Source organism: Coenobita brevimanus, chromosome 104 (genome assembly GCF_032717465.1).
Source record: "Coenobita brevimanus isolate Jiangsu-jjx chromosome 104, ASM3271746v2, whole genome shotgun sequence".
Taxonomy (NCBI): Eukaryota; Metazoa; Arthropoda; class Malacostraca; order Decapoda; family Coenobitidae; genus Coenobita; species Coenobita brevimanus.
This window is the reverse complement of record NC_137057.1, coordinates 48690423-48834601: the sequence shown is the minus strand read 5'-3', so window position 1 is coordinate 48834601 and position 144179 is coordinate 48690423. Positions and strand designations below refer to the sequence as shown.

General features: G+C 41.0%; 8 protein-coding genes across 8 annotated transcripts in view; 6 read left to right on the top strand and 2 right to left on the bottom strand.

Moving 5' to 3' along the window:
• Positions 1-6332: 6332 nt before the first annotated feature.
• koko (cyclin Q) lies at positions 6333-7133 on the top strand. Its single transcript, XM_080285203.1, has one exon. The coding sequence runs from the start codon at positions 6333-6335 to the stop codon at positions 7131-7133; it is 801 nt and encodes a 266-aa protein (XP_080141329.1).
• Positions 7134-42622: 35489 nt separating this feature from the next.
• mtTFB2 (mitochondrial transcription factor B2) lies at positions 42623-46163 on the top strand. Its single transcript, XM_080285202.1, has 3 exons — positions 42623-43654; positions 44356-44481; positions 45894-46163. Exons 1-3 carry the CDS (start codon positions 42623-42625, stop codon positions 46050-46052), a joined length of 1317 nt encoding a protein of 438 aa, XP_080141328.1. The 3' UTR covers positions 46053-46163.
• Positions 46164-54075: 7912 nt separating this feature from the next.
• On the bottom strand, positions 54076-77868 carry LOC145416110 (uncharacterized). The gene is made up of 15 exons (XM_080285201.1): positions 77704-77868; positions 77006-77136; positions 76365-76428; positions 74406-74456; positions 65476-70186; positions 62287-63265; positions 61808-61901; positions 59567-61210; positions 58591-58736; positions 57656-57767; positions 56677-56856; positions 56123-56215; positions 55462-55605; positions 54638-54740; positions 54076-54194 (listed from the first exon to the last, which is right to left on the bottom strand). Exons 1-14 carry the CDS (start codon positions 77866-77868, stop codon positions 54660-54662), a joined length of 8595 nt encoding a protein of 2864 aa, XP_080141327.1. The 3' UTR covers positions 54076-54194; positions 54638-54659.
• Positions 77869-82636: 4768 nt separating this feature from the next.
• Positions 82637-91282, top strand: LOC145416119 (mitochondrial-processing peptidase subunit beta-like). Its single transcript, XM_080285211.1, has 9 exons — positions 82637-82719; positions 84171-84392; positions 84938-85114; positions 85309-85460; positions 86136-86320; positions 86574-86749; positions 88439-88546; positions 89480-89683; positions 89948-91282. The coding sequence occupies exons 1-9, from the start codon at positions 82651-82653 to the stop codon at positions 90086-90088; spliced, it is 1434 nt and encodes a 477-aa protein (XP_080141337.1). The 5' UTR covers positions 82637-82650; the 3' UTR covers positions 90089-91282.
• Positions 91283-94511: 3229 nt separating this feature from the next.
• Positions 94512-96884, top strand: LOC145415922 (WD repeat-containing protein 89). Its single transcript, XM_080285031.1, has 2 exons — positions 94512-94550; positions 95629-96884. Exons 1-2 carry the CDS (start codon positions 94529-94531, stop codon positions 96834-96836), a joined length of 1230 nt encoding a protein of 409 aa, XP_080141157.1. The 5' UTR covers positions 94512-94528; the 3' UTR covers positions 96837-96884.
• A 13625-nt stretch (positions 96885-110509) lies between these two features.
• Ero1L (endoplasmic reticulum oxidoreductin-1-like protein) lies at positions 110510-127155 on the bottom strand. Its single transcript, XM_080285218.1, has 13 exons — positions 127021-127155; positions 125577-125748; positions 125140-125259; positions 123501-123584; positions 119073-119185; positions 118572-118766; positions 118164-118210; positions 115184-115276; positions 112757-112894; positions 112267-112384; positions 111851-112007; positions 111126-111274; positions 110510-110622 (listed from the first exon to the last, which is right to left on the bottom strand). The coding sequence occupies exons 2-13, from the start codon at positions 125691-125693 to the stop codon at positions 110562-110564; spliced, it is 1392 nt and encodes a 463-aa protein (XP_080141344.1). The 5' UTR covers positions 125694-125748; positions 127021-127155; the 3' UTR covers positions 110510-110561.
• Positions 127156-136329: 9174 nt separating this feature from the next.
• On the top strand, positions 136330-141124 carry LOC145415976 (armadillo repeat-containing protein 7). Its single transcript, XM_080285079.1, has 4 exons — positions 136330-136438; positions 137332-137499; positions 140125-140262; positions 140905-141124. Exons 1-4 carry the CDS (start codon positions 136330-136332, stop codon positions 141042-141044), a joined length of 555 nt encoding a protein of 184 aa, XP_080141205.1. The 3' UTR covers positions 141045-141124.
• Positions 141125-143195: 2071 nt separating this feature from the next.
• Positions 143196-144179, top strand: part of Impbeta11 (importin beta11) — a 9594-nt gene continuing 8610 nt past the window's right edge. Inside the window, exon 1 of the mRNA XM_080285216.1 lies at positions 143196-143408. Coding sequence (XP_080141342.1) covers positions 143271-143408 — 138 coding nt within the window. The 5' untranslated portion in view covers positions 143196-143270. The remainder of the gene's footprint in view (positions 143409-144179) is intronic.

Genomic DNA, 144179 nt, shown 5'->3' with positions numbered 1-144179 from the left:
CACCCGTCTTCACACCAACATCCTAACAACACAACCAATATTTTCCATCCATCAACCATCTAATCCTTGTCTGCCCCATTAGAAGCACTGGGACCTGGGGCCTGGCCACTCAGTCCCAACATTTAAGGTTGCATCCACGTCAACTGTCAGCTGGTATTGGCAGGAGTTTTGCATTACTGTAACCCATATAAGTGGCCCCACTGGACACAGGCAGGTGTAGGTGAGAGTTTTTATAGGTTACAGTGATCCAGAACTCCAGCAAGCATTTCGTGTGAACATGGATATCTGAGCTAGTGATTCATTTCAGTGATGGACATGTGATGTCCTCATGGCTCTAGAATGTACCGTACGGTAACTAGTCATGCTTTTGCTGCAACCCCAGGTTCATCTGGACATGAACACTGTGGACTTCAGGTTGAAGCTACCTTTTCACACAGTCCACCCTCCTCATTTCCAGAGATAAAGCCTAGGGGTAACTAAGGTATGGTATGTTTGTACAACCTGGCAACAGATCTGCTTCTTTATACCAGTTCCACCCTATACAGGAAACCCTCCCCAGCACCAATGTGTATTTCGATGAGAGTACAGTACAATAAAGATGAAAATTAACTCCTTCAACCTGACTAGCATCCTTTATAGTTTATTCTTGATGATCTATCAATCTATAGTCAGATGCCTTAATCCTGTATGGGGTGGCCACAAACAAATCACCTCCATATGGCTGTCCTCTGCTGTTTGGCTACCCTCCCTCTAGCTCACACATCTCTCTTTCATACACTGTATCTTTCCACTCTATTCCTCCATCTCATCCTCGGTCTACCCCTCCCCCTCCTGATGATGCCAGATATATTATTCAGCTTATGAATGGCATCTCATATGATGGAGTTTATCAAGGTTGTATTTAACCTCTCCACTCCAGTCTGATCACTGCCCTACACTACATGCAATCAGGACATGGCAAAAATTACATGAAAATGATATCTTTGGCCTTGAAAGGGTAATGGTACGGAAAGGAAGGTGGGGCTGGTGTTGGATGTTGAAATTTGGAGTACTTTTTTAATCCTCTGAATGCTGCTGCTGATGATCTGCCTGCTCGTACAGAATAAGATCTTTGCTATCTGAATGATTTATTTATCTATTTATTCTTTACCATCTGTCAGTGGTATGATAGTGTAAGAAAATACAGATATGGCTGTTGTAACCAAAGCTTATCTGGATGTGAACCCAGTGGACTACAGGCTGAAGGTACCCTTCTGCAGTCCAGCATTCTCCTTACAGAAAGGTGGAAGCAAGTTAAATAAAAAAAAATAAATAAATAATTTTATGACCGGATGCCCTTCCTGATGTCTACCAATGACCCTTGGGTGGATTCGATCCTCTGCCCCTTGGGTCAGAGCGGAGCACTCTAACCCACTGAGCCACAGTGTGGGACATTTGTGTTATTATTAAAAACAGACTGCAGAACTCTGAAAACAGATTGGGTGTGGAGACACCAGGAAAAATATAAAACAACAGACCATCAATTATACCACACCAATTCAGCCATCATACAACATATGAAACTGAAGTTAATGGAAAGTTAAGAGATGGAGTCACAGGCCTGAAATGAGCCTCATCCAGAAGTCTTCTCCGAGTACCATAGTTGACAGTCATATCTGTACCACCACACAAAGTGTCCTTCTCTAGCACTCTCTTAATCTATACACTAGAAAAATACAAACGGTATTCTCAGGCTAAAAGGAGGTATAGTAGCTTTATTCAGTAGCAGCTGTAACCCAATATACAAATGAAATAAAAACCCCTTGGACGGTAGGCTTCAGTTCCCCTCCTCTAATTAGCAGTCCAGCATCCTCCTCTCAGTGGGCAGGTAGGGGAAGGATTATTTGTAGGGTGGCACTATCACCCTCTCAAATCGGAGGCACCAAGTACTGTCCTCAGTCCTGCATCCCATCCATAAGACGACGTTGACATTTGCTTCACCAACCATTTCCTCCCGTACTTCCCCATTTCAACCCTTTCCTCCCACATCCTTCATTCCCTAACCCTCACTGACCCAAGGGATTTCTGCTAATGACAATGATAATGACAGGGTGTATGAGGAGCCCAATTTATGTATCCCAAATAACAGATTTCCCCACGAAACCTTAGCCTCAGTGGTGAGGCCATTGTGGTTTTTGTTTCGCTATGGCTCTCATCTCCGCCGTTAGCGTAATTTATCAGCTCTGTTATCTCAGACATCATACAGAATTAAAACGTGTACTCGCCAGCGACCCATCACCGCCACATCGACAGGACGTGATCGAGGCTGTACAAAACTTACAACAAAATGAAGACGCCAATTGTTGACACTAGCCGAGACCTATGTATCTCAACGCAGCATCTCATTCAAAACTAAAAACGATTACTGAAAAGCATTTCTATCTTTAATTACTAATTTAATGCATTGACTTAACTTCTATTTATTTTTTCTATTAATAGACACAGAAAATTATATTTTGAAATTAATATTAACGAGACTTACTAGAGCTTATTTGTTTTCACGGTTTCTATGCCAGACGTAGGGCGTGTCTCCCCCATGTCCCAGCAAACATGTATATTTCAAAGATTTTGTTATATGGCGATATTACTAATAATTTACAATAGCAACTGTTCAAGTTCTATGAACGCAGAAGGATGGGAAGGCGACAAAAATACATTGTTTATAATATTTCTACACCTGGCAGCGCCCATGCTCTCATGTAATTTATATCCAATTATATTTTGTGTATATAAATAACCCCATTTACATTATTTTTCTGTTAAATCATTGTACCAGATTACTGAAATAACGATATACTAAACTCTCATCTTTGAGCCTTTCGCGTTCTTTTACTGGCGGTAAATTCAAATTAAAGTAATGGTCACTAGCATGTATATACCCATTCACAATACAAACAACGATACCATCCTTATTTTCTTGCTGACTGGGATCGCGACCCTTTCACTGTCTGCTTTAGGTTCCTTCTCTTTCACCACCTGTTTCTCCTACCAAATAACCGGACTTAATCCATCCATATCCCGTCCTGCCGTGTTTAAGAGGTTATGGGAAAAGTAAGGAGAGGTGGAGAGACGAGAGAAGGATGGAAGGAGAAAATGATGGAAGGGAAGGAGAGGTGGAGAGAATGATGGAAGGGTAGGAGAGGTGGAGAGAATGGTGGAAGGGTAGGAGAGGTGGAGAGAATGATGGAAGGGTAGGAGAGGTGGAGAGAATGATGAAAGGGTAGGAGAGGTGGAATGATAGCAGGGAAGGAGGGGCGGAAAGAATGATGAAAGGGTAGGAGAGGTGGAGGGAATGATAAAGGGGTTGAAGAGGAAAAAAGGGATGACGGGGCTGGAGAAGAGGGAAGGAGAGGTGGAGGGAATGATGGAGTGGTTGGTGAAGAGGGAAGGAGAGGTGGAGGGAATGATGGAGTGGTTGGTGAAGAGGGAAGGAGAGGTGGAGGGAATGATGGAGTGGTTGGTGAAGAGGGAAGGAGGGGATGATGGAAGAGAGGTTGAAGAAGAAGGGAGAGATGGAGGGAATGACGGACGGATTGAAGATGAGGAGAGAGAGAGAGAGAGAGAGAGAGAGAGAGTCAACAAGAGCCGAAATAAACTAATAATTATTTATTGAATTACAGCAGTTACATAATAGACAGTTTTTGTCGACAATAAAAGAAAAAAGAATTGCGGAGGAAATTAATAAAGTAACAATATGGACAGTAACGTGATATTTATTGGGACGAACCCGAATGTGATGTAAACACCCAAGATGGCCGCCGCTGAAAATGCCAAGCCTTCAAAACTTTTTTCGTAAATGTTTAAATTATAACAGTTTCCATCGTGTTACCCAACCTAAGCTTCTCTAAGGTAAGATCGTTAGAGTTTGGGGGAATTTCGGGTTAATAGATGTGACTGGACAGGGTAGATAGGTAATGGAGTGTTAGGTAGCTTGGTCTATTTTTACAGATAATTATGTCAAAGTTAATTAAGGAGATTAAAGTGTGAATTAGCGACTGCAGATATGTAATTATTATGCTGACCATTATTGTAGATTCCTCTTGCAAAAGTTAGTAAGATTATTATAAGCTGCATAAAAGTAAATTATCTCTTTGTTTTTGATGCAGCCAGATGCATTAAGTCTATGTTGCTTTGCCAAGACCTTATCCAAGCCTCATGTGGTTAAAGGTTTGGAAATAAACTGTTGATGCATTTAGTACAAGAGGTCTCTCCAAACCTGACACACACACAAAAAAAAAAAGAAAGAAAAGAATATGCAGTGTTGGATATTCAAGGTTGTACAAGAGGTCTCTCCAAACCTGACACACACACACACAAAAAAAAGAAAGAAAAGAAAATGCAGTGTTGGATATTCAAGGTTGGTGGCCTGAAACTAACATAAGCTAGTGTAACAGATCATCCTAAGCTATTCTTCCCCAACAGACCTAACCAAACTAATCTGTCCTAACATTACTAGTAACCTAATTGATTTAACAAAGAGGCATGGCTGTCCAGACCTGCAGAAAATAAAAACTGTAGCAGTACTGGTATCGGTAATTAGGTTTAAGTTAATGTCTTTGTACTGAAATGGTTGGTGATAATGCGAGTATGATAGGGACAATTTTAGTATAGTATATATATTGTGAGATGATCATGAGAAAGATCTGTTCAGTAAGGTTTTTTGTTTAATTTCATGATTTTTCCTTCAGTGTATCTTCATTTTTTTTTTTTTTTTTTTTTTTGGTGCAAAAGTTTTTTTCTGGTACTACTGTCTGAATTAATGATGTTTTTATCTGCTAGCGTAGATTCTTTCATGGGCATGTGGAGAGCTTGGGGGATGACAGTTGGGTGTAAAAAGTGAGAAAAGTGAATGTTGGGGATAAGGTTCCAAGAGGCAGACCGAAAAAGACATAGGACAAGGTCATAGAGTGTGACCTCAGGGACAAGGGGCTGAATAGGGAGACTGCCAGAGATCGAGCAGCATGGAGAGCTGACATTAGGTGACCAAGGGTGACGTATGCCAGCATGTTGGAACCTTTATAAATGAAATGTTCAGATGGTTGGTAGGCATCTTTTCTATCATTCGTGTTGTTTGTGGCCACCCCAAACGGGATTGAGGCATCCGGCAACAGATATATAGATAGATAGTGTTGACCAAATTGTGAGAAAGTATAAGAAAGGTTGCTCGTAAGGAAGGTTTACTAGCAAAAAAAAAAATGTGTTTTTGTACTGGCAAAAACCTATTTTTCTTCCTTGGGAAGTTGTACAGGCATCTTTTAGGGAGAAGGCTACATACTGTAAACAGGAGAAATTCACTTCAAGTTTGCTTCTATGATATGCCCGTCATTCATTAACCTGTTAACTGCTTTATACAGCCTGGGCTGTTCCGAGTGCAACTGCTTAATACAGCCCTGGCTGCGTGGGTGAATTTCGAATATAGTGCCATGGTGACCAAGGCTGACCAATGCAAGCATGTTTGAGCCTTCAAAACCGAAAACGAAAACCTTACATTCCAATAGGGAATCAGACACTTTTATGTTCATCCATGGCTTTACCAAGGTAAATATTGAGCTAATATTTTGTTACTATACACTTTGGCATGTGTTCTCTCAATTCCTAAGACAAAATTTGGCCTTTGGGAAATTTCATTTTTACCCCTATGTCTGCGCACCACGGACACCTCCAAAAAACCGCTATGCACAATTAACGGGTTAACATGCGAGACTTTTATTCTAAGTCACTCGATATGTAATAATATGTTGGTACTGGTATGTAGAACTGGTCTGTCAACTCTGTCATACAGTGTTAACTAGATCACAAGCTCAAATCAAACAGGGAAACTTGAGTGAATTTCTGTTGTTGACTGTACCATGCAGTGGAGTAGGGGAATTCATCTGAGAGTAGTGTGTTGTGTTACAAACAATTAAATGGGAAATAGCTCCAGCCAGTCCCACGTTACTCCCGTTGAGTTGTGGTGGTCCGAGGCCGCGCCACCAACCCTAGAACATTTAAAGATGGATGACCAGCCTACTTGCCGTGATGGCATCACATGATAAAAAAAAAACTCCAGTCACCTCCTGAGGATCAAACCTTTAGAAAGCCGTCACTTCATCTGGGACAGTTTGATGTTATAGACAGTAATGCAACAGTGCAGCATGTAATAAACATTCTTGTAAAAATGTACCATGTGATATAGCCTAGTGTGAAATTAGATTATTTTTTCGTTTCAGATCAAAGGAGGAAGAGAAAGTGTAAGATTCATTGGTGTGGTGTGGTGAATGTGATGAGAGGAGTGAAGTGAGTCAGAGAGGACAATGAATCCATCAGCACCCATAAAGCCTGGTCCTAGTGGCCACCTACTCCAAATCAAGCTACAGTTCCCCATTGAAAAATTCAACCCGCCTGTAGACTACAATAAAAACTACAACCACTTTTCTGGTGCACGTTATATCATTGAGTGTGGAATAAAACTTAAAGCCAGTGTTCTAACAATTGCAACAGCTGCCACTTATTACCACAAATTCTTTGCCGTGGCCACCCTAGAGGAATATGACCCCTATCTCATCGGCTCCACCTGCCTCTACCTGGGGTCGAAAGTCGAGGACGATGACATAAAGATCCGAGACATAATTAACGTCGGGGTAAGCTGTGTTAGGAGGAATGACCCACCCCTTTCCCTTGACCCATATTTCTCCATGCGGGACTCACTGATCCAGGCTGAGTTACTTTTGATGCGTATCCTTGGGTTTAAGATGAAGGTCGACCTACCGCACAAATACCTGCTCTTCTACCTGCAGTCACTTATGGATTGGGTTGGCAGTGATGAATTCTCCAGCTTACCAATTGTGGAACTGTCTTGGACCATAGTACAAGACGTCTTCCACTTCCCCCTTGTGCTAAACCACAGCCCTCAACTTGTGGCGGCGGCAATCATAAATGTGGTTCTCCAGGTGTATGGTGTGGTGGTGCCGGGTGATGATGAGGTGTCAGAGCGCTCTTGGTTCACTGTTCTGCATCCAGATTGTACCACGAAGGCTGTTTGGGACCTGACGACAAAGATCCTTACGCAGTACAAACAGGACCAAGACTTGGCATTTGTTACAGCAAAAACTTGAGCATTGGTGAACATAAACACAGTCTCCAACAACAGCAGTAACAGCAAGAATATTTTGAAGTATGGTAACAACTACTGTACGAAAAGAACAGTCATAAATAACAACACATGCAGAATTATTAGCAGTTAAACAAAAGAACTTGTACAAGAAAAGTTATGGTAATTAACAAATATGGCAACAGCTATCACAGTGAACAAAACATGTAAAAAGAATATTAAGTGACAAATTAAGTTACAAAACAGACATACCATATCATTACCTAAAGCTGACAAGAAGCAGTTACTGTATGTATTCACAGATACAAGATGACTTATGATTAGTGTGAGAATGCAAGACTAGTGTTGGTATATTGAAATAATGACTAAGAGGAAGACAACACATTTGTTATAATCTGTGGCATTGGCTGTTAGTGCTTACACCACTTTTATCACACACTGTTAATGTGTTCTAGCTAATATCTGTTGATACTTATTCAGCAATAGAAAAACCCACCGGTCAGAGGGATGTTCTAGTTACTAAGGTAGATGTCAGCATTTGGGAGACATGTCTTCAATGATGCAAATTGTACTTTTTTTTTTTTTACTTCTGTATAGGGTTATGCATGGAATATTTCTGATGTTCTGCAACTTGATAATGATCATGAAAAATAATTACAGTATGTGTATTGATGACTACTCATACTAACTAAAGATCTGCCCATAGAAAGTCACACTTTTTGTAGCTTCTCTGGTGAATTTCATATTGGCATTCCCTAGAGAAGAAAAAATGAATTCTAGTAGATCTGTGATCATCCTGATACTTGAGCATACTATCTAGCTACGTATTACAGTATATTGTAGACCAGCAGGCACCATTAGCTTGTATGATTATCTTTGCCTCCAAACTTGTACAGTTGTCCACAGTATAAAATTTACATTCATCATCTTTGTTTGGGAGATTTTAATTGCTAACACTACCCTAAATGCCACAGAGAAATGAAAAATAATGAGCAACATGAGTTGTTTCCTCTCATTTATATAATAAAAACATTTGTCTTGAACTTAGACTGTTTTGTGTTTATATTGCTTCCTGTGTGCACTTCTTCCTGTAACCGAATGTACATGTCAGTTGACTTTGATGTCCAGCCAGCATATTTAAAGTACAGTAATTCAAATTCAACATGGTTTCTCAAATTACATCACTATTTGGACAAATTCAGTGTGTAGCAATTCATGGTTTCTCAAAATGCATCGGTGTAAGTTCAGAGTAAAAATAAGGTCAGCACTAGTGATATGAAAGTGAACAGTACCAGTATATGATTCATGAAATGCACAGAGTGGACAGTGTTTCAGAAACATCTGTACATGGATAAACAGAGATGTAGCTATGGGTCTTAAATTCAGAGGGCCATGATTGTTCAGATGGAAAAATTACATCGACGTGTGGATATTGAGGGGTGGCTGGGTATTTTTGCTCACTTAATGCTGCTAAATGTCTGAACTGAGTAGCCTAATGCCAGGCCCCTACACGTCTGACAGGGCAGTACTAAATTCAGTGATAAATGAATGAATGCCTGAATGAGGGGATACAACAGTTTTGGCTCAACCGGGACCCTACACTGTTTAGAAGAATTGGGGTTTGGTGGAAACTATTGCATCTTTACATTAAGCATTAACTCATGTAACTGTATACTGAGTTGCAATTCTAATGGTTTCCTGTAACCCAGGAAACCATGGGAGGTAAACTATCTCTATCTATCTATCTATATACCTAGGCTGCTTCCCCCAAGGAAAGGGAGGTAGCCGAGACAGGACGACACACTCCCCAATTACTCATCCATTCAAACACATTCATTCGCATCTTAGCCCCAAGGGGAGAGAGAAAGGGAGGTAAACATGTAGTAAAATATCTGGTGGTCTAGTGGGTTAAGTCGCATCACCCATGTGGCCTGTGAGGGTTTCCATCTAAGGGATGGTTGAGATTTATTGCTTACACAATGCCACTCAGGGGAGAGTGAGGCTGCTCACCCATACTGTAAGTGTAGGGACCACATAGCATATCTTCGGTCCCTTTTACTCATCTATCTATCTATCTATTGGCAGATGCCATAATCCCGTATGGGGTGGCCATTTGACTCTGAGTTATTTGCTTTACAGGGAGGGGCACTAACCCTCCACCAACCCACTTGACACGTAGGGAGCACGTATGGTTTGGCTATATGGCCACCACCCAGCGACGGGGCAAAAAAAGGACTGAATGATGGATTGATGGGATTTATGACAACATTGTATGCATCTCTGGCTCATCTTGCACCAAGGTTTCAGTTTTTCTTAACATGGTTATAATTACTTGAAATATCAGAGTGCTTAGCAGTTTCTGTATACTGTGCTATATAACTATCAAATAAACCTTACAATAAACCATTTTTTTTTTTCTTATCCTTAGTACAGTTTTTGGGATGTGATGGTGATGGTGATGGTGATGATGATGATGATGATGATGATGATAATGTATAAAGGTGACTACTGGACTGCTTAATCCTCATTTGTGATAAAGACACCTCAGTTTTGTTAATTCAGTCATTATGCACTTTTATCCTAGGGGTATCATGTGTAACACTATAATGTATCTGATCTAACAAAGATCCCTAACTCTTTCAGCTCAGTTCATAGCCAAGTGTAGTCAGACTGGAGGGTTAATCTGACTAGTAACCAGGGAGACTCATTTCTACCTTGTAACTATGGTTCATCAAATTTCATGCTACCACAACTTAGCACTGAAGTTCTGAGAATGGCTGAGTTCCATCTGGTGAAAGCAAACAAAGTATGATTTATAAGCAGGCTCCTGTGCCATTTACTCAAGCTTATTATTTAGTTCATGTAAGGACTGGGAGAGAGAGAGAGAGAGAGAGAGAGCGATGTTTGTGAGTTAGAGAGAGGGCAGCCTGTTGGTGGAGGACAGGGTGATGTGGAGGCATCTGTTTGTAGGATCCCTTCCAGACAGGTATATCATTGGAGACACTGTACACCATAAAACCACAATCAGATGAACTTAGGGTCACAACAACAACAACGACAACAACCAATCCATACATTTTAAAAGCTCATCCTTGAAAGCAATACACAGTCTCACAAAATCACCTTTACCAACATGGATATATTTTATCTAACATAAAACTGTACCTCTGTTAATACTAAGGCTAGAAAAATTACTTGTTGTGGTACTCATTAGAAAGGTAAATATAAATAAATAAAAATGAAAAAATAAATAAATAAAAATACAAAATTGCCATTCCCATTTTTGTCCTATTTGGAGCATAGGGGCTTAAGGCTGGGCTAATGTAGTCCAGAGCTTTTAACTCCTTCACTATGGCAACATATTTTCCACTTTCACCGGGCTACCTCTTGACAATTTTGTTCAGTTCAAGAAAGACCTCGTGGTGAAGGGGTTATTGAAGGCTATATCTACTCCCCAGAGGTTGCTAAATATCTCCTTAGCCGAATAAACTCACCTGACATCAAGAATATAATTTAAAAAATTATCAGACTGAAGGAATGAAGGATAGGAGACCTGTGTACGGTTGCCAACAGAAATACTGATCCACTTTTTTAGCTGAACAATTGTGAAGCTTATACAAAATCCTCTGAAAGCTATGTTGGGTTCCACAGGGCATCTCACTGGGTTTTGGAATTCACAAAAATCACTACCTTGATAGTTATTGTTATGGAGCGGATCAGTATATTTGTGTCCACACTGTACACCCTTGGTAGCATTTACAATGACAGAAAAACCTCTGGCCACTTCTGAGATTTGGGTCCATATTCTTGTCAGTTAAGGAAGCTCCCTAATACTTCCTCAGCAATTTATTTTGCTTGATTATTTTCCTCTCCTGTGTCACATAAATTCATCTAATATTGCCATACCCTCCATATAGAATATACAAAAGAGTATTAACCAAACACATCCAAAAATAAATCACTAAGGAGGTGTTAGGTAGCTTCCTTACCCAGTGAGAATACTGAACTTGAACCACAGTGCACAGGCCACAACATATTCTGACCTGAGAGCTCTGCTGCCAAACCACCAGGAGTCTGTTAGAAGGGCACCCATAAATAAAAATTAGCTCTCCCAGCAAGGGAGCATTAGCATACCCAAGGCAACTACTTCATGGGCAAAAATGCTGCTAATAAAAACAAAATACAGAAATGTGAGTTTGGTGGTCAGCATCTCTTACAATGACTGTAGTTATTTTACATTGGTTATAGTTGTTTGTGTTTAGTTGATGGACCACTCACTGCATAAACACCAAGCCATGGTAGCACAAATTTTTTATAAGCCTAAGTCACAAGACAGGAATGAATCTCCTTAACCAGTGGTCAAATCAGCCCTTAAGTCTCACTACACTTGGCCATCTGATCTTGATTTTGAACCCTTTTATTTTTCTTCCTTTCTTTTTATTCTTTCTTTGAGAAAACAACTTTGTGTGCTTCTAGTGTTTGGTTCTTTCTTCTCTACATAGTAAAAAAAATTTGCTGAAAGGGGTTTGGGATAATTACCGGGTTAAACAAGCTATACCTGTACCAAGATCATTTTCATGCACGTAGTATTTTTTTCACAGTAAGTAATGCCAACACTCCTACCACCAGGATGGGATGTCTGAGATGTCCTCTATGCTGCAATCACCAGTTTGGGTCAGTGGGCGGGCTGCGTGACCACCTCCTCTACTTCATATACCGTCCCCTGCAATGTGGGGTGTGTGGGGTAGATGTGGCAGGGGTGCACCAGCTTACAGTGCACCTTCAGGAGCACATAGGAGAGGCTGTGTTGAGGGCGCATCATAACGTGACCCGTACACTCACTCATACATGTGATCCTACACCCCACACATCCAGCTTTACTTCTCATATAGCTGACTCAACTCCTCACATAGCTGATTCTACCCCCCATATAGCTGATTCAACCCCTCACATAGGTGATTCAACCCCTCACATACCGGTAACTGATTCAGCCCCTAACATTGCTGATTCAACTCCAGGCAAAGCTGATTCAGCCCCTCACATACCTGAATCAACCCCTCACATAGCTGTTTCAACCCCTCATGTAACCGGTTCCACTACTCACACAAGTTCAACCACTCTCACTGCCAGCCGAACCCCTCAAAATGCCAATTCAACCACACACACAGCTTTTTCCACCTCACATGCTGCTGGTTCAGTGTCTCACACAACCAGCTCCATCTTTCACACAACTGGTCCTGTTCCTAATCCAGCTGGTTCCACTCCTAATTTGAGTGGTCCCACCTCTCAACAACCTAACCCTGTCTCTCACTTAACAGGTCCTGTCGCTCAACCTGTTGGTTCAGTTTCGTATCAAACTGGATCGACCACTCTCCAGACTGGCTCTCTTTCTCAATCAGCTGGCCCTTTGTCACATCAAAGTGACCCTGTCTGTGACCTAAATGGCCCAGTCTCTCACAAAAGTGGCCCAATTTCAAACAAAACCAGCCCTACTTTTCACCAAGCTAACCCTGTAACAGGACCAATTTCTCATCAAACTGACCCTGTCTCTCTGCCAAATGATCTCATCCCTCAGTCATATGATCCGTCTCAAACATCTAGCTCTGACCCTTGCCCAAAAACCATTGCACGTCCTTCTGATCCTGCTTTTCTTCATCCGTCCACACATCCACTCAACCCCACCCCTCATGGATCTGTCCTCACCCCTTTTCCATCCAGTACTGCTCTCCATTCATCTAGTCCTTCCATTCATCCATCTGGCACTGTTGTTCAACCATCTGATCCCTCCATTCATTCATCCCACCTCAGTTCTCATTCATCAGACCCCACTTCACATCCATCCACCAATTTTCATCCATCCGCGGCCTCTGGTCAGTCATCTGGCTCTGTTACTCATCCATCCGTCCACGCCTTGAACTCATCCGATTCTGTCCATCATCCACATCCCTCTGATGGTGATACATCAATTTCCGCTGTTTCTAAACCTCCCCCCATCCCACATATATCTGTTTTACCCATCACTGTTGCCTCAAATAACACCTCCGGTCCACACATACCCATCTCATCTGTCACCAACCCTCCCAGACATGCCCCCACCCCAGATATATCTGTTTCACCAATTAATCCTCCTCCTAAACATGCTCCTACATCAAACATCCTCATCTCACCCAACAAACCTGTCTCAAAATATGCCCTCACTCCACATATACCTGTTTCACCCTTCACTGCAGCTCCCAAACATGCCCTTGTTTCACATATACCCATTTCACCAGCTGCCAATGCTCCTGAACATGTCTCCACCCCACATATGTCCATTTCACTCTTCACCACAACTCCTAAACATGTCCCCACTTCACATATATCCATCTCTGTCTCTCCTTCATTCAGTGTAACTCCCTGCCCACGTGCCCACACCCCCAACACACCTGGTGCCACCACACAAACTGGGATTCTTAAGACACTCAGCAGACAAGGTTAGTTGCTTGGTTTGTTTAACAGGAAAACATATATGTGCTGAAGTGGGATGTCTTCATGTGGTGGTACCAATATAACCAAGTATTGGACCTGCATAGTTATTTGAACATCCCTCAGTTCCCTCTCTGTTCCCTAAATGAATTTGGACTGTGAAAGAAGGGTAACTCTGACCTGCAGAGCGCTGGATTCACAACCAAATGAGCGTGGGGCTGCAACTGCTACTATTGACATTAGTGTGGATTTATTCTAACTTGACAGAAGTCCTCAACTCCTCAGTTTAGTTAATGGTCACATGTAATTAAATTGGAGGGTGGATTAGACTAGTAGGTTAACAAAGGCATTCCGGCCTGATAACTAAGGCTCGTCAAATTTCTTGCAGCAATAACTTAGTATTCAAGTTGTGGTAGTGGTTCAGTTTTGTTAGGTAAAAACAAGCAGACTAAACCATCATGGAGCTTTATTCTTGTGTTAAGCAGTTATTATATTGAAGGGTCATGTAGATTGATAAAAAGTTCACTGCATATTAATTAATTCCCTGTATTATGTCGACTTATTTGACATTCTTTATTACTATTTAGTCGAGTAAATTGTATAAAAAGTAATTAACCTTCCATTGCTGCAGCTAATTTGTCAGAGTCCCTCAAAGTGCAGTACCAGTTGCATGAAATATGGTGGATGCTCTCTGACATAAAACAAGGATGTACTGTACTTTGAAATAATGGTTACTGGTATTACAGGAACAGCTGGTGGTGGTGGTGGTGACAGCAACACAGATTATGGTGCTTCCAGACATGACAGCATGAGCAGGCATGACAACACGAGCTTTAGGATAACCACCAACATTTCAAGCCACCGAGTACCTGAAGATGCCACTGAGCAGATCCTTCATGCATACTTCTGCCAGATGTGTGGCGAGAAGGTGGTGGGGAAGGATGCATACTTCTCACATATACGCCATCACTCACTGGGGCAGGATGAGGCTCAGTCTTGGTCGTGCCTCACCCCAGACGCACCTCAGCCCTTCACCCCACACACTGCCAACAGCCCACACTCCCATCCACACACCCCATACACTTTAGACAACACTTCACACCCACATAAATGCACTCCAGATCCCCATACACATACCACACATACTGTCAACACCCCTAACCTTGATACGCACCCTGATACACATACCCCACATACTGCTGACACCCCACACCCACATACACACACCCCACACCCCTGTACACATACACCACATGCTGTTGACACACCACACCAACAAACACACAGCCCTCACATTGTTGAGACCCCTCGCTTCCAAACACTCACCCCATACACTGCAGACAACCCCCCACACCCTGATACAGACTCTCAGTACACCCCAACCACACCACCTCTCCTCTCACATTCGCAGTTCCCACCCGATACCCCAGATGCACAGTTTTCCTCACCTGCGGGCCTTAGTGATGGCGACGCTTTGAGTTCTCCATTGCTCAGTGCTGCATCGACCCCAGGGAACATCACGACAGACACCGAAACCATGAATGAATCTGCTGACCTCTCTGACTGCATGGATGAGGACGACGCAGCAAACCAGCTCCTCAAACTGCGGGAGTGGCAGCTGGGTAAATTGAGCAAGAGCTTCCGCAGACACAAGTTCTCGTTCAGAAAGTCCCCTGGCAGGTCTGATAACAGTCCAATGAGTGGAAAGACAGCTGATGTTGATAGCCCCTCTGCTGGCTGGGAACCGAGTCCAGCACCACGAAGTCAAGAACAGGGACCGCGAAGTCAAGAACAGGGGCCACAGAGTCAAGAACTGGGGCCAAGAAGTCAAGAATGGAGACCACAAAGTCAAGAACAGAGGCCACAGAGTCAAGAAGAGGGGCCACAGAGTCAAGAAGAGGGGCCACAGAGTCAAGAAGAGGGGCCACAGGGTCAAGAAAGCATCCTACCACCATCCTGCGAAGAAACTACTGCCTCAGAGATCAACGCATCACCAGTGGAGCAGACAGAGACAAGTTTCAGTGCCAAGTCAAGTACTAACAGTTCAGTTGTCAGGGAAACTAATATATTTAAGGATCCATGTCCCTACTCCCCCATTCCCTCAGTGTCATCAGTGAGTGCAAGGATGCAGAATGCCAGCATGTTCAGTGTAGGCCTGCCCAATTCTCCACTGACAGCAGGTTCCACTTCCAATATTATAAACCCCAGTACTCAAAGTTCTCATCATCCTAACAGTATAGACCATCAGGCAGAGCAGGAATACTCTCCTGCTGAACCTGTAACTGAGTCTGAATTAGAAGGAAATACAAGTGTGATGCAAAGTAAATGTTTGTTACCATTACCTCACTGTAGTACAAATCAGACCTTTGACATAACACCATCCAGTCATAGGTTGTTATCTGTATCTAACTCAACAGTGGATGAAACTCTAGTCAAGTCTTATAATGAACTACAAATTAATGCAAAAGGCCTTGATATTTTTGACGAGATGCATAGTGGCCCGTGCAACGGTGCTTCACAGTCCAGGATGAGTAATGTTCAGCCATCCTTGAGCACCCCTAGGCTACCCTCCCACCAATCTGTCAGATATTTGGAGCTTCAGCCAGTGTCAATATCTGCTGTTTCTTGTAATCATCAGGATGGACAAAACTCCAGCCTCAGTAAAGTTCTGTCCAGTCAAAGTTTATCTCCGCTTCAGCTTGGCAGTGATGTGGAGGGAGATTACGTTAATTGTCCTTTGAATAGCGAAGCACTTACTTCCAATGCCAGTAATGAAGTATTTGCCAGCCATAATAACACTTCAGATACCAGTACTAAAAACCCTGATATTCATGTACCTATGGCAGATAAATGGAAAGACTCTGAAACTCTAAATGATAATACAATAGTAGATTATTCCCTCGGTGAGTGCAGCCATTCCCCACAAAGGTTAATATTAGATGAAAACACACAAAACCATAGTAATACTCATGATACAAGACCCTCGAGTAGTGCTAGAGACTGTGACAGTTTCATACAAAAGATGTCTATGCAAAATTCTTCTGACACAATGCCGTACCTACACAAAAAGTTTCACCATGATCAGGATCGCAAGGTGGCTCTGGTGCCGAGTCAGAGTGCTGATGTGAGTCGATATATTCACAACTATCAGTCACTAGTAGTCAACAGACTGAATGGCACATTTAGCACTAACATTCCCTTCACTCCAAACTTCTACTCTGACCAAGAGGCAACCAAGAAGCAGGAGAAGGTCACAGCCAACCAGCCTCTTAAGACAACCCCACAGCCAATTCACTTAAAGGAGTATAAATGTGAAGTGTGTGGGGAAACTTGTGCTGGAAGGTCGGCTTATAAGTCTCACTATAGAACGCATGAAGTGAGGGGCCAGAAAAACTTTACCTGCCAGTACTGCCAGGAAAAGTTCTTCAGGAAATGCTCAAAGGACCTGCATGAGCGGCGTCACACTGGTAAGCGAGTGAATCGCTGCGAGCAATGCCAGAAAGTGTTCACCAAAGAATATGCATTACAGAGGCACAAACAGGAGGTCCACGATACCAAAAAAACTTTTATCTGTGTTGAGTGCACCCGGGGTTTCAGCACAGAGAGGCGACTGCAGGAACATGTTGAGGTCCACCAGAGAGATAAAAACCACAAGTGTCCTCAGTGTTCTCACTCATGTCAAACTGCCAGTGGTCTTCGTACCCACATCAAGGAGAGGCATTCAAATGTAGAGGGTCTCAAGCACACATGTGATGTCTGTGGTGAGCAATTTGCAAAGAAATATGGTCTGAGTCGTCACATGAAGCGTAAACATGATCAGCAACATCTATCCTGCAACGTGTGTGCAAAGAAATTTTCTTGCAATGAGGATCTTCTCCACCATGCAAAATCCCACAATAGCGATGACTCTATAAAATGTAACCAGTGTGATAAAACCTTCACTACTTTCTGGGCACTACAAAGACATTCAGAAACTCACCAGCCAAACCCACAGAAATTTAAATGTAAGAAATGTTCTCTACAATTTACCCGCCGGGATACACTAAAAGTACACAATAGGATCCATGCGCAAAAGAAACAATATGTCTGTCACTGCGGTCGTAAGTTTGTGCGAAAGAGCCAGTTACATGAACACAGTGACTGTCACAGTGAAACCCCTCGCTACACATGCCATCACTGTCACAGAGCTTTCAAGTTTAAAATAACCCTCAGAAACCACAGCTGTGTAAAAGGTGCCAACAAAGATAGCGGGACAGGAAATGAGATACTAGGCATGCATCAAGATACAGCAGCTACAGAAGACGTTTCAGAACTTGGGGAACCTCCACAAGTTAAAACAGAGTTTGCAGTTGATACCCACTTTGCATGAGAGAGTAAAGATACAATTTTTCAACAAGTCGGGAGTATTCACCAGTGAAGGAGAACATAAGTTATAGAGGCTGGTTCAAATGCTAATGCAGGAATACTTGGAGGAGAGGTACCAGGTGCTATTGTTGTTTCATTTTGTTTTGGAAGGCATTTTGTTTTTGAAATTAATTATTGGATTATTTTTTTATGCACAGAAGAGGAACCAAAGGCCATAAGCCCACGAAGTTGCTCCCTCTAAGAAAAATCGCATAAAAAGATCCAATTCAAGATCTATTCATTTTGAGATACCTTGAAATATGTGTCTGGAGGTCCTCTGGTTCATGTAAGTTGTCTCAGGAAGTGACATCAGATGGCTCAGACAGACTGATTGATGGATAGGTAAATAAACAGACAATACAAACAAACTAAACAAACATACAACAGAAAAAAAGACACATGGAAAAAATGGAAAGAGAGAGAGAGACAAACAACAGAAAGAGAGAGACAGACAAACATTACAAAAAAAGTAACAAACAACAGAAACAGACACTCAGACTAACAGCTAATACACACTGACAGAAACAACAGACCAGCTAAAAGACAGCCAGGTAAACAAACAGGAGAAAGTTATGCATTAGAGGAGTGACTCTGTACCATATACAGTACAGGATGGTCTGTAAGTAGCACTCCACTAGAAACTCACCTGATGGTATCTTGCATTTTGTAGGGAAGGTTCAGTCTGCTGGTGTGGTCATGGGTGTGGCAGTGGAGGGGGGGGGGGTTGGAAAGGAAAAAAAAAACTATGCAGGATAGACACTGACTATGGTGACTGAGCAGTCTCTGCAACACACAAGAAATAATCCGAAGTGGAAGAGGAGCATTATATATTGACCACCCTCTACTTGACACAATGCTGTGTTTTATGCAGTCTTCCATTTCTGTTTATTAAGTTACTTTTGTTAATATTTAAAAATGAAGATACTTTTGTTAATATTTAATTATGAATGACAGAATATAGTATATTTTTATAAACACTGATATTGAAGGATGTGCTGAACCTTCAACATTAAATGACTTTGTTAATACTTGTTTGTTTTCCTTAGCATAGCTCACTATATCTCTTTTTCGCTAACATGGCCCAAATTTTTCTTTCTTTGCAGCTTATTTCACATGGCTCAGTAGCAGAAAAAAGTAGTTCCATGGCTGTACATCCTTTTCATTGCACTTCTTGCTGACTAGAATCAAATTTCATTAAAATCATTACAACTGCACACTGACAATGGAGATACAGCAATTTTAGACCAGGTTAGAGTAAAAGCAATCTAGTATTTAACTCCCTTTCAATGATAGTTGCAAATTTTCTTCTTGTAACTTCTAGAATATTTTAATAATTGTTTTTCCTTAACTTGGCCCTGATTTTTGTCCTTTTGCTGCATATTATACATAACTCAGTGGCCATCCATCATCCAATCCTACATTGCCCCATGAGGAGCGTAGGAGCCCGGGGCTAGGCAGTTGGTCCCAACATTTAAGACACAAGAAGATAATACTATACATCATTTCCATAGCACTTCTTTGTAACTAGCACCAAATTCTGTGTTAATCTCCTGCTACTGCTCTGTATTCAAGATGTAGAGATGGCAGTTTTAACCCGTCACGTCCCGAACTATTTCGCACCTCTGACACCCCCCAATCCTGAGGTATTTTCGATAAATTTTTTTTTGGCTAAAACCTCCGCTTTTGGTGAGAAACATCGAAAATTCATGGAGAAATCACTCACCTGAGGTTTAAAATACTCGATCCAGGTAGCAGTACCTCCTTACCTGATTGGGTTTTCTATCAGGCTGGCACCAAAGAAAACAAGTTCTATGGGAGGGTAACTATTTCACACCACTCAAAAACGGTATTTATTTATTTACTTGGTACGAATTTATATGTAGTACGAGAGTATATTGGTTTTCAAACAGTAATATAGGCATTATGAGCATTGTTTCACTCACTAACTCATCACCATACCTAACCTTTTTTGCCACATTACCTGATCATCATTTCTGACTGTTTCTTCCTCTAATGCTATGTAAACTTTGTCCTCCACATTGTCATCGATTGGGGAATCACTCTGGCCCTGAATGTCTTTATTGGCCAGGTCACTGGTAACAGGTGAATTGCCGAGACAATGGCGTGCAGGGGGGGGGGGAGGTTATGCGGTGTAAGGCATTGTCCCTGCTTGGCATCTTGTAGAAGAATAGAGGAAGGTGTCCCGTGTATACGTACGAAAAATCACACGCGAAAATAGAAAATTGTGCAAATTATGAACCTTGCAATTGCACAACGTACCAGTAAGAGTAAGTCGTCGGGACTGGCAAATACAAAATGTTGCAACGTACCCATACGTCGACAGGACGCCTCGGGTTAAGCAAAGTTAGAGTAAAAATGGTATAGTTTAGAGAACCCCTAGTACTGAAGGGAAATATTAATGCTACGTATAAATCCTTGTTCAAAATGTCTCTCCTAAGCTGAATCAAGTTGTCTGGAAGTAGCAAGACATAATATGGAAAACATGTCATTGGTCTGAAGGAAATATTGTGAGTGTCCATTAATTTTGCCCAATAAACACCTGAATTTTTGCCCAATAAACACAAGAATATTGGCACAGTAAACATGAATTTTTGCCCAATAAACACATGAATTTTTGTCCAGTAAACACAGAAGTTTTTGCCCAATAAACACAGGAATTTTTTGTCCAATAAACATAAGAATTTTTTCCCAATAAACAAAAAAAAATTTGCCCAAATAAACAGGAATGTTTTCCCAATAAACTCAGGAATTCCTTCCCAATAAACTCAGGAATTCCTTCCCAATAAACACACAAATTTTTGCCCAATAAAGAGGAAATGTCGATAAATAAACACAGGAATATCTGCCCACTAGAAACCTGGAGTTCAAATTAGTCTGCAGTAACTCTTTTGGCAAAAAGCTCTAACGTTCTTATATTATTGCTGCTTTAAGAAACAAAAACAAAAAAAGTTAAGTGGATTGTCATACAGCCAGTGGACATGAGTAACAAATCCATTACAATCATCATGTATTTTTTTACTTTGTATAATCGTACACTTCACTGCCTAAACTCTATTTCAATACGTACATCAAAATATAATGCATATATGTAAAAAGATTTATTGTCATGCAAACTGAAATATTTAAAACCTTCAAGGATACAATGGATGAAATGTTGTATTACAAACTGAGATGAAAACTGAGATTATTAAGTTATTTAAACAGTAATAAAAATATCAATAACAGTAAACTTCCTAATATCCTACAGTGAATTGTCTATATCAGGGAGGAGACGAAATTATCTCACTGATCCTAACACACGAGGAAAATAAATAAGATGTCTGACCAGCATATGTGAGTGTCCAAATGCTGTGTTACTTTATTGGACTTTTTTTAAGCCAGTATAATTTTGTGGGCTACTGTGCAATTTATGGGGGCCTGAGGGCTTAGGACTGCATCATTCATAAATTCCACTTATTCATATAGGCTTTCGTTCTATCAGTATGGATATTGGGAAGTTTACTGTAACAATACTCATCTTCATTCTGACCATTCTCTCACCTATGGATATGGTGAGGTAGAATCCCAAAACAAGGATGGTAATAATAATAATAATAATTCATTTCATTCATTCATTCATTGCCAGACGCCATGTATCCCAAACGGGGTGGCCAAGGGCTTAGAGTTAATTGTTTTACAGGGAGGGGCACTAATCCTCCACCAACCCCACTTGAGACGTAGGGAGAACGTTATGCCAACAGCATCTGGTGTTCCCAGGTGGTCACCCATCCGAGTACTAACTCCAGACACCTTCACTTAATACTACATTGAACACAGCCAACAAAACACAATCTGAGAGTAGTAAAGATATAAACTGAATAGGGAAAGGTAGATGAAAAAGAGCTATATCTGGAAATACTGAAAGGGAATGTTATATTAAATATGGTTCTCTCTCTCTCTCTCTCTCAAAAACCTACTATATAACCCACTACAGCACACAAGACTAGACACATACCTTGTACATTAACCTTTGGCTTCAAACAGTAGCTTCTTACGACCATAACATCACACAACTTATACTTAATCAACTTAACCATAATGATCTCAATGACTGGTTTAATTAACCATTCTATTCTATTTTAACCTATCAAACAAATCTAACATACCCTAGCCTAACCTACTCTAACCTAACAAATCCGACACCTTAATCCAACCTAACGTACCTACCTACTTACCTAACTATCCAATTCAGTAGAGCCTGAGATATCTTACTTTACCAAAGCCTTAGCCAAACTAAAGCCTCCCCACTGAATTAAAGCCAACCTTGCTGAATTAAACCCAACCTTGCCTAATGTATATTAACTCAATCCTTTGGCTGCACTATAGTAACCTTATATTATGCTCTAGTACTGCCACAAACTATATTCAGCTCCGAAGAAGTTAGACACCATCTTGATTAACATGGACTAGAAATCTTTGCACTACTGTATATTCCTGTTAAATCCAGTGGTAGACTAGAATTAAGTAACTTTGAGCCATAATATTGAACTGAGAGTGAGAAGGTGTAAGCTATCTGTCTATCATAGCCTGATGCCTTAATCCCCACACCTCACACACCACACAACATATTTCACAACACACATTGAAAATACAATTCAAATGCTTGTTACTGCAACCTCACATCCCAATGCTCTAACTATTCTGAGACTATCATTATCTTGCTTAATAACTCACTTCACACACAACGACAAACATTCTAAATGCACAAACAGTAAAAAATTTCAAATATGTCAATGCAATGTCACATCCCACCTCTCCTGTTCTACAAGACTGCCATTACCTTGCTAATTACTTCACTTCACACACCACACAATACACTTCACATGAACAAAAAGTACATTTCAAGCACCTGCCAAAGCAACCTCACATCCCAACACCTACCTATGTTGTAAGTCTGCAATACACCAACACACAGTACCTCACACACACGCACACTACACTCCACACGCCAAAATCCACAGCAACATCTCGGTTCACATCCTTATCATCGCACTCTCATGACACCCTCTCCTGTCCTATGCACCTGATTTGATACTGTCTGTATCTGATTATCACAGCAATAAGTAGTCCAGTTTTTAAATTATAAGCAACGATCACTACAAAATTATTTACCTGTGTCTCAAATCTTCCTATTAGTATTCACGAGTTTTATTTATACACCCCCAAACTTTACGTTGCATCAGGCGGCATCCACAACAAATGTTTGCTGGAGTGGGCAGGTGTGGGTGGGAGTTTTATATCTGAAGTGGCTCCTCTGGACACGGGTGGGTGTGGGTGTGAGCTTTTAAGGGTTAAAGTGATGCAGAACCACCACTCAGACCCACCCATGCCACAAGCATTTGGTGTGGATGTGGCCTTAGATTGCTTGTGTTTACATTTGTCATCGCTCATACAGCCACCAAACATTTTACAACCAAACCTGAGTGAATATTAAAGTGACAAATATGAGGAGCTCCATAGAGTAATCCTGAACATACCCAAAAAAAAAAGTGGAAGATGTAATAATGAATTTTGGACACATGGCACCTTCAGAGTTCCTCTATGGAATACCTCATTATTTTTATGACAATGGAACCCAAAAGACACCATATGTAAAATGAGAGAGAGAAAAAAAATCCAATGTTTAAGCTCCATTTTCCTGGTTTATCAATTACTGCACATACGACATTAGTCCACAGAGAGTCTCATATAAGAGCAAAACAACCTGTAATAATGGTAACAGTAAAGTGTTACGGAGACTTTATTGCAAAAACTGGTTACGATGCATTATATATATCTGTTATGAGAATGCAATTGTGGTTGCCTCTTATGACAACCAACGTTACGAGCACACGAAAATCTCACTTAAGATCTTTCATGACCTTATGAAATTACAAAATGCATCTGTGGCATGGGAGACAAGTGACAAATACCAAAAATAATACAAACAGTGAATACATCTTACAAGTAGCTCAAAATTCAAAATGCTACTTTAAATATCAATGCTGCTGGAATATCATTACACTACTTACTACCTGTATCTGTAGAAACTCTCCTAATTCTCTGCACCACTTAGGAATGTTGATGTAGCTGATGCCCAATTATTATATTCAGCTAAAGAAAATCCCACCAGTCTAAAAGGTGACCTGTAGCTTAACTTCTACTGCCCTGGGATGTCTCACCTACACTACATAAAATCATGTGGCATTACTGGAATAAAATAAAGAGACATTTCCAGATTGAATGGATAAAATATAATAATAATAAAAATAAATCACTAAAGATCCACTGCAGTTTTGGCATATGGCACAATCTGACTCCAAACATCATTTACCAGTTGTACAGTACATGGCTATAGTCTGCTTCCCTTAACCTGGTCTAAATTTTTTTCTTTTGAAGCTCATAGGTCAATGACAGATGAGAAATACTACAATAATACATCCTTTCCATAATACCTCTTCGTGACCAGTGTTATATTCTAGTGTTGATCTCTTGTTACAGCTCTTCAATAAAGCTTGAGAGAGGGAGAGAGCAATTTTAGACCAGGTTAAAGTACGACACATATTGGGGACACAGACCTGTTATAACAATGACAGATATGGAACACTGGCACACGCACATTATATAAATCTACACCACAACTAACTGAACACCTGAATACACAGTTCCTCTTGGGTACAGGTATATTAAACAACACTATAAATTGTCTTTCACCCACACACAATCCCTTATTTGTCATTAAGTTATATGTAGGTACCGTTATTGTCTTTGGTATTCTTGGAGGTGAGATGAAGTGCAACCATCCGACAGTGGCAGAGATGTTCAGATTTAAACTAGGAGAGACAAGAAAAACATGGGACTGAAAAGGACAATAATATCACTCCACTTTCTTGCTGACCAATTACAAAACTCTTCAATATTCTAAAGAGCTTGTTAAATTACGAAGATAGTATCACTTGGTCTTGAAAATTATTCCTCACTGTCTTGCTACATATGTTCATGGCAATACTTCAGGTTTACAGGACTTGAGCAGAATGATGCAGATGACGTAACTTAGAAAGCTGCCATCTGGTGTGGGGAAAAAAGCTAACCCATGTAACCACGGAAAACTACCTTAAAAAATCTATCTACGTTTAAGAAAAATACACCATCACAATCATAACCATCATCTCCCTCTTTCCCACATGAACAGGAGAGAGCTAGAGTGTGGAATTTTTATTTTAAAAAAAATTCTATATAGAAAAGTTCCTGTAAATGTAAGAAATATATTATCACTCATCCTTAAGAGTTGCATTACAGTCATCTATAAAGCTTCTATCACAACTCAAGTTGATCTGACATTCACCTGCAATGGAGTGAATAGTATTTGATGACTACCCCTTCAGTCTAGTGAAGTAATTTTAGTTTATTCGTCCATCTCCAGCTGATTTTTTTCAACTTAGGAGAGGCCCTTCAAATGGGAGAGGGTAAATATAGACTTACTGCAGCCATTCAGATCCTTTCTAAGCTTAATTAATGTGTTTGGCTGCAACAGTAATAAAGACAATAGCATCTGGACTGAAGGGGTTGATTATGGCCTAAAGTGATGCGCACTTCAATTGTGGTACACTGCATCAGCCACCACCAGCTGGAGTATGTGCGATGTGAGGTGAGAGTGTGGTGGGCCCAATAATCGCTCAACTGCCCTCACTGCACCCCCCACCACGCACCCCTCTCGCTCCTGGGCTGCCTCAAGTTCTTGGTATGCTAAGGGAAAAGAAGGTGGTAAGTTAGATTAGGTGAGGTTAAGTAAGGTTAGATCAGGTTAGGCTAGGCTGGGTTGGGTTAGGTAAGTCATGTTAGGTTAGGTTAGCTTTAGTCTGATTTGAAAAGGTTGATGTAATCTGGTTTAGTTAGGCTACATATGATTAGGTTTGGTTAGGTCATGTCAAGTTAATTCAGAGTAGGTGAGATTATGTTAAGGCATGCCGTGTGATTAGATGTTAAACTCGATACCTAGAGAATAAATACTGTACTGTATTACTGCATTCATAGAAAAGGTTAACAGAAACTATTGATAAATCTTTAGTATGATTGTTATTATATGAGGTGAAAGAAACTGTTAGCAGGTAGAAAAAGGTAACAAGATACATGCCATTGGGATTTGGATCTGCATATGCCTGACATTGGTGGGTAGCTCTAACATACGGTACATGTACAATCTCTATTTCTAGGTCTTGAAGGGTAATTAATCTGTAGGGCTGAGGAACACCAACTTTCTGTCTCTGGAAAAGTAACTCACACCTGCCTAGTACTTTTTGTACAGGCATAGGTGTGAAAGGATTTCTGAAGAGCAGAGTAAGAAATCTACCCATCTATAGCTAGACACTTTAATCCTAAAAGGGTGACCACAAACTCACCTTCGTAACACCATGTGCTCTGCCATTTAGATGCCCCTCCCCCCTCCAATTCACATAACCCTCTCTCAAATATCTCTCCATCCTAACCCCCCATCTCATCTTTGGTGACCCCCTCTACCTCGCTAATGTACACTGGTCAGCCATTCATTCTCAATCTCCTCCACATGGCCATGAAGTGCATTTGGAAACCGTTTTGGAGTGGCTGTGTTTCCTAAGCCAAAATTAAAATCCAAGCAAGAAAGAAATTGCCACTACACACTTACCCTTAAGGAACAGCTCCAGACCAAGTATGTCCTCAAGCCTGGCCCTCTGTTCCTCAATCCACCCATACACTCCACCTCCACCCCCAGATGCTCCACCCAACCCGGTCACCACACCACCACCTTGGTCTGGGAATATACAAGTGCATGAACATAATACACAATGGATCATCATCACACTTACTCTGTGTCTACAACATATTTGTTCTATCCTGACAAAGATCCCTAACTCCTTTCAGCCTAGCTGATAGCAAAGTATAATCAAACTGCAGGACTGATTTAATTAGTAACCTAGGAGAAACTGCTACCTTATAACCAAGTTACACTCAGTCTCATCTAATCATGATGGTAAAAATAATAACATTTGATCTTATGTTTCTCAAAAGTGCCACTTCTTCTCAATTATTCACTGGCATTCAAACATAATAATAACACCATGACAGTCAAACTCACAGTTTTAAAGAGTGGTCCTATTGTCAGGGGAAAACAAACTGAGTACAGTTTCACAGTGCTGTGACTTTTTTGAAATGGATGAATTATGTCCACATAATGAGACAAACATTACTGGAAATAAATCAGCATTCTGTAATTTTCCTACGACTTAACAACAAAAAGAGCAACAGAGAAGTAACAGGCACAAGCCATTGCTGAAATAACACACAAGAAAAGAGTCACATCCATCAAACCAACCTAAGTGCCATACATCTGAGGAATGACGTCTGCGGCTCTCCCTGTCACTTTCTTCATCCTCTCCTTCTCCAAGCAGATACTCCATTGACTGCCGCAGACGCATGAGGTCGTCCGTTTCATCGTCAGACTCCATTGTGACTCCATTCAGTGTTGTGAAGGTCTGGTCCAATACTCGGTCACTGGCTGGGGTGTTTTCCTTGCCTCGGGCTCTGTGTCTTGTGCATTTATCTGATCCATAACTGTACTTCCTTTTATCTTCATTCGACTCATGACTGTATTTCCTTTTATTTTCATCTGATTCAAGACTATATTTCCTTTTACACTCTTCTGATTCATGACTATACTTCCCTCTGTTATCATCTACTTCACTGCTGTATTTCTCTTTCTTGTCATCAATTTTGTATCTGTCAGGACCTTTATCTGAATCATGAATGTACTTCCCAATTTTATCGTCAGTTTTGTATCTTCCATAGCTAGTACCCCTGACTGCTGGGCTGAAATACACATCACCCAAGTCCCACACTCTTCCCTGTGCTTGCTGGTATGTGTTGCACCTTCCCTTGAGTAACTTCTTCCTCGTACCATCTATAGTGTTGTCCTGGCCTCTGTGCATCCCCTGTGAGGTGCGGAAGGCTGGACGTGCTGTGTTACTACTGCAGATATTCAATACAGTTGGTCTTGGTCGGGCCGGGCTGCGAGGAATGGTAGCGGCACTCAAGGATGAAGCATGGGAGACTATAGCGTGATTCCCATTGTCATCTGTCACGCACATTTCTGACATCACAACGTCTGACTTCTTGATGCTATCTCCGGTATCTTTCTCCTCCTTTCCCTCTGCTACACTTCCTCCTCCTCCTCCCTCACATGTTCTCTGTCCAGAAGCTGTCTGACTCTTACTGACTGGTGTGTGTTTCTCCTCTCGTGTCAATTCCTCCGCAACTTCTGTTGATTTCTGTGCCTTTTCTCTGTCCAACTTCTCTGCCACTTCTTTGGGTTTTTGTGCCTTTTCTGATTCATTGTTGTTGTTGTTCAACACATCTCCAGGATTACTAATTCTACAAGTCTCCCTTGATTCCTCCTTATTTTCTTCAACCTCTTCTGTTCTCTCCTCCGACTCTTCCTTATTCTCCAGTGCACATCTGAGCATTCCACAATCTATACCTTGATCCTTAAGCTCACCACTATTCCTGAGACTAAGATTAATGCCACTGGTTGACACTGGACTGATATCCTGATCCTCCTTGTCACCCACGACTCTCCTGGCAGTTTTGAAGACATTGCTCAGAATAGATTGTGCCAGGTCACGAGGAGACTGAGGTGGAAGACCCAACATTTCACCCACATCTGTTTGGATTCCATCTGATGTTTTACCCATGTCTGTTTGGATTCCCTCTAATGTTTCACCCTTGTCTGTTTGGATTCCCTCTAAAGTTTCATCTGTGGCTGTTTGGATTCCCTCTACTGTTTCACCTATGTCTGTTTGGATTCCCTCTAATGTTTCACCCATGTCTGTTTGGATTCCCTCTAATGTTTCACCCATGTCTGTTTGGATTCCTTGTAATGTGCTGGTTCCTTCAAGAGCTGAGAGAGCTAAGGGCACAGTACTGTCATATTCCCCACTTATTCTTAAAGTTTCACTCATGTCACTTTGGATTCCCTCTAGTGTGTTGGTGCCTCCTACAGATGAGGATGTTAAGGGTAAGGTACTCTCATAATTGGTACTTTTTCTACTTTCTGTAATAATGTCTGTTTCACTTGCTTTTCCTAAGGAATGAGAATCAAGTTCCCCAGATACAAATGTTTCTGGCATATCAGTATTGTTGTTTGTGGTATCAGAGGAGTGAGAATTGGGCTCCCGAGAGGTAAAGGTTAGTGGAGTTTCAGTGTTATTATTTGAGGCATCAACGGTTTGAGTGTAAGAATGAGTATCAAGCTCCCTGGAGGGAAAGGTCAGTGGGGTTTCAGTGTTGTTGTTTGAAGTGTCACAGGTTCGAGTGTTGTTATTTAGGCTGTCAGATGATGCATACATTCCTGTCTTCTGGGTGTCAATCCCACTGTCGCCAGAAACGTCCTCCCCTGTATTCTGAGCCTGACCACCTTTCAAAACTAGCCCTGCACAGATGTCCTCTTGAGGGGTGCAGGATGAGACTTCTGTACTGTCTCCTTTGATCTTTTTCACATTTATTCCAACATCAGTTTTGCCATTAATCTTATCACTCTCAATGCCAATCTGTTTCTCATTATCTCTCTCTCCCTGGCTCTTCTCATCAGTCTTAATACCATTCTTCACAGTTAAAGATTCAGTTTTGAGCACCTTCTCATCTGCCTTCATAGTATTCCTCACACCCACAGAATCAGGTTTGTGCGAAAGTTCAGAATGGCTTGCTACACACAAGTTTTGGCTATTATTATTGATTATGTCCGAAGTGACTGCTGAAGTTGCAAAACCCAACATATTTTCAACGTTGGAAGTGCTAACCGCTCCAGTGTGGGTGGGGTTCAAAATATGGCTGGTCATTGGTTTTACACTTCCCCTATCATATTTAATTTCACCTGTTGTTTTATGCATTACCTTATGGCTTGTTGGTTTACCATCTGTTTCACTGCCTATTGTTTTACCACTTGTAAACTTACTGTATGCTGACTTTCCAGCTGCTGTTTCACTGTCCAGTGTTTTACTACCTCTTGTGGCGCTACAAATTGCTTTACGTGCTGTTTCACCATCCCTTATTTTAGCACGTAATACAGGTACTCTACTGCCTGTTGTTTTGCTGTTTGTTGTTTCACTGTCTGCTGTATTACCTCCTTGTATTTCACTGTCTTCTGTTTTAACTCCTGCTTTTTCAATGTCTGTTGTTGGACTCCCCATTATTTCCCTGCCTCTTGTGTTACCACCCACTGTTCCACCACCAACTGCTTTACTGTCTGTTATTTCACTGCCTACTGTTTCACTATCTGTTGTTTCACTGTCTAATGTTTCACCATCCCCCTTTCCACCCTTCACATCATCACTACTAACACTCTTCATTTCACGCCTGGATGACAACCTTCTCAGTATACCAGCGAGACCCGATTTGATCTTTCCCTTTTGAGCTATAGAACCCTGGGAATTGATAGCTGACGAATCCTGCCTCTTCCGATCTTTCTCTATCTTATTCTGTTCTTCTTCCAACCTCTTCCGCTCCTCCACCAGCCTCTTCTGCTCTTGGTCCAGCCTCTGTGTTCCCTTTTTGGTCTTCTCCTTGGCTAGTGGGGATGGTGGAACAGTTTTTCCGCCAGGACACCTCGGGATGCTTGCTGTTCGACGTGGCTTTCGGTTACACTGCGGGGACAAGTGGAGGCGCAATTTTTCCAAGAGGCCGGTTCTTGTTTTCCTCTGACCCTCGGCTGACCCAATGCTAGAGGACTCGGAAATGTCATCATCAAGAGTAAACGTTTCACTGTGGAGCTTCTCACACTCAGAATCAGAATTGTAGTTAGGCAGATCCATTTTCTTACCACCCCTAATCTCAGTACCTACAGAATTCCCCTTTCCAGTTACCGATTTCTTGTCACATTTAGTTTCAGCATGTTCAGGATTCATCTTGGCAACATCAACTTTACTTTCAGATTTTTTGTCACTCCTAATTTTAGTAACTTTAGGATTACTTTTAGCAGAATTAACTTCAGCATTGGTCTTCCGAGTATCAACTTCATCTTCTGATTTTTGGTCACATTTAATTTCAGTAACTACAGGACAAGGCTTACCAGTATTATCTACAAAATTTTTCTCACATCTAACATCATTAACTACAGGATTATTATTATCAATATCAGCTGTACTTCCAGATCTTTTGTCACATCCACCAAGAACACCATTAGTCTTAGCAGTAGCAGTTTCCTTGACTTTACTTTCTGCTTCATTCTTAGCAGCATTAGTTTCCATGTCTTTACTAACTACTTCAACACTTTTACTGTCCAAAGTGTTGCTACATTCAAGAACAACTGTGGTGTTCATTTTATTCTCAGTTATACGAGCTTCCTGTTCCTTGGTACTGAATGTGAGATTGTTCTTACCCTGAGATAGTCTGTCAAATGCAGCTTCAGTATTAATCTCTGTGTTAAAAGTTGCATTCAGGACGACATGATCTTTGGCCATCTTACCCTCACTCTCCTTCCCAACATCAAAAGTAATGTTCAATAATGGTGGACTAAGAGAACTAATATCCTTCTCAACATCCTCCTTACTTATATCAAATGTGCTGTTGAGTACATGGCCAGTTGCTGATGCATTGTGGGTATTTGTTACATTGTTGAGAGGATGAGATGATCTGCAACTGCATGGATTAGCTTTGCAATCTATCAAGCCTTCCTTCAGGGTGAATGTGGAATTAAGCACAGCACAGTTGCTTGGTTCTCTCTTCTCAGGTGCTTTAGTTCCTCCAGGAGTTAAGTTTTCACTTGACTTATCCCTGATTAAATGTTTGGCATCACTTTTTTGCTTATCTTCTTTCTCTGTCACATTTCTCTCCCATATTTCTGCTTTTCTTTTCTCTCTTCTTCTCTCAACTGAGGTATTTCTCAATGCACCTCTCTTAATTTCAGCTGCATTGCTTTTCTCTCCACTCTTCTCATTGAGGTTTCCTTCTTTCTCTGTCATACTTCTCTTCCTTCTGTCTGCTATCCTCTTCTCTGATCTTCGCTCGACAGAGGAACTCCTAGCTGAACCTCTCTTACTGTGGGCCACGTTACTTTTTTGCTTTTCTCCAGTTTTCTCGTTTACTACTTCTGACAAGCCATTACTTTTCCTCTTTTCTCCACTCTCTCCAGTGATTATATTTGCCTCGGACAAGACACTGATCAGCTCATGGCAGTCACGTCGCCAAAGTCTCCTCTCTCCAGCTTCTCGGTAGACCGTCACCATGTCGGAAGAGGAGGTAGAGTCCATTTCCGATGCTGTGGTCTCCAGAGGTGAATTCTCCAGCCCTGCAGTGTGGATGTTGCCCCAGCGCGCTCTCCCGCTGGGGGTTGATTTCTCTGAGCTCTGGGAGACTCCGGAGCTGGTCTGGGTATCATCATTTGGCTGTCTTGGTGGCGTTATTTGACTTGAGGCACTTGGGTCAGAAGGAATGGTTAAACTGCTACTTATTCCCTCATTCTCAACACTGTAACTCACCCTCTCATTTTCATTACCCGATTCACCCTGAGTAATCCTTGATACATCTCTCACAGAACTATCACGTGTCTTACATACATCAGTCTTACTTTTGATGCTTACAGGAGCTTCACCAATTCCTGATACAACTTTCACAGAACTACCATCTCTCTCAAACACATCAGTCTTAATCTTGGCACTTACTGAGGGCTGTAACTGATGGGAATGATTGCAAGCTGAAGAGATATTTTCCATTACAAGATATTTCTCACCAGACACAGCTTTCAATTCTGCCTCTGAAGAGCCATGAATAGAACTGCTCTCCTCTCCATTAATAGTATCTATTCTACTCTCCATCTCACCCCTGCTTTTATCCATTTTCTCTAAGAGCTCTGTTTCCTGAACTGGTGGCTTTATAAAGGAAGCATCAGAGAGCAGTGCAGTACTAGATTTGCTTGTATCTATTTCCTGAGTTAGTGGTTTTATCAAGGAAGCATCAGTGAGCGTTGCATTACTAGCATTACTCGTATTCTGCGGCTGCTGATTTTCACCGTTCATTGATGGTATCCCAGCAAACTCACGTGGTGTTACCAAGTTCTTAAATGTTGAAGTCAGTGGCGTATTAAGTGCTCCACCCACTTCCTCTTCATCTCTTGTCACTTGCAGACACTCTTTAGTTTCCTTTGCCCTCTGTTCATGCATTTCTGACTGGCTTGTAATGAATTCCTTGTCTCCCTGCTCATGCATTTCTGACTGGTCTGTATTGAAGCTCATGACCTGCTTCTCTCTTTGTACCTTTATGTCTAGTTTTTGTACATCGTTACCATTCCTCCCAACTGGATCAAGAGTTTCATCCATGTGAGATTTACAATGCATAATACTTTCATCCATGTGAGAATATCTACATGGCATAATACTTTCATCCATGAGAGAGTCTTTATAAGGTGCAGTGCTTTCCTCTGGCTTCTTATTAGCACTTTCAGGGCTGGGTGAGACAGGCAGATTGGTTTCAGAAGAGGCTGGGCAACTGCTTGTGGGGTTAGCTTGTGCAGTAGCTGATTCTGATTCCTTGGTGCCTCCTGAAACAGTCTGTTTGTTACCATTAGGGTCTTGTAAAGTCACCTCTGTAACATCCATTAAGTGCTGTTTGGAAGGGTCTGGTTGGATGTACCTGACTTTCTCCTCTTGGGTGAACTTGATTTTGTCTTCTTGGCTTAAATTTGCTTTTTCTTCTCCTCGGCTGTACTTGACTTTCCCTTGTTGAGGGCACATTGGCTCCTCTTGTAATGGAACAGGCAAGTTATTATTAGACTGTCTGAGCTGGATGCATTTTGGTGATTCTTTCACTGGAACAGGTGAGTTACTATTATTATTATTATTACCATTATTATTATTATTATTATTATTATTGTTATTATTATTAGGAGACTGTCTGAGCTGGGTGACTGTTGGTGAGCTTTCTGGGGAGCCTAAGACAGGGCTGTCAGAGCTTTTTATGGAGCCAAACATCTTCTCTCTCTGGTAGGCCCACTGCCGCCGCTCAGACACCATCTGGCTCATCTTGTGTGAACGCTTTTGGGCAAGCTTACGCATTTTGTCCTGCATCGCCACACGAATGTCCTCGGCACGCATCTCTTTTGTAAACACTGCATCGTCATTATCATCACTACTGGAGTAACTCTGGAGACGCAGTGTCTGGTTGGCCACTTCTTTAGCCTGCTTGGGTGTTGCGCCATGTCTCTCAGGTTTTGGATTGTGATTTGTGCTCTGTTTTCTGTTTGCAGATGCACTGACAGAAGGGGTTGAATTCTGACTGTCCTGGAGATCAGTCTCTGAGGACCTCCATGAGAAAAGTTCCTCACTGCTGGGAGCATCTTTAGCTTCTGCTTTAGTTTCTGGCTCCAAGGGTGTGTAGTTTGCATTAGTATCTTCAGCGTATGGTGAGGGATGTGTGGCTGGGTTGAGTGCAGATCTGGCCTCAGGGGAACCAGCTACAACAAGGCCCTCGAGGAATTTTCTCTTCCGGTATGCCGCCTGGAGCTTCCGTGTTAGGAATTCATCCACAAGCCAGCCAGATGCTCCAGGAGGTGACACAACCATATCTTCCTGAACCAGCGTCGTGTCACAGAATGCCTCCCTGAAGTGGACTGGTGGAGATTCTGTTTCTACATTTAAGGCAGCTGGGTTTTTTAAGGCCGTTTCAGTAATTAGGGAGAGATTTTTCTGGCCTTCTTTATTGCCTGCCAAGTTAGAATCAATGGGGCTTTTGGGACTATGGTTGTGTCTCCCCAGGCCTGAATTTTCTAACATCAGCCGGAGCTTCTTGGGCGAGGGAAACTTCCTGCCTTGGTTATGTTCGGCCTTAGGACTATTCTGCCACTTAGCTTCTGATTCAGATTTTGACCTCCTCTGATTCCTCTGCTTTGGGCTTCTGTTCATCTTACCACCATCCTTGGACAACAGGCTATTCTCACTGGGATACTTGTTCCTGTGTTCAGGGGTCAGTTTATTACTAGGCCTGCTCTGATTTGACTTGGATATTTTTTTAGCACTGCCACTCGTATGTTTGGTGTTCCTCACGGCTGACCTTACTGGGGTTTTATATGCTGTCTTCTTCTGGACGGACAAGCTGGCTCCATATTTTGCTGAGGGATCTGTGACATCTTGCGGCCGCCTAGGAACGGAAACCCTTCGAGCTGAGGCTGGGATGGGGCACTTACGACGGATTAGAGATGCCATCAACTCCTCCTCCTCACACCCTGATATAAAACGTGAGACTCTCTTCAAGATAAATGACTTTCGGAGAATCTCGGATATTGATGGCCTGGCCTGGGGTTGTCGCTGGAAAATCTGTGCCAATAACAAGCGAAGATCTCGACTGTAGCGTGGTGGTATGGCTGGGTAGATGCCCTTGACAATCTTCACAATTAGTGCCTTCATATTATTGGCCTCAAATGCATGCCTGAGTGTCAGCATCTCGTACAGAACACACCCCAATGCCCAGATATCACTCCTGTTGTTGTAGGGCTTATTCTCACACATCTCTGGGGATAAATAGTATGGGGTACCTATGCAAGTCCGTGCCAAGTCTGACGAACTGTTGAGCACTTTTGCAATCCCAAAGTCCCCAAGTTTAACCTTTCCATCATCAGTAAGGAAAATATTTTGAGCCTTAATATCCCTATGGAGGATTTTACGGTCGTGTATGTACTTAACCGCGAGACACAGCTGCACGAACCAGTCAACCACGCGGTCTTCAGGAAACAGAATGCCTCCCCGCCCAGTTATAAGAGTGTGCAAATCGCCTCCCCCACAGTAGTCCATGGCGATCAGAAGACAGCCATCCTCCTCGCATGAGCCTCGGAACTGTGTGATGTACGGATGTACCAGGCGTGCCAAAACCTGGGTAAGTAGAGATGTATTATATCTCTGTCTGTATCTGTTTATCTAGCTACATCTATCTATATTAATGTCTATCTCTACCTATATCTCTGTCCAATGCTCTTTACATCTCTGTTTAGATGTCAGTAGCTATCCAACTCTGTGTATATCTGTCTACATCTCTGTTTGTCTCTTGTCTATCTGTCTACATCTGCCTCATAAGACTTTTAAAATAATGTGACATACAAGTGCACAAAGCACAATAACACATAGGTGGGTGGAGAAATGTATCAGCTGTATTATCACATTCTGTCCTGTTTCCATATCATTCTAATATTCTGAACACCACCACACAATACCATTAGCTACAAGAAAACATGTAGCTGTGAATGGGATATATATATACACAGTAACATTCTTATTACTGTAGTTCTTTCACTTTACCTACAGGCCTTTTACCTTAATTTGGCTTATATTTTCATCCTTTTGCAGTTGATTTCACATAGCTCTGTGGCAGAAATAGACAATGCTCTGATTCTACTTCCTTTCCAAGGCAATTCTTTGTGACTAACATCATATTCTAGCATCAATTTATTATAACAATGAAGCTGTCAAGAGGGAGAGGTGACAATTTTAGGCCACAATAGAGTAAAAAGAGTATAGGTGGAGATATTGTCCTTTTGCAGATTAGTTCCTGAAGGCCTGTGACAGAAACAACCTATGACTCAACATTCTCTTCATGGCATTTGTTTGTTATCTACATCATATTGTAGTGTTAATGTACTAGTATATCTCAGCATTCAAGATGGAGAGATACCCATAGACAAAGTTAACAGATTATAACTGTCCATCCTTAAATGCTCTGAGTTACCAAGGCCTAGTCATCAGTCCTTAAACCTCTACCCTGCCTAACTCTGCTTCATTTGGATCACTGGCCCAACCCTGCAAAACCAACCAACCCCTGCCTCATCCCCTGCCCCACTTTCTCTCCCCTATATCCCTTTCCCTTGCTTGTCTCTATCTTCCTTTGCCTTTGTCTACCTAACTCAACCTCCCATTGCCTTACCCCAGTCTCACCTTGTCCATCTCCCTCTCTAATTCTCTACCTCTCTCTCTCTACCTTATTCCTGCCTCTCTCTACCTCTGCCCTGCCTCACCTGCACCTCCTGCCTGGCCTCTGATAGCTGCTGTGATGGCAGGTGTGCAGTGGGGATGCGCTTAATGACCCGCTTGGTGCCGGATGGGGTGTGATGAGCCAGGTGAGCAGAGCCATACGAGCCCGACCCCAGCTGACACACCAGCCGGTATTCATTCATATCCAACCTGATGGATCAGAGTGAAAGGGTGGTTTAATGAGCAGATGCAAGTACAGTATAGTGGGTCTGCTTTTAGCTGAGGGAAGTGGGTCACTCACAGCTTCAATACTAAGCTCTGACTGCATTAAATTCAATGAGCCTCAGTTATGATGTAGGGATGTGTCTCCTTGGTTACTAGTTAAATCATCCTTTCAATACAACTACGCCTGACCATCAAATGACCTAAAAAATAATAATAATAATAGATTTTTTTTTTTTTTTTTTTTAATGTGTCCAACTCTGGGCAAAGACTTCAGGGCCTATTCCTAAGTCCTAGTAGTCCTCCTACATCTCCACATGTCACCACTTCAGCGCTAACACCCACCGTCCATATTGAATACATGCTAGGGCTGTCTCATACAGGACTGGTGTACTGGTATTAGTGGGGGTATTTTTACAACATGTCGGCGGGTCTTCTGGTAGATCAGGAAAGTCTGCTTTTTATGAAATTCAAATCCTTAAACTGTTCCCTGCCCCAGCTGGGATTCGAACCTGGGTCCATTTTGGTAAGTGAATTCAAAATGGCCATGTAGTAGTAGGCAGTAGTTGCAACCTCAGCCTCATCTTAATATGAACCTGGTGAACTGCAGGATTTAAGCTGCCTTTCTATAATCCATCCTCCTCCTTTCGGGGAAAGGGAAGTAGTTTAGGGGTGTTTGTACAGCAAAGAATTAGAGTTGCCTTGTTATATCACCAGTAGAAATAAGTATACAGTCAATCAGTCCAATGATGCCATGCTTCCTCTTATGGAAATCCCCATACTGAGGCTGGCCATGGTACACATGATGTTTTGTGTGGACTAGAAGCTACTCTAGTAACAGAACACTAACAACTGATGGACAATGGTCTGATAAAAGAAATCTCAGATGTGTTGCAAGATGTGAGTCTCAAGTTGAACTCTGACTATTAGATGAGTATAATTAGGGGAAGAAAAAAAAAAAAGTTATATACAACAGGTAGTCATCACTCCTACCTCATAACTAAGCGTCATGACATAGTAGTTAAATCTGACAATTCTATCAGATGAAAAATCTATCTATCAATCCATCTACTGCCAGACGCCTTAATCCCATAAGGGGTGGCCACAAACACATTGTCACCCTGTCGCCCGGTCCCCAGCCATTTCACTGCCCTGCTCCCAGTTCACACTCCCCTCTCTTATTTACATCTCCAGTCCATTCCTCCATCTCATCCCTGGCCTCCCCCTCCCTCTCCCCCTCTCCACCTCAATCACATACACTTTCCTCGTTAGTCTTCCACTCCCCATCCTCTCCACATGGCCAAACCACGTCGATGTATTTCTCTAACACTTTCTATCACATCCATATCCACACCACAATGCTCCTCCACTTCCTCATTTGTCGGTCTCTCTCTCCATGCTCCTCTCAAATAACTCGTTTCTACTACTCTCATTCCTGACTTGTGTCCTTCAAAGTCCAAGCTTCTATTCCATACATTACAGTTGGTATCACAATACTGTCATGCAGCGACTTTTTAACTTCCATGCTCACTTTCCTGTTTCTTATCACTGCTTTCACAGAACCAGCAACCTTTCTTCCTTGTTGTACCCTTTCAAGCACTTCATTCTCTAAACTTCCATCCTTACTCATCACAGTACCCAAATACTTAAATGCACTCACATTTTCCATTTCCTCCTCATCCAGCCTCACTGTACATTCAGTGACTTCATTTCTCTCGAAGACAATAACTTGACTCTTCCTTACATTCACCTTTAGCTTCCGTTTCTTACAAACTCTTCCAAACTCATCCACCAAGCCTTGCAGCTCAACCTCATCTTCACTTAACAACACTGTATCATCTGCAAACAACAGTACATGTAGTTTTCAAACACTGCTCTCTCTCACTAGAGCCGCTCCAACATCCACTATCCTACCTTGTATCTCTTTTATAACCCCATCCATTTACAGACTGAACAACCATGGAGACATGACACATCCCTGTTTCAATCCAACATTCAAACAGAAAAATTAACTCATTTCAAAACAAACCTGATTCACCAAAAATACAAATAAAATTAAATAAATGGCATTTGAATTGGTTTAATACTGCACTCCGACACAAGGTTGGTGCATTCAATATCATTCACATTAACAACCTTAGTTACACTGTTACTTACTGACACAATTAGGTAAAAAATGGGAAAAGTTATATCCTAACGTATAATGCTTACCAATTTATAAACAAGAAATAAATGTTATAAGTTATGATCAGTTCAAGAACCAAAAACAAACTGCCAACACAAAAGAGATGATCAAGTGTTTTCATGTATATTCACCTCATCATAACCTTTTAAATTGTCAATATATTGGTAAATTTATGGTTTCAGACAGTCAAGATTACTCTGGTGGCTTCTTCCAACTTAGCCTAACCTAACTTTGTCTACCTAAACCAACCTAACAGACCATACATAACTAATCTAACTAACTCAACCAAGAGGCGTGACTGTATGAACGAGCAAAAATACCAATACAGTATAATCCACAAAACTCAACAAACATAAAAACAGCACCTCTAGCCTACAGTATATTTCATTAATTACACTTGCAAATAATATTATAAACTAAAATTACAACCAAAGATATATCATAAAAAGGACATAGCTAAGTGCTGTCATGTACAGTATATTAACCTAATCATAACCACTGAACGTTGGGTCTGGTTAGTACTTGGATGGGTGACCGCCTGGGAACACCAGATGCTGTTGGCATCCCTACATGTCAAGTGGGGTTGGTGGAGGATTAGTGCCCCTCCCTGTAAAACAATTAACTCTAAGCCCTTGGCCACCCCGTTTGGGATACATGGCGTCTGGCAATGGATGATGATAACCACTGAAATCAGTACCTCTACATTTCAAAAATTATGCTTAACGATACCATCAAAACTACAACCAAAAATCAATGAATCAATCAATAGCCTGATGTCATAATTTTGTAAGGAGTGGCCCTATATCCCTGAGTTAGTTGCTTTATGGGGAGGGGCACTAACCCTCCACCAACCCACTTGCCGACACGCAGGGAACACATGTGGGTTGGCTATATGGTTACCACCCAGCACTGTAAATGGTTTCATGGCTTGCAGCAAACCATTTGGCCTGTCATTCAATGTAAAGCCAAAGTCACTTGAAATGGAAAGACAAGTAACAAAAAGTGACAGGAAAGACTGGACACAACCAAAAATAAATCAATAAAATGGAAATATAGTAACTTAGTCTTTTCAAGTATATCCTACCATCTGAAAACAATGATTAGCAATATGTACATAAAGATCAACAAATGCAGAAATGGTATTATTCTGGAAATACTGTGCACCTAACTATCATAGTGAGAAATTCATATGTTGGTTATTTGGCTTAAGCAGCTTAATCAATTTTTCTTCTATACACAAGGCGCATACGCACTTTTTAGTATTAGGTACCGGTAAATAAGGAGTGGGTTGTTCAGGTCGTTGCTCCGTCTGAATCTACGTCCAGACTAGATTAAATTAGGTTAGGTTAGGCTAGGTCACCAGTAAGTTAGATTAAATCTGGTTAGGTTGGATTTGGTTAAGTCAGATACAATGAAAGATCGAGAGAGGAGCTGGAGACTCCACCCCCCCCCCCACATCTCCTCTTTTATGTACGAAGAAAAGCATTTGCAATGAATGCTTACATAAAAGAAAATGCTTAGAATTGCTGAAATTCGGCAATGAACGTAGTACTTTCGGTCTTCATTACTTCAGTGTATTTCCTAAAATCTACCAAAGTAACACCTCAATATTTCAGTAACTACACTCACAAATAGTATTATAACTACAACCAAAAGTAAACCAATCAAAAGAAGTAAATGACTAAGTACTTTCAAGTATATTAGCCCAATCATGACCCGTATAATCACCTCGCTGAAACTAATTATTTACAGTATAAACAAAAATCAACAATGCCAATGTAACACCTATATATTAATCATTCTTACCAGTATTATCAAAACTTCACAGATTCGATATCTCACCTTAAGTTCTCCATTTTAGCTGGAATGAAGGCTGTCGTTAACTCCTATGCACTATAACGATGACATACAGGCAGCCACAACATACCCTCCTTCCTCCCGCTTGCCAGATTCTTTTGACAGATGTTCGGATAAAATTTATGGACATTTTGACGATAAAATTTCAACCAGTATTTTGTACATTAAGCTTCATTATTCTTGGACATATTGTTTTATACTTTAATATAATTTTTTATCCATGATGAGACAAATTAAAGTCAGAAATGTTTGGATTTGCTATGTAATTAAACTGAAGTCAAAGTTTAATAAGGGATTAGAACATAGGTAAAATTAACCAATGAATGGCCGTTTTACAACTTGCTTGGGCTTTACAATCAAAATAAACGTATTTTGGACTTTTCGTTTTGAAGGGATATCGCCATACACGCGTGGTCCTCGTGAATTTTTTAAAATTTTACAAATATCTTACTGAATTATAATACAGTGAATATATCTTATTTATATACTAGAAGTATTAGAGAATTATTAGGATATTAAGTGTATATGAAGGAAATGTGACGACATATTTTCTCTCCAAACCGTTCAAATCATTCAGTGTTTACCTCACGAGAACCCGGCTGGGATGGTTTTATCTTAAAATTTCGGCATACAAGATTGTTTTTCATAATTGCTGCCAGTATTTTGTGTGAACATAAATATGCGTGGGAGCTGTCTTAGATTTTCACCCTGAATATTTTAGGTAATAGTGCAGTAACTAAACCAAGTGCTGTGTTGCTGAGGGGCTTTTAATGAAAATTGTTGGTTATTTTTTATTTATATAATGTAGATCATTTATTGAATTTATAGTCTGTTTTTATTAGTACACGTACTACCGGTATGTGAATACATTTATTAATCATTTTTTCTCAGGATGTGCTCTGAATCACTGATTTTCGCTTCTTGCTGACTTACTTAGCTATGCACTTATTTGTCAGGCTAATGTATCATTTTAGGGGTATCAAAAGAACTAATTTTACAGTCTGACTGATTCTTTGTTATTGTTCTCTTCACATTTTAAGTGGCGATTTTCAGTGACGCGCTTCCTTGGGTGCCTTCAACACTGCCACAGAGAGGAAGATATCTCATTGTCAGTTAAAAAAAGAAAAAGAAAATAAAAGATAATACAGTACTTCTATTAAACTGCATATTTCCATGATATTGCATGAGACAAAATTATTTTGCACATGAATATAATAGCTTAAATGGGGCATTGCGTTAAAATTATAACACATTTTTTTTTCTGGTTACAGCTTAACTAAATAGTACAGTGATTAATGATCTGTACTTCTTGTTCATTTCTCTTACATTTTATTTTCAGATATGATGGCCTTTAAAAGGATAGGACAGTTAAGGCTGAAGGTGCAGCTTCTTCCATACATTGCCAGTAGAGGCTACAGGTCCACTTCTCAGAGGTGGCAAGAGAGTGAGACTAGTGAGCGAGACATCACTCAGATTGACCTTCAGATACGACAACCCAGATGGAGGAAGAGTCGACAAATACAGCAGGAGGCAGTAGCACACGAAACTATAGAAGACTTAGAAGACTTAAGAACAGATGACCTTATTGATGAGGGTGATGTGGATGAACTAGAGAAGGGCGTAACCATCAAGGCTCGAACTCTAGCCATACGTGATCTCCTGAAGAATGGCAAGGCAGTCAAACCAAGGCATCACTACATTCTGGACAGCAAGGCAGCAGAGACTTTGGTTAGGCACTTAAAACCAGACCTACAGGAGACTGATGTGATTTTGGAGACATCTCCTGGCTTGGGCATCCTGACAGAGACCTTGCTAGCAAACACCAGCAATCATGTCTTGGCATATGAGCCCCATAACAAATTACGGACATACTTAGAGGAAACTCTGCTGCCTCTCTACCCATCACAACTACAGCTCCATAATCTCAACCTCATGAAATTCTTTGGATATTATATGGTCAGCTTAAAAGATGGGAATACAACCCTCCTAAACAACCTTCTTGCTCCCCTGCCTGATTGTGATGAGCAGGATCGCTCACCTCTCAAAATTGTCGGTGTTACATATGACCCAAAGTTCTTCACAAGACTGAATCTTACATTTGTCATGCGATGCTGCTTCTTTGAGAGCATGTCACCTGTTTTTTACTTTTTTATCCCTCCTGATGTTTTTAATATGCTGACCTCCACAGTTTACTATCGCCAGAAGTACAGCTACACGCTAGGCTGCCAGTTTCGGTATTATTTTAACCTGGAAGTGCTGGGCTCTGCACCCCGAGATGGATTCTACCCTGCCATTAGCCGCAAGAGCCAGGATAGTGAGGAGGACAGTGACTTGCGGCTTGTCAGGGTCTCACAAAACAACGATATCTTTACACAGGTCAGTCACATTAGGAGAGGGAAGGGGAGGGGAAGGATGAGGAAGTTGGAGAGAGGGGAGGGAAAGGGGGGGAGGGATGAGGAGGGGGAGAGAAGGATGAGGAGGTTGGGAGTGTGAGGGGGAGAGGGACGAGGAGGGGGAGAGAAGGATGAGGAGGTTGGGAGTGTGAGGGGGAGAGGGAGGGATGAGGAAGTTGGGGAGGGGGGAGAGGGGTATGGATGAAGGGTTATGTGGGGACCAGGACAGCTCTTCCATTTGACTTGTAATATGTAAAGGAACTATTGACTGACCAACGTGTAAATTAACCGTACAATATATGAATGTAGTAGTAGTAAATGTAGCTCCAGGTTTGTCTGTAATATGAAGCTGGCGAACTGCAGGATGAAGTTACCCCTGTCTGGCAGTCCACATTCCTCCTTTCAGGGGTAGGAAGAGAGCTGAGAGATGATTGTATAACTGGACAAGGAGCTATGTCAGTGCTACCACATGAAGGCATCCCTCTCCTGCACTGTAGTAATAGTAGTAGTAGTTGTAGTTGTTGTTATTGTTGTTGTTGTTGTAGCCCCAGGTTCATCTGGAACATGGGCCCAGTGAACTGCAGATTGAAGATTTCCTCTTTGAGTCAGCAATCCTCGTTTTATGAAATGGGGAAAAATCAACACCATATGTGACTAAAGCTTGCCTGTGTTTTATATCATCAGGTAGGGCAGGACGAGTTTGAGGGGTTCCATTACTTCATACGCAAGCTGCTGCTGAGTAAACAGGATGAAACACTGATTACCACCCTGGAGCGATGGATACCCGACTGTGGACCTGATTTTATTAAGGTGAGTGGTGAGCTTGGCCATGTGGAGAGAGTGCAGAATGAGTGACTGACTAGGAGAGTGTATGTAAGTGAAGTGGAGGGGGAGATAGAAGATGAGGTGAAGGTATGATGAGGAGAGGTATGTGAATGAGGATGGTGTGCAGTGGATGAAGAGAGGGGGAGAGGGAGACTGAGGATTAGATGGAGGGACCTAAAAAGATGGGATGAGGTTGTCGTTGTTATGGCCCATCTAGAACCCACCATCCACTTTTGGGGGGATAGGGAAATAGATGACGGACATTTGTATAACTACGATGCCACCACATAAAGGAATCTCACCTCGGCACTGAGGTTGCTTAAAGTACCCTGGATCTGGTGGGATAAAATGTGATGATAATGATGATGATTATAATAATGATGATGGTGATGGATGATTTTAATAATGATGATGATGATGGATGATTTTAATAATGATGATGATGATGTTAATGATAATACTGTATATCTATCTATCTATCTATCTATAGCCCGATGCCCTAATCCCGCAAAGGGTGGCCGCAGACAAAACGCCTCCAAGTCACTCTGTCACCCACCATTTGACTCCCCTCCCCCCAACTCACCCCCCCCTCCCTCATATACCTCTCAACTCCATCCCTCCACCTCATCCTCGGTCTACCCCTCCCTCTCCCTCCCTCCACCTCACCTACATACACCCTCTTAGTCAGTCTTTCATTCTCCATCCTCTCCACATGTCCAAACCACCTCAGTGTATTTCTCCTAATCTTTTCAACCACATCCACATCTACCCCATAACGTTCCTTCACTTCTTCATTCGTCAACCTGTCCCTCCATGTCACTCCACATGCTCCTCTCAAGTAACTCATTTCCACTGCTCTCACTCTTGACTTGTTCCCCTCTTGCAAGGTCCACGCCTCGCTTCCATACGTCAGGGTAGGGATCACAATACCATCATGCAGTGACTTCTTAACTTCCATACTCACCTCCCTATTTCTCATCACTGCTTTCATTGTGCCAACAACCTTCCTTCCCTGCTGTACCCTTTCACGTACTTCATCCCCCAAAGTTCCATCCTTACTCATCACACTACCCAAGTACTTGAATGCACTCACATTCTCCATATCCTCACCATCCAACCTCACTGCACACTCTGTGACTTCATTCCTCTCAAACACCATAACTTTACTTTTGTTTACATTAACTTTCAGCTTCCTCCTCCTACACACTGTCCCAAATTCATTCACCAACCCTTGCAACTCCCATTCATCTTCACTCAACAATACTGTATCATCAGCAAACAGCAACACCGGAAGCTTCCAAATCTCACCCTCATTCATTAGGGCCACCCCCACATCCACTGCCCTACCTTGTACCTCCTTTACGACTGTATATGACAAAGATATTTTCTTCCTGCAGTATGGGGCTCACGTGTTTGGCCATCCCCGTGAACTAAGCCAGGAGCAGCTTCTCTTAGTGTACCGGCTCTTCACCAGTTTGCCCGCCTACCCTTTCTCTGCCTTCCACCACCAAAAGAAACAGTTTATGCAGAAGCTTACTGGTCACGAGGATGCATAAAATTGTGTTTAGCAGTAAATTATGAAATATGAGAATGAAGAACAAGAGACTGACATTGTGAGTGTACATGAATGAGGTAGATGGGGAATGCTATTTAGAACATGACCCCAAGGAACTTAAACTCAATCAGCAGTGGGTATAATGGGTGGGAGAATTGTAGTACCTGTCAGTGATGGTGCTATTCACCTCAAACCATACCTGGTACTCTTGGAAAAAGAGTTGTTATTATGGTCTTAGGCTCCTCTGGATGTGAATCGATAGACTACAGGCTGAAACTGCCCTTCTGCAGTCCACCATCCCCTTTTGGTCGGTACGGGGTTAAGGGATATTTATTTTACTGCCCACTTGAATTCATGATCATGTCTCTCAGTAAGTATTTACAGCTGAGCTAAAACTTTTATTATGTAAAATAAAAAAATTGTCTCATTACTTTAATTATTGTTGTTGCATAACCCTAGTCCGTCTGGCCAAGCAGATCACACATAAGCAAGTGGTTCTGTGGTGCTGTCCTACAAGTACAGTAGAGTATGTACACCATACAGGGAACCAGTTGTAGTGAATAACATGAGTGCAGCTTCAGAATGTGAGGCAGCAGCTGGTTTCACACACCAACTGTCGGCCAGCTTATGTACAAGGATGCTTGCATAAATGTTAAAAAAAGATGCCTGAATTAATTAAGTTTATTTAGCACCACAAGAGCATTACCACATTGTCAAATACTGACTTTGTATATAATAAAACCTATGTACATAATGGAGTCCTGAATTGTCATTACACATTCGTAGCAGGATGAACTTGCCTTATGGAGGGAATTTATTAGCTCATTATAATAAGTTTTATTTATTTATTTTTATTTATTTACTTTTTTTCGTCAATCACATGACATTCGTTTGTTCTTGCTAATTTCAGATAGTTTTATTAAGCTTAGGAGAGGGTTTTTGAACTGGTTGTTTAAACAACTTCCACTGGCTCTTTGAGAACTCAATGCCTCCCCGGAGATGACTAAAATCAGCTGAAGGTAACAACTCTAAATAGTTGTAGGAGCAGTAGTACAAGAAGTAGCAGTTGCAACCCTTGGCTCATATAAATGTGAACCCAGTTGACTGCAGACTGAAACTGCCATCCTGGCTCCTGCTGTCCACCATCTTCATTTTGGGGGAGTGGGAGGGAGTTGAGGTACAATTGTATAACCAGCCAGTGGGGCCAAGTGGTTGTAAAGGCACCACCACATGAAAGTGTCCCTCTCCAACAGCACCCTGATGAAGTTAAAATCAGTATTTGTTAATCCTTTCAGAATGCTGAGGGACATTTGTATAACCAGGCAGGGGAACGAACTGGTTATACTAGTGCCACCACGTGAAGGCATCCCTCTCCAGCAAGACTAAATGAAGAGAATACTCAGTACATCACCTAACTCAAAGGATTCATGGCAGTACAGGACTATAATTTCCTATCTACAAAAAACTATTAATTAAATATTTCCATACTGACCTCATCACAGAGTATTACACCTAATTCACTGGGTAAATTAAAGTACTCTCTAAGTACTGCTGCTCAAAAAAGTACAGTACAGTATCAGTGTACATTTTGCTTGAAACAATCTGACACCAGCTACTGGAAAACGTCTGATGACTTTTGCCCATGCTGGTAAACCTGCTTTCATAAGGATGCCACATATTGCTTGCTTGTGATATATTTGTGCTGTCTATTGTTACTGTGTGCATATTCAGAGAGTGACTGGTTAATTTTGGGGGGATTTCAAAAGCTGTATTGGTCATCTGGATATCACTGTACCCTTCCTGCACAATACTTTTTTGACAGACTGTACAAACTGTCATCCTTAATATTTCACTATTGATTTCCTCTCAGATCTATAATTATGACTAGGATTTTTGGCACCATAATTTGCTCCCTTTTCTCTGCTATAATAGTTTGTAGCAAAGGAGGTGAGCATAATTTTTATGAGGCACCAGACAGTATGAGACGTACCAGTAGGTAATATCTCCATCAATGTTTACGACAGTGAACTACGTACAGGGTAAGTGCCACTGTTAGACCTCTGCATAGTTAATAATAATAATAATAATAAAAAGAGTGACATCATTATCATCCAGACCTCTTTTCCCATCCAAGGATGAAGTGATAATAATAATAATGATAATAATAATAATAATAATAATAAACAATAATAATAAAAATATCAGGATCATATCAAATATTATGATGAAAAGAACGGATATTACACTCTGATTAACATTTAAAAAAAAATTCCGGTAATATACACCTTCAAGTTTTTCAAAGTTTGGATATAATTTTCCCCACTTTCCTTCAGTACTTCATTTCAGCATTTTCTCACTTGCATTCACTGTTTCATTTCAGTATCTTGTCTGTACTTAGTTTTGTATTTTATCATTCATTTCAGTACAGTATTTCACCACTTTCATTTCTGTATTTTTATTTATGTCTTTTCTCATTTTCACTTCAGTATTTCCTGCCCTCCATTTCAACACTTTCTCTATTCATTTCAGTCTTTTCTCATTCTCATTTTAAAATTTTTTCCACTTTCATTCAGTTACTGTGTTTAGTATTTCTCGTCCTTTTTCTTCCATTTTTCTCATAATTATTGTTTCAGTTATTCTCCTCCTCTATTTTTTCTCACGTATTCAGTAATTTTAGTATTTTTATATCTATCTATTGCCAGATGCCACAATCCCAGTATTTATCCCTCTATTTTTTCCTAAGTATTACAGTACTATTCTTAATTTTCTATCTTCCATTTTCTCTCATTCAGCTCCTGTTCATCACAAATGCAAGAATGTGTCACTCGAGTCAGGCGCTGTGGACTAGAGACATTACAAGCTAAAACCAGATCATATACACATTAACACTGAACTAGTCAGTAACTATTATCACAGGTTATAATCGGAGACAAACTTGTGTTAATCTTGATCATATAATAAATGAACACCTCTCTCTCACTCTCTCTCTCGGGGCAGTCACCACCACACACTCTCACACGAACTCCCTCAACACTACCATACCTTTAACTGTTCCGGATTATGGTAGTCTAGCCTCAGGCCCCTACTCCCTGCTGGAAGCATTATTGGGACTGGCTGGTATCTTCAAATATATATATAATGTATGGTATAAACAATATTCTGGTAACACTTTACAAACACCTTGATAAAAGTAATTAATATCTGCATAACACTGTACTGTAATTAATTCCTATTAAAGATTCTGAAACCTACTGGAACTTTCACATAGAATTATATATAAACTTTGATTTGCTTGCGATAACTATTATTATCTACTCTCATTTCTCCACTATACACTACATATAAGCATAAGTAATAATTACCCCCTTCAGCTCAAGTGCATCATTTTTATTTTATTCTCGCTCTTTTCAGACAATTAACTGTGAGTATTCAAGGCAGAAGCAACGTCTGGTAATGATGGAATTAAAAACAAACTTCATTACAGTATTCCTTTGGATTATGAAGTCTACCATGAGCTGAATATAACTACTGTTCTGGAGTAGCAATAGTAGCTGCAATCCCAGGTTCATCTGAATGTGAACCTAGTGGACTGAAACCTGAAACTGCACTTCTCCTGCAGCTCACTATCTTTGTTTTGGAGGACTAGGGGGAAGCTGTGAGATGTTTGTATAACTACACAATGGGGCAGCTCTGTTACATCAGTACCACCACATGAAGGCATCTCTCCCTAGCACCAATATTGTCTGAAAATAGCTAGAATAGATTTAAAATTATATACTTGTGCTGAAGGAGTTAAACTGTCACTCAGGCCATACCCGCAAGAGAGACTGCCTTGACAAACACTCATTAGGTCACCAAGTCCAGTAAACACTCAAGACCCTGAAGTACTGTGCTGCATGAGAGGCCAGCCAACTCTGCCACTTTAGACAAATTCCACCTATGGCTTGAATACACAGAGCCACAAACAAAAATGATCGATTCCTTGTTGCAACTAAGACCAATTTTAGCAAGAAATATATAGAAAGGAGAAAAACTCATATATTTTGAAGGGGTACTATGGGACCGGCTGGTTACCGTTTATATTGTTTGTCCTATTGTGAGTGTTTTAACCTGACAAAGATCCCTAACCCCTTTCACCTCACTTGATGGCCAAGTATAGTTAGATGGAGGGTTGATATGACTAGTACCACACAAGATTCATTTCTACCTTATTTTATTAAACCATGATTTACCATTCAAGCTATGGGAGTGGCCAAGTTCCATCAGGTGAAAACAAACTGACTATAGCTCATAAGATACCAAGTCCCATGAACCCCAGTGGCAGCGCTGCTTGGTCTCAGTGTACAACAAGATCTTGAGCATAAACATTTCCTAATTTAAATGCACACATTGTGAGCCACACATATTAGGAGGCAGTGTAAGTACCAAGTGCAAAAGTAAAAATGTAGAAAATGGTTTACTACAGCTGAATGATAAACTCTCCTATCTGTACAAAATACTCCCTAAATGTAAAAACATTATCAATAACATCTGGTCACCTTCTCACAAAAGGAGCGTCAGAGTTGAGTGCAGTTGCTCCCCTGCTTATGAGCTTAATTGGTTCTGCGAGTTGGTCTGTAACATGTTTGGTCTGTAAGCCAAAACTCACTTATGCTCTTAGCCAAATACACACAAATCAATGGTAAATCTTATGAACACAGGCAGAAACTGAAATATCACTGCCATAAGGTGAACATTATGTTCTAGGTAAGAACTGAAATATCACTGTTGTACTAACTTCCTCAAGAAAATACAAAAATCAATACCATGGTCATTAAGTATTATTAAACTGAAGATAGAGTATTCTGTAGATGTCGTTAAAAAAGAAAAATGAATAAATATAGTACTTCTGAAAAAAAAAAAAAAAAATTTATAATATGAAAGTTCATAAACAGAGGAGCAACCATGATTGTTTATTTCTTCCACCACACACACACACACACACACACACACACACACACACACACACACACACATACTCAACTATCACACCAAATGAAGTTCTATCAATCAAGAGGAAACTTCATTAGCCTGGATCTCAATGACAGGACTTCATAGCACTTCTTAAGTGAAATTACTTTACATATTAAACTGATACACTTTAGCATGTTATTTTGATTTTTTCAATATTTGCACAGTTGCAACAGTAGCATACAAAAGGATAATAAGAATAGGTAAAATAATTAGATGATAAAGAGATGCTGTAATATCTCCTTTGTCATTGAGAATGCAGCCCCATCTCTCTTCTGTCCAATACAACGATTGTCTGATAACTGCTGTACTTCTCTGAGGATTTTCACATTATCATCATAATCTTTTTCCATACAATTGGTATTGTAAATTGGATAACTTGGCAAATTAATTTTACAAGTAATGGTGCCCTGAATAACAACATACAACCACACAAAGTATTCACAGCAATTCTGTTTGTCAAATGATCATTGATAGCAATACATGACATGACTCTGTACAGCATTTCCCTCCTTATAACATGTACAAAAAAAAATAATTAAATAAATAAATGAATGATGAATAATAACTAGACAAGGCCATGAACCTCTTGAGAGGCTCACCATCCCTGTTGTTGTGTTTCTGCATCAGGAATTTTCTAGTATTTTGATGTAGGGATTAGTTGGGTTACATGTGAGAATCAGGATCAGATCCATTAGTTATACACTGCTGAGCCACAGTGCAGCAGCAGAGAAGTCTTCATTAATACCTTCAGTCTGAGGATATCCTTCCATTTTATTCAGGGATAAGGGACTCAATAGGGAGGATGCCTGAGATCGAGTAGCACAGACAGCCACCATTAGGTGACCAGGGCTAACACATACATGAATGTTGGAGCTTTTAAAAATATGATACGATACAATAACACTGGATACAGTAACTGTATTCAGCTTAACAGACACTTCCAGACTGAAGGGGTTGACTATAGCACAATCTAACAGTCTCTCTGTCTCTCTTTATCACAAGATGTTTTAAGTACAATACAAACTCTCAAATTCACAATCCTCGAATCCACAGACCTTAGGAAAAATGGAAAATTTTGGAATGTAGAATCATGATGGCAACGAGTAAGAAAAATCATGCAATAAATAGCCTCCAGCACCATAAATAGAAATACAGTGAAGTACCTTGTATTATCAACTTATGTTTGTGTATGTATCCACAATAATAATAATAATAATAATAATAACAGTAACAATAATAATAATAATAATAATAACAATAACAATAATAATAATAATAATAATAATAGTAATAATGACTGAATATGCACTCACTATGAGAAGACAGTTTTAACAACAAACTCCAACTGCATAAAAAATATTTTAAAAGTAGAGGGTTTCAGACATCCGAGTTCTTTGGATTTGAGAGTTTGTATTATATAATCATCCAGACAAAATACTTATACCAGTCAAAAGACCAGAAAGGTTGTGTAGTTAACATCTAAGTAATTTATCACACCACTTTAAGCAGCATGAAGTCTGATGAGTATAGTTATACTGTAAACCTAAGTTCATCTGAATGTGAACCCAATGGAAAGAAGGGTGAGGCTGCACCTCTCCTGAGGGGTAACTCCACCCTGAGGGAGAGGAAGGGAACTGGGGAGATGTTTGTATCACCAGTCAGTGGAGTTGCCTGGTTAATCATTGCAGTCAGATGACGGTATCCCTCTCCAGCACCCGTGTAATTTTTGGTAATAAGAGGAGGGAGGAAAAGATGATGGAGGAAGCTAGAATTAAATGAGGGGGATGGGAGAGCAGTTGCATCTGTGGTGTGCAGTAATTATATCAGTAAGTAGTTAATTGGCAGTTGGTGAACTTTTTCACACTTATGTCAATATTTCAATCCGGAGCCTATTTCATGTCCACCCATGGGGTACACAACCAACTAAGGTTTCTCATCTTATATTATCTTTTTACTGAAGCACTATTCTTTGCACCCAAAAAGCTGCTCAGTCAGCCCGAATTTTATTACACATGATTCCGCAAGTCATTTACTTTCAAGTCAAAAATATAAAAATACTTCCAATGCATGATAAACAGTAGTAGTAGTTGTTTTTTTAACTTCACGTTCATAAGGAACATGAACCCAGTGGACTGCAGGCTGGAGATGCCATCATCCCACTAGGCACCATCTTCATTTGAGAGGAGACAAAGAGGGAAGGAGTAGAGGGATATTTGGTGACGGTGTCCCTCTCCATCACTTTCCACTACAAAAAAATTTAAATAAAAAAAGGTCCTGGGTCCAAACATTGACACAAGCATGAAAGAGTTACTTATGAAACTCATTCTGTTACTGCATGGAACACTGGTGATTTATACAAAAATAACTGTAATGGATATTCCTGCAGAAAGTGGTAATTTTTCTCCAGAGTTCCTGTGAGGCAGCAAAGCGTAGAAAACATACCATTATTTAACCCCGATTAGTAAGATGATGACATCTTTCCATCTCATTCTTGCTACTGCCACATGATTTTATTTTACTTACAGCAGAGGTGTTGTAATAGATGATTATTGGGTTCAGCTGTTGACACGTATGCAGAAGTTTGTATTGTATAGGTTTGATGTCAAAATTCTTGTAATTATAAAGGAAAACCAAACACTTTTATTATTATTATGGTATCTCTTGAAGTGAAGGGGTTTGATATAATCCCCATTTATCTTTTCACTGTAAGAGATCTGTCATTATCAACATCATCATCCCAAGTCTTCCTCCTAATAAGGATGGGATGAGGCATGACTGAAATGAAGAAAGTGAATGGATAAAGGTGAGAGAACTATCAACAGAATGACCGGTGAAATGGATGAATCATTCACATATCATTCATGTCTTTGGAATCCTGGCTCCAACCGTGCAAATACAACCAACAGTGTGCATCCACATGAACAAAGTCAAATAAAATCATATGCCACGAGCAAGAATTTTAAATATCAAATATCAAATGTACAGACAAGATTAATAATATAAAAAGTGGTCAAGCAATCATGTAAGATACTCTCTGTCATTCAGTGGTGCGACACACAAGCACTGGTTTGGTCTGGCACGGCTGTGACTTGGGAAGAGTTTGTTGTAGCTGCCTGGTGTCTGTCCCACCCTGATAGAGGGAAAAATTTACATTAATTAGCTGGAGTGAAGAGGTATATGAAAGAGGGGGGTGTGAGTTGGGAGCCAGGCGGCAAAATGGCAGGGGACATTGTGACATGGAGACAGTTTGTTTGTGGTCACTCCTTACAGGATTAAAGTGTCTGGCTATAGACAGATAAACAGATAGATAGACAGACAGTCTTTAAAAGTTGTTAATTAGTTTTTAAAAATGAAGGAGATTACATGAGAATGCCAAGCCCACAAAAGTTGCCATTATTTACAGTATTTTTCAACTTCCAGCCCTCAAAAGCTGCCAAGCTTTACAGCATTTTTCAATTAAGTCCACAGTAAAATAACAGGAAATTTGTCTATCAAGGTTCATCTGCTACCTACAGTGCAGTATTCAACAGCATGGCCAATGGAATATACTACTGTACAAAATACAGTACACACCTGCAACACTGGATGGATTTGGTCAATGGCAATAGGTGCACTTTGGATGACACTTCTGACCTCGGATCCCACACTTACACCCACCAGACACATCTCCTGGACCCTAGGAAGAAGTAACACAGGGATTATTGCTTTAAAAAAAAAAAAAAATAAACAAAAACCCCCGGGGGGGGGAGCCCCATTCTGATTCACTTCAATAAAACAAACTGCAAAATGATATACAATCAACCCCCACTATTTGTGGGTTCACACATTCGCCAATTTTTCTGGGAAATTAACTCAAGTTATTTCCTGTTTTTCCCACAGCATCGGCTGTTCCTGGTGGTTCATAAGTGATTTTTTTGTATGTTTTCTGGAAGAAATATTGTTCTATACAGTTAAACTGTGCAATGACCCTCTATAGGTACATGTTGTTCATCGCCATCATTGCTTGATGAGTATAGTACACTGTACCCAGAAGAGCTTGTGTATCATCCAGTGCTGTATTTTTGGGAAATATTAATGTGCCATAAAATGCATGTACACGTGTTACAGTGGGTTTGTAGGTAACAGGAATGGCTAAAACATTGAAATCAGTGACTTCTCTGGTACATTTGGTCTATTCACAGAATTCAACATTCATGGGGTGTTCTGGCACATAACCCCCATGAATAGTGGGACCTGACTGTAAAGTACAGTACATAAAGCATCAGGTTATCATTAAACAAACATTCCAGTGAAGATAAAGGAAATGTGCACAAAATGTATGACTCTCTTGGTCTCTGTCTGTCTCTCTCTATTTATGAGGATGGGCTGAATAAATGTACAATACACCCAATACTCACTCCTGGCCCCCATCTCGGTCCCCTGGTGACCCAACATATCTCAGTCCTACACATGGGGCAGCGCATCCAGTCACACCCCCACTTGCGCACCAGCATCACTGAGCAGCTGGGGCATGGTAGACCATCACCACGACGGATCATATCCTGGGGTGAGTGGAATTATTTTCATTGTTGTTGTGACCAATGGTTCATTTGGATATGAACAAACTGGGCTACATGCTAAAGATGCCCTCTCCTGCAGTCCACCATCATCCCTTCAGGGAACAGGAAAGAGATTGAAGGATGTTTGTACTGCATACCTGAACAGGAAAGCTCCCCACTTATATCAGTATCACAACATGAAGGCATCCCTCTTCAGCACCAGGTACAAACATTCATCATCATCATCATCCTTCATCTTCTAGATCTCACCCATCCCAAGGAGGGGTGAAGTAGGTTCAGAGAGTCAGAAAAAAAAAATGATAGAATGACATACTAACCAAAGCCATTACAGCCACCATACATATATGCAATCACATGACTGACTATAACTGTAAGGCACTGAGTTAAGTATTTCATGAGGACAGACAAATGCCAACAGGATATTTTGGAATACATCCCGATCTTATAATCTGGATCAGCTGCAAATGATACCACAACAAATTCCATGTACTGTACTAACATCAAAGAACTTCTTGGTCTTCATGGCGGCTTCATCCACCTTGTTGGCTAGGTCATCTTGATATTCCTGGCAGCTCTTACCCTCGTGTTGCTCCTGCAAAAGCAAAACACTTTAACTTTACTGTTGCACTCTACCTTACTCATAAAATCATCTATCTAACTATCTATCCATCTATTGCCAGACACCTTAATCACATAAGGGGTGGCCACAAACAAACCGGCTCCATGTCATCTTCTCCTCTGCCATTTGTTTGCCCTCCTTCTAATTCAGACCCTCTCACTTATATACCTCTCCCCACTCCATACCTCAATCTCATCCTTGGTTTCTTCCTCCTCATCTCCCCCTCCACCTCACTGACATACACTCTTCCAGTCAGTCTTTTATTCTCCATCCATTCCACATTGACAAATCTCAAAGTATTCCTCTTAACACTTTCAAACACAGCTACATCAATGCCACAATATAATCAAAACTTCTGCATCTTTTTTCATGTCATTCTGTCCTACTTTTCTACTTACATGCCTGCTTCTTTACACATAAACAAGGTAACATACCCGACATGTGAGACAACTGACGTGGCCGCAGACGTTACAAGGGAAGATGTTGACATTGTCCTCGTACTGGCAGAACCCAGGGCAGTCCGGTGTCTTGCAGTGAAACACATTGGTCATGGCACCCTCTGCCTGCTTCACTGATTTTCTTAAGTGATGCTCGTACCCCTCTTGAGTCACCAGCTGTTGTGTGGAAACAGGTAAATATGTCATTAAGTTATTCACTCGTATCTTGTGGAAATTTTTACCTACATCCTTTCAATTGGATTACATAATACAGTAAAAGTCCTGTTATCTGAATTGCAGGGGACTGAGGGTTTTTTGGACTACTGTTTTTTTCAGACTACTGAGAGGGACATTTGAAAGCATTAGAAATACGTACATGATCATTACATAAACACTTAAAATGATCCATCCATCCATCCATCCATCATCCAATCCTCTGTCGGCCCACGAGGAGCCTAGGAACCCGGGGCTAGACAAGTTGGTCGTGACATTTAAAATGAGAGTGACCAGCCTCACTCATCCCTGAGTGGCATTACATGAGCAATAAACCCCAACCATCCCTTGGATATAAACCTACACAGGCTCAATCCAATTGGAGTGCCTTATTACTCACTAAACCACCAGGCACCATAATTTGGTTATATGGTTACCACCCAGCAAAGTAAATGGTTTCCTGGTGTACAGGAAACCATTTGGCTTGTCACTCGGTGTAGAGTCACCCACAGGCAGAAGGAAGAGGAAAAAATGAAGGAAAGAAAGACATACGAGGGAGTGTAAAGTCACTTGTGAGCAGAAGGAAGAGGAAAGAATGAAGGAAAGAATGACAAAAGAGAAAGGAAGGAAGACAGGAAAGGGCAGGCACCCAAAGCAGCACTACATCGAGTGAGTGGATGGTGAGCACCCCCACCTACCACCAGAGAAACTCAACCAAAAACAATTCCTAGACGGATTCTGTCCAGGTAAGGTAATAACTCACATCTCTGATCTCCCTGTCCTGCAGTGTTGAATCACATGAGTATTGTGCATCTCTGTATGGACATTTGACTGCAGCTGTGTCAGAGTATTTGATGGCACTGCTTAGACACTCCCTGCAACATAAATATTAAATTAGCTACTGTTACTGATGCTATGTGAGTAAAAGATATATGCCTAGAAAATGTCCAGCATTGGACGGATACTGGTAATTATGTAAAATATCCATCCATCCATCCATCATCCAATCCTACATTGCCCCATGAGGAGTGCAGGAGCCCGAGGCATTAATACAAAAAAAAAACATTGAGTTTAAAATCTAAGTGCTTAACCCACTGACCTCAGTAATTTTTTACAATTATATCATTGCCATTTCCTGGCAAGTTTTTTTAACTTTGGAACATACTTTTTGAAATGAAGGTGTCAGACATAACATTAATAAACCTTTTATGTACAAGAGTCACTGTTTAAGCTAAATGAAACTGTTTAATAACAGCAAGAGTAAATGAGAAAGGATGTCACTCAAGTTCAAGAGGTTAAGGCAAGGTGGTTCCTATGACTGGTGACACATGCAAATATATACTGTTAATGAAGATACGCAAAAAAAACTCGTAAGTTGGCAAGAATATAGGACTGCAGAAAGTGTTAAGACAGTCCCCTAGCATGAATAAGGGAGGGAGAACAGAACAATAGATTAAGAATAAATGATGAGCAGGAATATAAGATGAAGGAAGGAAAAGAGAACAAGGGAGGGTGAACAGAATGAAGAAGGAAGAGCAGAAGGGAGGATGCAAAGAATGAATGAAGGAAAAGAGAACAAGGGAGGGTGAAAAGAACAAAGGAGGAAGAACAGAACAAAGAAGAGAGCAAAGACCACAAGAGAGAAAAAAGAATAAAAGAGGGAGAACAGAATAAAAGGGGCTAAAGCAAGTTCCATACCTGCAGAAGGTGTGAAGACAGTCCCTCAACACAACACCCTCCCCTGCAGCCATGTCCATGAAACACACCCGACACTCAAAGCTCTCCTGGTTGGCCACGCACCCTTGGCGCTCCAGCGCTGACACCACTGCACCCAACCCACCGGACTGCAGTACACACAGGCACGCATTAATACTTGACACAAACAGAAACTATCTATCTATTTATCTATCAGCTAAGCATCAGTTCTCAACATAAACAGATGCAATTCACCTACATATTTATCAGCCAATCCTTTACTGGCCTATCAGGAGTACAAGGGCTCAGGGTTAGTTTACCAACTAAGACATTTAGGGCAAAAGTGACCACTTCCTTGCAGCAGCAGCTTCACTGCCTGGTTATATAAACATCCCTCATCTCCCCCTTAATTCTCCAAAAGGATGATGAACTGCAGAAGATGGGCAACTTCAGCCAGTAGTTCACACAATTCATGTTCATATGAGCCTGAGGACATAACAACAACAATGTCCTCCACATGGAATGGACAAAAGCTCACAACCCACCTTTTCCAATATGGTGATGGCATTATTGGGAGGCATCTGGTTATACTGCTGCTACCATGAGATGGCATCCCCTTCCAGCACCACCACCTACAACACCATTCCCCCATCCCATACCACCCTTCAGTTTAGGCAAATCCCACACACTGAGATGGTTTCAGCATGTGGAGAGGAAGGAGGATGACAACTGGGTGTGGAGAGTGAAAGGTGTGAAAACTGTGGGTAGGGTTGCTACAGGTAGACCAAAATAGACCTGGGACAAGGTCAGAGAGTGTGACATCAGGGATAAAGGACTGAAAAGAGAGATAAGCAGAGATTGAGCAGCACAGAATGCCACTACAGTATTAGTTGATCATGGCAAAGACATGCAAGCACGTTTGAGTCTTTAAAAATGAATAAATGAATGAACAAGGAGTAGATGAAAGGCCATGACCCACCCTTTCCAATGTGGTGATGGCATTGTGGTGACTGGTTGCCCCCGGACGCTCGGTGGCACACGCTTCACAACCTGGGCGAGCCCATCTGTTTACTAGGGTACATGTTGGGCATACCCACCCATGTTCTCGACTTGGGGAAGCTGCTGGAGGGACCTGGGTACTGGATGATTGTGTGGCATTACTTAGGGGATTGTTTGATTGTTGTTGTGACTGTTTCAGTAAATGGGGTGATGACTGCTTTGGTGATTGTGATGAAGGATGACTGGGTGATTGTTGCTGTTGTGGGTGTTTTGGTGACTGTGGCAATGAATGAGGTGGCTGTTTTAGTGACTGCAGTGATGACTGTGATGACTGTTTCGATGGCTGAGGCTGTGTTAATTGCTGCGGTGGTCTGAACTGCTTGAGATGTTGCTGTTGTTGCTGCTGTTGCTGTGGTGGTCTGAAGGGTTGCGGTGATTGATTCTGTACATGTCGTATCCTCTCTTGCTGTGGTTGCTTTGGCTGTGTGGACTGCTGCTGTTGTTTTGATTGTTGCTCTGGCACTAATGGTAATGACTGTGGTTGAAGATGAGGTAATAGCTTTGATTTTGGTTGCAACTGTGTTTGTTTTGATTCCTGCTGCATTTGCTGTACTTGCTTTGATTGTGATTCTTGTACTGGTAGCTGCTTTAATGAATGCTGTTGTTGTGATGACTGGCTTTCCCCACTGATCTGCCTCTGCATGTTATCTTGATTTGCAATAATATTACTATTTTGCCTAGTATCAGAAACTGTATTACTTTGGAGTATTGCAGTGTTGTTCTGATTTCCTACAATATTACTAGAAAATCTAGTATTCAAAGCTGTGTTATTTTGTTGTGCTGTGGTGTTACTGAAAATGGGTTGCCTCGTTCCTGATACCACGTTGTTGTTGTTGTTGTTGTTGGGACTGGAGGTGAGGCCTGGGGTCCGAGAGTCAGTTAAGGGTCTAGGCAGTTGGTACTTCTCATCTTGTAGTTCTGAGTTCAGTAATTTGTTTCTTGTGTTCTTGTTCTGTTCCATATCACTAGTTCTACTTGCTGTTGTTATATAAGCTGGATCTGCATTACTTTGAGTTCCTGCTCTGTTTTTCTGTACATTCTGGTATATATTCCTATTATCATCTTCCTCCTCATCATCACCATCGTCTGCATCTTCCTCAAGTGTGTCATCATCCTCTTCACTATTGTCTTCTTCTTCCTCCTCCTCTTCTTCCTCTTCATACTCCTCATTTTCATCATCCATATCGCTCTCCTCCATATCTGTGCTTACTTCATACCTTCTTGTCTCAGGGTTGTAGAATTTGTACTGCACATTACCCTCACTGTCATATACCTCCAGACACCTCACCGTCCCATTCATATCTGACAGATCTATCCTCCCATCACCTGCCTTCCTGTCTCCACACAGCCTTTTCGTTGAACCAGCAGTCGACATTTCAGCACCACTATTACCTGACTGTCCCTTTCCTCGCCCCTCAACCTCTGGAGCGACAAGGTAAAGGAATATTGGACAGCCCTCAGAGGTAACCTTGTGCTGCTCTAATGTCTGTGAGTCGTCATCAGCCAATCGGCGTCCCAGGATCCATCGCTGTACCTCCGTGGGGAACCCAAAGTCATGGTAAACCTGATGTAAATAAACACTCTGTTATTGTGAGGTATATGGATGTACAGAAAGTTGCTGTTATACAACACCTTTTAGACATTCATTTTTGTTATTAAATGGCATTGTAAATTACAGAAAAATTGTGCATATGCCCACACACATTTGATTCTTTTGATTACATTGCTTAAAGGAGTTTGAAAACTAGAAAAAGTGGACAGAGAAGTCTGTTTGTGAATGACAATGGAAGGGCAGGGGGACATGGGTATAAACTGAGGGAGAGCAGATGCTTACGTATGTACATATATATTATAAAAATAATAATAATAATAATAATAATAATATCTGGGACAGTTTGGAAGTGGGGGTGGCATAAACAATGACCATCTATCTGATTACAAGTAGACTGGATAATTGTACATAGGTATGGAGGCAGGACAACAATAAAACCTTGGCTCAAACCCTGTACACTTCAAACAGGTAAATCCAACTACATAGAGTATATGTGCACACAACATTGTACATAAAACTCTTTAAAAATCCTCACCCTCATACTTGCACACACATAAATTTCACAGCTACTACAATTATTCAATAAAAAACATGGCCTTGAGATAGTACCTTATCCCTAAGAGCACCAACAGTGAGGTCTGGGGTGACAGCAAAGGTGATGGGGCCCTGGTGACTCCTTCTGTCCTCAACGTACATCTTTACACTGATGGATAATTGACCAAGTTTAACCTTTTGCCATTGTTAGTGTAAAAGGATATTTTATTCAGCTTAACACCACACAACTGTTTATCTGAGAGAAATCCTAGCAATCACAGACTAAAAATTATCTTGAACAACCATTTCATCACTCTTGGTACACCACACAATATTATTTAGGCTTACAGAAGACAATTCCTATGCTAAGAGAAATTATAGTAATCAGAGTTAAAAAAATATCCATGCTGTTGATGTACCCTATCTGTAAGGAATAATTGAAAGGTTTATCTGAGGTGGCATCATCTTTTTTTTTTTTTTAGTCTGATGGGTTATTATGATACTGATATTGATATATAAATAAAGAAATTAAGCAATGCATCAATAAGACTTACTTGAAAGGCTGATTTGAGGTTGTACTCTCTTTCCCCTGATCAGAAGAGGCATCAAGCAGTCGGCTGATGGTGTCTGACTTCACCTCTCGCCGTGCTGGATCGATCTTTGTGTCTCTCCTCTGAGCCACAGCAAGGGAAGATGATTCTGGGGCATCACCTCCTTTCCCACCAATTTCACCACCCTTACTGTTCCTACACCCATTGCTAACATCACCACTTGCATTTTTAACATCACTACATGTATTTTTTTCCTCCCTGTATCTATCACCCTCACCTCTAGTTTTAATCTTTCCCTCACTGGCACTTTTCTGAGTGTCATTTTTGACCTGGGGTGAGGTGGTTGTTTGTGAGGGTAGTAGTGCTTTGTTTTCTATTAATGTTGCATTAACTGAACTAACGTGAGTTGTACTATTGATGTGGGGATGTGGTTTTATGTCACCATGTTCATCACTACCCCGCTGTTCTCGTTCTCTGTTCTTCGTATAATTCAGGCAGGCCAAATCAATCAGTTGGTCATGTTCGGAATGGGTCATTTCCTCTTCATCTTTCTCCTCTTCATCAAGCATTTCCTCCGCATCATAAAAACACTCGGAGACATTGCTTGAAATAGATGGCTCTGCTAAACTACTCAATGGGGCTGTATCTTGAAGTCTACGGTCACTGGGTGAGAATATTTTAGGGTCTCGATCTGCTACATCTTGAGGTCTTAAATTACTTGAAAGGGCTGAATCATCAGGTCTCAAGGCTCCAGCATTAACAGAAAATGCTTTAGGGTCTCCTTGGTCCACCACACCTGCCTGCGGAGTCTTAGGGTTGCGTGTGACAGAGCAGGACACTCGGAAATCGGCCAACTCATGTGCCAGTCGAGCAGCCTCAGCATGGCGACCCTGAGAGATGGCTGCCTCCAGCTGCCGCAATAGCTTGTTGATATTGAGGGTGTTGGTTTGACCCAGGGCCGGCTCCTCCACTGCCAGGCTTGCTGCAGTGTCATAAGAATATATCAGGGTAAGTATTAAATTAGTTTTGTCCTACTGCAATTACTGTACCATACCTTCAAGCTCTTATCTCGTGTAAAAAGTAACACAAGGTTGCATGATGCTGTATATTACCATGACATATGATACCGTACTGCTAATATTCTGAGATCATATCAAACCTACCACTAGCTTTATCAGATTTTATAATGATCTATAATATAATCAAGAGGTCATTTATATATACTGTATTTTCAATCTCAGATATAGTGACTTCAAAACTCTGGATCAATGAACTGATTACTATGCAGTACAGCGCACAGGGGTTAACAGATTAATAAAGTCTGTTGTACTGTACAGTACTGCTTTATTAGCATTATGATTTACTAACTTCAATTCTTTTATTGAAGAGATTAAACTTTTTCTTTTTTTTTTAAAGACATATCCAAGAGAAACAAAGGTACCAGTTGAAAGCTGTCTCATTCATGAAAAAAAACATCAATTCATTCCAGATAAACAAGCATTTACCATGCAAGATGAAACTGTGGGTAATAGTGGAATATGTAAATTCCTCAGACACATTAGGCTGCCAAACAACAGAAGTTTGGTTTATGCAGTTATTTTTGAAGCATGGCATTGATGTGCAGACATGTGGCAGGTAGTTCTGTCAAAATTATTTGACCATGGAATAATACACTTGACCATGGATGGCAATTCACTTTCCTTATCTACACAATTTCTTTTCAAGGTATTTTCTGGCACCATGCTTCAAAAGTAATCATACCCGGTATCAACCATCCTCCAGGGCACACTAAAATATGTTTAAAACTGAGAAAGTGCTTGGAAGTGAAGCTGAACTGCAGAGTATAGAGACAGTCAAGCTATGTGTGGGAGGAAGGATGGAATAGTATACAGAGGGAAAATCAGGCAGTAATATCAACTACCAAGATGACTATTACTTTTTTTATATCCTTCTTACTATTCAATCATTTTATTCAGCTTTGATAAGACCCTCCATAGTGAAAGGGTTAGATTCAATCTCTATAAACCCATTCACTGTGATGGCATGCTTTATATTTTTTCCTGCTACTGCCTGATGACTGTATTCGGGTGAGGATTTGCCCCTCATAAAAAATAGGTTAGAAATGGAAAGGCTGTTCTATCTGATACGCTACAGAACTACAGGCCATATTCTGGGTGGTGTAGGAGGCTTTATAATACTCATCCCTTGCCATGTATTTTGCATTATACACCTTAACATTCCCTCCTATGCTATTTATATTACTGTACTTAAATATTAACGTAAACTACATTACTAGAATACAAGACTTGTTCTGTGTAGAATAACTGGGTATGAGATGACCTGCATCCTCTAAATCCACCTAGAATATGGCCCTAACATTCACAAACACTTTTATGATCAATTCCCTGTTATGATTAACTTTCATTTTTTTTCTTAAGGAGAGAGGAGTGCACAATCTTCCAATATCTTTGTGGCAAAAACTAATCTTGGGCATGAAAGGAAACTGATCATGATTATGAATTAAAGAATAATTTATGATAGTTTTCCTCTCAAAACTGAGACACGTTTTTGCATGAATAATCACAAATACAAGCAGATCTGAACTCTCCTGTCATACATGATGATTTGTAACTCTCCTTTCCTTTCATCTTCAGTAAAAATAAGGTTTAAGAGGAGATCCTGAACCCTCTTTTCCATGTCCTTCTGCAAAAGTAAGAAATGTGGAAAGATTCTGCACTCTCCTTTATTTATCTCTTCTGCAAAATCAAGACACATCTCCATTCTCCTCTCATTATTCTTCCTGCAAATGCGAGAGACACTGCACGTTTCTGCATTCTCCCCTCCTTATTCTTCCTGCAAAAGCAAGAGAGATGGCATGATTCTGCACTCTGCTTTCCATATCTTTCCAGCAAAAAACAAGAAAGAGGAGCACTCCACATTCTCTTTTCCTTATCTTTCGGGTAAAAGCAGGACACATGCACTCTCCTCTCCATGTACTTCCTGGAAGAACAATATGACACAGGAAGATTCTGCATTTTCCCTTCCTTGTCCTTACTGCAATACAACACCAAAAAGACTCTTAAGATTTAGCATTTTCCCTTCCTGAAAAAACAAGTCTGTGTTTCAACAGGGAATTGATTGTACGCTTGTTTGAGAATGGACGTCATGGCTATGAGGTGCTACTATGCTCACCTTTAAAGGAAGCAATGCCCTCGGCCTCTGTCAGGAGCTGGCTTAATCTCTCAACCTCTTTCCTCTCTTGCTCGGGTAGATCTCGGGCATCAGGGCTTTCAATGGTAATCTGTGGAATTACTGGCAATGCTACATCTGAGGTGAGCTCTCTACTGCTTTGGCTCCTTGCTCCACTGTCTGCAATATTCATTGATGCCTGCTGACTCTGGTTAATAATCACTGTTTCTAGAGAATGTTCACTTTGGTTGGTGTCCATGTTTTCTATCAATGCTGAGGCCTGGGCTTCTATGTTTTCAAAATCTTTGGCCTGTATAAGCTCAAAAGTTGCCGAGCCTATGGAGAGGGAGCGCTGCCGTGATTCCGTGTAGGCTCCTTCCTCCCCCTGAACATTTCTATTAGGGTCAAGGAAGGAAGATGAGGCTTGTGTGTTTTTACTGTTGCTGTAGTTAGTTTGTGACACTTGACTGGAGGCACCATTAAAAACTTGACTTGTGGCTGCTTGAAATGGTGTCATAATGGATCCCTTGAATATTTTTGGCCTCTTCCTCACCACCTTGCTCTTCTGTCTGTGCTTATCGATTTTCTCCAGCTCTGCCATTGCTGCCATTTCATCAAACTTTGCAATGGCCATGAAAACCTCCTTCTCCCTTGCAGAGTCCCTCCTTCCCTGAGGTTTGGGAATCTCTCGAATGGTGACTGCTCTTGGCATTTCTGGACTGCTCATAGAAGGGTTTAAGTGCTGCTCAAAAACCTGTGACCTCTCCACGATGTTACCTGAAGATCTCCTTCTGCTCGATTTTGGTTTCTCCACCTTGGCCTGCTGTAGCTGCTCAAACTGGTTAAAAATGCTGACCACCGTTCGTACAGCTCCGCTTGGTTTGAGGACCTGAGGCTTTCGATATTTTTTATTGTAGAAGTTCCTCTCCTCCTCTGACTCCCTTCCATTTACTTCCCTCCCTGCTCCTTCCCCTCCTTCATTCCCATCTCTAACATGGTTGTCTGCTCGGCAACGTTTACTCCCTGACCCGGCATCCCTGTCCTTTTTTGACACATCCTTCCTCTTAGTTTTTTTTTCCTCTGATGGCTCATTATCATGGCCACCAAAATACTCCCCATCAAAGTGGCCATTTTCCTGGAACCTAGCCAACCTAGCCTTTCTAATTTCCTCAACACTAGGCTTCTCGCTGGGTATGTTACTGGTTTGGGAATCATGGATGGTAAACCCCAGTGTCTGCTGATCATTTTGCTTCTCTCTCACAGTGCCCTCACTCCTTATAAATGTATCTGGAGGGCCTCTACCAGTGCCAAAAAATTGTGTCTTTGGTTTGGCACCCTTGTTTCCACTGTCACCTTGTTCCCCTTGCCTCCTAGTTTCACCTTTAAATTTTCTCTTTATTTTTCCATAAATGCCTTCACCCTCAGTTTTGTCCTTTGTGGCAGCATGCTTGGCTTTTCTGTGTGCTGTATCACCACCGCCACCTCTCACATGCTCATCAAAAGTCTTAAAGTACTTCTGCAGTTCCCTCTCCCAGTTGATGTCCTTCTTTTTTTTGTCGCCATGTTCAGCCTCCGGGTCAGCTGTTGCATCCTGGACTGCCTCAGCACCCGGGACATCCCTACAGCCATCTTCTATAACTGTCACTGGGCTCTCTGCAGACACACTGGCTTGGGGGCTGCGGTGATCCGAGGTTATTGATTTCTCGTCCTCATCCACTCTTTTTGGATTGGCTGGGCGCCGCACCATGCATGCCTCACACTGCAGTCTCCACGGCAGGTTTATGAGGGTACAAGTCTCACACACCCACTTGAACTTGTGCTCACTACCCTCATTTAGGTTAATGGGGGCAGGAGGAGTGGATGGTTGGCCTCCTTCCGACTGTCTCACTGCATTCTGCCATAGCTCAAAGTTGTCTTGTTCCCTCAGCTGCAGAACTTCTTCACGTATTCTCTCCGCTTTCCTCCTCTCTCTGTCCCTGATCTCCTCCTCCTCTTGCTCATTAATCCTCTCTATCTCCTGCCTGACATCTGCCAATTCCTGCATGATCTCCCTGGCGTCTGTGGAGTTCAGGCGATACTCACAATTTATTTCACTGTTTATCTCATCCTGTATGCTATCTGTCCTAGCCTGGCCATTGGCAATAGAGGTCCCAGGTAGGTCTTCATAAATATCATCTGCTGGGGTGGTGGCACTGGACGTCAAGGACTCTGAGGCCTCGATTATGGTTGACACATCTGGCGAGAAGAAGTTGTTCATCCGCAGACCAAAGTTTTTATTGGGTTTCCTCAGCTGACTGGAAGACTCTTTCACATACGCTGCCTCTTCCTCCTCGGCCTCCTCCTCACTGGTCTCCTCATATGATGGCAACCTCCGCCCCTCCCGCATCCCCGAGAGGATGGGTGATGTTTTTACCCGGGGTTCTGCCTGAGTATCTTTAGCCAGCTGATAGAACAGTTCAGCATCAATGGCAGCCCTGTGAAGTGGTGATCTCCTGGATGCTGCTTCTGAGGTGGAGGTTGTGGGATCAGAACTGGTGCTTCCTGTGGTTGTTCTGGCCTCTGCATGAGGTGTACTGTCACCTCTGGAGGGTCTGGCAATCCTGCTACAATTAACACTGGCTACAGACTCTGATGGACCTCCTGGGGGCTCATCTGTCTCACTCCTGTCTGTTGTGGAATGCCCAGAGTTGCCATCCCTGTCATCTATCCTCAGTGTGGCCTGTTTGGAGTAGCTCTGAGGTAGTGTTGCATCCAAATTATCATAGACATTTGTGTCATGGCTCTGAGGTTCCTGCTCCTCCATCCGACCACTGCCTCTTGACCCCAGTGTTGTGGTGCCAGAGCTCAGAGTATTATTATCCAAGCTATCACCCTTGGGCAGGAAATCAGTCTGTGTTAGGAAATGCGGTTTGCTGCTCTTGTAGAACTTGCTGTCGTAGGTTTCCTTCCTGGCTCGTCTCTCCTCCAGTTCCTTCTGCATCTGCTCTGAAGCTGCTCGGTCCAGTTCACTGATGTTTGCTAGGAGAGACACTTGTGAGCGCCTCTTCTCCTTCTCATTCTCCTTTGACTTTTTGAGTGTCTGGTCATCCTCAGTGTCATAACTCTTGCTCCTCCTCAGACTAGCTGTCAGACTCAGCTTGCTGCGTGAGTACTGGATCTCTGGCATCCAAGTGTCATAGATCTTCTCCTTCTTACCACGTTCTTTCATCTCCTTGGTCTCTTTATTTTTTGTTTTCTTTCTCTTATACCATGGACGGGGTGAAAGGGTTAGTTTTCCTGTCTCCGGTATGGCAGGACTAGATGAAGATTTGGACAGGTCTTGTTGTAGGTACCCAGATTCAAACCTCATAGTTTCCGAAGAAGGACCACTTGATGCTACACTGCTACTCTGAGACTTTAGGGTGGTGGAGGCTGAGGAGGGAGACTGTGAGAGGGAGCTGACCGTTGACACACCACTCACTGGTCGCTCTACAGACGTCGGGATAGCAGGGGCCTGTCTCTTTGTTTTCCCCTCTCTTGTCAGTGATGAAGTTTGGTTTGGTTCTGAAGTGGTCTGACCTGGAGGTTGTGGAGCTCTCCTCTTGGCCTTGGCATATATCAACCCCTCGCTATTAGACTTCTTTAACTGCCTACCCTGGGGACCCTGACTTCCTGAGTGTGATGGACTTTGATCAAGGTGGGTGGGTACTGTATCCCTAATTGGTAGACTGGTACAACTTTTCTCCGACTTTAGTGACCCGGTGTCGCTTTTGGGAGATGCTGGTGGTTGTGGTGCAGGGCGTTTTTTGCGAGTCAGTGTTCCCATTTGTGAACCAGGTTTTGATGATGCCTCTGAGGATGCACTAATGGCTGACAGCCTCCTTCCTCCATCATCGTTTGAGGTGCTAGAGCTGACCCGACCCAGAGAGGAGTCACGGGAAAATAATTTGTATCGTCGAGTGAGCCCAAACTGAGCTTTAGGGGCTGAGGACTTCATCTTATTCTGGGCATCAGCACTTCTACTCCTCATGATAGGTAAGTGAGCAAAGTTACTGTTGGAACTGGAGAGGCTGGTCATGCTGCCTTCACTCACATTACTCATCTGTTCCATTGACGTTGACCGCTTCTTCTTATCCCGATTCCTGAACCAGCGGAAGAAGTTGAAGAACCCCGAGCTCCTCTCTTTCCGTGGAGGATTCGGCCGGTCCCCCAGGGAGTAGTGTCCTGGGCTGCTCATATACTTGGTTGATTCAACTGTTGAGACACTGGATGAGCTGTGCTTCTGGCCGTAGAGCCGCTGATACTGGCTTAAGGTTGGGCTTGAGGGCGTGGACACACTGACCCTCTCAATGCTGGCCGATGCAGTCGACTTAATCACCATGGTTTCCCCAAAGTAAACAATACCATCGTTACTACCATCACTTCCTCCCACACATTCTCTGTACCCATCATCACTTATCTCCCTCTCTCTGTCTCCCTCTTCTCTACATCCCTCCTTCAGCCCCCTCCTGTCCCTTTCTCCGAGGCCCAAGTTGTCCTGGTGTGGGTCCTGAGCAAGTGTGTTTACATCCCCGTGGTTATGGGTCTCCTTCTTACTTGCCAACATAGAGATGACAGTGGAAGAGCTAACTGTGGTGGAAGTGGAGGCTGATACAGAGGTGGATGCTGGTGGAGGTTCCCTCTTGCTTCCCGACCCTGCCCTCCGCCAAGGGTACCATCGCTCCCTCTCGCATGACTGAAACATCATGGTACTCTATTATTAATATTGCTGTTGTGGCCCCAGGTCCATCTAAATGTGAACCCAGTAGACTGCAGGCTGAAAGTATCCTTTTCCCACAGGGCACCATCCTCTTTGAGGGGGACATGGAGAGAAGTGAGAGATGTTCTCATATCCTGACAGTGGAGCCACCAGGTTATACTGGTGTCACTCTATACAGGCATCCCTCTCCAGCAACACCACAGTCTAACAAGACAGGTGCTGGAGAGAAATGCCTTCATATGGAGGCACCAGTAAAAGTAACTCCACTGCTTGATTACACTAACATCCCTTAACCCTCTACCTCCCAAAAGGAGGATGGTGGACTGTGGGAGCAGGGCAACTTCTACCTGCATTCCACTTTTTAAAAGACTACCTAGCATCTCTTTCTTCATTATTTATTGTGCACATTATACCTTAATACTCTTTTGTATAATAATTCTGTCTTAAACATTCATTGCTTGTATAATTAACATTTCTCAATTTACTGCCAGACATCTTAATCCCATATGTAGCGGCCACAGATAAATCACCTCTGTCATCCTGTTCTCTGCCATTTGGGTGTCCTCTCCCACTCACATCCCCTCTCTCATACACCTCTCCATCCCATCCCTTCATTTCATTCTCAGCTTGCCCCTCTTCTTTCCCCCCTTCACCTCACTCACATACTCTCCTGGTCACTCTCTCAAAACCCAACAATTCAGTTTCACCACCTTGATATAATTTTTATCAGCTCACAGAAAATCTAAACCTATCTATTCAAATATATATATATATATATATATATATATATATATATATATATATATATATATAGAGCCAAATGACTTAATCTTGAAGCAAATGGTCACAAGCAACCTGCCTCCATGTCACTCTGCCCCTTGTCATCAGACTGGTTTCCTTCCAGCTTAAACCACCCACATTCATATGCCTCTCCCAAGGCTGCTAATTCTGAACCTTGCACATAAAGCTGGCAGACTCCAGATGATTTTATTCAGTATGGATGAAACATCCACAGCACAAGGGTCTGCCTAATTACCTAAGCACATCAACTTTACATGAGTTACCTTTTTTTTTTTTTTTTTTTTTTAAAGTTTATTTCTCTATCACATCTAGCTATCAACTCATGTCTACTTCATGCCACTTCAAACTGCCTTCCCTCATGTGGTCTTCTATGTGACCCTCTACAGTACACAAACATTTATTTGCCCGATACTCCCAGGGGCCAGCCTAGATACAGTATGCAGTGTCACTGACATTGTGGGAGTGACTTGAAATCAGCCCCCTGCAGTGTCCCAGAAACTCCAGGACAGTTACAGGATCCTTCCTAGGCCTCAAGATGACTCCCAGAGGTTTCCTCATTAAAGGCATTTTGGAAGGCCAAGATCTATTAAATGTGAGCAGACAGTCCTGCTGTTTGCTGCCAAACCCAAAGGGTTCAGCAGCAAACAGCAGGGTTATCCTAGTTATTACTGATGCTAGAGAGGGACACACTCATGTGGTGGCAAAGATATTTCTGGGTTACTAAAATCTCTCTCTACTCCCTTTCCATCCCCCAAAAGGATGATAGTGGATTGAAGAGGGGGCAGTTTCAGTCTGTAGTCAACCAGGTTTATGTCCAGATAAGCATGGGGCAACAACAGTATTTTTTACTGAAAGAAGTTTTCTGATAGAAATCTGAGATGGGGTCTGGGGGAAAAAAAAAAAGAAAGAAAAAAAAAAAAGGTCTACATTAAAAAAAAAGTTATACTGTAGTTACTCCTAATTAGAAGTCACTTTTTGTGGTATTTTCTTCAGTAAAATCCACTGAAAGCAGAAATGCTACCCATTACAGTCACACTGTTGCCGTTACAGCTAGTTTGCCATTTCCCCAAATTTACAGTATGGTAACAATCAACAGCCAGACACCTTAATCCCACAATGGGAAGGCCACAAACATAACACCTCCATGCCACCCTGTCCTCAGCCATCAGACTGACTGCTATTCAATTTACATCTTCCTTCTCTAATTAATATATCTCTCCACCCCATCCTTCCATTTCATCCTTAGCTTCCTCCCCTCGGCCTCTCTCAAATTAGCTCTTATAGTCAGTCTCATTCTACATTCTCTTCACGTGGTCATATTATCTTAGTCTTTCTCCTCACAAACACTGATAACAAACACACAGAAAAAGTTAGTATTTATAATCACATCCCTGATTAATGAGGAATGTCTGTACAGTTAGTTCTCATTTAGTACAGACACCTGTTTGGCCTTGTAAAAAGATGAAGAGTGAGAGACTGACTAGAAGAGCCTATGTGAGTAAGGAGGAAGGGGGACTGAGGACGAGATAGAGGGATGGGATGAAGAGAAGGGTGAGAAGGTGCAATTCATTCATAGCTACCTCTTACATGATTAAGGCATTTGGCAAGTGACAGACAGATGCAGATGGATGGATGGATGGATGGATGGATGGATGGATGGATAGACCTCCACATTATCAGTAGCGTCTCGTACTCACCTTGTCTATCCACTGATTTGTACAAATGTCATCCAGGCTGGTCCAGGCTTGATCCTCCCAGCTTGCCTAGCTTCAACACACAATAGCCTGATTGTTTTATCTGATGGAACTAGTCCACTAAACTCAAAATACTAGGTCATGGCTGCATGGAACTCAATGTGCCTTAGTTACCAGCTAGGATTTAATCTCCTTGGTTACTATGCAACTCAACCCTCCAATCTGACTACAACTGGCCATCACCTGAGCCAAAATGGGGTTACAGATATTTGTTAGATGCGAACAAACACACTACATTGATTTTCATTTTTCATATGATAATGATAAGTAACTCCATTCAGCTCATTTGAATGAGTAATTTGACTAATAACCAAGGAGACTCATTTCTGCATCATAACTATAGTTCACTGAATTTCACATAACCACAACTTTGCATTCAAGCTGTCTGTAGCCCATCAAATGAAAACAAACAGGCTATATACAGTTTAAGGCTCAAATTCATGTGAGCTTAGGTGGCCTTCAGCATTCCATCCTTGCTAGGTTAATTTTACATTTAGTGAACTAATTTTCTTTTGCATGTTATGGAGAATGAGGGATTGACTAAGTGTGAGTGAGATGGAGGGGGAGACTGAGGATGAGATGGAGGAACAGGGTGGAGAGGTATATGAGTGAGGGGATGTGAGCTGGAGAGAGGTCAGTCTGCCAGCAGATGACAGGGTGCCTGTGAGGCGATTAGTTTGTAGCCACCCATTGCAGGATTGAGGCATCTGGTTAACAACAGATAATATTTATGGAAAGTATCTCTGTTCTCGAAAAATATAACATCTACCTATCACCAGAGATCCTAATCCCACATGGGATGGCCACAAACAAATCTCCTCCACATCACTCTATCCTCTGCCATCTAGCTGTCCTTTCTCCAACTCACACACTTCTTTCTCATATACTGTTCACCCCCATCTTTTTATCTTGTCCTAGGTCTCCCCTCCATTCCCTCCTCAACCTCACTCACATACAAGGGAATTATATGTTGTAATATGCAAAATATGCCACAACAGAAGACGTGCTTGAAGCCTCACAAAGTTCACAGTTACAGTACAATAGCTTTTCTCCTTAACTTGGCCCAGATTTTCATCATCCTTTTGCAGATTATATTATGTGGCTGAAGGGCAGAAAAAGGCAATGTTACAGCTCAACAGCCTTTCCAAAGCACTTCTTTGTGATTAGCAACATATTCTAGTGTTATTCTACTGCTGCAGCTCAGCATTCAAGATAGAGAGACAGTAATTTTAGGCCAAGTTAGAGTAAAAGGAGCATAACAACCAGTGAGAATATTAGAAACAACTTGAGCACTAAGGAAGTTAATAAAATTCTCAGATAAAACTTGCAAAGCTTTATTAATTCCAAACTATACACACACAGAGTACAATGTTGACAACAGACATGCACAATCACCACATCCACACCCACCCACATACACACACACACATGCATTTACACAAATATGAAGAACACCTCGTATCCTGTGCATACAGTCTGTTTATTTTAAGCTGGTAAAGGTGTATCACTATTGTTCTTCTTTATTAAAACTCTGTAACAAGGGATATAAGGAAGTGAAGGAGTGCTGTGGTGTTGGTGTAAATGTTAGAATTTATATAAGAGAATGCTCTGAGATGGTTTGGCCATACAGACAGGAGAGAGAATGAAAGAATGGGAAGGAAACTCAGAGGTGGAAGGGGAGGAGAGAGAGACTGGGGACGTGATGGGGAGGTTTGGAGCAGAGATATAATAAAGACAGTGTGTGTGAGTAGGAGTGAGGGAAGACAGAAGGCAGAGGACAAGTCGACTAAGGCAATTCATTTATGGCCAACCCTTATGGGATAATGGTGTCTTGTAACAAATATCACAGACAGATAAAAAAAAAGGTGAGGGTGGTGCGAATAAGAATACGGAATCCCCACTCATTACATCCACTTCATGAATATTTCTCTGTCTATATCCATAAAGTATTTCTGAATTCTACTTTACCCAATCTTTAAGGGGGAAAAAGAAAGTCAAGATGAAATAACAAACTCTGTAATCCATGTTCACTGTGTGTGTGTATGTGTACGCGCATAAATTTACATATGTATGGATGTATATAAGGGATGCACAGCACAGCACAACACAACACAACACAAACACAACACAGCACAGCACAGCACAGCACAGCATGCAGCAGCAATGCATCCCCAACCAAGACAGACATGACAAAACAAAAGCCACACATACACAAATACAACAGCACTAATACAAAATCCATTATGAGGTGTTCCCAGTACTATAGTGCATTTGTTTTAACCTGGCAAAAATTCCAAATCTCTTTAAGCTCAGTTGATGGCCAAATGTAGTCAGACTGGAGGGCTGCTTAGAATAGAGTTTGTTCATTTTAACTAGGTGTCGGCTTTCATCTTCTTGCTGCTCATTTCCCACAGCTCAGAGGCAGAGTTGTTTAATACTCAGGCTCTGTTCCCTGTTCACAGCACTTCATGACTAGTACCATAATCTAGGGTTAATCTTTTATTATAGCTCAACATTCAAGATGGAGAGTTTTTTTTTTTTTTTTTTTCTTCTCATGATTAATATGAACTGAGTAAAATAACAGAAGAGATTCATTCCTACTTCATAACTAAGGCTCATCAAATTACATTCAACCATGACTTACTGTTCAAATTGTGTAAGTGGCCCAGCTCCATTAGGTAAAACCAAACTGACAATAATATTGGGAACATCTCCTATTACCCTTTGAAGTGCAGGTGCCCCGAGGCTGGACTACCGTAGTTAGGAATATACCCTTGTCAAGATGATGCATTTTGTCACTTCATTTTGCCAACACAAGAGAGCTTATTCAGATCTAAAGATAACCCTATGAGCAAAGGGCTTAGAAGCAAACTCAAATAACTTGCTGCTGCTTAACCCCATTGTGTGTGGCTCAGCAGACCCACTAACCATATATAAGCAACTGTTTCTGTGAGGTTGTCCTACAGGTACAGGCACGGTAGGGAACTGGCGTCCCCTTGTGGTAGACAGCATCTCACCAGTGTTCTTCCCAGAGCAAAGTGCAGGGATATATGAGGTTTGGCTTCCAAATGGATGCCCTAGCTGCTCCACCCAGGGGGCACAGTGTCACCAAGTGTAGGCTCCTTGTCAGTGCCTCCAACACTTCCCTGAGCTGAGTAAAATCATCCACCATCAAGCACTGCAATATAATGATGTCACTGTCCTGAAGGGATGAAGAGTAAATAACCAGCCTACTTTCCCTGGTGGAATCAGGTAACTGAAAAAACTCAGCCACTTCTCTGGCAATAAACCTTTGTGCACTGATAAACAATCACTCCAGCTATATATTTTTTTTACTCTAACTTGGCCTAAAATTGCCATCTTTCCACCTTGAGTGCTGAGATGTAAAATGAGATTAGCATGCCCCTATGATGCTAGTCATGGAGAAGTGCTATGAAACAGATCTAGAGCTGTAGCACTGTCTTTTTCTGCCACAGAGCTACAAGAAATAAGCTGCAAAAGGACAAAAATCTGGGCCAAGTTAGGGTAAAGAGTATATGATGTTCTAACTACCAGACCTTAAGCACACATGAAGTCAGTCTCTCTCTCTCTCAGCTCACCTTGGCACTGGCAGTTTCATGTCTGTTATCCTGGGAGGTATGGGGGGGCTGAGTACCGGGGGACCTGAAACACAATAAACAAACAAATCATTATCGGTACCAATCATCACATTATCAATCATCATACAACCTCTAAGACTGGTGATAATAATTATAATAATAATAATAATAATAATAATCTTATCTAGCTATGGCCAGATGCCATAATCCTGAAAGGGGTGGCCATTTGTCTTTGAGTTAGCGGTTTTACAGGGAGGGGTACTAACCCTCTGCCACCCCACTAGCTGACACATATGGAACAGGCATGAATTGTGTGGTTACCACCCAGCACTGTGAATGGTTTCTTGGCTTACAGGAAATCATCACGCTTGTCACTCAATGTAAAGACACCTGATGTGGAAAGTAGAGAAATAAAAAGTGACAGGAAAGATGAGGGAAATAGGAAGAGGAGGAGGACAGACACAGAAAAAGAATGATAAAGGTGAAGGAAGAAGTCCAATACGGAATTCACTGACACTGGACACACTTTTCAGAACTTATACAATTAAAAAAAAAGTAATAATAATAATAAAAATAACAGTACTCATACCTCTCCAGGACTGATAGATAGTAAAAAGGTGAAGACTACATGCATGACTTACCTTACACCAGCATCATAATCACTCTCCCTAATGACCGCGTCCAGAGGAAGGAAGAGTCCGCACCCCTCACCACACGAGAACAGCATCCGGCCACCCCTGCTGCCATCACACCCACCAGGCACCTCACTATCCTATTAACAAGGATATTTTTAGCACAATGAGGTATTTAGGGTTCATTCTTGATATCTCCAAATAATTTATTTAAGCCCCTCACCACATGACAACTACATCCAACCACACCTGCCGCTATCACATCCACATCTCACTTCCTTGTGAACAATGATATTTAACCTGTTCCCGATTAAAAAAAAAAAAAACTCATTGGTTCATTCCCATACCAAAATTCATGGGAAAAACAGTACTTCTAAAAACAGAAATTAGAATATTCACATATGAGTAACTATTTGTTCATACCTGCACAGAAACTGAGAATCAGGATGCAGTACACTCAAAAAAATTATGAGGCTCCAACAGCAAATCTATCAACTACAGGTATATTTCTATACTTTACTGCGCATTTTGATAACCATGAACATACCAATAAGGCATACTATATTTATACACTGTATGTAGGCTACTGTAGTGGCACATTATACGCTCAGCTTTAGTGACATGTATTACCAAAGCAATTTTATTACAGCAACAAACAGTTCTGTAAATCCTTGATTTTACACACTAAGCACAATTACAGTACTTACAAATTCTACTCCAATGGTCCACTGTGTTGAGGTATCTGGCAGCCTGCCCATCCATGCAACTGTACCCCTGTGTGGGTGTGGGTGGCTGAGGTCCCCCCCACCCCCCACCCACACCACACGCTCCCCCACTAGTACGGGTGGCCGGTACGTCCACTCCCGATCCATCTGGCCCACACCCTGCAACACAACCATCATTGTCATCATCATGGCCAGTACATCCAGTCCTGATCCATCTAGTTCTCACCCTACAACAAAAGACAGGTTATACTTCATATGGTTATCCTAACACATTCTACCACACTGCAGTTTATTTCCTGTACTTCACTATCATCATCATCTGTGCCTTGTTCCCTCCCAGGAACCTTCAAACAGAGGATCATCGTCTCCTCTGCCCTGCTCACTCCCAGGAACCTTTAAACAGAGGATGGCCATAACAGAATGGTTAAGGCAATTCTTGCAATAAATAACCTCACCCTAAACCATCAAATCTGGTGGTTTAGGGTAAGGTTATTTATTGCAAGAATTGCCTTCTTGAATGTAGAGAGTGAGAGCAGTGCGAGTATAAGTGGTTGGGGAATGGCTGAGAGAAAAAGAGATGAGAGGAGGGAGGAAGAGATCAGTAGGGCGGAAGTAGTGGAAGCGATGAAGAATATTAAGTTGGGAAAGGCCCCAGGAATTGATGGAGTGTGTGGTGAAATGCTTAGGTATGGGGGTGAGATTGTTGTGGAGTGGATATGGAAGTTGTGTAGATTGGCTTGGGAAGAGGGAAGGGTTCCAGAGGACTGGAAATCAGATCTAATTGTTCCTTTATACAATGGAAAAGGGGAGAGAGAAGTATGTGGTAACCATAGGGGTATTTGCCTACTTAGTGTGACTGGTAAAATATATGGTAGAATACTCATTGATAGGGTTAGGCATATGACAGAGGAGCTAGTTGGAGAAGAACAAGGGGGATTTAGGAAGGGAAAAGGGTGTGTAGATCAGGTATTTGTTCTAAGATGTTTAGTGGAGAAGTATCTAGAGATGAGAAGGAAAGTGTATGCTGCCTTCATGGACTTGGAGAAAGCTTATGACAGAATAGATAGGCAAGGTATGTGGAAGGTATTAAGAATATATGGAGTGGAGGGGAAATTGTTGAGTGCTGTGAAGAGTATGTACGAGGGAGCTAGGGCTACGGTGCGAGTGGATGGTGAGCTGAGTGAGTTCTTTGATCTCAGTGTGGGACTGAAACAGGGTTGTGTGATGTCTCCATGGCTGTTTAATATATACAGTACAATCCCAGTTAACCGGGTGGCTTGGGGAATTTACCTTCCCGGTTACAGATTTTTCCCGTATTTCTGATTTTCAAGTCAAATCTATACAAAGGCTATCACAGCAGTAAATACAGTTCAGGTACTCACCAGTCACATTAGGGGTTACACTAAGAGATTCTGCCTGAAAAACTGCCTTGTAAACACACACCATGGTCATAACGCACGTGTGCAATGTCTAGCAACTAGCAGTACTGCAAATTACACCAGTCCATTGTTTACCGAATTACTGTATTCATTATATGTACTGTACTCATAAAAATTGAAAAATAGGATATAGAAATAAAAGCTTGAACATTTATTAGTGAACTGATGATGTGTTAAGACTGCACTGTAGAATTATCACAACACCTGTGCCCCCACGTGAGTTTGTTTACGTTTCCGACTGTTCTTCTTCTTCCCCACCTGACCTCCATCACTCCACCCCTCACCCGCCACTCAGCTGTTTTGCAGAAAATAAAATAAATGATGTACGTATGAAATGCAGGCATATTATTTATTTATTTTTCTTCCAACAAAGTAAACTTTCATTTCTATTAACATTTATATTCAGCCATTAGTGTTTTATAATGTTCGCCTTTTTCAAGTCTGTTGCATATGTCCAGCTTCTGTTTCAAGGTAAGCACGATACGCTTACGTTTAGTTTGCACTTTAGGCATTTTGGAGTGTACAAATTACCGTCTATCAGAGGAACACAATAGTAAGAGACCTTGTTTACTGTCTGGTGGCAAAACGCAGACTGGTGATTTTTGGAAGGTGTGGAGGATAACTGAATTCAAGTAGGGGAAAGAGGGGGAGAGGAGGGGTGGTTAAGAGGATTTGCTAGGGATTTACATCAGCCGGAAATGCCTCCACCTCGCTTTGTCTGACTTCCCCCAGCCTCGTGTGACACTATCAAACGGCGGTTTGGCGGTCCATTCAAATTGGCGCACAGTTATAACTTACTGACATTTTTACCAGCCCTTGAATTTTCCCGTTGTTCTGAGTATTCCGTTTGTCTGGATACCGGATTGCTGGGATTGTACTGTACATGGATGGGGTTGTAAAGGAGGTGCAGGGTAGGGCAGTGGATGTGGGGGTGGCCCTAATGAATGAGGGTGAGATTTGGAAGCTTCCGGTGTTGCTGTTTGCTGATGATACAGTACTGCTGAGTGAAGATGAATGGGAGTTGCAAGGTTTGGTGAATGAATTTGGGACAGTGTGTAGGAGGAGGAATCTGAAAGTTAATGTAAACAAAAGTAAAGTTATGGTGTTTGAGAGGAATGAAGTCACAGAGTATGCAGTGAGGTTAGATGGTGAGAATATGGAGAATGTGAGTGCATTCAAGTACTTGGGGAGTGTGATGAGTAAGGATGGAACTTTGGGGGATGAAGTACGTGAAAGGGTACAGCAGGGAAGGAAGGTTGTTGGTACACTGAAAGCAGTGATGAGAAATAGGGAGGTGAGTATGAAAGTTAAGAAGTCACTGCATGATAGTATTGTGATCCCTACCCTGACGTATGGAAGCGAGGCATGGACCTTGCAAGAGGGGAACAAGTCAAGAGTGAGAGCAGTGGAAATGAGTTACTTGAAAGGAGCATGTGGAGTGACGTGGAGGGACAGGTTGACGAATGAAGAAGTGAAGGAACGCTGTGGGGTGGATGTGGATGTGGTTGAGAAGATTAGGAGAAATACACTGAGGTGGTTTGGACATGTGAAGAGAATGGAGAATGAAAGACTGACTAAGAGGGTGTATGTAAGTGAGGTGGGGGGAGGGAGAGGGAGAGGTAGACTGAGGATGAGGTGGAGGGATGGAGTTGAGAGGTATATGAGGGAGGGGGGGGGAGGGTAGTCAAATGGTGGGTGACAAAGCGACTTGGAGGCGTTTTGTCTGCGGCCACCCTTTGCAGGATTAGGGCGTCGGGCTATAGATAGATAGATAGACAGACCCTACACCATCACCAGGAATGTGTCAAAAATGGCTTTTTATATCATATCCAATAGTAGGTTATGGTATTCCCTTTTCAGTGGCACCTCAATTTGTTTATTTCTTTTTATTAAGCTCCCTATTTATTCCATCTCTTCATTTCTTGAATCTGCCATATAAGTCTTTAAAACTGATGCTATTCTGATTTTATGACGACATTGCACATCAAAACTTTACAATAAATTTATCCCAGAGGATGACCACTGACTGGAAAAGAGTTAAGCATGAAACCTGTGTGAAATATGAGACTAAGAAGTGATCAGTTACATTCTGCCAGCATCTTCCTTTGTTATTCTCTCCAGGAAATGCAGACACAGGTAACAATTATCCTACAGTCTGCCATATTTCCCGTCCTGATTTCCTGTGCCATCATGACAAAGGGAGCCATTAATAAATTTCACGGAGCCCTGTCTTAAGATCTGGCATACACCCTCGTTTGGAAGATGAATCATTACCACATTTTCGAGTCAAAATTTTGTAGTGGGCAACCCGCACTTCTCGCACCGTCATGGAGGCCACAAATTACGATGTTTCCACCTACATCCTGGCTTATCATTACCCTATCTGTGCATACTCACGAATTCCATCACAATGGACAAAACTGTAAGGTGAATGTGATGAATAAAGGGAAATTTTAGGCGGTCTTGCTCTTACCCGTCCAAAAATAAACACACAAACATTGCACTCAGGCTGATGGCTTGGTTCCCGATTGTAAAGGTTTATTTTTGTTCTAATATGAAAATGTAGATAAAGTAAATAAATGCATGAAGTGGTAAGTACTGACATGTGAGGAAATAATTGTATACTGCTATTAATAACGTTGCAACTGTATTACATGACAAGTATACTCGAGTAGGGCGGACAGAATCGAGCGAACAGGAACTCGACCAAATGCTCACATGACAATGGCAACGAGGTATTATTCGAGTGGTGTGACTTGGAGGGAGGTTAGTTCGATGGTAGACAGCTGAATAACATTGCCAGTAGACACATCAACCTGGATTCAGGCAGCTGAGCACAGATAAATTACACGAGCGGGCGAGCATTGGTATTCGCTCAAGTTGTGTTCGCATTCTCTTGTGCCATCCTAGTTTCATTCCAAGTGGGTGCCCGACGCAACTTTAATATGTATAAATGCATGCAAATACAATTTAATACTCCGTCTTACCTGGTTATCTTACCATTCATTGTTGATTTATATATCGAAAGTTTATTATGGTTCAGAATAGGTTTGTCCTATAAGACTCGTTTTCAGATGAACAGGGATATTTTTCTGACTATTGCCACCAAGTTCAATGACAATGAAGATACTGCAGTCATTTATATCTTTAATTTACGATTGGTTGTATAGACCACTTCTGGCAGTTAGGTCCAAATAGGATCCTTTTGAGAAATATCTTTCTGAGCACATCACTTTGTCGGTTATTGGTCCTTTAACCTACAGCCAAACTTGACCTCTCTTGCGTTCCAGTCAAGTCAGGCTTCCAAATTTTTGACATTGGTATATTTAGGCCATTTAGAAATATAAAAATAATTTTTTTACAAGTGTAGTATACCTCTCTAGGGCAAAATTTACAGTGACTCTGGATTTTGTACCAAGTGGCATGAGAACTGGCAGGGAACGATTTCGTCATCTGGCCAGCGAGCTTCAGTCAGCCCATCGCTAGGAAAATGTCTCGTCTGATTCGGCCGGCCGCTGCTTTGCTCAGAAATTACACCAATAAAACAGCTTTGGTGAAGGTAAGTCGCTAGAATGTGCGGGGAGGATGAAGTAGTGTCTGTTATTGTGGGGATGACAGAAATATATAACCTTTAAATGGAAGAGAAATGAGATTTGTGAGGCCGGGGATGGAGGCACCATCAGCTGATTGACCAACACAACCAAACACCTGATTAAGACAAATTTTTGGATGCTTCGTGTGTCTTGGGAACTTAATTAGGTAATCCTTTACGAAACGGGCGCTCCGATTCAACCAATGTAATAACACAGTATCTCAAGGTAACAAATTTGGTACATACGCAACACAGTTAATAGCAGGATGTGATTGGGAAGACAAAATATACTTATTTTTATTAATTCTTTAGCAAACGGGCGCGGCCTTTCCCTATTTTCTCTTTAAATGAGTCTTTCACAAGGTAATTGGCACCTTCTGGATTACAATACCTACTGGGTATTTTTTTAAACTTACCTCTAATGGCTGTAATGTAAGATTTTGAATTCGTAAATATTCACCTGATAACGCCATATCCATCACTGGATGTCAAACCTTGCAAAAGCACGTTTTACTTTTTGTGCAATTTCCAAATGGCATGTCCAGGATGTGTAATTGCTTTGGTGGAGTTCTGTGTAATTTGCAGTGGTTTACATCAACTGCATCCTTTAATACACAGCCATTTGCTTATCAAGGACACAACAGACTTCAAGAAGTGGTATTCCACAAGTTCCTTCTGGCTGCAGCTGCTTTTTATCTGCTGGTATATTAAGGTAACTTCCTTCTGTTGATCAACAGTCTGACTGCCTGCATTGTTGACCAACCATCACTGCAACTGGATGCGTCAGTGTATCAGACATACTCAAATATGTGCAAAAGAAAACAGTAGTAACTGTCAAAGCTATGGAAAACTTAGTGATTTAACCAAACCTAACTTAATCTAACTTGGCCTAACGCTCCATACTTTTAACCTAACTTAATCCATCCTAACCAAACCAAACTCCCCAAAAAAATTGGAATTACCACAAAGACCCAGAACCCTTTAGGGCAAAATTCAACTCAGTAAGTACCTTAATAAAAAAAAAAAAAAAAAAAAAAAAAAAAAAAAACGAAAGGAGAAGGAAGTTACCTTAATGGTAATTCTTTACCCAACAGGTGCTCCAATTCCACCTATAGTATAGCTTAATTATTATGAGCCTTCTGGATGCAGAACATTCCTGCTTTAGAGAATGCAGTACAGTATGTGCATAGAAAAGCAAATTACTTTTCATAGGTTATACCTAAGTTAGTTACATAGCACCTAGAGCAATTTTCCTGTTTTACCTTGGTACCAGATGGTGGGTAGATCTGGCCAGTAATAGTAACAAGGACTGCCTTTACCCATTAAATGTACAACTCTGACATATATTAATGCCTACCTATTAACTCTACCATGACAAATATTAAGTGCCGTTACCTGTTAAGTTTACCATTTCACAGCCATGTCGTTGGCGTGCCACGGCTGCCTCTGCCAGCTATGAGCAGACACTGGTCAACGTGCCACCCACCCGCGTCACTGTCTTGGAGAATGGCATGCGTGTGGCCACTGAGGACTCTGGCGCCGCCACAGCCACTGTTGGTCTCTGGATTGACACCGGGTCTCGCTTTGAAACTGACGCCAATAATGGAGTGGCACATTTCTTGGAGCACATGGCATTTAAGGTGAGAGCCCAGCATGGAAGATTGTTGTTTGATTGCAGTAGGTTAGATAAGGTTATTAGATTAGGCTATACATATTTGGTTTTAATAAGGTTGGACCAGGTTTACTTAGAGGTGTGCGGTACGTAGGAGGACTGCTGGGCCTTGAAAGCAGGCTGTGAAGCCTATGCCCAGAGTCGGTCACATTAAAAAAAAAAAAAAAAAAAAAAAAAAAACTTGGATTAGGTTAGGATAGACCAGATTGGATCATGTGATTATGCATTAGAATAGTTAAGGTTAATAAAGGTTTCATTAGGTTAGGCTAGTTTATGTTTTGTATGTGATTACCCTGGTAAGTTTAAATGGTTTCACAGTGAGGTAATATCAGGGTCCGTAGGTCCCCAAATTGTTAGCATTGTGCGAAGGATGTAGAGCCATAGCAAGTTGGTCTTTTTTTGCCAGTGAGCAACTTGACTTACTGGTAAGCTGCAAAAGCATGCAGACTGGGGTCAAGTGAAGGTGAAAGAACTATATTCTCCCCCATGACCCCTTTTTCCTCGCATTAACAGGGCACAGCCAAGCGTTCACAGACAGACCTTGAACTAGAGGTTGAGAACATGGGTGCGCACCTCAACGCCTACACTTCACGTGAGCAGACGGTCTTCTATGCCAAGTGCTTCTCCCAGGACGTACCCAAGGCCATTGAAATTCTATCCGACATCATCCAGAACAGCAAGTTTGGTCAGGTGAGGATGGATTCAACATTTGTTTAATGATGTCCAAAGCAAATTACAGAACATTATTAAAGTTCTTTACTGTCTATCAGGCTGACATGCCATTTTCTCCTAGTTACAGCCCAAGTTAAATTATATTTGAAAAGTTATAATATACTGGAAAACATCCATGTTTTACAAGGAGGTCTGGCTAATATTTTCTTCAGGCTGAGATAGAGCGAGAACGTGGTGTGATCCTGCGTGAGATGCAGGAGGTGGAGAGCAACCTGCAGGAGGTGGTGTTTGACCATCTGCATTCCGTTGCCTTCCAGGGCACCCCACTTGGACGCACCATCCTTGGACCCACCAAGAATATCAAGTATGTTGCTGTTGTAAATAAGTATTTTTGTGACCCCCTACTTGGATGTGAACTCTGTAGGCTGCAGATTGAAGTTGCCCTTCTCATACAGTTCACTGTCCTCCTCTCAAGGAATAGGGAGGGAGCTGAGAAACATGTGTAAAACTGACTTATATTACCAGGTGGCAGCATTGCCACCAGGTAATATCATTGGCACTGTGTGAAGATGTCCCTATCCATGCACCATACGGCAGTGTTAAATCGAGAGGGTTAAGTGTGAAAATACATGGATTATTAAGGATAATGGGAAAAAGTTGTATTGAAGGGAAGTCCATTGTCATACACATATCCTGCTCTGGTGTTGTATCAGTACATTTGGCTCTACTTTCATTCCATATCTCAATGGAGAAGGACTCTTTCGCATGGTGGCACTGATATAACTGGACATTTGCACTGCCCCTTTATACAAACATCCTTTAACTCTCTCTCAGTCTGCTGGAAGGGGAATGATGATCTGCAGTAGAAGATCAGCTTCTGACTGCAATCCACGGGGCTCAGGTCCAGATAAGCCTGGAGCCACAATAACAACAAATCTGATTTCAGTGTCCTCTTTGTTAAGTGAATGACAAAATTCTTACTCACCCATCTTCATGCGCAACCAAGCAACCAGCCTTAAAACGTGTTATGGTCTTGCAGGTCCATCTCACGTGATGATCTGGTTGATTACATCAGCACACACTACAAAGGTCCCCGCATTGTGCTGGCTGGTGCTGGAGGTGTGGACCACCAGGCGCTGGTCAACCTGGCCCAGGATCACTTCAAGGGCATGGGGGTCTCATACGAGGGGTCTACACCAGAGATCCCTCCATGCAGATTCACAGGTATTGTTATTTAGAGTAAGGTTGGTTGGAGTAGTGTGGGAGGGTGTTAGTTTTATATCTGCCAACACAGGCCGTCCTCAGTATGACATCCATAAATTGACTGATTCTGGGGTCTGTTTCACTGGTGGTTCTAACTTGTGCATTCCCTTTATTTCTTGATCCAGACTTACCCTGTCTTTGTAAGTGGGTTTATGAATTGCAATTAAGGTTAGAACAGATAACAGACTGAAACTCTGCTCCTCTACGCACCCAGGGTCTGAGATCCGTGTACGTGACGACAGCATGCCCCTGGCACACATTGCCATTGCCGTGGAGGGAGCTGGGTGGGCGGACCCTGACAACATCCCCCTCATGATTGCTAACACCATCATTGGCTCATGGGACCGCACACATGGTGGTGGCGCCCACAATGCATCCAACCTTGCGCAGGTGTGTTGTTGTTGTGGTGGTGATGATACTAGGGGTCTGTATTGAAATATTTGTGCTTTGGCTTGATACATTGTGATGAAAAGAATATATTGATAATGTATAGCACTGTAAGTCACCTGGTAGTCAAGTGGTCAGAACACCCTAGTTGAAATGGCAGCCTTGCATTGGTATATTTTGATTCCTTAGAGGTGACCAAAGGTTTTTCAATCATATAATGCCACCAGGGGAAGTAGGCTGGTCATCTGCCCATGAATGTGCTTGACTGTGGTGCCCCCACACTCCCCCCCCCCCAGCTAATCCAGTCTTGCCCCATATAAATAAATTAGGCGTAGAATTTCGTCTTGTAGCTTATTCCATCGAGGTCTGTGACTAAATAAGGCAATGCTGTGGCTTCCCATCCTTCCCATAGTATGTCTTTGCAGTTGCCTTGGCCACAACCACCCAAACGTTGCCAGTTCTCTCCTCATAATGTAATTGAAAACATTAACAGTTGGTCAGCCAAACTACTTTCTTTTATGTGCATCAAGTGTCACTCTTGTCACAAGTTAAATATTATTAACATAATTGCCTGCTACATTGAGGAAAAGATGCTCCATTATGATCAGTAAAAGGAAATCACCAAAGTAAGTTAGCATACTGTCTCATTTCCAGGACCAACCTTGTTCTTAGCTCAATCCATCGATGTCCATGCTCCCTCACTATTTGAATGAAATGAAAAATTCATACCCATATACTGTATCATCATATGAAACTAATATGAAGTAATTTGATTGCAAGATGTTAGTAGACCTCAGGTGAAGACCATATTTAATGGCACACTTGTCCCACAAAAGGTATATATTGTGCTTGGTATGGAAATATTAGAATACCATCTCATTTCCAGGACGAATATTCTCAGCTCAAACGCCAGTCAATCACTCTGACTCATACTCTTTCGTTAGTTTCATTATGTGAAAAATTTACATTCATATATCTATATACAAAAACAATATAAAGCCGTTTGAACTCAAAATATTAGTACAGATCAATTTAAGATTGTCTGCACTGACCTCACACGCCACGTGTTAGGCTTATTCACCACCTGCGATTTCGGCTGGCGGTTTTGTCTTCCAGTGTTTCCAGTTTTGAAAATTAGCTATACTTTTTCATAAGCATCATTTGGTACATTAACTTCAGCATTTCCCAGTGAAGCTTTAATCTGTTTGAAAACTACATAATAAACATTTCAAAATAAATATGCAGCAGGACTTGTAACATTACATGTTGAATGCTATCGCACCTTTTTTTGTTTTATGTACCGGTACTGTATTTTAGTGACTGTGCTGCAATATTTTTCTTAGTACTGTAAATCATGTTTAAAAAACTGGGGTAATAACTAATGATTACATTATTGAAGAATTTATATACTGTTCACTAATAATTATCTTGGAAGGGATTTTAGAAAGTTTGCAACTGTGTGTGCCAGGAAGAGGTGACCAACTTCAATTGAGTTATCGGTATCAAGTGAGCATTGGCAACTTTTGGGAGTTTGTGGCCAAGGGAATTAGCATTGTATTCTAGTGTTAATCTGTTGTTACAGGAGAGCATTGAAGATAGGGAGATGACAATTTTACATGTAGTTAAGGTGAAGGTAGTATAATAGTGTTTAATTTCTCACTGTGTAGCTTTTCTTCTCCATCTTTACCACAGGCTGCAGTAATCGGAAACCTGTGCCACTCATTCCAGTCCTTCAACACATGCTACAAGGACACTGGTCTTTGGGGCATGTACTTTGTCTGTGAGCCACTGAAGATTGAGGTTGGTGCAATACAGTACTTCTGTACCAAATTATTTGATATGTCAGGAATAATAGGCATGTAACTGCATCCACCTTTTAGGTGGAGATAAAAGTAGAGATGATGATGGTGAGTGATATAATATTCTTACTTTTTTATGTATCTTTTCCTGTTGCTTAAAAATAATTCTGCACAGTACAAAGAATGAACCTCACACTTACTCTTCTGTGGTCAGGATAAACCATTTGGCGTGTCACTCAGTGTAGAGACAAATGGTTTCCTGTACACCAGGAAGCCATGTACTGCACTGGTAGTACCCATATAACCAAATTATGACACCTGGTGGTTTAGTGGGTAATTAAGCTGCTCCAATTGGATTGAGCCTGTGTAGGTTTATATCCAAGGGGTGGTTGGGGTTTATTGTTCACGTAATGCCACTCGGAAATGAGTGAGGCTGGTCACTCTCATCTTAAATGTCAGGACCAACTTACCTAGCCCCAGGTTCCTGCGCTCCTTGTTGGGCAACACAGAATTGGATGTTGGATGAAGGGATTATTTTTTATGAAACCTCTCAAATTATGTACTGATTTTGTTCGTAATACACATATCTAGTCATTTCAGCACCATTGAAAATTTTTTGGGGGTGAAAATGTGGATATTTCTTAGTGTGATGATTTTTCCACTCCTGTACTGTACTTAGTTTTAACAGTCACTTGGCAAAATTTTTTGTGCTTCATTGAAAACCATAAGATGAGTCTAGGAAGCTAAAAATTGCATTGCCAGGTGCACCAGACATTTTTCTTCAATTTTCAAAACTTGAAAAATTGGCTTGTCTGTGGGTCCAACAAATTCCACCGTCTCGTCCGCGGAGGGGTTATGCCAGATTATTTTTTCACCTGAATGAGTCATAGGAACCTAAGAGTTAATATATATATTTTTTTTTTTCACCATACAGGACTTTATGTACAACCTGCAGTCTGAGTGGATGCGTCTGTGCACCAACGTGACAGAATTTGAGGTGGAGCGCGCCAAGAATATCCTGCGGACCAACCTGCTCCTCCAATTGGATGGCACCACACCCATTTGTGAGGACATTGGCCGCCAGATGCTCTGCTACAACCGACGCATCCCACTACACGAGCTGGATGCCAGAATTGAGGTACTGTATATACTTAAACACCACAGCCATGAAGTAGTAGTGGTAGTAGTAGTTGCAACTTCAAGTGCAGCTGAATGTGAACTTGGCAGACTGCAGGTTAAAATTGCTCTTCTGTAGTTCAACATCCTCCTCTTAGGGGATAGGGATTGGGTTGAGAGCCACTTGTAAAACCAGAAATTCTGTAAATGTTGTCACTGGTAATTCTCATCTAAGTACTTACCCATCATGTGTTTTAGTGTTAAGGCTTATGATATTTCTCCCCAGGCTGTGACCTCTGCGGTGGTACAAGACACTTGCTACCAATATGTGTATGACAAGTGCCCGGCTGTTGCGGCAGTGGGTCCTTGTGAAGCACTACCCGACTACAACCGCATCCGTTCTAGCATGTACTGGCTTAGGGTATAAGAGTCACGTGGCTGGCCGATGATGTAGGATAGATAGAGGCAAGGACATGGTGGGGAATCAGACAGACATGGAGGGGGGGAAAGAAAACCAGGAGAAAAAGATAGGGATTTTTTACATTTACTTTTTATGGGAATGTTTTGGGGTAAGTGGGATATAAGTATGGTGTGCAGAATCAACATAATGATATTTGAACTGAAGTCACTCATGAGAACGTGAAAAGTTTAAGTTCACAAGTTATTAGTTGAACACATGAGGTTTGAAAAAATATCTTTGATGGTTTCATACCATATGCCAGGTGGGGTTTTTGACTGAAAGTCCCAAGAGATGACCTTATTTTATTATTATTGTTATCATTATTATTATTATTATTATTATTATTATTATTATTATTTCTCAGCAGTGTAAAGCTATCAGATGTGTAGGCCAGTCACTGATCCTTAAATATTTTGGATGATGTTAGCCTAGCATCAGACAGCGCTACCTTGCAAAAAAGTGTTGTAATATGAGACTGGCTGTTATCTTGATATGTAGAGTACAGTTTTTATGGCTGTTATCTTGATATGTAGAGTACAGTTTTTGGAGCTGTGGGTCATGTTCTAAGATTGGAGATTTCATGACAGCTCTTCCACAGCAATTTTTTCTGTGCATTACATCTTAATATCCTCTTGCATGTTTATTAAAAAGGTTTCAGTAGCATACAGGAGAAGGCTAAGGTGTAATATTCCAAATGAATCACTGAAAGGTGACAGATCTTTTCTAAGGTGTGACCATGTATCTGATATGTTGGAATGGGTGACTTCAGTTTCCCCAGTATCATTTTTGTTATAAATTTTAAACCCATTCAGTCCAGGTAATTTCCATTTTACTGTAGTATTCCTGATAATATAAAATGTTATTCAACTTGGGAAAAGCCTCTTATATTGAAGGGGCTTAATAGTGCTATCCCTCAAGTTTTAAAAGTCTATCCTAAGCTGAATGAAACTGTTAGGTATGGTAAGAGTATAATGAGATTGTGCCTGGTCTCACTGGGTCAACGTAGAACCCTGCATGTTTCCATTAACTTAGATGATGAAGGTGGTAACAATTGTGAGGACAGTGGAAGGAATTTGATAGGAAAATTTACAATGTGAATGTGACATTTTTTTTTTTTTTTTGTACATAACGAACAGTTGTACATAAGTTATTAAAGTAACAGAAAATATACCCTGTTTTATTGTCAAAGGTTTTTTATTCACTTTAATTTTTATTTAAGAGTGAGTGAGCACATTCTTAGATGGTGCACTGAGATGAAGAGAATGGAATTAGATAAGGTAGTTGTGGCCACAGACTCATCAGACTATGAACCTGGTGAACTGTAGACTGAAGGTCATTCCTATACACCACCTTCCTTTTGGGGAATAGGGAAGGACCTGAGAAACATTTTGTGTAACTGGATAGCAGTGTTGCCTGATTATATTGGTGCCACTGCTAGAAGTAATGTTTCCACAACCACATAGGGTTATGAAATGGGTGACTGAAGGTGGGAGGTGTGACAAACCAAGAAGGTGAATAGATATGGTGAGTGTGAGAGAATTTGGTAAACCTAAGAGACTGAATTGATAAGTATGCATGAGAAGACAACAAGGGTTTGGTAACTTTTTTTTTTTTTTTTTGACATGCTAGTCAGTAGAATGATATTGATGTACATGAAGTGCATTTGCTTCATAAAGGAAGAGAAAAAAAAATGCAAATGATGATGTTTGTGTGGTGCAGCCAGAGTTCCAAAGGCTTGAATAATGTGTAAATGGATGTGTGGATCAATTCATTAGGCATGCTGTCACTAGTTCCCCTTATTTTTGTATATGGTAATCAATTTCCTTGTTTCCAGATCCCACCGCACTTCATTTGTAGGTGTAGAAAAAGTCAGGTTAAAGAAATGAGACTGATGGCCATATTGGAAGTGGCTTGAGGGCTTTGTAGCACCTTATTGTAAATGATTTTGCACATTAGCACATTTACATTCTCTGGTATGGTGTTCTATCATTTTAGTATCTGTAGGTTTTTCTTTCTGCTCTGCCTATTTTGCATCTAATTTAATGGTTTTTCCTTCTTCGCTACCTTAGTGCCACATAGCCTAGCCTGTCTAGGCGTGGTGCTAGCTTTTCTCATTATTCATTCATTCATTCATTGTAGCTTACATAAATAAGAGGCAAGAGTACTGTATACTGGAGTGTAATGTGCAAAAAAAAAATTGCTACGGAAGAGGTATTATGAAGTCTTAGTCACTTGGAATACAAAATTAAATGTGGGGAAAACAAAATAATGGTTAATGCAATAGCCAGATGCACTGGTGGAAAGTGCTAAGATTGCCTGTTGGCCATAACATTCGAGTCATACTATAAAACATCTTCCTAGGTTTCCCATTGGTGGTGGTAGCATAACAGAAAGCCGTAATGGGAAGGGAAGGACCTAATTTTGTCTTGACCATGCTGTGAATATCCTGCCTACAGTATCCTTCTGGCTACCTTAGTTATCTAGCCATTTAAATGATACTAAAAGAGTATCCTATATGGTACAGTAACAATTCACCATGCCAGCTCTATACTCAAATATCGCGCTTAATTATACAAACATTCCCTCAAATGTTGATTTATTTTTTTGAACGTTAATGAGTAATTGACATCAATACGTAAATAAAGTTGTCTGCTTTGCATTAGTTTAAATTCATAGTATAAGTAAAACAACATGAAAATATTTATACATAAAGGTCCTTACGCATAAAGTATGCCAATTTGCCATTATAAATCAAGCAGTTTTAACCATGATTTTTGAATTCTAGAATGAATATTAAACTTCAGAGAAAAAAAATGAAAGTATCGAAATGTAAAAAATTAAAAGTTGGAGGTCACTGATGTGTTTACTGAAGACAAATGACTGAAATGAAATAGCAAATGGCAACTTCGGCGAAATGGTTGGAAACAGGGCTCGGTTTCACGTGTATGGGCAGGATATCCCGGGAGATTTCCGCCTCACCAGCTTTACCACACTTGTTGCGGTCGAGAACCTTGTAAAGCTTATAGTGAGTTACAATATTATCTGGAAAATAATTGAAATTCATATGATAGTCCTTAGAAGCATGGCAAAGTTGTAGGAGACTTGCTCTGTTTCTCGTGTAGCCCTTTTGCCAGCAAATTAGTTTTCTTTTGCGTAATATTTAGCAAAAGCCACAACAAGAATTCAAGTACAGTATTTGGAATGTTTCCAGTTTATATTTCATCATTTAGTAATGGGTGTATCGCCCTTCGGAAGGGGGGGGGATTTCTTGTTGAATATTTAACATTTTTCTTGCAGCAGACTGCTTTGCAAAGCTTATGCTGTTATAATTTATTTATTTATCTTTTTTTTATTAATGGGCAAGTGTGGTTCACAGTGTTGTTTTTGCAGTGGGTTCCGTCCCATTAATAGCAACAAGTTTTCCGTAATTATTTCTACAACAAATAAGAAGTAACTGAGATATGTTTGTTTGGCTGTGTGAGGTTAATTCAGGTTTGATAATTTTTGGTTTGATTATAGTAGATTAATTATTAAAATTGCCGGTGTAGTTGCCATGTTTTCCTTTATGTGTGGTTTGGTTTGGTTAGATGAGTTTATGTTGATGTTTTGAGGATTGGGGACAAAACCCTGCTGCAAGGTTAGATGTGGTTAGGCTTTTACATTTTTTTTTTTTTTTTTGGTAGGCCATAGTTAAGATCATGGCAGCCATAACTATACACTCTAGGACTACAATTACAGCAGCTGTAATGTAACCTATTTCTAACCTAACCGAACCACCAAACATAACTGCTAAATTGTGACAGTTGAAGCTGAATTGTAGCAGTATTAACCTAACCTAACCTAACCTCACAACGGTAGCATTCATTATATGTATAAAAGCCCTGTAAATGGTGTAGTCGTAGTCCGTGAGAGTATGTGTATAATTATGGCTGCCATAATCCCAACCACTTTTTTGCATAATTCATTTTAGTTTAACCAGTTTCCCGGTGGATGTACCTCTTCCTTGCACTGACACAATACCCTGCATTCCCACAGGTCTCCACCATTGATGGAGGTGGATGGGGGGGAGTAAAAGATTTGAAATTATTGAACACGTAAAAATATTCATGTGAAATAGGGATTTGGCTAGGTTAGGCTGAAACTAATTTACATTTGGAGGTAATTCATATGCTATAGGAATGGAAGTCAGAATCGATTAAATCACAAAAGAACATAATTTTGAAATAAAATGTTGTGCTAGCAATGTCCTTAACCACAAAATTAATCCCTTGTGCAGCATTGCCAGATCAAACAACAGAAGCCTTGGTGTGGGGGCTCCAGCACTGACACACCATCATCCTGGTGTGGAGTGGTGGTGTAGACATTGGGTGTGTTGTTGCTGAGACGAGTATCACCACAGCCGCCACCATGCAACACCTTTCAAATGCACGTAAGCCAGTAACCTATTGACAGTTCACTTTCTCTCCCTCCTCTTCATTCTTTTTTCTCTTTCCTTCCTTTTTTCCCTTCTCTTATTTGTCCTTTTCCACCACCCATGCCTGTCTCATTTCACCCTCTTTCTTCCTCCTCCAGTTCTCTTCCCCTTTTCCTCCTAGTACGTTCCGTTTTTTCTTTTTTTCCCATCACTGTTCCTTCCCTCCATCTCATTTTCTTCTCCCTTGCTCCTTCTCTTCCTCCTTTCTCTTTATTCCCACTTTCCATCATTATTCTCCTCTTATCCATCACCCTTGCCCTCTCACTTTCATCTCCCTTGCTCCTTCCTTACCTTGTCCCATTTTCTTCCGTCTCGCCTTTATTCTCCTTTTCTCTCCCTTGCAGCCAATTCATCTTATTTGTCACCACAACTGCCACCATGCCAGTCCTCACAGATGCATGTAAGCCACAGTAAAACATTAAGCTGAAATTTTTATGTGATTCTCTCTCTCTCTCTCTCTCTCTCTCTCTCTCTCTCTCTTTGAGGGAGGGGGAGGTTGCAGCAGTAAAGCCTTCTGTTTGTTTTGCATGAGTCTTTTTGGAGGCAGTGTGGCATTATTCCCCCACTTCTCATCCCCACCGTTTTAATGTATTTGATTTCATCATTATTAGCAGCCTAACCTTGTCACATATCAATACTGTAACACTATCTATTTGTGTTTGAGGTTTTGGAGTGGTTGTATCTGCACATGTAAAAAAAAAAAAAAAATGCTGTATTGAGACATTAGACTTTCATAGGAGGAGAAGACAGAGAAACATGAGTTAGTGACAAATTTTTGTACCTGGCCAGTTTTACCAGTAAATTAATTGGCAAAACTGTTTAGGAATAAAGTTGTGTACTTTATCCAAACAGCAACTCACCAGGGTCTGACCAGGGCCCTTGCCATGGTGGGGTGTAGGGAAGTAGGGAAAGGATTGGCTCCCAGGTGGACACTGCAGCTGCTCCACTCAGGGTGCACAGTGCTACCATGTGTAGACTCCCCATCAGTGCCTTGCCGAGTTTGTAAAATACTGTAGTAAACTTGTAATTTCAGAAAACGCAAATGCTACTGCAGATCAGTGCCAGGCATCAGCTGAGGCCACCACAGCTGACCACAACCTGGATAAGATACTGTCCACCTTCCCCAGCCACTACGATCCTCTCACTAGGGTCATTGTGTCTGAGGCTGAGTATTGTTTACACCTGGCTGCCGCACACAACTGGCAGTCCATCGCAGCCGTTGTGTCAGATGGTACCCTTGCTGTCTACAACAGGGATACCCTTGAGGCAATGATGAACCTTACGTCTGACCAGGGCAGTGTAACGGGGCTGAAATACTCACCAAAGGACTCCAACATCCTCTGGACCAGCAGCGTCGATGGCCTGGTGAAGATGTGGGATATTAGGACCAGTCGGTGTGAGAAACAGTTTTGCAGCAAGAAGAGAGAGTCCACCACCACCCGGCCCCTGACCTGCCTGGATGTGTCTAGCAGTGAGAGGATTTTATGTGGAGGTACCGAGCTGACTGTCGATGGTGCTTTTATCTTATTCTGGGATGTACGAGGGGACAAGCTCCTCGGTTCCTACTCCCAGTCTCACACGGATGATATAACCCAAGTCAAGTTCAGTCCTGTGAATCCAGACACCCTCGCCACATCCGCCACCGACTGTCTCGTCAATGTGTTCGACATCTCGCAGAAACGCGAGGAGGACGCATTCACATACTGCCTGAACACTGAATCTGTGGTCGATAAACTGTTCTGGCTGAGTCATACCAAGGATAGGGAGAGGCTGGCTGGATTGACCGACATAGAGACACTCCAGTACTGGGACATCAAGGAAGCAGCCCCCCTCCAAAAGCTCACCAGGCAAGACATCGCCACAGTCATGAAGCATGAACAAGCTGATGACTGTTACTTTGTGTCTGTGGATATGACTGGGGAGGGTGCTCTTTCAATCCTGGCTGGGTTCCGCTCAGAAAGTTCCGAAATCCCTCCCCTCTCGGTAAATTCCAACGACTCCCTCTGCTCACTCAAGTTTGATCCATCTAATGGACGGCTGACGCCCCTCGGAGCATTCATACCAAGGCAGAAGTTATTGACAACACGGGCTTCCCTCTATGATTCCTCCTCCGACACATACGTTACTGGGGGCGAGTGTGGCATTTTGAGACTTTGGAGGTCCAGAACAAGTGGTGCTGGAGGAAAACAACCAAATGAGAAGTCCAAGAAGAAGAAGAAGCACAGAAACAAACCCTATTAGGTGAGACAGCCAGTCCAGCAGTAGTATTGTTGTGTTTTTATATTTGAATCTGCTTTTAATTTTATGTCATTTAGGTCATTGTTGTCATTATACTTGCTGATTTGAAGAAAAACGTACAGTGAGTGGCATTATTGGTATTGTATGAAATTATATACCAGATGCATGGACCGGTACAATATTGACTTGCATAAATTTAGTTCCTTGGATTTTTCATGATGTCACAAATTTTGGAATGTAGAATCCTAATGATAATAACTTACAGAATCATGTAAAAAATAGCCTACAATTCCAGTAATGGTAAATACATATACCAGTAAGTACTTTATACAGTAATCCCTCGATTATCCAACATAATAGAGCCAAAGGCATGTCTGGATAGTGCATTCTTCTGGATAATGGACTTCTGTCCTGGCCCTCCTTCATATACTGTATACCCTAACTTTAAACCACTGTAAAAGGCCACTCCAGTACATCATACAGCACGTATTCCCGATGTTTTACACTACCCTGTCTGATCAAGCAGACCTATACACCACAGCCAGGCAAGTACCATGGTCAAGCAGACTTATCATCCACAGACAAGCAATCACCACTGCAGGCCATACCCTGCAGTTCCATGAAAAAAACAGCCCTGCCTGGCAAAAATGTTTGCTTAGTCATAATTTCCACCCGGACACAAGCATTTTGTCTGGATAAAATGGAAAAATGTATGAATGATGGTTTCGAACAGCCAGATCACAGCGTCAGGACAATGGATTGTTCGTGTAATGGATGTCTGGATAATCAAGGGATTACTTAGCAGTTTATTATCATTTCTTATGCAAGTCCATAAAAAAAAAAAAAAAAAAAAAAAAAAAAGGTGTTGTCTTCAGATATGCATTGATTGTGTAAGGACAGGTGATATGAATACCACCTGTTGCATGAAAAAATATCTTGGAAAATGGGTTTACATCTATGGGGTGTTTGGGCTGTATTGCTCACGTATCACTTCTGGGCCGGTATTCTCGTTGGGAAAGAAGCTCACTAACACCTTTTTCTAAGCAATTCATTTTGCTTATTACACCTTACTGAGATCTTCTGTGTAATATAAATCCTTCCAATATCGCCTTACTGTGCATGCATAACGTACAAAAAGATATTAACCAGCCGTATCCAAAAATAAATAACAAAGGAAGAGGTGCTAAGGGGTCTCCTTACCCGATGAGACTATGGGCCGTGGGCAAGGAATGGGTCTCTGTGCTCATGGTGGGGTAATAAGGGATGGGATGATGGAGAGATAGGCTTTCACTCAGATCAGCAAGTTGTCCTCATACATGTGTTCCGCATCATCATCATAATCGTTAATAATACTTATTCCTTGTAAGTGTATTTTTATACTGTATACCGTATCTGTCATATATTTTAAACTGTTTAAGAGTGTAGTGTTCCCTCACATGACATTGTTTGATGATGGTGGTGGAGTGATATCCTTCTGTGAGGCTCAGTCTGTAAGAGGTAAAATTTTTATTATTATTTATTATTATTTCATGTAACTTGAGCAGAGGAAGGAAAAACAAATTTTAAAAAAATCCACACACCAGGTTATAAGTGTCCTTCATCATATAAAATGTGCAACAGTGGGACTTGAACTGCTGTGGGTTAAAGTTTTGGGGGAACTACTCTGGGAAAGTGAATCCAAACTTCCAAAGAGAAGCAGTTCAGAGTATATAGGAATTTTGGAGATTTATTCATGTACGAGTAGTGCCATTAAGAGAAGTAGTCTGGTCATCTACTCTTACATGATAACCTAACAGCAGGCCCCTCCAACTCAAATAGGGTGATATGAGATTGGCTGTTATTGTACCGGTACTGTTTTTATTCTGCAAGATGTGGCAAATAGAGTGGATAATAGTGTATAGGTTGTAGGTTGTTGCTGTTAAAGCCACATTATCTTCATCAGTATTATAATCATCATAGAACTGTATTTTGTACTGATCAGTGGGGTGGGTAGAATGCAGAGATAAGGGGTAGTTGAACCACTATCTAGATATATGAACCTCAGACAGTATCAGTTTTAAATGATATAATGTGTTTGTTGGCTTATAATGTCCACATTTTTGTTCACGTGTAATCGTGCGATGAGTTTTTGCCGTATTAGACAGTGGCAGGAAAGCCTTTACTTTGTTATCTAGCCACAGGGTGATCCATATATTATAATGCACCTCCACTTGGCTCGGTGATTTTCTGTGTTGTAGGGACAGCTCAGTCAGTGCTATCAGTGTTTGCCCTCACACTCATTCTTATGTCCACATCAGCAGATAGAGCCATCCTTGTTACAGATATGATACCTCCAGCTGCATTTCTAGTGGAGTGCTATGTTTGAATCACCCTGTGCATTTTATGAAGATGTGAGTAAGGTGACATAGGTTGTCCAAATTTAAAGTTGTTTCACTTCAGTGCTGCTCTCGGGTGGCTGCCCTTTCCTCCTTTCCTTCCTTCGTTCCTTCCTCTTCTGTCTTTCTTTCCTTCATTCTTTCCTCTTCCTTCTCCTTATGGGTGACTTTACACTCCCTCTTCTGTCTTTCCTTCATTCTTTCCTCTGTTCATCTGCCTGTGGGTGACTACACTCCCTCTTGTCTTTCTTTCCTTCATTCTTTCCTTATCTTTCTGCCTGTGGGTGACTACACTGAGTGACAAGCCATATGGTTTCCTGTACACCAGGAAACCATTTACTATAACTAAACGATGGCACCTGGTGGTGTAGTGGGTAATTAAAGCACTCCAGTTGGATTGAGCCTGTGCAGGTTTCTATCCAATGGGTGATTGGGGTATATTGCTCACGTAATGCCAGTCAGAGATGTGAGGCTGGTCACTCTCATCTTAAATGTCAGGACCAACTTGCCTAGCCCCAGGCTCCTATGCGTCTCATGGGGCTGCACAGGATGAAATGATGAATGAATTTGCTTAAAAGTTTTCATTGTTAAGCACTCACCAAAATAAGTCATATATTTCACAGAAGTTGTTCGTGAGTCAATAAAGCTGAGGTCAGAGATGAATGTTTTATGTGCTTGTTACCCCTTGAACATGAGCTGGGAGCTTGTGTCATCATCATGGTCGTCATCCAGACCTCATTTTCCACCTAAGGATGGGGTGAGGTAGGTTCAGAGAGCCAGAAAAACCCTGACAGGGAGAAATTAACCAAGAATATGTATATGAAGGAGGGGGGAGTGAGTTGGGAGGAGGGCAGTGAAGTGGTGGGTGACAGAATGACTTGGAGGCGTTTTGTCTGCGGCCACCCCTTGCGGGATTAGGGCTTCGGCCTGTAGATAGATAGATAGATAGATAGATGTCCAACTGAATCAGGCAGACTCTCATTTTCTTGCTTGTCACTTAACAGTTATTGTGCTTAAGGTATCATATTGCTTGCACATTTCCTAGATATGTGAGGAGTGACTGCAGCTGTATACAGCAGCCTTTATCAGTGAATTGGATAAAGGGGAAGAAGACATACTATAAATACGGAATGAGAAGAAATGTGCTTGGAAAGTAGATGGGAAGGGAAGAAAGCTCACAATAAGAACAAGAAGGAATGATTTTGGGACAGGTTGGTTGCAGTGGAAAGAAACAGCAATTTATCAGACCATCCCCACCTTTTCACAGGATACTCCAAACTTGAGGTAAGTAAATGGCACATGTAGTAGTATTAGTTATAACCCCAGGTATATCTAAAATGTGGACCCAGTGGACTGCAGGCAGAATCTGTCTCCTTCTGCAGTCCAACATTCATCTTTTGGAAATTGGGAGTTGAAGTTTACATAACCAGGCAGTGGTATTACATGGTTATATTGATGCCATCACAAGAAGGCCTCCCTCTCTAGCACTTGAAACAGCATACAGTATAGACAGCCTTGTAAATTATGTATTGGCACAAAAAGCTAACCCCTCCTCCTCTCTCTCTCTCTCTCTCTCTCACAGCATATTGTGCCACTGGTGTTGTTCCATTTATAACACATCTCTGCCATCTTACTATCAGTCTGTCTATAGCCAGATGCCATAATCTCATATGAGGTGGCCACATACAAACTGCCTCTGTGTCACCCTGTCCTCTGCTGTTAGACCATCCTTCCTCCAGCTGACACCCCCCTGTCATGTATCTCTCCATCTCACCCTTCCACTTTATCCTGTTTTCCCATCAACTTGCACATCCCTCTTGCATTGCCTCTCCATCCCATCCCTTCACCTCGTTCTGTCTCCCAATTCCCTCTGTCATATTTCTTTTCATCCCATCCTGTCTCCTCTCTACATCACTCAGTCTTCAAGTCAGTCTCTCATTTAATAAGGATACATAAAACACAGTACAGGTATAGGAAAATCATGTTTATTCAAGCATATCCTCCAGCATCATCATTAATAGGGATATGGTGTTCACTGCAATTATTTTGATAAATTCACATTTGATATCATAAAGATTTTACAAACAACACTTGCAAGGTGAAACAAAGTATAGTACTGTGATGGACTTTGATAAGCAAGAAATTGAGACATATAAGTAGCATTGGTGACTTTGTAACACGTATTCATTTGTGATTTATTATACTTATTATTCCTTGGTACTGTCTTGTCATTTATGTACAGAGTATCCCAGGGCTTGATGTACTAACTTTAGGATGTGATTCTAGGAATGATTTTTAGTAGAAAATATTGTCAGTATGGGTTCAGTTCCCAACCATTACAAAACTATGCTGTTCACCTTGTGGGCAAAATTGATCATCATCCAGACCTCCTTTCCCACCCTAGGGCAGGGTGAGGAGAAGTAATGTCCAGACAGCCCCAGTTTGCCCAGTCCAGTGGGCCACGCTTCCATTCACTCATCATTCAAGCTCCTGGAATCCCACCTATATCTGATTCGCCAAAAAACTTTCACCACGTTATGTAGCTTCACATAAGCGTATCTGATAGAGTTGAATCTGAATGCTGTCACTCTCATGGCACGACAGTTACAAACGTCTGCAAAACCCTGCACTACTGTAGTCTGCCAAGTTCTAGTTTGGTATTTGCAGGTAGCACTGCATCATCAGCATACAAGAAATTTGAGATATTCCATCCATCACCATTCATTACCAATGCCATCCCTTTCAATTACTTATGTTTTTACTTCTCTCATCACCCCATCCATATATATATTGAACAGCCATGGGGACATCACACAACCTTGTCGCACACCCACACTGATCGTGAACCATTCACTTAAGATGCCCATTAACCCTTACTCATGCCTCACTACCATCATAAAGACTCCTGACAGTACCCAGCAGCTTATCATCTATACCGTACATGTGCAAAACCTTCCACAGTCCTCTGTCTACTTTGTCAAATGCTTCTTCTAGATCCATAAATGCCATAAACACTGTATAGTCCTTCTCACAAGCCTTCACTATCTGTCTCACTGCAGATATTTGATCCACACATCCTCTGCCACTGCTAAAGCCACCCTGCTCATTATTCACTAGGACTTCAGGTATCTCTCTTACTTTCTCTATAATAATTCTTCCATATACCTCCCTTACAAAACAAAAAAAAAAAAAAAAAAAAAAAAAAGATTTTCCACATAATTCACCAATAAGGTTATCTGAAGCTGTAGCTCCATGATGGATGGGAGTTGACTTATGTTGATACTGCTTGTTCTACTCAGTAATAGTCCTAGAATTACCTCCTGTTAGTACATCAAGTCCCAGGACACCTTGTTATTTATTTTTACAACTAACATAGCTTGCTTTAGTAATGTATAAAGGATACAAAGGTGTAGTACTATATGCAAAATTAACTGGAGGAGAGCATTAAGGAGGCCAATGGATGGAAGCAGGTTGTGGGGAAGGCAGTGGATTAGGTGGAGAGATGTGGTTCAGGGAGATATGAGAGATGCTGGGCTTGTTGTGGGCAGTACCACAGACAGACAGCTATGAAGATGGCTTATTGTAGTAGCCAGCCCTAACAGTGGGAAATGACCAATGAACATGAGGAGGAACTACGAAGTCCCCTGTGCCACCTAAAATATGAACCTTGTGTTAAATGGTTATATTGGTGGAGTGAGACAACCCCTACAGCCTGCAGATAGTTTTTATTTTGCAAGCTAATATGAGATATTTTATTCAACAAACCCCCCATGTACCAGAGAGGTTAGGGTGACTGATGGGATTTGAAGCTTCTAGATTTCACCAAGCTATTTCGCCCTTGCTCCAGTTTGAAAACTGAAGGAAAAAATTATATCAGTGTATACAATAATATATATAGAGCTGTAAAGCATTGTGGCAGACTTAATATTAAGAGTTAGAAACTTTAAAGGATGTTTGTTACTGTAACTTCATATTACACACACAGTATATGAAGCTGTTGGATGAGGGGCTTTATTTTCAGTTTTGAAGCCTCCACAGGACCTTTTCCTTACCACTTAAATTCTACATAAGACCCATTAAAATATGTTGTTAATGCAAATTACGGCATGTACAGTATACAGCAAAGAGATACAGTAATAACATACAATGGAATAATGCATAGAGAACAAACAAATAACATACACCAGCAGAATAAGGCATAATAAACATACACCAGAATAATAAGGCACAATAAACATTACCAGAATAATAAGGGATAATAAACATACAACAGAATAATGTAATAAAAATACACCAGCATAATAAGGCATAGCATACACCAGACTGAATAAGTAAAGCCATAAATAACACATCAGAATGTTTAACATGCAGTAGGTGTCAGTAAGGAAGAGGTGCTAAAAAGCCTCCGAAATTACAAATACTGCACAGTACAGTATACTTTATGTCATCAGTAAACTCCCACCACAAGCATCTCGGCTGTAATGTTGTGTGTGGCTGACAGACAATGCACAAGGAAATGCTAGTGCAACATACTGGTATTTATGGTGAGAAAAAAATTTATAAAGGGCCCCCCCCCCCCCCTTTTTTTTTTTTTTTTTTTTTTTTTTAAGTCTACAGTCAGTTTCAGGAAAGTCATCTTTTCAAACTCCATCATCATCTATAAACCTGACTGGCAAGTTTCCCCCTGCTGAGTAACTATTACCAGGGTGATGATATTAAGAACCACATGCCTGACTTTTAACCAGACTGCCTGTGCTTTATATGCAGAAGAGTGCTGAGATGAACAAAGCCAAACTATAGAGGTATCAAGAAGTCAATTAATGCATGTCAAAAGCTGCATGGTGGACAGTGGAATCATACACAAGTTGTAACAAGGAAAGCACAGTGGAGAATGGTGACAGTTTTGTATGTCAACAAAGGAAAATAAAATCATAAATAAACTGTAACAAGGAACTACAGAGAACAGAACACATTACTATACAACCCTGAAGTGCAGATACAGCAAAATACATAACAACACAGGACATCACAACTTATAATACCTGTATATACTGCATTGAAAAATGCATATAAAAGCCACTATTTCCTTGTTATATTTACACTTAGAGACTATTGACCACACTAGCATATGCAGAACTAATCATCTGATGGCTGTTCTCCACATTTCACACTTTTATCAGTTTCTGTACTCATCCTCAATCCTTGAGGTCTCCACACAGGACTCCACTCATTGTTTTCCTCGGTCTACCTTGGAACATTCAGCTTTCCACAGCCACACCTGTGACCCTCAGCCAGTTAACAGACTAAGGGTCCAGTTTAAGCTGAACAAAATAATCAGTATCCTGTAGTAATAGCAGTAAGGGTCATGAAAGCAATATTGTACAATAATAAAATACATCCAACTTAAGAGTGAAGAGCTTACAAAAGCTGTGTCCAGCATTCTAGGATAATTATTCTTGGAACCTGTCCAAGATGTCCCCACACACAAAGTAAGGCATCTGCATCCACAACAATAAGTGGTTTTGTAAATATAGCTAATAAATACTGAGTATATTTCTGATGCTATATCTGGTTAGTAAATTATTATAATAAGACTGAAACTTAAACTATACATTTGGTACTGTACATTTTCAGTCTAATTTGGCCCAGATTTTCATCCTTTTGTAGTTTATTTCACACAACTCTAGCATAAAGACAATACCACCACTCTTCATCTTTTCCACAGCACTTCCTCATGACTAGCTCAGTATTCTAATATAAATCTATTACTACAGTTCAGCATTCAAGATGGATATACAGCAAATTTTGGCCAAATTAAAGTAAAAGAATTATGGTGCTGCCGAGTGTATCTGAGGTCTTGAGTTTAGTTCCATACATGACAAACCTACATCAATCATCATGATTATATTCAATTAAAGCACCAGAAGAACACTTAAGGAAAGCATTGAAAATTGTCTTTATTAACTCTTTAAGTAAGATAAGATTTTGCATTTTTGCTGCCTCAAGACAATTTTATAATTATGAAATATATAGTGTAGGAATGGAAAAGCTAGTTTATGAGGGACGACGGATGTGTGTGTGTGTATGTATGTATATATATATATATATATATATATATATATATATATATATACATAATTGCCTAGCCCCAGGCTCCTACGCTCCTCATGGGGCAATGCAGGATTGGATGATGGATGGATATATATATATATATATATATATATATATATATAGTGAAATGTAGAGTTGGGTGGAGGAGAAGGAAAGGATGCTGTTGAGACAATTTGTGTAGTGTTGGGAGATTGTTTCTTTGTTCATAGTGAGAGGTGGTGCAACAAAGATAGTGATCTTATATGGTACTGAATTATCTGGTAATACCAAGAGTACTCTATTTGTAAATATGTACTGTGGAACACTTCCCCAGTTTATAACATGTCTTTGCAACCACTGCCCTTCCCTCCCCTGTCACTATTGCCTAAGAAACATACACTTCTGTCACACTGTGCATCTGGTCTAATGTTATCACAGTGACAGAAGCTTAAAGGAGCGTACAATCTAAAATATTATGCAAGCACAGTACAGTATCTGGTTCAGTCTGTGGTTAATGTTTGTTTTCACCTGACAAAGATCCCCTCCCAGCTCAGTTGATGGCCAAGCACAGTCAGATTGGAGAGTAGATCTGACTAGTAACCAAGGAGGTTCATTCTTACCACATAACTAAGGCTTATTGAATTTCATGAAACCATATGACAGTATTCAAATTATGAGAGCAGTCATGTCAGAAGAAAATAACCTGGCTTTAGTAACCAAGGAGACTCATTCCTGCCTCACAGTATATGGGATTTCTTGAAGTTGTAAGAATAGCCCAGTTTTATCAGATGAAAACAAACCAACTATAGCAAAGGCAGATTCCTTCACATGGACTTATAAAGGAACCAGTGTCCAGCCCATCTTGACTCTTCCAGTATGATGACAGCCTTCATTTTTGCTGCTACCATTAGATGCTTCTGTTTATCACTGGGATGCTCTCTTGTAGTGAAACAGTGTGTTTCCAGCATCCTCACTAGGAAAGGCCTCCCTAAAACTTATTAAAATTGTCAGCTGGCGGCAAGAAAATTCTCTCTCTCTCTAACTGCTGTCCCCTTTTGTCGAAAAGGGCTAAGGCGTTTGCTCTGGGTAGAGGAATTTGGTTTTGGAGTGTGTTGCACTTTATGATTGGATACCCTTCCTTATGTCTACCAATGACCCTTGGCTGGACTTGAACCTCTGACCCTTCAGTCAGAGCACTCAAACCCACTGAGCCACGGCTGCTACAAATACTGTAATAATAATAATAATAATAATAATAATAATAATAATACCAGTAATAATGATAACTATACTGAAGGAGTTAACATTTCTGTAACTAGTAAGTGCTAAAAACAGATGATGAGCGATGCATTCCACTGTGATGGCAATAAAGTGCATGTGGACAAGGGAAACACATCTACCAGTAGAATAGAGATTAATTCATTCTTTCACCATCTAATCCAGTGTTGCTCCATGAGAAGCGTGAGAGTCTGAGAGAAATGTAGAGACTATTCCTGTTAATGTTTACAAAATTGCATCTTAACATGAATCATTTTTATTTTGTTTAGACTCATAAAAACACGAATCTTTTTTTTTTTTGTACAGACTTGTATACACAAAAATGAATCAGACATGTACAGTACAACAATTATGCATAATCATATTAACCCCTTCAGTATTGTAATTCTTGTCTTTTGACAGATTTTACTCTACTCACAAGGAACCTCTTAGACTGAGGGGTTAGAACATATTTATAGTTCTTGTACCATAACTTGGACCAGATTTTCGTCCTTTTCCGGCATATTGCACATTGCTCAGTAGCTGAAAAAGACAATATTACAATGCTACATCCTTTCCATGGCACTTCTCCATGATGGGTCTCACATTCCAATGTTAATTTATCAATACAACTTGGTATTCAAGATGCAGAAATAATAATTTTATACTAACTTAAAGTAAAAAGAGTACAAAATATGAACACCATATTAACAGTGTAAATGATAAATATTACAAAAATACTGCGATAGAAAGGATTCTCACGATTAAAATTTCACAAACTGTCAATAATCGGTAAAACTGAGGATTTTCATCGTTTACAAATTCTTCAGCATGATAAAAACTTAAAAGCCTAAATCCTTACAAGTGATTAAAAATTATCTTCAGACACCAAATCCCTGGAGTTCCTCCCAGCCACTCGCCCCTGCTATAGTCACAGTGCATGAGTCTGAAGGTGTTATTATTGTGCCCTAGCAACCTACCCATCAACAGTGCATTTGATTTCATTTATAATATGATATGTGTGTGATTCGTGTATATGTTCGCATGTAATAATATTCGTGTATATTTGTGTATAATAATATGATTCATGTATACAGTAATATGATACGAAATTGGATGCACTGTTGTCTGGTAGGGCGTCAGGGTACGATAATTACACCTTCAGACTCATGTGCCATGACTACAGTACAGTAAGACCTCATTAAGTTGGACAAAGGCTGATGTGTGTCATACTAATCTGCAAATCCAACTCATCTGTCAACACCTTATCCCTAGGGGAAATTACAATCTTTTTGCTATAATAATAATAATAATAAAAATAATATAAATAATAATAATAATAATAACAACAACAACAACAACAATAAAAATAATAAAATAATCTAGTTTTCTTTCTCAGAAATGCCAGCTCTTCCTAAGGAATTCACTAGTGCTCGACATTCATTTACACTTTAGTTGAGTACAAGACTTGTGGCATCACTCATTTACAAAACAGACCATCTTTTTAAAAAGAAAAAGAAAAAAGAAGAAAGAAAAAAAGCAGCTACTTCAGAAAGATTTGAATTTTCCTTGTAGAATGGGAACATACTATGCAAATTTAAAAAAATATATATACAGTACATGTAATCTAAGCCACTTGGTAGAGAGACATTGGCTGTATCATCCCTACTTTGGTTGGGACAGGCTGGTCCTGCAGTGGATACTCAAACGGCTGATGATGATGAACAAGAAAATATAATACACGCAAGCCAAAACTGTGTCCATCTCAAGGGAGTTTCCAACTTGTGGAGGTCTGACTTACAGAGATCTTACTGTACTGGAACACAATACAATAAACCGTGTGTAACATGTAAACACTCCACCCTCCTTTTTATTTTGCCTGTCACAGATAAAACACTAAAACTCAATCAAACCTTCCTATTTCCTTTCAATATTTCCTGGCCTGATTTGAACCAGCACAAATCACCTCCATATAACCCTGTCTACTGCCATTAAACTGCCCTCCTTCCTCAACTCACATCTTCCTGTCTCATTTATCTCTCCACCCCATCCCTCATCCCATCCTCTCCATCAACCCCATCCCTCACCTCATCCTCTATCCACCCCATCCCTCACCTCATCCTCTATCCACCCCATCCCTCACCTCATCCTCTATCCACCCCATCCCTCACCTCATCCTCTATCCACCCCATCCCTCACCTCATCCTCTATCCACCCCATCCCTCACCTCATCCTCTATCCACCCCATCCCTCACCTCATCCTCTATCCACCCCATCCCTCATCTCATCCTCTATTTACCTCATCCCTCATCTCATCCTCTGTCTCCCCCTCATTCACATACAATACATAAGATGGAAAATGATTACTATGCAGACACGATGAGGTCTCCTGTGCCACTTACAATACAGTACTCAGATTTACCATGCATACAATTCAATCACTTTACTATACTCTTTTCACCTTAACTTGGCCCAGACTACTGTCCTTTTGAAGCTTTTTTCATGTAGCTCCATGACAAAAAAAGATAGCTCTATGCCCCAACATCCCTTCCACAGCACTTTTTCATTACTAGCATCATATTCTCTAATGTTAGCCACCTGACCCAACTTTGCTTTCAAGATGGAGGGATAACAATTTTAGGCCAAGTTCAAGTAAAAAGGACATTTATCCAAATCACAGAGCTGTGGTGTATTATCTGACCATTCTTTACCTTATCTTACAAAATCAATTAATCATATTTGCCTTCAAACACTTTCAATCCTCTATCCACATCTCCTCCAAAAACTGGCAACTATTTTCCAGTTCCATCACATTCCTGGCAGCATAAAAGCCAGTACAAGAGTCCTTAACTATAGAGGCCCAAGGCTAGACTTCCACAGTTCAGTACATGTAAGGGTAGAAGACCAGCCTCTTCCCCTGATGGCATTAAAATAACCACTACACCATCAGAATCAGAGTATTAATTTACATGCCTCTGTATGTCACACAAAATACCCTCATTCTATTTATCATCAGCAGCAACGGCTGTTCTCATCCACCACCACTTTTTTTTTTTTTTTTTTCCCCCGATACTTTTCAAACACCATCAAGCATTTCTCTGGTATTCCCCAAGCACTTAGACTTCTCCCGCTTTTTAAAACACTTTCCCTTGTTTGGGGTGCTGGAAAATAAGACTGATTGTGGTGGAAAGAGAAAACTCTGTTTGTGGTGCTGAAATAGCTTACAATATGAAGATACAGTAAGTCTACTCCCTTAAACTCTGAGCCTGGGAGTCTGTTTTAACCTTATTCTTACCATTTTGTGACACTCATTTTATTCACTCTAGGACATATTTTTGGAACAGGAGGGGTCAGATATAGGACGAGTAAACTCCTTCAATACGAGGTATTTTTTTAAGTTGAATAAAATCATGTGGCAGCAAGAATAAGTTTAAAATGACATCATGTGTATTCAAGGCATTTACAGTGCATTGCTTTCTGTTGTGATTCCCTTAGCACTATGAAAAGAGGTGTGCAGATGTCTTACAGTACAGAGATAATTTATGCCCCCTGGCAGACTTCACTTCCCTTGAGTGCATCCTGTTCTGCTGTGACAACACTATGATAGGAGGTACAGGGATGTATTAAAGTTTGGAGATATGCCCATGGCCCATCCCAATTCCTTAAGAGTACCCTCCATTCTGCTGTGACATCCTTCACACAACAAGAAGAGGGGTGAAGATATCTTCCAGTGGAGACATGCACCCTTTCCCCACACTTGACCATGCAAACTACCTTAAAACCACATCCTGTTCTGTTGTGACATCCTTAATGCTACAAGAAGTGGAGTGAAGAGGTCTTATGATACAGAATTACAGCCCCTTTTGACCCTTAGCTGATCAGTCCTTAACAGCACATCCCACTGTGTTGTGACACCTGTAACACTACAATAAGAGGAGTGGAGATGTATAAATATAACAATTATCACAGTTCTCCCTGCCCTGTCCTGCACTCAACCACTTGGCCACTATCTCAGACTCATACTCTTCTGCCTAAATACTTCGAGTTCCATGATGCTGCTTGACAACCTGGAAATGAAAATTGGAAAATGAGTTGGAATTATAATTATGACGGCAGTGATAATAATGACTTTGATAAAATAATAGTGATCAGGCAATCTATATTCCTTTCACCTTCACTTGGCACACATTTTTGTCCTTTGGCAGCTTATTTCATGTAGCTCAGTGGCAGGAAAAAGCAATACAATGGCTTTCCATTGTTTTCAGTGCACTTCTTTGTGACTAGCACCATATTTTGCTCTTAAACCTACTGTTACTGCTCAGGATTCAAGATGGAGATTGGTAATTTTAGGCCAAGTTAGTGTAAAATGAGCACTGTAAAATCTATCTATCTACTGATTATCCAATCTTTTACTGCCTCATTGGGAGTGTTATGCTTCACAGCTAGGTCACTTGGTCTTTGTGTTTAGAACAAGAAATAACCATCTGAGTGGCATTATATACTGGGAAAAAAAAAAAAAAAGATTATTACAGTACTGTGGTCTCACTCTCTCTCTCTCTCTCCACCTCACCTGCCAAAAGCATTGAAGAGGGCAACAATTTCCTCACGAGAGAGTTGGAACTTGGTTTGTCTGATGGCTGAGAGAGACAACTGCTGGTCAAGTGGCTGGTCGAAGTTGCCAGAAAACAGAATCTTCAATGCTGTACCCAATCCTGTCACCTGTGAAATTGTGGCAGTAGTAGCTGCAACTCCAGGCTTATATGAAATGTTAACTCAGTGGACTTCAGGCTGAAGCTGTCCTCATCTAGCAGTCCACCATTTCCTGGGATAGGGAGGGAGCTGAGGGGATAGGGGGATAGGGAGGGAGCTGAGGGGATAGGGGGATAGGGAGGGAGCTGAGGGGATAGGGGGATAGGGAGGGAGCTGAGGGGATAGGGGGATAGGGAGGGAGCTGAGGGGATAGAGAGGGAGCTGAGGGAATCGGGAGAGAGCTGAGGGGATAGGGAGGGAGCTGAGGGGACAGGGAGGGAGCTGAGGGGACAGGGAGCGAGCTGAGGGACAACTATACCTGGGCAGTGGAGCCGCATGGTTATGTTGGTGCCACCACATGAAGGCATCCATCCCCACCACATATAGAATAATGTCAGATGCCAAGCTTCTCTTAAAAAGTTTCATCCGACAATTTTACTCTTAATCTATTTCTACAACTCAGCATTCAAGATAGAGAGATGGAAATTTTAGCCAGGTTAGAATGAAAGAAGCATAGCAACAGAGTCAAAACCAGGCATAACCTACCTGCAGTTTGCCCCAGAGTCTGCACTTGTCACAGCCCACACAGTCCATGATGCGGCTGATGTTTCGGAAATGCTGTCTGAACTCCTCCTTGAGTGTGGCTGCTTGTAGCTGCCCACCACTGAACATGCTGCTCTCGTCAAAGTGCTCTGGGAAGGTTCTGTGAAGACAAGGGAAGAAAATGGGTTAGTGACTTTAACTTGGCCGAATATTACATCTCCATCCTGAATTCTGAACTGTAGATTAACACAAGAACATGCTATAAAAAAAAATGCTATGGAAAGGAGATACAGCTGCAGCACTGTCTATTTCTACCAAAGAGCAAAGTGAAACAGGTTGCAAGAGGATGAAAATCTGGGCCAAGCTTAAGTGAAAAAATGAAAAAACAATCTTAACAATGTACATGAAGTAAGATTTACCTGACAACAGCCAACAGGTCCTTGACAGCATTCCTCACATCCTGATCCTCCTCTATATTGCCAGTGTAGAACTCCAGCGTTTCAAGATACGGTGCTGCCTTGGCCAGGGCTCGAAGCTCTGGGGATGAGGCAATGAACAGTTGAGAGATTTTACATTTATTTATCCTTTTGTAAGGGGGTAACATACACACACACACACACACACACACACACACACACACACACACACACACACACACACACACACACACACACACACACACACACACACATATACACACTGTATGCATGCACGCATATCAAAACCTAGCATGCTACAAACAGTACTAGGTATATATTACTGGACATTACTGTACTAAATAAGTTAATGGAAACTATTCACATTGTTTCCAGTAAAAGATGCCATTCTGAAGCATAACAGCAAAGTGTGTGTGCATCAGGAATAAAATACAGTATACCATGACATGAAGATACTCAAAGGCGTACTGACCGAGGAGGTAAAGGAAATATAGGTTTTTCAGTCTGCGTGGTCCCTCCCCTCCAGTCAACTCAGGGTCAAACCGTCTCTGGAACTCCTCAACGTTGTGGCCCCAAACACCCTCACTCGATACCTCAAACCCACTCTTATCTGTAATATAATAAATACTCATTACACACCACATTTTCTTTTTTTTCTGGCTACCATCGGCTACCATCAAGACTGCTCTATAGATTCCATTTGTGCTGAAATTTCATAAGCAGAAAATGACTACCCTTTTTACTTCAACTTTGTCTAAAAATGCCATATCTCTATCTTAAATGTCGAGTTGTAAAAATATATTAACTGTAAACTATGATGCTAGTTCGAAAGAAGTGCCACTGAAATACTGAGGAGCCACAGTGTTGTCTTTTCCTCCACTGGACTATGTGAAATAAGTTGCAAAAGGACAAAGATCTAGGACAGGTTGAGGTAAAAGAGTATTGCTGTTCCCCAAATAATTTCTATCTATCTATCTATCTATCTATAGCCCGACGCCCTAATCCCGTAAAGGGTGGCCGCAGACAAAACGCCTCCAAGTCACTCTGTCACCCACCATTTGACTCCCCTCCCCCCAACTCACCCCCCCCTCCCTCATATACCTCTCAACTCCATCCCTCCACCTCATCCTCGGTCTACCCCTCCCTCTCCCTCCCTCCACCTCACCTACATACACCCTCTTAGTCAGTCTTTCATTCTCCATTCTCTCCACATGTCCAAACCACCTCAGTGTATTTCTCCTAATCTTTTCAACCACATCCACATCTACCCCACAACGTTCCTTCACTTCTTCATTCGTCAACTTTTCACTTTTTCATTTAATTCACTGGACACTCTTCTTTGTTGGCTTGTATTACTTAATTGTTTGCTCACAGTACACATGGCTTTGTTTTCTCACTTGAATTTTATCCCACACAGAGATTTTAATGTGGTTAAGAACATACTTTTAGATGATTATTTTCATGATTAGATGATACGCACAATTAGGACATTACTTTATCACTAGATTTTTATTTTGTGACAATATTTCCTCAGTAGTGTTGATTCAGGACAGGGGTCGGCAACCTATGGCCTGCGGGCTTGATCCGGCCCATAAACCTAATCCGACCGGCCCGCCAATATGCTCCATAAATTCACAAAAATATTCCCGATTTTCACTTACTAAGTAGGTGAAAAAATAATAAGTCTTACTGGCTGTTAACCACTATGGTAAACACTAGTTAGGGTTACTGTAGTCTGTTAGAAAAAGTTTGTATTCGAACAGACTTTGAACTCTGATTAGGTGGCTGTGATGTGCTGCACCCAGTGCTCTGTGATCCAGCGCTGCCAAATGTGCAAAAATTATTGCTCAGTGTGATAATTTGGCCTGTGCGGGAAACGATAACATGCATGTGATATATTTAATAACTAGAGGGACACTCAGTGGAGCCCATCTCTCCAACATGGGCAACATAATTTCCAAACCACTCTTCATAATGGGTTATGTTTTCTCATCAATGATCAGGGTTTTGCAGAAAGTGTTTTCCAGATCCAGAATGTGTAATGTGATCCAGAACAGTCCTAAAAGTTAGCCAACTGCTCCCTGGGGCATGGGCTATCTACCCTCCACATTTGGTCCGAATCTCTCTTTTAGGTTTTGAGTAATCCTGCTAACAGACAAACAAACTATAAAACATTGGACCCAAAAGTTAATCGATTGTTCCCTGGGACATCGGCTATCTTCCCATCAAATTTGGTCCAAATCCCTTTTGGTTTTTGAGTAATCCTGCTACAGGAAAAAACAAACAAACAAACAAACAGGGGTAAAAACATACCCTCCTTGTCAGAGAGAACTATAATTATTTTAATGAGATATTTCTTTTGTTTCTAATGCTTTAATTTTATAAAAATTGTATTCAGCATAATTTTAGGAAATATGCTTTGAAAAAATGTTATTCTAATTGTGTATTCTTCTATATTCATATTCTTATTACAGTATTATTATTATTATTACTGGAGGAGGGGGTAGTCTTTAGCAAATTCAAAACATCTGGCCTGCCAGCTGAGCAACAGAGCAGTTCCAGCCCCCAGTCCATCAAAGGCTGCTGACCCCTGATTTAGGATGTAAAACAAACATTACGAGAGTTTCTCTGCATCTCAACCCTGAAACTGTTGAGTGATAGGCTGTGCGTTCCACATTCTTTCATATGACTGACCCTTAACTTTAGTACATTGTGGTCCCCTCCCACATAATGTGAGATATACATGGTAACAACACTTATATATTGTTTTCTGGTGTCATTTACCTAGATACTGTTCTTCCTGGTGTGTAATAAAGGATATATAACTAGGCCGTGACCCTTGAGGGAATGGTACAGGGAACTGGGTAATCACTTCTTTGGGTGACTGTACTGTACATACCTGATAGGAGGTGGCGTGCAGAAAGGTGGATGTTGATGCTGGTGTGGAGGCCTGAGATGGCACGGTAGAACGCTCGCTTTTCCAGACACATTTCTGTCCATCCGCCAGAAACCATACACAACTCCAGCGTGAATGTTAGCGCAATGCTTTCAATTACGTACATATCATCATTATGACTAGTGTTATTATTTATTATCATTATTATTATTATTGGAACCTTTATAAATGATATAACAATACTATTATCATTATTATTATCACCATTATCATCATCATTAGTGCTTTCAAATACATCATCATCATCATCATCATCAACATCCAGAACTTTTTCCCTAATTTATTATTACTGGAACCTTTATACATTATACAACTTCACGATTATTATTATTATTATTATTATTGTTATAGTGGTAGGTGAGGCGCTCACTATCCACTCACTCGATGTAGTGTGGCTTTGGGTGTCTGCTCTTTCCTCTCCTCCTTCCTTCCTTCCTTCCTCAACTTTCTTTCCTTCATTCTTCCCTCTTCCTTCTGCCTATGGGTGACTTGACACTGAGTGACAGGCCAAATCATTTCCTGTACACCAGGAAACTATTTACTTCACTGGATTGTAACCACATAACCAAATTAAGGCGCCTGGTGGTTTAGTAATTAAGGCGCTCCAGCTGGATTGAGCCGGTGCAAGTTTATATCCAATGGGTGGTTGGGGTTTACTGCTCACGTAATGCCACTCAGGGATGAGTAGGCTGGTCACTCTCATCTTAAATGTCTTAAACTTGCCTAGCCCTGGGCTCCTACACTCCTCATGGGGCAACATAGGACTGGATGATGAATGGATGGATTATCATCATCATTAGTCCTTTCAAATACCTCATTATCATCATCACCATCATTAGTCCTTTCAAATACCTCATCATCATCATCATCACCAACATCCAGAAATTTTTTCCACTTAAGGCTTGGATGAGGTGATTCTGAAGCACTCTAGAAACTTATATTTTTTGCTACACTCAATTTTATTCAACCAACAGATGACCTTTTGTAGCAATGCCATTATATACAGTACAAGCTCTGGGTAAATTCCTTATGCTTACCATATAAAACAAAAGTATTGTAATATATCTGAACCACTACAACCATAACCAAAAACTATCCTCACACCCATCACCCACTACTGCAACTACAACCACCACCAACTATGCCATAATAACCATCTAAAACCATTAGCACATCTATAACCATCAACCACTTACCACAACCACATTAATAATATACCAACTATGCCATAATAACCATCTACAACCATCAGCTCATCTATAACCATCAACCACCTACCACAACCACATTAATAATATCGTACAGTAACCTGCCCTCCACCATTAAATACTGTTTGCCATTACCATCAAAACAACTCTTACCTTTTAGAAATTCATCAGCTGATAAGAGGGAGAGAGAAAAGGCATATATCAGCTACGAGCAAATAAATAGATACCTTAATGCTACAGGTGTTGTTTGCTGCATTCACTTTTATGTTAAGGGCAAATGTTTATAAAGTGATAAGTGACATGGAATGTTAGTCAACAAAAAGCAATTGTCATTTAAAACTGTTTCATCTAAAGCACTTTCATTAGTAACATTTTGATGCTTAACTGTCTATTAGAGTATTCACTTTTTTTTTTTTTTTTAACCCATTCAATCAAGAGCCAAGGGCTTGCCTCATTTTCACTTGGAAATTGCTATTTAATGTAGCATTTTGCCTGTAAAGATCCTAGACTTTAAGTGAAGCAAGAGCCAATCTCAAATTTCTCCCATCTGAGTATATGGGTCTGAGGCAATGCTGTCACAATCCTAAATACTTAACAGTTGAAAGAACTTATGCCCCTCTAGCTGCCTCAGTCTGGCAGCAATTTACAGAACAAAAAAATCTGCCATCGCTTAAAATGAGTACCGCCTGTACAGTATTTCATACAATACATATCCTGTGTTAGCTCTTCTACCAAGGGTATACTGTGATTATATTTTTTATGTTTAATCCCAAGGACTTCCTCAACCCTTCAGGCATTTCAGTGTTGCAATGTAAACATTTGCCTACATTACAGATAAAATTGGCAATCATTGCAGCCTCTAACTCTGATTTTCTAGCTTTGCTTAAAATCTCAGCCATGAGTGAAGTCTTCAAATCCCTCCATCTCTGATAGTCTGTCATGAAATTTTTATCCCTAAGGAACACAATGGAAATGCAAGCCTGTGCCTGATAGAGTTAGTTAATGCTATAAAATACTTGAAAAATATCTGAAACAAACTGAAACAAAACTAGAAATTATCCAGTCAACACAGAATCATTATTGTCACACTGGTTCCCCATTACCCACTAAAAAACAGGATGGGTAGCATCCTGATCCTGGAAAATAAAAGCACACAGTAGGAGATTCTATCAATAAGCATCCATTTAATCATTATTCATCATCACACAGACCATCATCCATCATCATCACACAGACCATTTTTTGCACCTAGGGAAAGAATGAGGCAGGGTAGAGAGGGAAAGAAAATAGCCTAATAGAAGAAGAAACTGATTACAGTCTGTACAAATGAATAGGCCACACTCTCAGTCTCCCACCATTCAAGTTCCAGAATCTTGACTTCACCTCAGGCATAAACTTCCACATTTCACATTCATACCACCCATCAGCTCGAGTCAATCCAATGACGACCACTTCACCAGGAAAGAAAAGGGCTGCCAAACCCTCATCATACACTCTTTACAAAATTCTTCCCACCAGTTCAACCCACCATCAGTCTCCGAACCTCATCACTCTCCATATCTGTACTACAGCTGAGAATATAAATTTTTGGAGGAAGTGTCCAGCTGAAGTGGCCACATTTCTGCTGTCCCTCAGGCTATGGCCCAGCTGAGACAAGGGCCACAATAATAACAACAACACCAACAAATTCACACAGACTGTAAACAAATACTCACCCCCAATATTATTGAAGTCAGCATATGGACCTAAACTCCTTGATGGCCTGTGAGGATGAAGAGACAGTGGTTAGCACATACAGTACTTTCTTCTGTCTATCTATTGCCAGAAGCCTTAATCTCATAAGGCATGGCCACAAATAAATCACCTCCATGTCACTCTGTCCTCTGTTATTCGACTGCCTTCCCTCCATCTCACAACCTCTTCTCTCAAATATCTCTCCACTCCATCCTTTCATCTCATCCTTGGTCTCCCCTGTTCCCCTTCACCTTTCTCACTACTGCATTAAAAGGGGAAAAATAAAACATGGGAACAGGTTATCGACCTGCTCTTATTGACAGAAAGAACTGAGGGTATTTAGTTTACTGGACAGCATTTTCATAGCTCCCTCTCTCTCTCTCTCTCACCTGAAACAGTTCTCCTGATATATAGACCGCCAGACTCGATGTGCAGACGGGCCCACATAACCGGTGTATCTCTCAGGGTTAAGTAAAAGATCCACGTATTGGCTATCCTGCGATCCGTTGTCATCTAACTCGCAGAAGCTGTCGCCGGCGCTGTCATGAGCCGCCCAGCGCTCAAACCCGGCTCGAGACTCCTTGCTGTGGGGAGAAATTGGGTGGTGATTGTAGTGAGGGGTTGTAGTAGTGACTAAAGAGGGGAGGGAGGAAACTGGAGTGGTGAAAAGAAAGCAGAGGGAGGAAACTGGAGTGGTAGAAAAAGGGAAGAAAAAGAAAACTGAGGAAAGGGGAAAGGAGGGAAGACAAAGGCATGATGAAAAGAGAGAGCGAGAGGAAACTGGAATGGTGAAAGAAGAGAGAAGGGAAGACACAGAAGTTGTGAAGTGAGAAGTGAGAGGAAACGAGTGGTGAATGGATAATAAGCACTAAGACAGCATGTGAACTGACCTGAGTGTAGTGTTGAGGTATCCAAGGTCCTCTTGATCACAGGCCTCACCCTCTGTCCTCTCCTCCTTCTCACTCGCCACCTCTGCACTCCCACCCTTGATGCCTTCGGGGACCTGGTCAAAGGATTAATGGCACTGTTGTGAGAGCACTGTCATTATTTTGAAGTTTGGTTTTAACTCTTTTTGATATTTCTTTTTCTTTCTTCTTATGACTACAGGTTTAGGTCAGAGTTACTATTCTGCAGTTTGGTTTTAAATCTTCAGTACAATGTCCTTTCCCTCCCCCATTCTACCACTGGATTAGCAACCATGTTAATAAGGCATTGTCTATGTGAAGTTCAGCTTTAAACCATTACTCTGATGTCTTTTTCTCTCCTTCTGTTACAGCATTATATCACAATTAGGTTTAACTTCTTCAGTATAATCCCTTTTTTCCTTACACTGATGCTGCGGCTACATGGCACTTGGTATCACTGTTAACTAAAAAAAAAAATCCCTGTATTACCTGAGCATGTCCTTAAAAATCTAAATATAAATGCATTATGACAATATTATAAACTGAATTTCTGTTTTAACCTACGGACAAAGACTAGTGTTGCAGTTATCCTGGTTTTATTGTTCTGAAGTTCAGTTTTAAGTCTAGTATAATAAAATCATGAAGTCTGGTATATCGGTAATGCATGTACAGTATTATATTCTTTATCGGTATATCATTGCCTAAGTTAAATCGCTGGCCATTACTTTTTTCTTGGGTCCTCCCACACACTATTGGAAATATCTGACAAACCATGGTGCTCACAGTGATAAAGTGCAAAGCCTCACATCACGTGCCAACAAGATAAAGTCTGGGGAAGAAAGCGTCGATAAACACAGATGAACACCAATTATCTGGAGACTGTCAATGCAAAATTTCATATCATACATCTATACTGTATACTTTCAAGGAATATATGTTTTTGTTTTATTATTTTTCTTTAATTTTTTTCTTTTTGCAAGCTAGTGAGGCCTCATGATATTCCTAATCCATATAAGACCAAATTTCCATACGTCAGTTAAATCACCATCCCAAAAAGCTCCATTCCCCAAGCATTCCACAGTGCTGGTCAGAGCTGGCATTCAACTGTACAGAAGGAAAATGAAATATGATAGGAGAAAGGCCGTGTTCAGCTGTGCATGAAGCATCAATAAAACTTGGGTGAAAACTGGTGTTCAACTGTTCATGGACTGTGGGATAAATGTGGGAAGACAAAGTAATTCTGGACAGTACATAAACAAGTAATTAAATGTGGGAGGAAAGAAGTGTTCAGTAAGTACACAGACACTCAACAAATCTGGAATATAAGTGGAGTTTAACCCTTTCAGTCCAAGGAGGTAATTTTTTTATATTTTACTCTTTACTTCATGATTTTACTCAACTTAGGCTTTACCTCCAGTATTAATGGAGTTAATTAAGGCTATATCTAAATCCTCCACTTTGAAAACTCCCCCCAAAGCACAATAAAATAATCTGGAGATAGAAATAATAAATAAAAGATAGACAATACAGTGCTGAAAAGGTGAACATGACACGGACAACAGTATTTGAAGCCACAACAAAATGTGAGGGCAAGAAATCGGTGTTTACGCAGACACACAACAAAAACGCAAGAGGAGGACAGAGCCAACAGGACATAAGCAGGGTTCGCCTTGCTTTCCTTATCCCGGCAGCCATTCACCTTTGTACTTGATACACTCTTGAAGCCGGCACTGCTCTTGCCAGCACGTGCCCTCGTCTTTCGCTACAACACAACAAAAATAACTCCTACATTAATTCTGTCACATTCACAAATCAAGAAAACAAGTATCATGAAATGTGAAATAAAATTATTCCATCACATTCTCAGACCATGAAACCTGAGATAAGATAATATAAAATCAACATTAATTCCATCACAGCCATAATTCAAGAAGCCTGAGATAACAAAGACATTAATAATTCACTCATTCAAAAAAGCATGCAATTTCAGATAAAAAAGACAAACAATAATAACAACTCCAACCACCTCCACCATTCACAAATTTTGAAACCTGATATAAAAAAAATATATATATATACAGGTATTGGTATATCATATGCTCCTCCATACATAATTCAGTTGTTTCATCACCTGTCAGATGCCTTTGCCCCACCATTATCCATAAATCACTTCTTATGCACTCATTTACCACAACCACCCATTCTTTTTTTTCTTTTAGCCTATCATATTTCATCCCACCATCAAACTTGCACACACACACACACACACACACAACTATTTCACCATCCTATCTATGTCCTGTCTATTTTAGCTATCTATCTAACAAATGAAAATGTATGCAGCCTGACAGGAATTAACACAGGAAATGGAGACATTAAAAATAAATATAAAAACCCCTTTTGCCTACGAAAATAGGATGGCTAACAATAAATTCTGAGATAAACACAGTGAGAGTAGGAAGCACCTTTGAAAAAAAAGGAGGGATATAAATTCACAGATCAACACTGTAAAAGATGGAAGCAGCACCATAAATTATAAATGAATATACAAAATGCAACACCTAGAGTCATCTGGAAGCTCTAATACTCCTCATCTGTAGTTAGAGATGTTTTCCAAAATCTCTCTCTCTCTCTCTAAAAGTGGTACTGTAAACTGAGGGAAGGTATACTCTTTCTGCTTTAATCTGGTCCAGATTTTCGTCATTCTGCAACTTTATTTCATGTGGCTCAGTGGCAGAAAAAGAGAATTATAGATCTTCATTCTTTTTATAGCATATGTTCATGACTAGCATCATATTCTGGTGTTATCTATTATTACACCTCAATATTCAAGATGGAATGATTGATGTCTTGGGCGAAGTTAGTAAAAAAAAAAAAAAAAAAAAAAAAAAATTCACATTACAGATTGCAATGGCACCTTAACATATCACATTTATAGAATTTACTGTGAATTTAGGGGGGGAAAAGTGGACTCAATGTCTAAAATGAACATCAAAAAATGTGACACAATACAAAACTACAACACATCTCTTCTGTCTACCTCTTGTCTGATTTGCCTGCATTTTTTTTTTTTTTCCCAACTGTTTCTCCAATAGATTCTGAACCTACTCTCAACTGCAACTTTTCCTACTCTATCACCTCCACAACTCACTTCAGTAACTTAGACTTGGCACAAAAACACTATCATACACAGACTTCTCTTCTGCATTCACCCTACATGCATCACAATGAATCATGCAGATATACTGAGTAACATTAAAATATACTGTAGCCAGTTAACTAGGCAATATATTAAAAAGTGAATGGAATGTATAGTAAAAGCTCATTATGTTGGACTAACTAACCTGAAGATCCAATGTGATTTAAGCAAATGTCTGATGTACATAAGCTTACACATAAATGTTTTCTTGTGTACATCAGATAACAATCAACGAAGCTCCATTAATAAGATCGGGTACTGAAGGGTTATGTACAATACTTACTGCTATAGACATTCTTCAATTGTACCTGATTAACAAGAACAAAATTTAAGTTGGTGTCTGACAAACTACAGGGGATGCAGACTGATTACAAACCTTTATCTTGAGTACAGTAGGTTTGCTTAGAGATTTTACTTGTTACAAGGGGCAATAAGGAAACTGACATGAAACTGACTAGGAGAATGTATTTTATGTTTGTGAGGTGGAAGAGGAAAAGGGAAGGGATGGGGTGGAGAGGTACTGTATACGAATTTCAGCAGAGGATGGGGTGACATGGACATAACTTGTCTGTGGCCACCCCCCCTGGGATTGAGGTTTTTGGCTATAGAGATACAGGTACATATTATCATTTATGAAGTGAAGTCCAACAGAGTGAGGTGTTACTGTATTAAAACCTTCCATTAGAAGTCATTAGGGGGATCTGACTAACAATGTTCCTCTACAACTAAGAAACAGCCAACATGCAATAGTTTACTACATACAGACAGTCCTCACTAAAAGCTTATGGTGTGCAAGTCAAATATTACCCTAAGTGAAGCAATTTAAAAGATGTACATTTGACCTATAGTTTAATATTATTTAAAATCTGATTTCCAAACAACCTGATAATGAACTAATAGCAACTCTTGAAATAAAAAGAGCAATTAATTACCAGAACCTAAAGCCATTCATCATAGTGATATATTTTTGTCACTCATATTACTCCTGGACAGTTTAATGCCCACAATGAATGTGTTAAAGACTATTGAAAAAAATAAAATCTCTTAGACAAAGTAAAACTGTCTTATACCACAATGGAAACCAAAAATATCTCTTCACACAAAAGAAGTTAACAATGAACCAGCTTTAAATGAGGAAGATCTGTCAACATCACTCTACAAAACACAGAAAATGGTAAATTAAATACTGGTACTGAGAAGGGTATGTAACTCACATCTGTACAGGGCTGGACACTGCAATAACGGATGGCACAACGGCTGTCATCTTCCCAGAATGGACACTTCTTGTTTAAGTTTACCTGCAACACCATGTACACATTACATGAACTTATGGATATATAAAAAAAATCTGGGACATTACAGAGATGGAGTTCTTATAATCAGTTCTCACAATAAGTTAGGAATATGATGATGATGATAATGATAATAATAATAAAAATAAATAACTAATAAAATAATAGAGTAACCATAATAATTTGGTAGTTTGTTTCTCTAATACTAAATCTTTATTCATACAACTTTAAACCTATTTATCACCAGACGCCTTAATCCCATAGGGGATTGCCACAAACATATCGCCTCCTTGTCACCTGTCCTTCCTCATCAGGCTACCCTCTCTCCACACATCTCTCTGTCATAAACATCTCCATCCCATCCTTCCATCTCATTCTTTGTCTCTTGCATCCCCTCTCAACTCACACACCCCTCTTTCATATACCTCACCATCCCATCCCCCCATCTCCCCTCCCAACTTACATTCTCCTCTCTCATACACCTCTCCATTTCAGTCTCTGTTTCCTTCTCCCCCTCTCCACCTCACTCACCTACACTCTCCTGGTCAGTCTCATTCTCCATCTCTTCCATGTGGCCAAACCATCTTTAAGTCTGTTTCCCAATGCAGCACATGCATGTGACAGGGATTACTGTCAAGATATAACGATTAAAAAAAATATATATACAGTAGAACCTCTCTCATTCGGACTATATGGGGGGAAGGGTTGTCCGAATTAGCAGATTGTCCGGACCATCAGGGTAATCTCCAGTTCATACCAAAAACTATCTACATATGGTATGTTTGTTAATTATTAACATATGTGGCATATGTCAACCCTACGTAACTGCAAAAGATGAAAGGATACTAAAATAACAAAACTAATCATGTACGATAGTTTTGTATTGCATAATATACAGGTAAGGCCATGACAAGAAACTAGCCTACATTTTAAATTGTAGTAAGTAACTAAGGCCCATGTAGGCAAAAAATAAATTAATTAATTAACTGTAATATTTGGAATAAAAATAAAACTTATGTTGGCAAAAAATACATTGTCATCTTTGGCATATTGATAATGCCCATATGGGCAAGAAGCTATTGTTTGATGTACAAGTAAAGCACATTTAAGTACAAAAAATAACCTACAGTAATCACTAAACACTGCAGAATATTCTGACCCATTTTTGTGTAAGCAAACTCCTCCTTTTAACACCTTTATTCATTGCAGAAGCTACACTTGCATTAAGGGGCACGGTAAGGAGGATTAACTTTTGAAATACAGCATAAAAATATAAATGGTTGGTGAACTAGTTGATGGAACAAATGCTAGCGCGTGTTTAAACAGGCATCCATGTTGCGACCTAGCGTGATCCGAGACTAAACGAATGACGATCGCTTTCCGCGCCAATACTGAAAATGACTTTAGAATTACTTTCAACATATTTTTGGAGCTTATTATTTTTAAATTTTGTCCGAATTAACAGAAATCCGGATTAAAGGGGTCCGGACCAAAGAGGTTCTATTGTACATATATCTTATCATAAGCTTTTCATTCCCACTATCCATGACTACCTGCTCACCTTCCAATATCTGAAGAAGTTGTAGTTCAGGAGGCTGTTGAGACGCGGGTGTATCTTGAGGTTGTTGTAACTGTCAATGGTTTCAACTGAACACGAGCAGTCATCAATGGCGCCCTTAAGCTGTATACGAACATAATTGTTATCAGTATACTTTCTATGCACTTTTTCAAATGTTTTATCTTCTTTTTGTGTGTATGTAATGACCTTCTAATATCTTTAAAAAAACATCTATTTCACACATATGGCATGTCTGTCACTTTCCTCCCTGAAGCATCAAGAATTTCAGCTATCACTGCAAAGAATTTTATTACAAAGAAACATCTCCATACAGAGAAGAACATCAAGTCTTTCTTGGCATTTTAACTTTGGCCAACTGGGCATATTGAGAAGATGAAGAAATGAATACAGTACTGTACTATGCAAGCTTGTGTCCTTACCTGGCAGAAGCATCTTTCCCCTGCTGCTGTGTCTCCTTTACTGTTATGTGTTTTGCCAAACCACTGACCCTGTGCAACATGTAAACATAACAATGCCACCACTACACACCGCCACATCTTGATTAAGGTATCCTCTCTTCAAAGGCTATCTAAATTTTTGCTACTTACTGATCTGAAAATATGGAAAACAAATTATTACTAAGACACCAAAGGCAGTCTCATCTTGACCAAATGACACCCTCCTTATGCTAAGTACTGACCTGAAAATCTGTAAAGAAAATTACGAGGGTGAGCCACAAATTGAAAGACTCTCCTGTGTTCTGTACTGTCCAAACTTGATGTTATCTGACAGTCTGAAAAGCATTTATAAATTAAAAATCTGAGAGAGGGGGGGGTGTGAGTTGGGAGCAGGGCAGTGAAATGGCGGGGGACAGGGTGACTTGGAGGCAATTTGTTTGTGGCCACCCCAAACAGGATTGAGGCATCTGGCAATAGATAGATAGATAGACAACTTCAAAGAATCTATGGAATGTATTGTCCAGATATTTCTTGATCTAAAAAAAATATTAATAAATAACTAGGACCATGCAATGTACTATTTACATCTATCTAATATTGACTATCTGTTTTGAAAAGGAAATTAACAAAGAAATAGGGCATGACAGATTTTACATAAGGTCAATGTCCTCATCCTGAACTTTATGAATAACCAAACTCTTACTACATATTCAAGCAAATAACATCCACTACTACATCACCAATCCTGGACTAAGATTCAGCTTATAGTCAGCTCCCTGTAACATGTATGAAATATTATATACAGGTGGAAGGGCAGATGAGAGGATAACCTTCTCCTCCTTTCCCCTTGTCCTTCATGCACAAATAAATCCCAAGTTGGGCCAGAGAATTGACCTTAGCTTTATGATTCTTGACTCTGGACTTCTTTTAACATGTACTAAAATTGATCATATTGACTACACCACAGGTATATCCATTTACAATAAGGATCTGGTTATAATCTTATTCAATGTCTTCGGTAGCATGAGAGAGGATGAATCTAGGAAAACTTTATCAACCAGCTAATAAACTGACATAAAATAAACCCTACTGTTTTCACAGCTGATGCAGAAGCTATAAAGTTTCTGGGTTGTATAATCTATCACCCTGGGAAGAGGACAGGTGTATCTATTGTAAATGCGCTCCAGCAATACTAAACTTCAACAATCACAAAACGAGAAAATGCTAACATCACTCCACACAAACTCTTTACAGCTGATTAAAAAAAAAAAAAAAAAAAAACTTAGATTTTCCATGATTTGAATGTACTGTTCACCCAAGAGAACTACCGTAGTGGCAAAATTCGCTCGGGTAATGCACTCTCGTTGGTCACAAAAACTAAGCTTAAAATTAAGTAGGCCTACGGCATATGTCCATTAAACTACACCTGTAAGTACTCTGAAGTATATATCCAGGACAGAAGGTTTTCAGATTCTCCAAGAACTTATTTTATCCACCAAACTTCAGGAAGATCATGAAGTGATGCGACACAGGCGATGGACAATCCGGTAGTGTAACATCCTGGCTGCTGCCTCTGCCTCCACCCCTACCGTCAGCTGGGCCACCGCGCACCCTCACTGTAAACACTACTACGAAAAACAAATTAGTGTCCTTAGTTACGTCACCATTTTAAGCATATTGACGTTCAATTCATTCAATAAAACTAGTAAAATAAACCTTTTAGAATGCAACCATCGTTATCCACTCAAAATGTAAGCAATAAAATGGTGATGAGTATAATTTTAGCGTGGCGCGGAAGAAAGTAAATGCCCTTCTAATGTGACGTGTACCATCACACATTACGTGACCCGCGACATTTAACTTTTTAAAGGGAAATTATGGGTGATTCATTACACACACGCCGATGGGACTATCTGTAGTATGGTAAGGTATGAGGAGTCATGTAACAGCGATTAAAGTATATGATTTCCGATTCATATGCTAATAGTAAGAGAAGATATACTGCATATTCCTCTTCCCTAGTTAATATTTCGTCAGCTTCTTGGGGAACGTGCGTAATGGACAAAAATGTACCCATAGAATTACATAACCATTGCTAAACACATATCATTGCACATATTACTTTGATTCATGAAGGAATAAACATAACACATACTGCTTGAGGATTATTGTTGCAAAGTTAATACATATATCTATAGGATACGAGACCTTCGCAAAACCCAGTAATGATCTCATTGTACACTTCATTCTGGGCTAGAGCAAAGTGTAGACTAAATAGCTCTCTAATCCCAAAACCATACTCTGGAAAAAATAACTGCTGGAAACAGAAGAGAGAGGATGATCTAAGTCACGTAGGCACAATTAGCATCTGTGTGATTTCTCAGACTTGGGGTAATTTTTTGTAATAAGGCTGGTTTACTAGGGAGACAGACTGTGGTGTTAATTTATATATCACAGTGTGGTTGTCAGTCTTTCAGATAAGATTATGTGACTGATATAGAGATTAAACTGATCCTTATTTAGATTTACGGTTAATTGTGATTAGACTATGGTTAACTCAGATTATGGTTTATTTAGTTGAGAGTATCGTAGGATATGGGATGATTAATTTAAAAAACGCGCTTAAGTTAGTTGAGAGATGAAGTTAATTTAGGGCTTGATCTTAAAATACCGTTAAGTAGAGATCTCTGGCTATTTCTTAGGTAACCCCATCCCTTTGGTGACGTCATTTCTATTCTACCTTCAGACGATTTAATTCAGCATAGAAGAGACTCCATAAGCGGTAAAATTTTTCACGTTAGTCGGTGTTTTCATCTGATGGAACTGGACCACTCTCACATCGGTGCTATGTTGTGGTTGCATTATGAACTGAGAATTAAAAGTCTCCTTGTTTACCAGTCAAAATCAACCCTTCAGTCAGAATATCTGCCAATCAACTGAACTGAAAAAGGTTAGGGATTTTTTTTTTTTTTTAGATGAAAATAACCTCATATAACTCTTTCTATCACCAGACGCCTTAATCCCGTAAGGGGAGGCCACAAACGAAACGCCGTCACCCTGTCCCTCGCCATCATGCTGCCCTCCATACGGTCAACGCCAAGAAGAAACAGACCACGTGTTGTTATATTGTCAGTGTTGGTGAATTTTCAAAACAAGACTACAGGCACACAGGTGAGAGGATGGACAGGATAGGAATAACATTAATACATATTTTGCCGGATGCGAGGGAGATAATAGGACAGGGATAGGGGTGAGCTAGGGCAGAGAGAGAGAGAGAGAGAGAGATCCCTGGCCTGTCACCCCTACCCAGCATTTACACGTATGATAAAAGCGTGGCACATGATAAGTTACACGCACCGATACCCACGTAAGTGCCTTTTATGCCCGGAATCACATTGTCCGTCCTGCTTACCTCACCTTCCCACCTTCCCTCCCTCTCTCCCCCTCATCCCCTCCCAACACCCCCCTCCCTCATTCTCTCTAGATTCTACCCTCTCCCTCACCCCCTCTCCCTTCCCTTCTTTCCTGTCTTTCATCCTCGCTTCCTCCCGTCCTCTTCTCTCACAATGCCTTCCATGTTCTTTTTCCTTCTCTCTCTCTCTCTCTCTCTCTCTCTCTCTCTCTCTCTCTCTCTCTCTCTCTCTTTCTGAAAGCTACTGCATCATCCTTTATTTATAGCCAGACGCTCTAATCCCGCAAGGATAGTCACAAACAAATCGCCTCCTTACACCTTAACCCCTGCCACTTTTATGCCCTCCCTCAACTTACACTCCCCTCTCGCTTTCGCATATACCTCTCCACTCCAGCCTCCCATCTCATTCTCTGTCTCTCCCTCCCTCTCCCCTCGCCAACTCACTCACATACACTCTCCTACCTCACTCTGCATGCTCTCCACATGGCCAAACCACCTCAGTGATTTCCCTTAACTCATTCTGTCACATCCACATCCACACCACAACGCTTCTCCACGTCCTAATTTGTCAATCTGTCAGTCCATGTAACTCCACATTCTCCTGTCAAGTAACTCATTTCTACAGCTCTCATCAGTCCTACCTCATCTACCATTTAACTCCCCCCCTCTGTGTATGTGTGTGTGTGTGTGTGTGTGTGTGTGTGTGTGGGTGGGTGGGTGGGTGGGTGTGTAATTAAGATTTACGGTGACCTTTTATAACTTTATACCAAAACAAATAGAGGCAGCATAGAGGCTGATAATCTCTTTTGGTGGGGTGATGTGGAGTAATGGACTGCTGGTGGAACACTTGTGGCAGCAGCTGTAGAGGTGGAATGTAAGTGGAGGCAGCATTTTAATCCACTATTTCCTTTCCACCATACACTTGTGGAGATGGAACGGTGAATTTAGGAGCAGTTTTTAACGTTTTTCCTGTGTGTGTGTGTGTGTGTGTGTGTGTGTGTGTGTGTGTGTGTGTGTGTGTGTGTGTGTGTGTGTGTGTGTGTTTTTACCTAATTGTTCTTACTTAATTGTATCTTCACAGGAATGAGTCAAGCTCGTACTGTCCCGTGTCTTAAACCATATTTATCGTACATATCCTTAAATTTGTGAATTGTTTTGGCACACACTATTTCATTCGGTAGTGCATTCCATTGATCAATTGCTCTGTTTGGGAAACTGAATTTCCTTACGTCTTTATCACCTCTCTTCTTATGCAGTTTTTTGCAGTGTCCTCTTGCTGATGCTTCTCCATATGTTAAGTAATCATTTATGACTATTTTCTCCTTCCCTGATATGCACTTATATAGCATTATCATGTCACTTCTTTTCCTTCTCTCCCGTAAAGTTGGTAGATTCAGTTTATTTAGTCTTTCTTCGTAGCTTAGGTCCCTTAGGCTTGGTATCCATCTTGTAGCGGCCCTTTGAACTTTTTCAATCTTGTCTATATGCTTTTTGAGATGAGGACTCCAGACTACTGATGCATATTCCAGGGTTGGTCTAATGAATGATGTTATTATCCTTCTTAGCATGTCTTCATTTATGTATGTGAATGCTATTCTCATATTTGCAAGCAGTGTATACATGTTCCGTATCTTCTCGCTGATGTGGTCAGCCGAAGATAGTCTGTTATTGATAATCACACCTAGGTCTTTCTCTCTTTCTGATGTGTATAGGGTTTTATTTCCTAACTTATAATCCCAATCAGGTCTTTTTCCACTTTTACCAAACACACATTGTGTGTGTGTGTGTGTGTGTGTGTGTGTGTGTGTGTGTGTGTGCGCGCGCGCGCGCGCCCCCCCTCTCTCTCTCTTTCTCTCTCTCTCTCACACACACACACACACACACACACACGCACACAATGGCCTACTCAGCACTTCCTCTGCTTATAATTACTGTCATTCTAAATAAATGTCTTCCTCTACCAAGGGCTCTTTCTCGTCGGTTATGGAAGCTCCCTAACACCTCTTCCTTAGCGATTTATTTTCTAGTGGAGCGCTGTATATAGTGTTACATAAACAATGTCCTACTGTCGACTCAATTGGCAGGATCTCATATGCTGCTGGGACGGATCAGTCTGCTGGTGTGGGCGTGGGTGTGGCAGTGGGAGAAGGAAATAAGTGACGCTGGGTAGATAGTAAATGATGCAGGGTAGATACTGATAAACGCTAACTCAGCCTTTCCCACAACACACGATAAATCACCTAATTGCTACTACTACTACTGCTACTACTACTACAACCTGTATAGTAAATACATAGTGAATAATGACGTCACCTTCAAAGCAAAATATCTGTCCGAATGAATAAAACGTCCTAAAAAAAAAAATTTGAATTTAAAAAGCGTAACTGCTGACTCAAATTTTTATCCTGATGCATTTCACTATATCCTTCTTTCAGGCGGATATGGAGAAAAAATAGATAGATAGATGAATGGATAGATAGATGGATAACTAGATGGATGGATAGATAGATAACGTAAAATACTGAAATAAATGAAAGAAGAATGCTAGGCAGTTTAAGCCACGTAAACAAAAAATAGTAGGAAAAGTCCACTAAGGATTCCCCACCTCTCTCTCTCTCTCTCTCTCTCTCTCTCTCTCTCTCTCAGTAAGCACGTCTCATTAATAACATTTAATACACACACACACACTTTCAAACACACACACACACACACACACACACACACACACACACACACACACACACACACACACACACACACACACACACACACACAGGGAGTGAGAGAGAGAGAGAGAGAGAGAGAGAGAGAGAGAGAGAGGAAGCAAGATATGATAAGGGTTGGAAGCAACAGAGATAAAGCCTTACTGTGCTGGCTGACTTTCTTATCACTAGCCTCTCTCTCTCTCTCTCTCTCTCTCTCTCTCTCTCTCTCTCTCTCTCTCTCTCTCTCTCTCTCACTCTGCTAATATATCACTGCTGATCCAACTGCTGACTAGACAAGCAGACGAGCAGCTGATAGAGATGTCTGTAAGTAGGCAGGTTGGTAGGTAAGTAGGTAGGTACGTTGGTGGGTAGGTAGGTAGGAATTGGTGTATGGTTAGCAGGTAGGTAGGTAGGTACGTGGATGGGTAACTGGTAGGTAGGGGTACGTGCGTGGGTATAGGTAGGTAGACAGGTAGGTAGGTTTGTAAGTAGGTAGAAAGGTTGGTAGACAGGTAGGTAGGTTTGTAATTAGGTAGAAAGGTTGGTAGACAAGAAGTTAAGTGCAATACGGGATAGGTAGGTAAGTAAGTTGATAGGTAGGTACGTATAGGTAGGTGATAAGTTGGTACGTAGGTAGGTAGGTAGGAAAGTAAGTAGGAAGGTAGGTAGGTAAGCAAGTAGGTTGGTAGGTAGGTAAGCAAGTAGGTTGGTAGGTAGGTAAGCAAGTAGGTTGGTAGGTAGGTAGGTAAGCAGGTAGGTAGGTAGGTAGGTAGGTAAGTATATACTCAGGTAGGTAGGTAAGCAGGTAGGTAGGTAGGTAGGTAGGTAAGTATATACTCAGGTAGGTAGGTAGGTAGGTAAGCAGGTAGGTAGGTAGGTAGGTAAGTATATACTCAGGTAGGTAGGTAGGTAGGTAAGTATATACTCAGGTAGGTAGGTAGGTAGGTAAGCAGGTAGGTAGGTAGGTAGGTAGGTAAATATATACTCAGGTAGGTAGGAAGGTAGATAAGCTTTTTTTAACTTACGTTCTTACCCTCTCAATTAACGCTGATGATAGGAAGTTACTCAGCGCATGTTTCTTAGCGATTTATTTTGCATATTCAGTCTTTACATACTTATTAACACCATTTATATCACTAAAAGGATATTGAGAGAGAGAGAGAGAGAGAGAGAGAGAGAGAGAGAGAGAGAGATGCGGGTAGGTGAGAGGAAGAAGAATATGTTAACACCCTTATTATGACTAGAACAATAACCCCCCCCTCACACACACACACACACACACACACACACACACACCACTGTCTCTGTCGTTTTGTTTCTGTGTATCTGTCTGTCTGTTTGTCCGTCGTTTTGTCTATTTGTCTGTCTGTCTGTCTCTCTGTCTGTCTGTCTGTCTGTCTGTCTCTCTCTCTCTTAGGAGCTGCCTAGCATGGTTTAACAGGCTTACTGCAGTTATCTTCTCTTCTTATCTTCTCTTGTCCTCTTTTTGTTCGGATAATCTCTTTTCATTTCCACTAAGGTGCTTAAACATCTTTTGAGAGTTACATGGCGAGTACAGATCCTGGGCTATTCTCTCAAGGACACTCCAGATCTTGCACACCTTACGCAGTGAGAACAAGTTAAATCTTCTAAGTTCTTTTCCCTGCAGGCATTCCACCCTCCTGCCTCTGTGCGTGATATGATGCTATTTTCTGTTTATCTTCGTATCTATAGCCAGACGCCTTATTCCCGTAATGAGTGGCCACAAAAAATCGCCTCCATGTCGCCCTGTCCCTTGCCATTTCGTTGCCCTCCCCCCGACTTACACTTCCCTCTCTCATATACCTCTCTCCATCTCAGCCTCGGTCTCCCCCTCCCCCCCTCCCTCCATCTCACTCACATACGTTTTGCAAGTTAGTCTCTCACTCTCCATCCTCTCCACATGGCCGAACCATCTCAGTGTATTTATCCTAACGCTTTCCATCACATCCACATGCACACCACAACGCTCGTTCACTTCCTCATTTGTCCGTCTGTCTCTCTATGTATTGTAACCCCACATGCTCCTCTCCTGTAGTGTGAGAATGGACGAAGTCACTGAAAAACGTGGGTAAACGTGTTTTACTTTAACCTGGCCTAAAACTGCCCTCTCACCATCTTTATTGCTGACCTGCAACATGAGATTAACACTGGAATATGTCGCTGGTCGTGAAGAAGTGCTATGGAAAGGAGGAAGAGCTGCAGTATTGTCTTTGCCATTGACCTGCGTGAATTAAGCAACAAAAGAACGAAAATTCAGGCCAGGTTAAGGTGAAAGGACTATAGCATCTGAGTTTGCAATTAATTCCGTAAATAAATATAAGGAAACAGCGACAAGTGCTATTATGAGAGTATATTTCGTAGTTTTTTGTTTTCTTCTCAAGGCTTATCGTTGCCGTCTTTCTAGCTAGCTTTCATTTCTCGTCGTTCCTACATGTTTTCCTTTCTATTTCATTGTTACTTCTGCATTTCTTTTATATGTTGCGATGTTCACTGCTAAGGCAATTACTATGGTGAAACTACAGTATACTGATTTTACTCTAACTTGGACTACATCTAGGATGCTGAGTAGTAGCTAAAGATGAACAGTAGACTACGATGCTAGTCACTATGTGCCACAGAAGGAATGTAGAGCCGTGCCATTGTCTATTCCTGCCACTGAGATGCTTGACAGAAGCTGGCAACGGACGAAACTCCGGACCAAATTAAGGAAAAAGAGTATAGGAGCCACCAACTTGTGGGTGTAGAAGGCTGGCTAGCACCACCTCCTTACCAATTTATTTCCGTCAGGAGGTAAAAATGGATGAATAGAACCTTCTTGGCCGTGAGAGGGCTAATGATGGCAGTATTAACATGCAGGATCCTACGGTTTGCTTTCAAATGGTCTGAATAGTAACACAGAACTGAACTACTTTTTATGCATGAAATGAATTCAAATTCCCCGCCTAGTCTAGTTCGAATGTGTAATATTTCGATGGCTTTGGCAGGGGTGTGTGTATGTATTGATCATAATAGTTATTTGAAGTACTGTACTCTGCATACACCTATATTTAAATTATACAATGCCATTTTTGATAAATAAAAAAAAAATAATGACATGAATCAGTTTAGATCAAGAGGAACAGTCTTATGTCTGGAAAATTTTGTATTGTAGTTCATGAGTAAACACATGTGCGATGTGACAGAAACTAGAGCAATAAAATATTATTTTTTTCCAGCCTCTTGCGCTTTCCTTTACCGATTAGATAATTTTTGATATCGATAAGAACATTTTTTTTTGGTTTAAGATTAGCCTTTAAGGGAACTAGGAGACAGTGTTTGTGTTCGGGGTTGTGACAGTTTTTCCTTTACTGCGCCATACTTCAGCTGTATTTTTAACCAGCATACTAGTTATTAAGTGAGTATGAGTTGATATTTTGATTTAATACTACTATAAGGTGTTGGCAAGCCCCATTATAGGTAAAATAATGGCGGATAATTGGGAGTGCGGGTGTGACGAGTTCCCACGAGTCGGTTGTTTTGTTTTCACCTTAAATGGCATAATGTGTAATTGTATGCGACAGGGAGCAACATCATAGCATTTTAGAAAGGTTTTTAAATTGTGTTCTTCATGGATTATCAAACATATCGTATAAATGAAATGAGCAGTGGGTACCGTAGTGAATGTTTTGTTTCTTCGTCCAGCCAACCACATGCATTTTTTTTTTTTTCTTTTGGTCCGGTGTAAAAAGTGACTAAGGACTTTTAGTAGTTTGACTCCTCATCCTAAATGTAGTTATAAGGAGCAGTGAGTCTCCGTTCAGAGGAAAGGAAAACTTAGCTAGGGTAAAGAGTGAAATGTCAGTGACAGGAAATAGTTTCATCATGAATCAGTTCATTCATGTTTTTTTTTTTTTTTTTAATAAATAACAGAACGGAGGAAGGAAAAACAAATGGGTAAAAAAAAATGTAGCACAAATTCTACAGAAATACCTGTAGATGTTGTAGCACTGAAACAGAAAATTCCTTTCATAGCTAGAGTTCAGACAGGGACACAAAAACTAGTCATAAAATCCTTTTAAAAAATCATACTATACAAAATAGGTGAATTTGCAGTTACAGGCAGTTAGTATGGATTTTGGTAAATGTACATTTTGCCTTAAGCAGCAGAAAGACCTTACCAGTTTAATTCCTATTCTTCCAGCCTGTTACCGGGTACCTGTATTATTCTTACTATTTTCTTGGTAGTAAACAGTTGTTTCCTGTTGACTGCTTTTGCCCTTTGTCATTACCATATCAAGTTTCTTATGCCCCACTGATGCTTGTTTTTCCTGAATGGAAGAGACAATCAAATATTCCCCAGTTTGCATACTGTACTTTTGTATTTACTTTTTTGGTTTTATATTTCCTCTTTATTATTTTTATGGGAGTAAATAGATGCTTACTGTTCAGTTTGTTTCTCAGTTGATCATGTTTTTTTTTATGTTCTATGTCATGGGCATAATAGCTGCCTTACTAAAACTTACTCATATCCTGGTTAGGCTAGGCTGGTATAATGATGATCATGATTTTTTTCACCCCCTGCCATGGTAGGTTTGTGTAATGCACGGGTGGTGGTGGCATGTTCACCAGCCGGGCGCGGCTTGAGTGGCGGTCAGGAAGGAAGGGCGTTGACCGGCCGGATTATTTGAAGGAACTTGTGCACGAGTTCAACACATCAAAAGACTCGGGTAACTTTCAGTTGTAGTATTAGCCTGAAAGAGACAACAGCTTGTGCTACGGATAATTATGAACCCCCCCCCTCATACACACACACATACACATACATAAAGAAAAAACAAAAACCCTGACCCATTGAGCATGAAATACTGTATTGTGCTTTATCTTCTAATTTTTATTCTTGCCTCCTTGAGATGATTTTATTCATCTAAAGAGACTTTTTAAACTGAAGGAGTTAGATATAACCCTAATAAATCTCCTCTCTGCAAGAGGTCTTTCCAAAGCTGAGTAAAATTGTTTGCTATCAGCAGGGATAAACAAAAAATTATGTCCCTAAACTCAGAGGTTAATACAACTAAACCACAGCATCCAGTGATAGACCTAACCTTTCAACACACTGTACAGCCTTGAGTAAAAGTTTGCTGACTGCCTGGTTGTGGGGATGGGAGATGTTTGTAATACTGTATATCCAAATGATGAAGAAGTCTGGGCATCCACCAAGAGCAGGACATGGAAATACTTTACTTAGGAGTGGCCAGTTTTTAATCTCAAAATTTTAACAGTCCAGAAACCCCTACGCCAAGTATCTTTTAAGAGTTTTAGGGGTTATATTTTCACTCAAATTAACCTTGTAAAAATAAAATAAAACAGCATTACAGTGTTATATGACCAGTTTTTATTTTAAAGCAATATGAAGAAGCAAACTAGACAATATACAAAGGAAGGATGCTTTCTGATGCTCAAGGAGATTGAGAAATATGGAAGGCAGGAAACAGTGATGGTAGGAGACTGTTGATGAACTTTAGCTCTTGGTTGTAATCTGTCTGGCAGTAAATAAATACATAGTCAGACGGATACTGTGGATAGAATGCAAGCAGTGGTCTAACCCTCCCTTGTGTCACAGATGCAAGGGCCCAAGTACTGGCTAACCTTGCCAACTTCGCCTACGACCCCATCAACTACCCGTGGTTGCGGCGTCTGGGTGTGATCGACGTGTTCCTGGCTGAGGCATCAGAGGGAACACCAGATCTACGCAAGTTTGCTGTGGCTGGACTCTGTAATCTGGCTCTGGGTGGGTGGGAGTTTGTTTATTTCCCACACTGAAGTAGAGTATGTGAGTAAGGTGGGGGGGGAAGGGGAGTGGGAGACCAAGGATGAGAGGCGGGTATGTGTTGCAGAGGTATATGAGAGAGGGGAATATGAGTTGGAGAAAAGGCAGCCTGTTAGAAGAGGACAGGGTGACGTGGAGCTGGTTTGTTTATGGCCACCCCTTGTGCGAGTAAGGTGTCTGGCAATAGATAGATTGATAGATAGACTCTGATGACATATTACTAATTAAATTTTCTCCACTGTCCAAGTTTGTATCCCTATTTCACATTCATAGTACAGTACTTGTATATAGTATCTGCCAGGGGCGGTGGTAATGAGAGTACCAGTAATACAAGAATGAAATAAATTACAGTATACATAGTTGGATTGAAGGGGTCAGTAATATAAGACTCAAAACATATTAGGGTTATATTGGAAGTGGCTCTGGAAGTTTCGTAACACCTCTTTTGAAGTGATTTGTTTAAGAATGTAAGAAGAGAGGATAACTGCAATAGGCCTGTTTGCCCATGCTAGGCAGCTCCTAGAAGGGTAACTGAACTACTAGAATGAGATAAGGATAGCAAAGAACACGACTCTCCCCCGCCCTCCAAACCCTCCAGCTGAAGCTGGCGGAAAAAGTAAGAAAGAACACCATGCAGTACAGAAAAACTAGCGTGGACATTTTAAAGGAAAGTGTGAAAGGAGAAAAAGAGACTGTCATTGTCTATCTATCTGTCTATTGCCAGACACCTCAATCCCGTTTGGGGTGGCCACTAACAAATCGCCTCCAAGTCGCCCTGTCCCCCGCCATTTCACTGCCCTGCTCCCAACTCACACCCCCTTCTCTCATATACCTCTCCACCCCATCCCTCCATCTCATCCTCGGCCTCCCCCTCCCTCTTCCCCCCTCCACCTCACTCACATACACTCTCTTCATCAGTCTTTCACCCTCCATCCTCTCCACATGGCCAAATTACCTCAGTGTGTTCCTCATAACGCTTCCTATCACATCCACATCCACACCACAACTCTCCTTTATATCCTCATTCGTCAGCCTATCTCTCCACGTGACTCCACAGGCTCCTCTTAAATAACTCATTTCCACTGCTCTCACTCTTGACTTGTGTCCTTCCAACAATGTCCAAGCTTCACTTCCGTACGTTAGAGTTGGTATCACAATACTGTCATGTAGTAACTTTTTCACTTCCATGCTCACTTGCCTGTTTCTTATCACTGCTTTCAAAGAACCAGCAACCTTTCTTCCCTGCTGTACCCTTTCAAGCACTTCACCCTCCAAACCTCCATCCTTACTCATCACACTACCCAAATACTTAAACGTACTCACATTTTCCAATTCCTCACCATCCAACCTCGCTGTACATTCACTAACTTCACCTCTCTCAAAGACCATCACTTTACTCTTCCCTACATTCACCTTTAGATTCTGTTTCTTACACACTCTCTCAAACTCATCCACCAAGCCTTTCAGCTCCCCTTCGTCGTCACTCAACAACACAGTATCATCTGCAAACAACAGTACAGGGAGTTTCCAAACACTATCCTCTCTCACCAGGGCCACTCCAACATCCACTACCCTACCTTGTACCTCTTGTATTACCCCATCCATGTACAGATTGAACAACCATGGAGACATGACACATCCCTGTTTCAACCCAACTTTCAAAGAGAAAAATTCACTTAGTTCACCATCCACACGCACTGCAGCCTTCGCACCATCGTACATACTCTTCACAGCATTCAACAACTTCCCATCTACTCCATATATTCTTAACACTTTCCACAATTCTTGTCTATCCACCCTGTCATATGCTTTCTCCAAATCCATGAAAGCCGCATACAACTTCTTTCCCTTCTCTAGAAACTTTTCCACTAAAGATCTAAGAATGAATATCTGATCTACACAACCTCTTCCCTTCCCTAAGCCTCCCTGTTCTTTTCCAACTAATTTCTCTGTTCTTTCTCTAACTCTGTCTATAAGTATCCTACCATACACTTTTCCTATTATACTAAGAAGACAAATGCCCCTATGATTACCACACACTTCTTTTTCCCCTTTTCCTTTGTACAAGGGAATAATTATACCTGACTTCCAATCCTCCGGGACTCTACCTTCCTCCCAGGCCAATCTGCACATCTTCCACATCCATTCTACTACTACCTCTCCCCCATGCTTCAGCATTTCACCACACACTCCATCAATTCCTGGGGCTTTCCCCGATTTAACTTTCTTCATTGCTTCCACAACTTCTATCCTACTGATTTCTTCCTGTCTTCTCACCTCCCTCCTTCTCCCAGCCATTCCCCAGCCTGAAAAAGAAATAGAATGTTTTGCACGTTACACCTCAGTAGCCTCATGTACCGTATATATATTATTAATCAGTGCTCACTCATCCAGGGTTCTTGCATGTAGTGATAGATAGATTGATACAGTATTTGTTATTGACCCAGTCTATGTCAGAATTATATGGCATAAATAACATACAGGAAGATGTTAAAGTGTAATATGCAGGCTAAATCACAAAGGAAGAAGTGCTACGAAGTCTCTTGTGCCGGCCAGAACGCAGCTGTTAGTTTTACGTATTTCCAGATCATGAGAACAAGTTGTACATCATTAAGAGTGGCGGAGTGGGAGTGGTGAGTGAGTGCCTGATCTGCCAAGAGGAGGACACGGTAGCCTCAGCCATCACTACACTTATGTTCCTCGTTACACCTCAGTCAAAACCAGGTAGGTCAGTTTTTGACTGGTGCGTTTCCTTTCTTCCAGTACAGGCAGCCCCCCCCCCTCTCTCTCTTTTTTTTTTTTTTCATATAAGGCTGTCTACAACCATCTGTATGTATCTGTTTGTCCTGGAGGGGATGGCTACAGATTGCCTTCTTGTCACCCTACTCTTCGCCATTATGCTGCCATTTCTGTAAGTCACACACCCCTCATGGACTTGAAGCTACCCCTTCACCCCATTCCTCCATCTAATCCTTGGTCTCCCCCTTCCACCTGACTATATTATCCTACTAATCCTCTCTCCATTGCTTTGTTTAAATCTGAATAGTCAGTTTCCTTGCATTTACAGTACCAGTTGTATGGAGAAAATTGTCATAGTTGGTACATATCAATTACTTGTTATGGCAACAGCCTCTACATTGTTCAGATAGAGATGGGGTTAAAGCGATGATGCTGATGATGATAACATAGGAGCCTCAGCCAGCATCACTCATGTTCTGTGGCAGTTTTGGACAGTAGATTCTCTGTCTTTCTTTATTTTTTCATTTGTCATGATGTAGAAGGTGGGATAAAAAGCTCATACTTGTGGTAATGATGATAGTGATATGAGTAATCCAGGTTACCACTCAGCACACACTTCCGTTACAGAAATCACTAGTGCCAGTGTTGTGAGGCGTGTAGTATCCGAGGCCAAGAGCAACAACCCTCGTGTCAGTAACTTGGCTAAAATATTCCTGGCCGACTACTGCACCCCAGAGCAAGTGGCACAGGCAGAAACGGCACAGTGAGAAGACTGGAGATAGAAGAGAAAGCACTGTAAGGAGTACAGTTGCAAATTGAGGAGTCTAAAGGTTAATTGAGGAATGCAAAGGCAAAGTCAGAAGCAGAAGCCAGAAAAGATGGTGGTGTGAGGAATATAAGACCTGAAAGAAAAAGCGGAGTGAAGAGTACAAAGGCAGATTCAGGAGTTTGAAGACTGAAAGGGAAAGTAGAGTGAGAAGTCCAGAGGAAGATTGATCAGCCTGAAGTCTGATTGAGGAATCCAGAGGCATTAGAAGGTACTTCAGGAGTCCAGAGGCAGAAGAGAAGGCAGAGAATAAGGTTGAAAGTGTCCTAGAGAAGAATGTCCTTGGCTTTTGAAACTGTTGAAGGGTAGAAGTGTTTATTCTATTTTAATGACAGCTTCAGTGTGAATGATGTTTGTGATGCAATATAGTAATGTTTATTGATTGTTTTAGTGAGAACTTTAGTGTTATGATAGCCTATCTATAATGAAATGTTGATGTTTATAATGAAATGTTGAATTGAAGTTATTTGTTATCGTGTTTAAGAGTTTGTGTGACCGTAGACAAACATTATTCCCATAATCCGAGCGTCTTCACCTTTGTATGTACAGATTGTAAACTTTCATGTCACTAAACAATATAAAGCAAGTTGCTAGATTAGGATGCAGTCAGCTGAGGGAACTTTACACAAAACCCAAAAGATGGCTGACATTTCGAGTTGGTGACGTAGCAAAAGCAACACGAACATTCACTGCAAGAGAGGTCCAAGATTTCGCACAACTAACTGGAGACACAAATCCCATCCACTTGGACCCAGTATATGCAAAAACCCACTTGAAATCCACAAAACTGACCAGGGACAGGAATGCAAAAGCCCTCTCAGAATCAGTGCAGTTAACTGAAGACACAAGTCACGTACATTCAGACACAGAGTATACAGAAAAACACTCACAGTTAGACTCAGAATATGCAAAAGACCACTCAAAATTAGACTCTGAATTTGCTAAAAGAGACTCAGAATCCCAGGGTTGTATCGTACATGGGGCCCTGCTAAACGGGGCGGTGTCGGCCCTAATCGGAACACGTCTTCCCGGCCCAGGAACCCTAGTGGCACATCAGCAGCTCTCCTTTCCAAACCCTTGCTACACTGGGGAGGAAGTTGAGGTTGAGGTGAGGCTGGTGGAGGTGAGGAAGATTAGCAAAGTGGAGTTCAGCTGTACTACAACAAAATCGGGGAAGGTGGTGCTCCGAGGAAGTGCCAAGCTTATAGTACCCCAGTCCTCCTAAGAAGTAACCTGGACCCTTGTTTTATTGGGGAAGGGCTGGAGGTTGAGGTAAAGCTGGTGAAGGTATGGAAAGTCAGTAAAGTGGAATTCACCTGTATTGCCGCTGGATTAGTGGTGGTGCTCATGGGAGGTGCCAAGTTAATACAGTAATACCCCAGCCTCACAAGAACTGATAACAGTATCTCAGCTTTGTGAAAACCTGTGTCAGAATACTACAGCCATTAAAGAAGTAACCTAACAGTACAATAACAATTCTGAAACCAGATAATAACGATACCACAATCTTGGAACTTGGCAAAAATACAGGTAATCAGAAAAACTCAGGAATAGTAGTGCTAAGATATCGTAACCTTGAAAGAATTAACCTTGCAGCATCACAGTCTTGCGTGAACAATCCTCATACTTAGTGTTGTAAGTTTGAACCTTAAAGTATTGCAACCTTGAAAGATCACAACTGTAAAAAATTGGACCTCGCAGGACAGTGTTACATTCTGGAGAGAACTAATCTTTTAATTTTCCAACTTTGGAAGAGTTAATGTGAGAGTTGCACAATTTCAAAACAGTTAATCTTAGTTTGTAATGGGAGAAACATGACATAGTCTTTCTGTAAACTTATCACATGCAAAGATACTGCAAGGTAATCGTAAACACAAAGAGAATATTGAGTGATCTACAGTTTGGTAAGAAAGAAAAAAAAATCCTAAACATTATCAAAATAAATTTGTAAAAAGCCCACATGAGTGTTCCAGTATTTTAAATAGGAAAAAACTATAGTATCACAATAGTATAAAAACTGTCAACTTAAGTGAACAGAAAAACCTTGTGTCAGAATAATATGAAAACTCAAAATAAAGCAACAAGTAAAAGAGATTAAGTACTGAAGAAAAAACTGCAGTAATTCAGTAGTATAAAAGCTGTCAAAGCAACACTAGAATCTGTCAAGATGAGTGTAGGTGGTAAGGGTCTCGTTCTGGACACCCTCCGACGTGCTGCCAGTCAGGATGCGACCACATTGAAGCCAGCTGAACAGCAGCTGCAACTATGGGAGACCGAGCCTGGGTTCTACTCTACATTAGTTCAGGTTAGTTTTGGATTACCTATACTTATGTGTCTCACACTGTTTATCTGTTTGTCTATCTGTATCTTGCAGTCCATACATGTATCTATCTATTCATCTTTCTTGGGCTGTCTATATATTCACTGATCTATCTGTGTACAGGTATCTTTCAGTCTGTTACCACACTCGGTAATACATCAGAAAAGTAAGCGTCATGGTGTAGGGGGTAAGGACAGTAGCTGGAACATTGGGAGACTGAGTCTAAGTTAGTCTATCCACCATCAGAAGCAGGAAAGTCTTGTTTTTAACTGTGAAGCTGTTAATGCTGGAGTGGAACACCTTCATGTAATGGCACCAATAAACCTGAGTGGCTCCTCTGCCCAGTTATGCAAACATCCCTGAACTACCTCCCTACCTCCAGGAGGAGGATGTTGGAATGCTGGAGAAGGGGAACTTCAGCCTGCAGTCTACCAGGTTCACATTTCAGATGAACCTAGGGCTACATCAGCTATCCATGACCATGGGGTCTTTGTACATGGGCTTATAAATCTCTTTCATGACACACAGTTGGCATGTGTTGGGTGTCACCACTTACAGCACTTCCTTTTGTTTAGTAACGAAGGAACAAATTTTGTGGGCCCTACCATGGGTTCATTCTTTTCTATGTATTAAAAAAAATTGAAGTGATACCTGGTGGTCTGGTGGAAGGAGCGGTAGTTGAAATCCCAGGGTTGTCTGAAATTTTTACTTGGTGAACTGCTTGCTGAAGTTGCCTCCTTTTGGGGGATGGGGAAG

Bases quoted from the DNA above. Each gene is read 5' to 3' on its own strand.
- koko (XM_080285203.1), top strand. From the start codon at position 6,333: ATGAATCCATCAGCACCCATAAAGCCTGGTCCTAGTGGCCACCTACTC.
- mtTFB2 (XM_080285202.1), top strand. From the start codon at position 42,623: ATGGCCTTTAAAAGGATAGGACAGTTAAGGCTGAAGGTGCAGCTTCTT. The intron at 43,655-44,355 runs GTCAGTCACATT...TTATATCATCAG, and splicing joins ACAACGATATCTTTACACAG to GTAGGGCAGGACGAGTTTGA. The intron at 44,482-45,893 runs GTGAGTGGTGAG...TTCTTCCTGCAG, and splicing joins GTGGACCTGATTTTATTAAG to TATGGGGCTCACGTGTTTGG.
- LOC145416110 (XM_080285201.1), bottom strand. From the start codon at position 77,868: ATGGATCGGGAGTGGACGTACCGGCCACCCGTACTAGTGGGGGAGCGT. The intron at 61,902-62,286 runs GTAAGTCTTATT...ATTATCCATCAG, and splicing joins ACCTCAAATCAGCCTTTCAA to TGTAAAGATGTACGTTGAGG. The intron at 54,741-55,461 runs GTGAGTATTGGG...ACTTCTTCCTAG, and splicing joins GACCGAGATGGGGGCCAGGA to GGTCCAGGAGATGTGTCTGG.
- LOC145416119 (XM_080285211.1), top strand. From the start codon at position 82,651: ATGTCTCGTCTGATTCGGCCGGCCGCTGCTTTGCTCAGAAATTACACC. The intron at 82,720-84,170 runs GTAAGTCGCTAG...ACCATTTCACAG, and splicing joins ATAAAACAGCTTTGGTGAAG to CCATGTCGTTGGCGTGCCAC. The intron at 86,750-88,438 runs GTGTGTTGTTGT...TCTTTACCACAG, and splicing joins ATGCATCCAACCTTGCGCAG to GCTGCAGTAATCGGAAACCT.
- LOC145415922 (XM_080285031.1), top strand. From the start codon at position 94,529: ATGCAACACCTTTCAAATGCAC. The intron at 94,551-95,628 runs GTAAGCCAGTAA...TTGTAATTTCAG, and splicing joins GCAACACCTTTCAAATGCAC to AAAACGCAAATGCTACTGCA.
- Ero1L (XM_080285218.1), bottom strand. From the start codon at position 125,693: ATGTGGCGGTGTGTAGTGGTGGCATTGTTATGTTTACATGTTGCACAG. The intron at 125,260-125,576 runs GTAAGGACACAA...GTTCGTATACAG, and splicing joins GGGAAAGATGCTTCTGCCAG to CTTAAGGGCGCCATTGATGA. The intron at 123,585-125,139 runs GTGAGCAGGTAG...ATGGTGTTGCAG, and splicing joins ACTTCTTCAGATATTGGAAG to GTAAACTTAAACAAGAAGTG.
- LOC145415976 (XM_080285079.1), top strand. From the start codon at position 136,330: ATGTTCACCAGCCGGGCGCGGCTTGAGTGGCGGTCAGGAAGGAAGGGC. The intron at 137,500-140,124 runs GTGGGTGGGAGT...ACGTATTTCCAG, and splicing joins ACTCTGTAATCTGGCTCTGG to ATCATGAGAACAAGTTGTAC. The intron at 140,263-140,904 runs GTAGGTCAGTTT...CTTCCGTTACAG, and splicing joins TACACCTCAGTCAAAACCAG to AAATCACTAGTGCCAGTGTT.